This window comes from Lampetra fluviatilis, chromosome 46 (genome assembly GCF_964198595.1).
Source record: "Lampetra fluviatilis chromosome 46, kcLamFluv1.1, whole genome shotgun sequence".
Classification (NCBI taxonomy): Eukaryota; Metazoa; Chordata; class Hyperoartia; order Petromyzontiformes; family Petromyzontidae; genus Lampetra; species Lampetra fluviatilis.
Genome location: NC_136320.1, coordinates 6,059,675 through 6,203,853, shown reverse-complemented (window position 1 = coordinate 6,203,853; position 144,179 = coordinate 6,059,675). Strand labels below are relative to the sequence as shown.

Below are 144,179 nucleotides of genomic sequence, written 5' to 3'. Positions count from 1 at the left end.
TGCAGCAGGTGTGTGTGCAGCAGGCGTGTGAGCAGCAGGTGTGTGTGCAGCAGGTGTGGGCAGCAGGTGTGTGTGCAGCAGGTGTGTGGGCAGCAGGTGTGTGTGCAGCAGGTGTGTGTGCAGCAGGTGTGTGTGCAGCAGGTGTGTGTGCAGCAGGTGTGTGAGCAGCAGGTGTGTGAGCAGCAGGTGTGTGTGCAGCAGGTGTGTGTGCAGCAGGTGTGTGTGCAGCAGGCGTGTGTGCAGCAGGTGTGTGGGCAGCAGGCGTGTGTGCAGCAGGTGTGTGTGCAGCAGGTATGTGAGCAGCAGGTGTGTGTGCAGCAGGTGTGTGAGCAGCAGGTGTGTGTGCAGCAGGTGTGTGAGCAGCAGGTGTGTGTGCAGCAGGTGTGTGAGCAGCAGGTGTGTGTGCAGCAGGTGTGTGAGCAGCAGGTGTGTGTGCAGCAGGTGTGTGAGCAGCAGGTGTGTGTGCAGCAGGTGTGTGAGCAGCAGGTGTGTGTGCAGCAGGTGTGTGAGCAGCAGGTGTGTGTGCAGCAGGTGTGTGTGCAGCAGGTGTGTGTGCAGCAGGTGTGTGAGCAGCAGGTATGTGAGCAGCAGGTGTGTGTGCAGCAGGTGTGTGAGCAGCAGGTGTGTGTGCAGCAGGTGTGTGTGCAGCAGGTGTGTGTGCAGCAGGTATGTGAGCAGCAGGTGTGTGTGCAGCAGGTGTGTGAGCAGCAGGTGTGTGTGCAGCAGGTATGTGAGCAGCAGGTGTGTGTGCAGCAGGTGTGTGAGCAGCAGGTGTGTGAGCAGCAGGTGTGTGTGCAGCAGGTGTGTGTGCAGCAGGTATGTGAGCAGCAGGTGTGTGTGCAGCAGGTGTGTGAGCAGCAGGTGTGTGAGCAGGCCGTTGCAGGGCTGCGCTTTCACCTCCACAGTGAACTTGCATTGACGGTTCTCTTAATATCCCCCCCCCTCCATCCTCCACCACCCCGCCCTGCCCCCCCCACTCCACCACCCCGCCCTGCCCCCCCCCACTCCACCCCCCCTCCATCCTCCACCACCCCGCCCTGCCCCCCCCCCACTCCACCACCCCGCCCTGCCCCCCCCCACTCCACCCCCCCTCCATCCTCCACCACCCCGCCCTGCCCCCCCCACTCCACCACCCCGCCCTGCCCCCCCCACTCCACCCCCCTCCATCCTCCACCACCCCCGCCCTGCCCCCCCCACTCCACCACCCCGCCCTGCCCCCCCCCCACTCCACCCCCCCTCCATCCTCCACCACCCCGCCCTGCCCCCCCCCACTCCACCACCCCGCCCTGCCCCCCCCCCACTCCCCCCCCACTCCACCCCCCACTCCCCCCCCCCCGCCAGGGCTCTAGTGGAAGAGTCCTGCTCCAAGTTGCACAGCAAGTTGTCTCGCATGGCCGCGACCAACACCCACACGGGGTGAGCTCGCGGTGCTCGGCCGGGGGACCGCGTGAGTCTCGAGGTCGGATTTAAATTTCGATTTAAAGCTTTCGTGACTGCAGGGATTCATCTTCTTGGTTCTTTCGGTAAAGTCACGTAGAAGGGAAATAATAAAATGATAAAAATATAACATAATAAAATAATATAATAAAATAAAAATAAAGTAAAATATAATTATGTTTTTATGTTTTATTTTTATTATTGTATTATTTCCCTTCTACGTGACTTTACCGAAAGAACCAAGAAGAGGTCGGATTTGTTCGAGCCGCTCGGTTTTGGTGGGCACAGCTTCAGCGTGACAGCCGCGTCACTGAAAAAGTGACAAAGTGCAAAAGGCGAAGATCCCCCGCGTAGACTGTTGGGGGGGGGGGGCACCCCCTGGTGGTGTTGATCGTGAGCGGGGAGATACGATACACACACAACTACGCACACGCAGTGAGATAGTGGCGGGGCAAATAACTGCCGCGTCACTGTATCACTCCGCATTAATGTATCACTCCGCCAAGTCGCGCAGCTCAAGAAAGTAGTTTCGTCGTCGACCGCTCAGAAACCGCGTTATAACGGGGCTCTCGTTCTGTGTTATAACGGAGCTCGCGTTCTGTGTTATAACAGAGCTCGCGTTCTGTGTTATAACAGAGCTCGCGTTCTGTGTTATAACAGAGCTCGCGTTCTGTGTTATAACAGAGCTCGCGTTCTGTGTTATAACAGAGCTCGCGTTCTGTGTTATAACAGAGCTCGCGTTCTGTGTTATAACAGAGCTCGCGTTCTGTGTTATAACAGAGCTCGCGTTCTGTGTTATAACAGAGCTCGCGTTCTGTGTTATAACAGAGCTCTGCGTTCTGTGTTATAACAGAGCTCGCGTTCTGTGTTATAACAGAGCTCGCGTTCTGTGTTATAACAGAGCTCGCGTTCTGTGTTATAACAGAGCTCGCGTTCTGTGTTATAACAGAGCTCGCGTTCTGTGTTATAACAGAGCTCGCGTTCCGCGTTATAACAGAGCTCGCGTTCCGCGTTATAACAGAGCTCGCGTTCCGCGTTATAACAGAGCTCGCGTTCTGCGTTATAACAGAGCTCGCGTTCTGCGTTATAACAGAGCTCGCGTTCTGCGTTATAACAGAGCTCGCGTTCTGCGTTATAACAGAGCTCGCGTTCTGCGTTATAACAGAGCTCCCGTTCTGCGTTATAACAGAGCTCGCGTTCTGCGTTATAACAGAGCTCGCGTTCTGCGTTATAACAGAGCTCGCGTTCTGCGTTATAACAGAGCTCGCGTTCTGCGTTATAACAGAGCTCGCGTTCTGCGTTATAACAGAGCTCGCGTTCTGCGTTATAACAGAGCTCGCGTTCTGCGTTATAACAGAGCTCGCGTTCTGCGTTATAACAGAGCTCGCGTTCTGCGTTATAACAGAGCTCGCGTTCTGCGTTATAACAGAGCTCGCGTTCTGCGTTATAACAGAGCTCGCGTTCCGCGTTATAACAGAGCTCGCGTTCTGCGTTATAACAGAGCTCGCGTTCCGCGTTATAACGGGGCTTGCGTTCCGTTCGCGTTCCTCGTTGTGCGAAAAGTGTCCCCCCAATGGACGAACCGAGTCACAGCGAAACCCGTTGTGGCATAACCACCACCGCCACCACTCGTTTAGAAGCGAGAACTTGGCGACATCGCACAATTGTGGCGGCGACACGGCCGATGTGAGCCCGCGGCCACCCTGGTAAATACTGCGGGCGCGTTCATCGTAAAATACCACGCGTCGCACTCTTCACAGCTCAGAGTGGGACGGAAACAAAACTTTGATTGCGATGTTGATTGTTGTTATCTCTGCTGTTGTGGTTATAGCTGTTTCCGCAGTCATTGTTGTCGTGTCTGTTGCCGTTGTTGTTCTTGCTGTCCCTATGATTGTTGCCATTATTGATGTAACCATCATCACTGTTGTTGTCCATTGTCATCATTGTCGTTCTTGTTATTGGTGTTACATCGTCGTCACCACCATCAACGTCACCATCATCATCATTACCATCGTCATCATTACCATCGTCATCATCAACGTCATGGTCATCATTGTCGCTGTCATCGTTGTTATCATCATCAATCCATCATTGTTTTTTCCCCATCATCGTTGTCCTGATTGTTATCATCGTCATCGTCATCGTAATGGTCATTATCATCGTCATCATCACCATCGTCATCATCATCATCATAATGATCATCATCATCACCATCATCGTTATCATCATCGTAATGATCACCATCATCATCCTAATCATCATCATCGTCATCATCATCGTAATGATCACCATCATCGTCATCATCACCACCGTCATCATCCTAATGATCACCATCATCATCATCCTAATGATCACCATCATCATCATCCTAATGATCACCATCACCATTATCCTAATGATCACCATCACCATCGTCATTATCCTAATGATCACCATCACCATCATCCTAATGATCACCATCACCATCGTCATCATCCTAATGATCACCATCATCATCATCCTAATGATCACCATCACCATCGTCATCATCCTAATGATCACCATCACCACCACCACCACCACCACCGTCGTCGTCGTGGTGGTGTTGCGCGCCAGGCCGCTGGTGCCGCTCTGGGCCTCCCTGCGAGCGCTGGGCGACAAGCAGGGCGCCTGCCACCAGCAGCTGGCGCGGCGCCTGCACGAGGCGGCGCGCGCGGTGGCGGCGCACGCGGAGAACCACGGGCGCACCCAGAGACAGGTCACCACCAACACCCACACCACCTACAGCATGGAGCACACCCCCACCCTCCTCCCCCCCTCCTCCCCCCTCCCATCCCTCCCCCCTCTCCCATCCCTCCCCCCTCTCCCCCTCCCCCCCTCTCCCCCTCCCAAACTCCCCCCTTTGCCCCCTCCTCCCGCCTCCTCCCCCCTCCTCCCCCTCTCCCTCCCCCTCTCCTCCTCCCCCTTTGCCCCCTCCCCCTTATCCCCCTCTCCCTCCCCCTCTCCCTCCCCTGTCTCCCTACCCCCTCTTCCTCCCCCTCCTCCCCCCTTGTCCCCCTCCCCCCTTTCCCCCCTCCCGCTTTTCCCCCTCCCCCCCTCTCTCCCTCCCCCCTCTCTCCCTCCCCCCTCTCCCTCCCCCTCCCTCCCCCCCCACTGAGCTATAAGTTTATTTCAGAGGCGACGTGGCCACGCGCGATGATGATGACGACGATGACAGCTCACCATCATCATCATCGCAGTGGCCGATGAATTGACTGCCACAGCGCGCGGGAATTCACAGTAGCGGCCAAATGATCTCAACGCGAGTTGATTCTAGATTTAGAGGGCGGCAAAGGCAGAGGGGCCTGGAGAACGATCCACGTGGCCATCGCAACAGGCATCGCCACGGACCCGGATCGAACCCGTGTGCTCCTGCATACCGGGCGAAGGATAAAACATCTCGCCAGCGTATCGCTACGCAGTGTGGATATGTGAGCAATGTGTTACGTGCGTAGCAGCATGGGTCTTGTTTTTTTTAAAGCCGATGATTAAACGCCGATCCGTGATCGATTTTTACGGCCACGTGTCTGTCACGTGACCCAATTTATATTTTATTTTTTATTTTCATCTACGCGACTTTACCGAAAGAACCAAGAACACCAATTTATACCGTTTTTCTTCCGCTCGACGCTCAAGTTGCGGAACAATTGTCACGACGGAAAACCTCGCGGTCTTCTCTTCGCCTTCCCGTCGAGCTGCAACGGGAATAATCGGATCGTCGCTAAACGCTTACGCGCCGCGCGACGTCTGAACTTGGGGTGCTCTGCCGGGTGGTGGAGGGGTTACACGACACACATTTGGCCAGATCATTGCCGAAAAACAAACAAAATCTTTTACGAATCAGAAGAAACGTCGACCGCTGGCGGAAAAACAAAAACCGCCGCCATGGTAACCCCCGCTACGGTAACCACCGCTACGGTAACCCCCGCCATGGTAACCACCGTCAGGATAACTGCCGTCACGGTAACTGCCGCCACGGCAACCCCTGCCACGGTAACCGCCGCCACGGTAACCCCCGACCTGATAACCACCACCACGGTAACCACCGTCACGGTAACCACCGCCCCGGTAACCGCCGTCATGGTAACCCCCGCCCCGGTAACCGCCGTCATGGTAACTCCCGCCCCGGTAACCGCCGCCCCGGTAACCGCCGCCACGGTAACCGCCCTCACAGTAACCACCGTCACAATAACCGCCGCCACGGTAACCCCCGACCTGGTAACCACCACCACGGTAACCACCACCACGGTAACCCCCGCCGCTCCCCGCTGTGTTGTGCCTGTGCAGGCCAAGCAGGAGGCGTCCCGCACGCTGGACGCGCTGCAGGGCCTCGACGGCGCCGTGCTCGCCCTGCAGCGCGGACGCTCGCAACTCCAGACGCGCAGCGCACACCTGGAGCGCCTGCGCAGCGAGGGGGCCGCGTCACACGCCCTGCAGAGGGTACGCCCTGTACACCATGACACCACCAACACCAACACCACCGCCGTGACACCACCACCACCGCACCAATACCACCGCACCAATACCACCGCACCAACACCACCACACCAATACCACCGCACCAACACCACCAACACCACCACCACCGCGCCAATACCACCACCACCAATACCACCGCGCCAATACCACCGCACCAATACCACCACCACCAATACCACCGCGCCAATACCACCGTGACACCACCACCACCAATACCACCGCGCCAATACCACCGTGACACCACCACCACCAATACCACCGCGCCAATACCACCACCACCAATACCACCACCACCAATACCACCGCGCCAATACCACCGTGACACCACCAGCACCAATACCACCACACCAATTCCACGACATTCGCCACGAAGTGACATCACCACGGCGCTTGTGCCAGGCCAGGTGCACCTTGAGGCTACCACGTGAAGTGTCGAAAGCTCGCTGCTGACAGGAGGTCTCGGGACAGACCCTGCAGGTGCCATGGGTCGGCTGACTGAGATGACCGGTAGATGCACCACCAGCTGTACCCCCTACTGTGCCAGGCTAGGTGCAGGAGATCTTGGGACAGACCCTGCAGGTGTCATGGGTTGGCCGATTGAGATGACCGGTAGATGCACCACCAGCTGTATCCCCCTACTGTGCCAGGCTAGGTGCAGGAGATCTTGGGACAGACCCTGCAGGTGTCATGGGTTGGCCGATTGAGATGACCGGTAGATGCACCACCAGCTGTATCCCCTACTGTGCCAGGCTAGGTGCAGGAGATCTTGGGACAGACCCTGCAGGTGCCATGGGTTGGCCGAATGAGATGACCGGTAGATGCACCACCAGCTGTACCCCCTACTGTGCCAGGCTAGGTGCAGGAGATCTTGGGACAGACCCAGCAGGTGCCATGGGTTGGCCGACTGAGATGACCGGTAGATGTACCACCAGCTGTACCCCCTACTGTGCCAGGCTAGGTGCAGGAGATCTTGGGACAGACCCAGCAGGTGCCATGGGTTGGCTGATCTGTGGGTTGGCTGACCGCATCCACACCGCCACCACCACCACCACCACCGCCGCCGTACCCCCACTACTATCTCCACCACCACCGCCACCACCATCCCTACCACCCCCCCGCTCGCAACACACAGCGTGGGGCAGCAGCTGGACAAGTGGAGGACGCTCTTGAAATAATAATCGGCAATGCCGCTTTACAGAATTGTCTCGTTGCAATCGCATCAGCAGCTGGCCTGCGTGTAAGTGCATTGACGTCGGTGCGGTACATCCCATTGCTCCTATCTCCTTGTTCCATCTCACTCATCTCGTGATTGCATATCACGTTGTCTTCTAGATAGATGCCTCTCCCAGCTATCTTCTCTTCTACCGCTCTGCTAAACACATCACATCCTCTCTCTCTCTCTCTCGCTCTCTCTCGTATCTGCCTTCTTAACAGACCAAGCTCCGATTCGAGCTAGCGTTGAATCACTTTTCTTCTATCTCCCTCCCGCATTATCTCCCTCTTCTCAATGCACGCCTCTCTCCTCTCTGCTTCTCTGCTTCTCTGAAGAATACATCTCTTTGCGCTTTCTTTATAGTTCTACGGAGGATGCACAATGTCTCTCTCTCTCTCTCTTCTTCGCGACCGGCAAAGAATGAGAAATCTCTTGATCATTGTAACACACGGACTCGGCTTTCGCCACCAATATCATCCATAATAGAGGGTTTTTTTGGGGGGTTTAGATCGCGTCAATATATAAATGTGTCGTTAAACCCGCCACCACTCGACACAGCCAACTAGTAAGGGTTGTCACGTAAAACAGAACGTGGCCAATTCCTCACTAGTACAGCACTAGTGTATAGTGTAGTGTATAGTAGTGTAGTGTATAGTGTAGTGTATAGTAGTGTAGTGTATAGTGTAGTGTATAGTGTAGTGTAGTGTATAGTGTAGTGTATAGTGTAGTCAGGGGCGGTTTCTTCATTAGGACGATTGGGCGATGCACCACCAATGTCATTCAACCACAGAGTCACGCTAGCCGTCACTGTCAGCCTCTGGATATAGTCCAATCAGCGTCATGCTACGTTCTGTGGAGTACCGCCTCTTTTTGGGCGATTTCCCTCCGGCTGAGAATCGCCCCGAGTGGTCCCATAGACTTGCATTCAAAGATGTTTTTTTTCGAACGGGGGGGCGCTGCAATGCATTCTCTATGGCTTCCGGGAGGGCTCGCCCTAACGTGCTTACGTCATCATACGTGCTTACGTCATCATACGTAAGCACGTTTCATCCAACAATATAATTTATCGCCACCTAGTGGAATCTTTAATAAAAGAAACTTGAGTGGTTTGTTTTAATAGTGAGTATAGAAACAAACAAGATGTATTGTAAGAGTCACTTTATTTTTCATTAATATTAAAGAAGTGAAGTTGCCTTTACATGCTTAAGCTGTTAATTTATCCATTGCATGGGTGGACCTTATCCTTATCAATCATCCAGACATTTGCCCCCCCTGAGAGATTTTGCAGGAGCCGCCACTGAGTGTAGTATATGGTGTAGTGTAGTGTATAGTGTAGTGTATAGTGTAGTGTATAGTGTAGTGTATAGTAGTGTAGTGTATAGTGTAGTGTATAGTGTAGTGTATAGTAGTGTAGTGTATAGTGTGTAGTATAGTGTAGTGTATAGTGTAGTGTATAGTAGTGTATAGTGTAGTGTATAGTGTAGTGTATAGTGTAGTGTATAGTAGTGTAGTGTATAATGTAGTGTATAGTAGTGTAGTGTATAATATAGTGTATAGTGTAGTGTATAGTGTAGTGTATAGTGTAGTGTATAGTAGTGTAGTGTATAGTGTGTAGTATAGTGTAGTGTATAGTGTAGTGTATAGTAGTGTATAGTGTAGTGTATAGTGTAGTGTATAGTGTAGTGTATAGTAGTGTAGTGTATAATGTAGTGTATAGTAGTGTAGTGTATAATATAGTGTATAGTGTAGTGTATAGTGTAGTGTATAGTGTAGTGTATAGTGTAGTGTATAGTAGTGTAGTGTATAGTGTGTAGTATAGTGTAGTGTATAGTGTAGTGTATAGTAGTGTATAGTGTAGTGTATAGTGTAGTGTATAGTGTAGTGTATAGTAGTGTAGTGTATAATGTAGTGTATAGTAGTGTAGTGTATAATATAGTGTATAGTGTAGTGTATAGTGTAGTGTATAGTGTAGTGTATAGTGTAGTGTATAGTGTAGTGTATAGTGGTGTAGTGTATAGTGTAGTGTATAGTGTAGTGTACTAGTACAGCACTAACCGGTGTGTTGGAGAGCCAAGCCACAACATTTACAATCTGAGTACGACGTTTTGCCAGTAATTCATCACTTGCTCGTTGCATCGCGGACAATGAAGGAAAAGAAGATGAATCCCTGCAGTCACGAAAACTTTAAATCGAAATTTAGACCATAGCTGTTGCTGCTATTTATGATGATGGTAATGATGATAGCAGCAACAGCTATGGTCTAAATTTCGATTGAAAGCTTTCGTGACTGCAGGGATTCATCTTCTTGGTTCTTTCGGTAAAGTCGCGTAGAATTGAAATAATAAAATAATACAAATAAAACATAATAAAATAATTCTCACGACGTTTCGGCCACAACGCAAGCAGCCGTCCTCAGGCGAAGAACAGTGGCCGAAACGTCGTGAGAATTATTTTATTATGTTTTATTTTTATTATTTTATTATTTCAATTCTACGTGACTTTACCGAAAGAACCAAGAAGAAGACATGGTCTATCCACTGCTGGACTAAAGCCTCCCCGTGCCGTCGCCGTCCCTGGCGCGGTCCCACGATGCCACCACCAACCACCAACCACCATCGCCAATCATTTCCCCGCGTGTCAACCGATCCCCTCCATCGCGTTCGGACAGCGGTCGCCACCCGGGGGGCAGAGGCCCCTGCCGTCTCTGCGCCACATCCACCCTGCCGCTCGGCCGTCGCTGATCCGACGCTTCAGCGGACAGGACGCACGCCTCGAACGACGGCGGTCGCCGCGTCGCGGGCTGCACGGACGCGCTTCCGCGGGCCGTCTGGAACGCGCTTCCTTCCGATAATAGGGAGCCGCCGGAGCAACGCACTTCTAAATCATCATCATCATCATCATCCAGATTGACGAAACTAATTTCTTTAAGACTGCTTCTGGGGTTTTAGTCTTTTGTCGTTCCCCCGCAAACCCCAATCAGCCGGGTTGGCTACGTGTGGTGCGATCGAAGTGCAACATACGTACGTACGTACATTCGAAAGCGTTACTGCAGTATCCGAACGCGTGCTACGATTGTTCCAAACTTAGCACCATATATCTCTGTCTCTCTTTCTCTCTCTGCGCGTCGCAGGCCGAGAGCAAGTGCAAGAAGTCGGGCGAGGATTACCGGCGCCGTCTCGAGCACTACCGCGCGCTGCGGGCCGCGTTCGAGCAGCGCGTCGCCTCCACGGCACAGGTGGGGCGCGACGGGGACCCCATGAGCGTGCCCCTCCCCCCGCGCCGCGCCACCACGCACAGCACGCACACACAGCACGCACACACAGCACGCACAGCACGCACACAGTACACACACACAGCACGCACAGCACGCACAGCACGCACACAGTACACACACACAGCACGCACACAGTACACACACACAGCACGCACAGCACACACAGCACACACATCACGCACAGCACGCACACACAGCACGCACAGCACGCACAGCACGCACAGCACACACACACAGCACGCACAGCACGCACAGCACACACACACAGCACGCACAGCACGCACAGCACACACACACAGCACGCACAGCACGCACAGCACGCACAGCACGCACACACAGCACGCACAGCACGCACAGCACGCACAGCACGCACAGCACGCACACACAGCACACACAGCACGCACAGCACGCACAGTACACACAGCACGCACACACAGCACGCACAGCACGCACAGCACGCACAGCACGCACACACAGCACACACAGCACGCACAGCACGCACAGTACACACAGCACGCACACACAGCACGCACAGCACGCACAGCACGCACACACAGCACACACAGCACGCACAGCACGCACAGCACACACAGCACGCACAGCACGCACACACAGCACGCACAGCACACACAGCACGCACAGCACGCACAGCACGCACAGCACGCACACACAGCACACACAGCACACACAGCACGCACAGCACGCACACACAGCACGCACAGCACGCACAGCACACACAGCACGCACACACAGCACGCACAGCACGCACACACAGCACACACAGCACGCACAGCACGCACAGCACGCACGCACAGCACGCACAGCACGCACAGCACGCACACACAGCACGCACAGCACGCACAGCACGCACAGTACACACACACAGCACGCACAGCACGCACAGCACGCACAGCACGCACACAGTACACACACACAGCATGCACAGCACACACAGCACGCACAGCACGCACACAGTACACACGCACAGCACGCACAGCACACACAGCACGCACAGCACACACAGCACACACAGCACGCACACAGTACACACGCACAGCACGCACACAGTACACACACACAGCACGCACAGCACACACAGCACACACATCACGCACACAGTACACACACAGCACGCACACAGTACACACACACAGCACGCACACAGCACACACAGCACACACAGCACGCACACAGTACACACACACAGCACGCACAGCACACACAGCACGCACAGCACGCACAGCACACACAGCACACACAGCACGCACACAGTACACACACACAGCACACACACAGCACACACAGCACACACAGCACGCACACAGCACGCACAGCACACACAGCACACACAGCACGCACACAGTACACACACACAGCACGCACACAGTACACACGCACAGCACGCACACAGTACACACACAAACAGCACGCACAGCACACACAGCACACACAGCACGCACACAGTACACACACAGCACGCACACAGTACACACACACAGCACACACAGCACGCACAGCACGCACACAGTACACACACACAGTACACACACACAGCACGCACAGCACACACAGCACACACAGCACGCACACAGTACACACACAGCACGCACACAGTACACACACAGCACGCACATAGTACACACACACAGCACGCACAGCACACACAGCACGCACACAGTACACACACACAGTACACACACACAGTACACACACACAGCACGCACAGCACGCACACAGTACACACACAGCACGCACACAGTACACATGCACAGCACACACAGCACGCACAGCACGCACACACAGCACGCACAGCACGCACAGCACACACAGCACGCACACACAGCACGCACAGCACGCACACACAGCACACACAGCACGCACAGCACGCACAGCACGCACGCACAGCACGCACAGCACGCACAGCACGCACACACAGCACGCACAGCACGCACAGCACGCACAGTACACACACACAGCACGCACAGCACGCACAGCACGCACAGCACGCACACAGTACACACACACAGCATGCACAGCACACACAGCACGCACAGCACGCACACAGTACACACGCACAGCACGCACAGCATACACAGCACGCACAGCACACACAGCACACACAGCACGCACACAGTACACACGCACAGCACGCACACAGTACACACACACAGCACGCACAGCACACACAGCACACACATCACGCACACAGTACACACACAGCACGCACACAGTACACACACACAGCACGCACACAGCACACACAGCACACACAGCACGCACACAGTACACACACACAGCACGCACAGCACACACAGCACGCACAGCACGCACAGCACACACAGCACACACAGCACGCACACAGTACACACACACAGCACACACACAGCACACACAGCACACACAGCACGCACACAGCACGCACAGCACACACAGCACACACAGCACGCACACAGTACACACACACAGCACGCACACAGTACACACGCACAGCACGCACACAGTACACACACAAACAGCACGCACAGCACACACAGCACACACAGCACGCACACAGTACACACACAGCACGCACACAGTACACACACACAGCACACACAGCACGCACAGCACGCACACAGTACACACACACAGTACACACACACAGCACGCACAGCACACACAGCACACACAGCACGCACACAGTACACACACAGCACGCACACAGTACACACACAGCACGCACATAGTACACACACACAGCACGCACAGCACACACAGCACGCACACAGTACACACACACAGTACACACACACAGTACACACACACAGCACGCACAGCACGCACACAGTACACACACAGCACGCACACAGTACACATGCACAGCACACACAGCACGCACACAGCACACACAGCACGCACACACAGCACGCACACAGCACGCACACAGTACACACGCACAGCACACACAGCACGCACACAGCACGCACAGCACGCACACAGTACACACGCACAGCACACACAGCACACACAGCACGCACAGCACGCACACAGTACCCACGCACAGCACGCACACAGCACACACAGCACACACAGCACGCACACAGTACACACAGCACGCACACAGTACACACGCACAGCACGCACACAGCACACACAGCACACATAGCACGCACACAGCACGCACAGCACGCACACACAGCACGTACACAGTACACACAGCACGCACAGCACGCACACAGTACACACGCACAGCACGCACAGCACACACAGCACGCACAGCACGCACACAGTACACACAGCACGCACAGCACGCACACACAGCACGTACACAGTACACACAGCACGCACAGCACGCACACAGTACACACGCACAGCACGCACAGCACACACAGCACGCACAGCACGCACACAGCACACACAGCACGCACAGCACGCACACACAGCACGTACACAGTACACACAGCACGCACAGCACGCACACAGTACACACGCACAGCACGCACACAGTACACACAGCACGCACAGCACGCACACAGTACCCACGCACAGCACGCACACAGCACACACAGCACACATAGCACGCACACAGCACGCACAGCACGCACACACAGCACGCACACAGTACACACAGCACGCACAGCACGCACACAGTACACACGCACAGCACGCACACAGTACACACGCACAGCACGCACACAGTACACACGCACAGCACGCACACAGTACACACGCACAGCACGCCGACGATGACTCGATGCATTTCACGTGACCGCTGGGTGGGGCGTCGTGGACGAGCTGAGCTCGCGGTACGGCAACGATGTGGAGTTAAATTTCGATTCAAAGCTTTCGTGACTGCAGGGATTCATCTTCTTGGTTCTTTCGGTAAAGTCACGTGGAAGGGAAATAATAAAATAAAATAAAACTTAATAAAATAAAATTATTTTTGTATGTTTTATTTTTATTATTTCATTACTTCCCTTCTACGTGACTTTACCGAAAGAACCAAGCAGAATAATGTGGAGTCCACCTGCTCCCTCTGAGTGGGATAGAGTGTTTCCCCCTCGCACGAGCGGGTGGGTGGATCGCACGCCAAGTGTCGTGAAACTCCCCTTCCCGCGGGTGGGCCGAGGAGGAGGAGGAGGAGGCGTGCCCCTGGCACGCTGGGAGGATGTGGCACACAGCAACACTGTGGACTCCACCTGTTCCGTCAGCGTGGGATAGAGTGTTTCCCCCTCGCACGCGAGGGTTTTCTCCGGGCGCTCCGGTTTGCTTCCACATGTAAACACTCAATAATTGGCCGAAAACCATCTTGATATATATACAGAGGACTGCAGAGCTTGGGCGATTGTTGGAGGTCGCTCACCGTGTGGCTTCTGCCTTCCTGCTTGCCTTACAAGTTGGAATTATTATTTATATCTCCGCACTGTGTTCAGCCACCACCACACCGCAGATCACAACAACAACACTCATCCATTCCACCCACTGTTGTAATAGTAATGCAGATGATGAGATTGTGTTCATTATGAAACTGTGTGGTGGCTCATGGCTTCCGAATGTGTCCCATATCTCCATGTCTCTTATGTCCTCGTATCTCTGTATCTGTGTCTCCATGTGTTTGTCTCCGTATCTCTGCGTCTCCATGACTAGAGTCTCCATGATTTCGTGTTTCCATAATTCCGTGTCTCCATAATTCCGTGTCTCATGTCTCCGTGATTTCGCGTCTCCATGATTCTGTGTCTCCATAATTCCGTGTCTCATGTCTCCGTGATTTCGTGTCTCCATGATTCTGTGTCTCCATAATTCCGCGTCTCATGTCTCCGTGATTTCGCGTCTCCATGATTCTGTGTCTCCATAATTCCGCGTCTCATGTCTCCATGATTCTGTCTCCATGATTCCCTGTCCCCGCTGACCAGAAGTTCCACACACTGGAAAAGTCGCACGTCACGCAGATGAGGTCCTTCCTTCAGACCTACGCGCAGACGCTGTGGGACACCCACGTGCAGATGGGACATGTAATTATACGCACAAAGACAAAGATCCCCCATGTAGCCTGAACAGACTGTTGGGCCAAGTGCTGTTTAGCGAACACCTATGAAGGCCGGCACGGCACACGAGGGGGTGGGTGGCCAGCACCACGCCCAGGCCGCCTTTGTCTCCCCAGTGGCGATGTTTACACACCAGACCAGGTACTCATTTGAGGCTGAGTCGACCTAGGGGAGGCCCAGGACCGGTTCAAATAATCGTCACTGGGTGTTGGCCGTGAGCGGGAATCGAACCCGGGTCGCCAGGTTCATAGCGCAGTGTAGCGCTAACCGCTACACCACCGCTCCCCACAGACACGTACACACACACAGACATGTACACACACACACACAGACACGTACACACACACACACAGACACGTACAGACACGTACACACACACACACACGCAGTACCTTCAAAGCCTCGACAGTGCTGTTGGCGAGCACCTACTAAGGCCCGCATGCGACACGCATGATGATGTGGGTGGCACAGCCAACACATTGACCACATGACTACAACTAACGATGCAGTGGCAGCCAAGGGAGGGATTCCATTTGGAATGACGTCTCACCGAGGAGATGGAGCGATGAAATCGGCCCGTTTCCAGGTCAGCCGGGTGTATTGTTACAAGTCAGAGATGGTGACGGCTTCGGGAGGTATTAATTCATCCAGCAGTGGATTGACCATGGTCATAACTGATGACGATGAGAGCCTGGGCATAGACCTGGCTGCATTCTTTCGTCACCACTGATGATGTTGGATTCAAGTTCATTTAATTTGTATAGCCCTGTGAGCCATTCGGCTCTTGAATCGGGTGCAACCGCAACAAACAAAAAACTAAAACACGAACAAGAAAACATCTTAAAGTGACTATGTGTGACTGAGTGCAAACAGAAAATCCAAGAAAAGACAGCAAAATATTGCAGAAAAAATCACCGTACACCAACGCTGTGTGCAAACATCCCAGTGGGATGCAAGTCAAACAACCAACAACAACCACAAGACAACTTAGATTAAGGCCATCGGTCTAACTCTGTACTACAACAAACAAACATGGCTAAACCAATACACTTTTCGAAATCACCAAAATAAAGCCATGAAAGCAATGAAACAGTGAACATAGGAACTGTGATGGAATTTTCACAATAAATGGCATAAACAACATGTACTACCAAAACCCTGCATCCATAGCTGGATGAGGGCCTCCTCACGCAATTAGGGTCATCGGGGCCATTTGACCATACTTCACCACCCCGGTCAGCGCTGATTGGTGAAGGCGGGCAGCATAGAGGGGACTTGGCTGTACCGGCTGCTCTGGCCCAGAAGGTAGCCAACCGCAGGGGCAGGTTATCTGACCTGTGTGTGTGGTTTTAGTGGCAGTCTTAAGGTTGATAACAGCCGGTGGAATTTCGATTTACAGCTTTCGTGACTGCAGGGATTCATCTTCTTGGTTCTTTCGGTAAAGTCACGTAGAAGGGAAATAATAAAATAATAAAACGGAAACATTATAAAATACAATTCTCACGACGTTTCGGCCACAACGCAAGCAGCCGTCCTCAGGTGTCTTTCCGACAGCTCTGTTTCTTCACCTGAGGACGGCTGCTTGCGTTGTGGCCGAAACGTCGTGGGAATTGTATTTTATAATGTTTTATTTTTATTATTTTATTATTTCCCTTCTACGTGACTTTACCGAAAGAACAAAGAAGATGAATTCTAGATTTGAAGCTTTCGTGACTGCAAGAATAAAAAAAACCGGTGGAATGTGTCGAATCTCCGTCTGTGGGCTTAATTTCGCCGTGAAATGCTGACTCGGTTAACATCGGACGCCGTTAATCATGTTGATGGCTGAATGAAATCCACAGACTGTGGACTTGACTGCAATTCCACAGGCCCCGTCGTGGCCTAGCCCCAAGTTTCGACAACCAGAATAACAAGATGAGACTGTATGGGACCTCCTTTGCCAGAACCAAAATATGAAAATAGGTTTTCCCCCTTTTTTCTGGCAACAAAACAGGTGTTGAGATGTTAAAGTACCAAGCTGAAACCTTTAACAAGGAATCATGTCTGCATTAACCCCCAATGCTTGTGGTCAGAATGCAAAAACAAAATCATGCTCTGATAATATATGCATTGTCCTTGAAACTGATTGATCCACACCGTTTGAGACGAGGCTCAAAAGAAAGCTGTCTCTGGTGTGGACCAATTAGTTTCAATGACAATGCATTTATTTTCAGAGGATTCATATAAAAATTAATAAAAGTAAAATAAAATAAAAATCACGACGTTTCGGAGGCAACACAAGCTTCCGTCTTCAGGTGGAACCGTCACATCACGATAGCTGTATTTTTTATTTTACTTTTATTAATTTAAATTTTTTGCCTACGTGACTTTACCGAAAAACCCTAAGAATATGAATCCTTGCAGTCACGAAAGCTTCAAATCTAGAATTACCAAAGGATGTTTTTTGTTTGCATTCTGACCACAAGCATTGTGGTTAATGCGGACATGATTCCTTGTAAAAGGTTTCAGTTTTGTGTTTTAACATCTTAACACAACTGTTTTGTTGCCAGAAAAGAGGAGGAAAACCTATTATCAACAGGAGACTTTTTTTGGGGGGGGGGGGGAATTCGGCAAAAAAATCTCTGTATTGTAAAGAGCCGCAATGGTTTGCCGACCCCCTGTCCTAGCCGAGTGGACATCTGTTAAAAAAAATAAAACCATCATCAACACCGCCGCTGCCGCTGTGTCTGCGTGTAAGGAGAAGCCACTCTGCTGCACTTTCAGATGCACGTGGAGTTCCAGCAGTGGTTGGACATCCACACGGCGGAGGAGCTCATGAGGCTGAGTCCACGCGTGGGACCCAGCACGGAGAGACAAGGTGCGGGCAAGACAGCGTGACACGTCATCGTCGTCATCATCATCATTGTCATCATTATCATCATTGTCATCGTCATCATTGTCATCGTCATTATCATCATTGTTATCGTCATCATTGTCATCATCATCATTGTCATCGTCATTATCATCATTGTCATCGTCATCATTGTCATCGTCATTATCATCATTGTTATCGTCATCATTGTCATTATCATCATTGTCATCGTCATTATCATCATTGTCATCGTCATCATTGTCATCGTCATTATCATCATTGTTATCGTCATCATTGTCATCGTCATTATCATCATTGTTATCGTCATCATTGTCATCGTCATTATCATCATTGTCATCGTCATCATTGTCATCGTCATTATCATCATTGTCATCGTCATCATTGTCATCGTCATCATTGTCATCGTCATCATTGTCATCGTCATTATCATCATTGTTATCGTCATCATTGTCATCGTCATTATCATCATTGTCATCGTCATCATTGTCATTATCATCATTGTCATCGTCATTATCATCATTGTCATCATCGTCATTGTCATCGTCATCATTGTCATCGTCGTCATCGTCATCGTCGTCATCGTCATCGTCGTCATCGTCGTCATCGTCATCGTCGTCATCGTCATCGTCATCATCGTCGTCGTCATCGTCGTCATCATCGTCATCGTCATCATCGTCATCGTCATCATCGTCATCGTCATCATCGTCATCGTCATCATCGTCAGCAGTCATCAACCACTCGCGTCATTATCATCATGGTGCATCTTCATGATCTCAGCATCATCTTCATCGGCACCGCCACCACTACAGTGACACTGGCGTCACCACCACCGCTACCATCATCAGCATTGCCACGACCACCACCACCAGAAGCACCACCACCACCATGACGGTCATTATGAAGATCAGCATCATCATCATCTCATGATCATTATCGCCTCCATCATCTGCACTTTCATCACCAACCGCCATGAATGTCATAATTTTAAAGAGGCCAATACGCATTCTCTTGAACATCACCTGCATCGGTTTAACACTTAGGCTTTCGCGACCAATATTATTCATTATAGAGGGCTTTTGGGGTTAGATCGCGTAAGTATAAATGTGTCGTAACCCTCCACCACCCGCCCCCCCTCTCTATATTTAAGGCCTCGTCACAGAGACGATCCTTCTCTCTTTGTGCCGATACGTGTTACTCTCTCTCTGTGTATCTTTGTGATATCTGTCTGCTTGTGTGTCTGTCTATAGTTTTCTGGTTAGACTTTTGTTACTATTTCTTTTATACCTGATGATGATTGCTTGTGTTGCAATCGAAACGTCGTAGTATGCTATTATTTTATTTATTATTTTATCTTCATACGTGACTTTACCGAAAGAACCAAAGAATAATTCCTGCAGTCACGAAAGCTCCAAAATTAAGATTAAACGGCCAGTAAGGTTTGTCACGCAAACACAACGCGCCGAATAGTGACCACTTCCAGCCCACCGGTGTGTTGGAGACTAAATCCACAACATTTACAATTTGAGTAGCGTGACGTGTCGTTGGTAATGACATCAACCAGCATCATCGCGCGATTTTCCAGAATCGTGACGCCATCCACCTGCTTCAGGTCTTACATAGAGCAGCAGCAGCAGCAGGATGATGATGTCATCAGTGAACCCACCAGGTGCAGAGGTCGGGGGGGGGGTATTGTAATGATGTAATAGATTAGTAATCACCTGCAGCTTCATCGTCAATATGATGATCATTATCGTCATGATGATCGCTGTTACCATCGTTATGATGACTGTTGTTACCGTATTTATAAAGTTCGGCACCACCACCATCACCATCATCAACATCACCACCATCATCACCACTATCCGTACCTTCATCATCATCACCACCATCATCAACATCACCACCATCATCACCACTATCCGTACCTTCATCATCACCACCATCATCAACATCACCACCATCATCACCACTATCCGTACCTTCATCATCATCACCACCATCATAATCATCACCACCATCATCACAATTATCCGTACCTTCATCATCAGCATCATCGCCATCGTGAAACCGGGGACTTGCGATGTTGCAGTCTACCCGTGCCAAGTTCCACTCGTTTTGAAAGATGTGGGGCGATCGTCCGTGTGATCCACTCGCGAATTGTATCACTTGATTGGGCATCTTGGGCATTGCGTTCAACCAATCAGCAACTGTGACTCAGACAGAAGTGACGTGTTCACCAGATCTCGACCTGGCAGGAACCGTGCCCCTGAACGTACCACGGTGATGTCGCGCCTGCTGAGACGAGCTCACAGTTCACGCGCGCCGGGGTGCCGATGGCGCATTTGGTTTGACGTGCGCGTGTCAGACAACCGACTCGTTCCATAAATCTCCCGCAATTGTTTAAAACAACAATTGCCTTCGTAAATCGCACCACACCCCGACCCACGTGTGATGTTTGGGACCCCCCCAATTGCTTCCGCTGCGAGCTCGCCCACCGTATGAAGTTGCCACCGCACGAGACAGCCGCGGGCCAATGCAACGAGCACTGCCATTCCGTTTCGGCGGCTCATAACCAGGGGGCTCCACGACCCACCAGGAAGCCTGTGACATCGGCCATTCCGATTAGCGCAGCTGGCTCAACGGACGGTGCGAGAGAGAAGCTCAACGGACATTAACAAATTTAATAATCGGTGATCGGTAGATGACCTTTGACATACGTTTAGAGAGAAACAAAAACCTGACCCCCCCCCCCACACACACACACAAGGGGCCGTCCATAAATGACGTCACGCAACTGGGGGGGGGGGTCAGACATTTGTGACGATGTGTGATGAGGGGGGGCGAGGGGGGGTTGAGAAATGTGACGTCACATCAAAATGCGCAACTTTAAATAAATATAGGCAACACGTTCTGCTTAATTAAATAGACTTTTTAATAAATGTTTTCTCCTACAACATCAGAGTGCAGCACCACATTAAATACGCACTACAATGACAATAGTTTAAAGCGATTTGAAACATGTTTTATTTTCAAAATAGAAATATGTTTTTGGGGGGGGGGGGCAGAGCTTTGTGACGTCATATTTGAGGGGGGGGGGGTCTGACTTTTGTGACGCCTTGTGACGAGGGGGGGGGGTCGAAAATCGTCCAAAATCGCGTGACGTCATTTATGGACGGCCCCCAAGCCCACTGCTGACCGCAGTGGGTGATGCGCCCCCTACTGGACTCAGCCTCGCTGCTGTTGCTGCCTCTGTCCGGTGAGTGTCTGGTGAGTGGAGTGGTGAGTGTAGTGGTGAGTGTAGTGGTGAGTGGAGTGGTGAGTGGAGTGGTGAGTGTCTAGTGAGTGGAGTGGTGAGTGGAGTGGTGAGTGGTCAATGGAGTGGTGAGTGGAGTGGTGAGTGGAGTGGTGAGTGGAGTGGTGAGTGTCTAGTGAGTGGAGTGGTGAGTGGAGTGGTGAGTGTCTGGTGAGTGGAGTGGTGAGTGGAGTGGTGAGTGTCTAGTGAGTGGAGTGGTGAGTGGAGTGGTGAGTGTCTGGTGAGTGGAGTGGTGAGTGGAGTGGTGAGTGGAGTGGTGAGTGGAGTGGTGAGTGTCTGGTGAGTGGAGTGGTGAGTGGAGTGGTGAGTGTCTAGTGAGTGGAGTGGTGAGTGGAGTGGTGAGTGTCTGGTGAGTGGAGTGGTGAGTGGAGTGGTGAGTGTCTAGTGAGTGGAGTGGTGAGTGGAGTGGTGAGTGGTCAATGGAGTGGTGAGTGGAGTGGTGAGTGGAGTGGTGAGTGGAGTGGTGAGTGGTCAATGGAGTGGTGAGTGGAGTGGTGAGTGGAGTGGTGAGTGCAGTGGTGAGTGTAGTGTTGAGTGGAGTGGTGAGTGGAGTGGTGAGTGTCTAGTGAGTGTAGTGGTGAGTGTAGTGGTGAGTGGAGTGGTGAGTGGTCAATGGAGTGGTGAGTGGAGTGGTGAGTGGAGTGGTGAGTGGAGTGGTGAGTGGTCAATGGAGTGGTGAGTGGAGTGGTGAGTGGAGTGGTGAGTGGAGTGGTGAGTGGTCAATGGAGTGGTGAGTGGAGTTGTGAGTGTCTGGTCAATGGAGTGGTGAGTGGAGTGGTGAGTGGAGTGGTGAGTGTCTGGTGAGTGGAGTGGTGAGTGTAGTGGTAAGTGGAGTGGTGAGTGGAGTGGTGAGTGGTCAATGGAGTGGTGAGTGGAGTTGTGAGTGTCTGGTCAATCGAGTGGTGAGTGGAGTGGTGAGTGGAGTGGTGAGTGGAGTGGTGAGTGGAGTGGTAAGTGGTCAATGGAGTGGTGAGTGGAGTGGTGAGTGGAGTGGTGAGTGGTCAATGGAGTGGTGAGTGGAGTTGTGAGTGTCTGGTCAATGGAGTGGTGAGTGGAGTGGTGAGTGGAGTGGTGAGTGTCTGGTGAGTGGAGTGGTGAGTGTAGTGGTAAGTGGAGTGGTGAGTGGAGTGGTGAGTGGTCAATGGAGTGGTGAGTGGAGTTGTGAGTGTCTGGTCAATCGAGTGGTGAGTGGAGTGGTGAGTGGAGTGGTGAGTGTAGTGGTGAGTGGAGTGGTGAGTGGTCAATGGAGTGGTGAGTGGAGTGGTGAGTGGAGTGGTGAGTGGAGTGGTGAGTGGTCAATGGAGTGGTGAGTGGAGTGGTGAGTGGAGTGGTGAGTGGAGTGGCGAGTGGTCAATGGAGTGGTGAGTGGAGTGGTGAGTGGAGTGGTGAGTGGAGTGGTGAGTGGTCAATGGAGTGGTGAGTGGAGTGGTGAGTGGAGTGGTGAGTGGAGTGGCGAGTGGTCAATGGAGTGGTGAGTGGAGTTGTGAGTGTCTGGTCAATGGAGTGGTGAGTGGAGTGGTGAGTGGAGTGGTGAGTATCTGGTGAGTGGAGTGGTGAGTGTAGTGGTAAGTGGAGTGGTGAGTGGAGTGGTGAGTGGTCAATGGAGTGGTGAGTGGAGTTGTGAGTGTCTGGTCAATCGAGTGGTGAGTGGAGTGGTGAGTGGAGTGGTGAGTGTAGTGGTGAGTGAGTGGTGAGTGGAGTGGTGAGTGAGTGGTGAGTGGAGTGGTGAGTGTCTGGTGAGTGGAGTGGTGAGTGGAGTGGTGAGTGGAGTGGTGAGTGGAGTGGTGAGGGTAGTGGTGAGTGGAGTGGTGAGTGGAGTGGTGAGTGGAGTGGTGAGTGGAGTGGTGAGTGAGTGGTGCGTGGAGTGGTGAGTGGAGTGGTGAGTGAGTGGTGAGTGTAGTGGTGAGTGGAGTGGTGAATGGAGTGGTGAGTGGAGTGGTGAGTGGAGTGGTGAGTGGAGTGGTGAGTGAGTGGTGAGTGGAATGGTGAGTGGAGTGGTGAGTGAGTGGTGAGTGTAGTGGTGAGTGGAGTGGTGAATGGAGTGGTGAGTGGAGTGGTGAGTGGAGTGGTGAGTGAGTGGTGAGTGGAATGGTGAGTGGAGTGGTGAGTGTAGTGGTGAGTGGAGTGGTGAGTGGAGTGGTGAATGGAGTGGTGAGTGGAGTGGTGAGTGTAGTGGTGAGTGGAGTGGTGAGTGGAGTGGTGAATGGAGTGGTGAGTGGAGTGGTGAGTGTAGTGGTGAGTGGAGTGGTGAGTGTAGTGGTGAGTGGAGTGGTGAGTGGAGTGGTGAGTGGAGTGGTGAGTGTAGTGGTGAGTGGAGTGGTGAGTGGAGTGGTGAGTGGAGTGGTGAGTGTCTGGTGAGTGGAGTGGTGAGTGGAGTGGTGAGTGGAGTGGTGAGTGAAGTGGTGAGTGGAGTGGTGAGTGGAGTGGTGAGTGGAGTGGTGAGGGTAGTGGTGAGTGGAGTGGTGAGTGGAGTGGTGAGTGGAGTGGTGAGTGGAGTGGTGAATGGAGTGGTGAGTGGAGTGGTGAGTGTAGTGGTGAGTGGAGTGGTGAGTGTAGTGGTGAGTGGAGTGGTGAGTGGAGTGGTGAGTGGAGTGGTGAGTGTAGTGGTGAGTGGAGTGGTGAGTGTAGTGGTGAGTGTAGTGGTGAGTGGAGTGGTGAGTGGAGTGGTGAGTGTAGTGGTGAGTGTAGTGGTGAGTGGAGTGGTGAGTGGAGTGGTGAGTGGAGTGGTGAGTGGAGTGGTGAGTGGAGTGGTGAGTGTCTTGTGAGTGGAGTGGTGAGTGGAGTGGTGAGTGGAGTGGTGAGTGTAGTGGTGAGTGGAGTGGTGAGTGGAGTGGTGAGTGGAGTGGTGAGGGTAGTGGTGAGTGGAGTGGTGAGTGGAGTGGTGAGTGGAGTGGTGAGTGGAGTGGTGAGTGGAGTGGTGAGTGAGTGGTGAGTGTAGTGGTGAGTTTAGTGGTGAGTGGAGTAGTGAGTGTAGTGGTGAGTGGAGTGGTGAGTGTCTGGTGAGTGGAGTGGTGAGTGTAGTGGTGAGTGTAGTGGTGAGTAGAGTGGTGAGTGGAGTGGTGAATGGAGTGGTGAGTGGAGTGGTGAGTGGAGTGGTGAGTGGAGTGGTGAGTGAGTGGTGAGTGTAGTGGTGAGTGGAGTGGTGAGTATAGTGTTGAGTGGAGTGGTGAGTGGAGTGGTGAATGGAGTGGTGAGTGGAGTGGTGAGTGTAGTGGTGAGTGGAGTGGTGAGTGGAGTGGTGAGTGTAGTGGTGAGTGGAGTGGTGAGTGGAGTGGTGAGTGGAGTGGTGAGGGTAGTGGTGAGTGGAGTGGTGAGTGGAGTGGTGAGTGAGTGGTGAGTGGAGTGGTGAGTGGAGTGGTGAGTGAGTGGTGAGTGTAGTGGTGAGTTTAGTGGTGAGTAGAGTGGTGAGTGTAGTGGTGAGTGGAGTGGTGACAGTCTGGTGAGTGGAGTGGTGAGTGTAGTGGTGAGTGTAGTGGTGAGTAGAGTGGTGAGTGGAGTGGTGAATGGAGTGGTGAGTGGAGTGGTGAGTGGAGTGGTGAGTGGAGTGGTGAGTGAGTGGTGAGTGTAGTGGTGAGTGGAGTGGTGAGTATAGTGGTGAGTGGAGTGGTGAGTGGAGTGGTGAATGGAGTGGTGAGTGGAGTGGTGAGTGTAGTGGTGAGTGGAGTGGTGAGTGGAGTGGTGAATGGAGTGGTGAGTGGAGTGGTGAGTGTAGTGGTGAGTGGAGTGGTGAGTGTAGTGGTGAGTGGAGTGGTGAGTGGAGTGGTGAGTGGAGTGGTGAGTGGAGTGGTAAGTGGAGTGGTGAGTGGAGTGGTGAGTGGAGTGGTGAGTGTCTGGTGAGTGAGTGGTGAGTGAGTGGTGAGTGTGTGGTGAGTGTAGTGTTGAGTGGAGTGGTGAGTGAGTGGTGAGTGTGTGGTGAGTGTAGTGGTGAGTGTAATGGTGAGTGTAGTGGTGAGTGTAGTGGTGAGTGGAGTGGTAAGTGGAGTGGTGAGTGGAGTGGTGAGTGTCTGGTGAGTGAGTGGTGAGTGAGTGGTGAGTGTGTGGTGAGTGTAGTGGTGAGTGGAGTGGTGAGTGAGTGGTGAGTGTGTGGTGAGTGTAGTGGTGAGTGTAATGGTGAGTGTAGTGGTGAGTGTAGTGGTGAGTGGAGTGGTAAGTGGAGTGGTGAATGGAGTGGTGAGTGGAGTGGTGAGTGTCTGGTGAGTGAGTGGTGAGTGAGTGGTGAGTGTGTGGTGAGTGTAGTGGTGAGTGGAGTGGTGAGTGAGTGGTGAGTGTGTGGTGAGTGTAGTGGTGAGTGTAATGGTGAGTGTAGTGGTGAGTGTAGTGGTGAGTGGAGTGGTAAGTGGAGTGGTGAGTGGAGTGGTGAGTGGAGTGGTGAGTGTCTGGTGAGTGGAGTGGTGAGTGTCTGGTGAGTGAGTGGTGAGTGGAGTGGTGAGTGGAGTGGTGAGTGGAGTGGTGAGTGGTCAATGGAGTGGTGAGTGTCTGCTGAGTTTTAGCTCATCACACGGTTATGCCCTCATCCAGCAGTGGATTGGCAATGATGTCCACACACACACACAGGACGGCACATCAATGACCGTCCAAGGCATAGCCACAGCACTCTGCTGCAATCCCCCCCCCCTCACCCACCCCCTCTTCGACACGCACACTTGGTCGTTCCCAAGAATCCCGCAGTACGTTCACCACAGTGGGAGCAGCTTGGAATGTTCCATCTTACACCACGGAGAGGGGTGGCTGGGGGGGTGATGAGTTGGTGGGATTAATGACGCCGCATCCCGCGCAGCAAGTCGCAGCGACCCTGGCAGGCTGCGTTGCTAAGTAACGAGTTGGTGTGTGTAAGTACAGTACAGACATGTGTGTGTGTACGTGTGTGTGTGTGTGTGTGGGGAGCGGTGGTGTAGTGGTTAGCGCGCTGGCGCTACGAACTCGGCGACTCGAATTCGATTCCCGCTCACGGCCACCAACACCCAGAGTGACGATTTTCTGATCCGGTCCTGGGCCACCCCTAGGTCGACTCGGCCTCAAATGAGTACCTGGTGCGGTGTACACACATCGCCACGAGGGAGACAAAGGCGGTCGGGCGTGGTGTTTGCCACCCGTCCCTGCCTTCATAGGTGCTCGCTAACAGCACTTGTCACGGATATAGGGTGAGTGGTTAATGCGTGGGGAGCGGTGGCGCAGTGGTTAGCGCACTGTGCTGTGAGCCCATTCTCGCGGCCAAGAACCGTGGTGATTTCTCAACCGGTCCTGGGCCTCCCCTCAGTCGACTCAGCCTCAAACGGGTACCTGGGGTGGTGTCTAAACACCGTGGCTGGGGAGACAAAGGCGGCCGGGCCTGGTGTTGGTTACCCACCCCTTCGTGCGCCCTGTCGGCCTTCATAGGTGCTCGCTAACAGCACTTGCCCCAACAGTCTGTTCAAGGCTGTACGGGGGATCTTTGTCTTGGTGGTCAATGTACTGTACAGTACTGTATTCTGTATTGGGGAGCGGTCGCGCAGTGGTTACCGACCCGGCCACCCGGAATCTAAACCGGTTGCGGTGTATCACTGCTGGGGGATACAAAGACGGACAGGCGCTGATGGTGATGACTACACACACCATCGCCGCCTCGTGTGTTGGCGCTTGCAGCACTTGCCCCTACAGTCTATACGGCCACACGGGGGCCCTTTGCCTTTGTGTGCGCTATGTGTATCAAGTACAGTCCTTGTATACACAGCCACTGCTTGTGTACGGACATCCACTGAATAATGATTCATCAGAGTAGTACGTTGTGATGGCAGTATGTTTGCCGTCTGGGGTGCGTTGTCTCATTCATTCGATTAGCCTAAGAGATGCATGCGGATATCATTTACCTCAATAAAATATTTGATTATCGCACCAGTGAGCGTATCGATATAAATGTATCATCAGTGGCGAGATGTTAACCCCCTCGCCTGGTATACAGGAGGTCGTGAGTTCGATTCCGACCCTGACGCCTGCTGTATATGTGGAGTTTGCATGTTTCTCTGCCGGTGGTCGCGTGGATTTTTCTCTGGGTCCTGCGCCCCCTCCCCCCCCACACACATTTAGAAAAAATGCGTTTAGATGATTTCACTCCCGTAAATTTCCACGCGATAAGCCACTTCGTTGAGATATTATTTGTGGCCATATTGCTTCTACGTGGTGGCCGGCAGTACTGTTCTTCTATGCCGCTCACTTGATCGCTCACCGCCTTCCCTAACCCGCGCTGGCCAGCGTGGTGAAGTATGGTCAAATCACCACCCCCCCCCCGTCCCCCAGACCACGTGGGGAGGTGATCATCCAGCAGTGGATAGGCGGTGGTTTTCCTGTGGGTTGACAGTTGACGACACTCGATGGGGCCCCGTCTTTACTTTCAGCACCACGGACAGCGACGTGTACAAAGTCTGACTCACTCAGTGGTGCGTCCCAACTTCAGACCGGTCTCTTCCCCTAGGTCGATTCGGCCTAAAATGAGCACGTGGTGCTGCGTATTAGTAACAGTGAACAGCACCTGTGGCAGGAGACGAGAGGCGTTAAGCGTGTGCTGTGCCCAACTTAATAGGGGCTCGCTAACAGCACTGCCAATCAAACACCCTGCATCCGTTTCTTAAAGAAAGACTGCTTAATGATATATATTTTAAAGCATCTGCTGATTCAGCACAAGCTAGACCGACACTGCTGATGAGACAATTAATGTGGAAACCGGTCCGGAGTAGTGTTCTTGCACTGCATCGATGCAGAAGGGGACGGTGCGTTGCCGAAGAAATACTTTGAAAACATGTGTTGAGTCGGATATGTGGCGAAGCATTGCTTATCTATTGCTGTCCATACAGAGGGGTGGCTAAGTGAGTCTCTTGTGCACTGCTTAAGCGTGCGTTAGATTGTGTTGTTTATCTATAGATATAAAATGGCAAGATAACAGCGTGCACTATTTTAATAAGTTCATGATTATTCTGTGGGTCTTTCGGTAAAGTCACGTAGATAGGTTTCAAATAAAATAACAAAACAACAGTTGTAGTAAAACTCTTAGTTTTTTGTTATTTTTTGTTTATTTTCTTTTCTTTGAACCTATCTACGTGACTTTACCGAAAGACCCAAATAATATGACTTCCTGCAGTCACGAAAGCTTTAAGTCAAGATTTACAAATGTAAAAAATACTGTATTGTTGTGCATGTGGAATCGTATGCAGTACCGTACTGTAAGCAGTGCTGGTGGGATTGTGCAGTACAAAGAGTAACATCTCACGATACCATTCGAGAGAGCTACCGGACATCTGTAAAAAAAAGAGCATTATAGCTAATCGGATTTCTCCACTACAAATATTCACATTGTGAAGCGCATCGTCTTGAGCACTGTGTACTCTGCGCAACTGATCAAAACAGCGTGGACTTGTAATGTCTCGGAAAGACTGAAAGAGATTTTTCCAGGACGGCAATATGAGAGAGAGAGCCATCCTGGCAAACCAAGTGGACAACTCGAGCTATCTTATTGGTTCTTTCGGTAAAGTTACGTAAAATGGAAATAATAAAATAATAAAAATAAAACATAATAAAATAATTCTCACGACGTTTCGGCCACAACGCAAGCAGCCGTCCTCAGGTGGAGAACAGGTCTGTCGAGGAGACAGAGTCTGAATGACACACTCCAGGCTTGGAGCGACTATTTAAGCTGGGATGGAGGGGCGAAGAGCGCCTGTTCTCCACCTGAGGACGGCTACTTGCGTTTTGGCCGAAACGTCGTGAGAATTATTTTATTGGTTTATTTTTATTATTTTATTATTTCCATTCTACGTGACTTTACCGAAAGAACCAAGAAGATGAATCTCTGCAGTCACGAAAGCTTTAAATCGAAATTTAACTCGGGCTATTACAGTGCAAGTACTGTATATTGTGTCAAGTCCTGGGCTTGTCTACAGCTGGGTCGACCAAGAATATAGTTTTGTATCCGGCCCACCACATCCAGTATACCCGTGGCTGTGGCTACTAATCACGTACAACCTACTCCAGTCTTCCAACCACCAAAGAATATATTCATAGAGCCATAATATAGTTGTTGTTTTTTCAATATTAAACCCAATGCAGTAATCTTCTTGGTTCTTTCGGTAAAGTCACGTAGAAGGGAAATAATGAAATAATAAAAAGGAAACATAATAAAATACAATATTATTGTTTTATTTTTATTTTTTTATTATAATAAAATACAATATTATTATGTTTTATTATTATTTTTTTATTATAATAAAATACAATATTATTATGTTTTATTTAAAAAACAATTATTTTATTATTTCCCTTCTACGTGACTTTACCGAAAGAACCAAGAAGATGAATCCCTGCAGTCACGAAAGCTTTAAATCGAAAAAAAAATCCAATGCAATAAATTTACGCGATTTAACCCCAAAAAAAATCAACCTCAATTATGGATGATATTTGTCGCGAAAGCCAAAGTGGTCAATTCACAGATTCAACTCCGGTTTCGGTAAGGCGCGTGTTTTTCACGTGTTCCGTCAGCTCGGCCTGTAACGAATCGGTGATTTTGTCGCGATTCAGGGTCTCGATGCGAATACATTAAAAAGTCGTAACTTTCTAAACAATGTCCTTGTACCGTACCGTTGCGAATGTATCGGCCTCTCGTGGCTGAATGGGTCTCGTTCAACGCAAAGCGACGCTTACGAATTTACTGCATCGATTCTCACTCAACGGTTTTAGATTCACATCTCGTTCGCCTTTAGAATCGATGAATGCATGGATCACTATGCCCTCAATGTCCACAATATTTGGTACTGTATGTACTGTACTGAATCAGTCCTTCCACGAGTCGCTGAAATGTTACGATTCAGGTCGCGATTCTGAATCAGTGGCGATGCGATTCATATCGTCTACATTGGCGTTCACAGGATCCACAGCGGAACCGTATGAATCTATAAACATGTACACACGTGTACTCTGGACACACGTGTAATCCTGACCACGTGTCGAGCGTGTGTCTCGTGTACCCACGTGGACCATGTGTCGCATGTAACACGTGTGTGTGTGTGTGTGCGCGCGTGTATATGGGGAACGGTTAGGATATCGGTTAGCGTGTTGCGCTACGAAGCCGGTGACCCGAGTTCGATTCCCGCTCACGGCCACCAACACCAAACGACGATTATCTGAACCGGTCATGTCCCTCCCCTAGGTCGACTCGGCCTCAAATGAGTACCCGGTGCGGTTTATAAACATCGTCACTCGGGAGACAAAGGCGGCCGGGCGTGGTGCTGGTCACCCGCCCCCCTCGTGTGCCGTGCCGGCCTTCATGGGTGCTACTCGCTAAACAGCACTTGCCCCAACAGTCTGTAAAGGTTATACGGGGGATCTTTATCTTTGGTGCGCTCTACGCCACATAGACAACGCGACTTGGGGAGGTTTCTCTAATCGGTTTATACAAAGTTCACAGATTACAAGGGGGCCCCCCCTAAGCTGCTCTTGCCTTAGTGACAAAACCCCCATCCTGCAAGCCACCGCTACCACAACAACATCACCAGCATCTTCTTCAGCAGACACAATATAACGCTCGGATGAAGGCAGTTGTTTTGACCATACTTCACCACGCCGGTCAGTGCTGGTTGGTGAGTCGGGTGGTTTTGACTCGCCACTGATGTGGCCGGGGATTTAAACGATCTCTGGTCGCCCGGTTCGCGGCGCAGCGTGCAGGCACACCGCTGTCACCCCCGGTGTTATTAAACTCCACGTGCCCGTGACGAGATCCGGTATATCCTAAACCGCAGTCTCGTCGGACGGTGCCGATGTTTCGACAGCGTGCAGGGACGATGGCTCAGTTTAGCGCGTCGGCTTTCGCGACCAATATCATCCATAACAAGAGGGGTTAGATCGCGTCAATGTATAATTGTGTCGTTAAACCCGTCACCACCCGACACAGCCAATTAGTGAGGTTTGATAATTGGTTTTTTACCCTTCTATCTGGCAACAAAACTGACACCTTTTTACAAGGAGTCATGTTTGCATAGACCGCAATACCTGCAGTCATAATGCAAACAAAATAACATAACTCTGATAATGTGCACTGTCCTTGAAGTTGATTGGTCCACACCCGAGACAGCTTTCCTTAGAGCCTAGTCTTGTAAAAAGGTGTCAGTTTTGTTGCCAGATAGAAGGGTAAAAAAACAATTATCATATTTTTACTGGCAAATGAGGTTCCCATAGTGTTAGTGGGGTTTGTCACGTAAACGATGGCTCAGTTTACTCGCACTCGATGGCGTGACCTTTGACTGGCGCCGCAAGTCAAAGGTCACGCAGAGAGCCCAGGGAGACATGCTGATCCACTCTGTTGGCGCCGAGACAATTTTTGTTGTTGAAATTCCACATTCGTATGGCAAAGACGACCGGTCTGTTCCGAGCACGATCCAGCAGGAATCATGATTGCGGATTATGAATAATGGTGATGATGATCATCATATTAATTAATAATGATAATGGAGAATACGATGATTCGGTGGTGATGGCAATGGTGACGATTACGACTCCCGAACGATGATAATTATGTTTGGCCGTACGGATTGATTGCCGTGATCGTGGAATTGATGATTCGCTTGATGATGCGAATTACTGACGACGGTGATGCCGTTGAATTATCGTCACCATTCACTGATGCTGCTGCAGATGATAGTGATGATGATGGTGATGATGGTGATGATGATGGTGATGTTGGTGATGATGATGGTGATGATGGTGATGATGATGATGGTGATGATGATGATGGTGATGATGATGATGGTGGTGATGATGATGATGATTGTCGTCCACGACTCCTCCTATCATCCTCTGGCTGACGCAGTCGCGCCGTCATCGTCAGCCACACACACACACACTCACGGCACGTGACGAGCACCGATCACGACAGCCATCAACCTGGGATTCATTTCCCAGGTTATATCTTCCGGAGCAACCCCCCTCCCTCCCGAGGGTTGATAGGGGGGGAGGGGGGAGTTGAGATATTTTCCGGAGCTCAGTCCCGAAGACAGCTCGTGTTGGAGTTAAAGTGTTGTGATCACGGATTGCGGCATCTCCCCCCCCCCCGCCCATCCTTCATCAGCTTCCCTCCTCGCATCACCTCCATCAACCCTCTCCCTGAAATCCAGGACCCACGTGACATCACCACCAGCATCACTTGTGACGCAACTCCCCATCTCCACCCACCCCAACTCCCTTCTCTCCCCGTCCCTCCCTCCCTCTCTCTTGTCTCTCTCTCTCTCCCCTGCCTCTCTCTGCCCTCTCGTTTCGCTCCCTCTCTCCTGTGTCTCTCCCTCTCTCGCCCGGTCTCTCCCTCCCACTCATATTCTCTTTCCCCTCTCTCTCTTTCTGTCTTTCAGGCCCCGTTGAATCACAGGAATGTAACTCAGCCACCATGATGGAAGGTATGTCGCTCTGCAGCACAGCCACAGCCACCGCCACTCACACGGGAGGAGACTCGTTCTGTAATAATCAGCCGCCACCACAACCACCACCCGTTCCGTGCCGTGATGATGTTGCCATTACCCAGCTGCACTCATTCAAATCACCCTGGGAGCATCTCGTCTTCACGCAGAGACGCGCATACGATGTTCGCACGCGTCCTCCCCCCAACACACACACGCGCGCACACAGAGACACATTCATTGACGATGTGTAACAGCATCACGCGTGTGACCTGCCGGCCTTCATGTGTGCTCGCGAATGTCACTTTGGCAGGGCAGGCTTAGCAAGGCGACGCGGGGGGGGGGGGGTGCTTGTGCTTGTACGTGCCGTGCTGGAGATCGTGCTTGCCTGTGGTAGCGATGGCTGTTGAATCTTGCACGGGGTATTGGGGGCCTCTGTTTTGGGTTTTTTTTCTCGGTGATGTGGTCGAGAGATGATTTAGGGGCGCGTTTATTTTTTTATTTTCCGCTCAGCACCGCGCGGTTGCAGATGGTGAACGATGGGAGAATGAGTGGACCATTTAGTGTGTTGGTGCATCTGTGTGTGTGTTGGTGAATCTGTGTGTGTGTGTCTATGTTGGTGCGTGTGTGTGTCTGTGTGCGTGTGTGTGTTGCTGTGTGTCTATGTTGGTGTGTGTGTTGGTGCATCTGTGTGTGTCTATGTTGGTGGATGTGTGTGTTGGTGTGTGTGTCTATGTTTGTGTGTGTGTTGGTGCATCTGTGTGTGTCTATGTTGGTGTGTGTGTGTTGCTGTGTGTGTCTATGTTGGTGTGTGTGTGTTGCTGTGTGTGTCTATGTTGGTGTATGTGTGTTGCTGTGTGTGTCTATGTTGGTGTGTCTATGTTGGTGTGTGTGTCTATGTTGGTGTGTGTGTGTTGCTGTGTGTGTCTATGTTGGTGTGTCTATGTTGGTGTGTCTATGTTGGTGTGTCTATGTTGGTGTGTCTATGTTGGTGTGTCTATGTTGGTGTGTGTGTCTATGTTGGTGTGTGTGTCTATGTTGGTGTGTGTGTGTTGGTGCATCTGTGTGCGTGAGTGAATGTGTTGGTGCATCTGTATGTGTGTTGGTGTGTGTGTGTTGGTGTGTGTGTTGGTGCATCTGTGTGTGTCTATGTTGGTGTGTGTCTATGTTGGTGTGTGTGTTGCTGTGTGTGTGTCTATGTTGGTGTGTCTGTGTTGCTGTGTGTTGCTGTGTTGGTGTATGTGTTGCTCTGTGTGTCTATGTTGGTGTGTGTGTCTGTGTTGCTGTGTGTGTCTGTGTTGGTTTGTGTGTCTGTGTTGGTTTGTGTGTCTATGTGTGTGTGTTGGTGTGTGTGTCTATGTGTGTGTGTTGGTGTGTGTTGCTGTGTGTGTCTATGTTGGGTGTGTGTCTATTTTGGTGTGTGTGTTGGTGTGTGTGTGTGTTACTGTGTGTGTTGGTGTGTGTGTGTTGGTGTGTGTTGCTGTGTGTGTCTATGTTGGGTGTGTGTCTATTTTGGTGTGTGTGTTGGTGTGTGTGTGTTACTGTGTGTGTTGGTGTGTGTGTGTTGGTGTGTGTTGGTGTGTGTGTCTGTGTTGGTGTATGTGTGTTGCTGTGTGTGTGTGTTGCTGTGTGTGTTGCTGTGTGTGTCTATGTTGGTGTGTGTGTGTTGCTGTGTGTGTCTATGTTGGTGTGTCTATGTTGGTGTGTGTGTCTATGTTGGTGTGTGTGTCTATGTTGGTGTGTGTGTCTATGTTGGTGTGTGTGTGTTGGTGCATCTGTGTGCGTGAGTGAATGTGTTGGTGCATCTGTGTGTGTGTTGGTGTGTGTGTGTTGGTGTGTGTGTGTTGGTGTGTGTGTGTTGGTGTGTGTGTGTTGGTGTGTGTGTGTTGGTGTGTGTGTTGGTGTGTGTGTGTTGGTGTGTGTGTGTTGGTGTGTGTGTGTTGGTGTGTGTGTTGGTGCATCTGTGTGTGTCTATGTTGGTGTGTGTGTTGCTGTGTATGTGTCTATGTTGGTGTGTCTGTGTTGCTGTGTGTGCCTGTGTTGGTGTATATGTTGGTGTGTTTGTCTGTGTTGGTGTGTGTGTCTGTGTTGGTGTATGTGTTGCTGTGTGTGTCTGTGTTGGTGTGTGTTACTGTGTCTGTGTGTTGGTGTGTGTGTGTTGGTGTGTGTTGGTGTGTGTGTCTGTGTGTTGGGGTGTGTGTCTGTGTTGGTGTGTGTGTGTTGGTGTGTATGTGTTGGTGTGTGTCTGTGTGTGTCTATGTTGGTTTGTGTGTGTGTTGGTGTGTGTGTCTGTGTTGGTGTGTCTGTGTTGGTGTGTGTCTGTGTGTGTCTATGTTGGTATGTGTGTGTGTTGGTGTGTGTGTCTGTGTTGGTGTATGTGTTGCTGTGTGTGTCTGTGTTGGTGTGTGTTACTGTGTCTGTGTGTTGGTGTGTGTGTGTGTCTGTGTGTGTCTGTGTGTTGGTGTGTGTGTCTGTGTTGGTGTGTGTGTGTTGGTGTGTATGTGTTGGTGTGTGTCTGTGTGTGTCTATGTTGGTTTGTGTGTGTGTTGGTGTGTGTGTCTGTGTTGGTGTATGTGTTGCTGTGTGTGTCTGTGTTGGTGTGTGTTGGTGTGTGTTACTGTGTCTGTGTGTTGGTGTGTGTGTGTGTGTTGGTGTGTTGGTGTGTGTGTTGGGGTGTGTTGGTGTGTGTGTCTATCTTGGTGTGTGTGTGTGTGTTGGTGTATGTGTCTATGTGTGTGTGTTGGTGTGTGTGTCTATGTGTGTGTGTTGGTGTGTGTTGTTGTGTGTGTCTACGTTGGGTGTGTGTCTATTTTGGTGTGTGTGTTGGTGTGTGTGTTACTGTGTGTGTTGGTGTGTGTGTGTTGGTGTGTGTCTGTGTTGGTGTATGTGTGTTGCTGTGTGTTTATGTTGGTGTGTGTCTTGCTGTGTGTGTCTGTGTTGGTGTGTGTGTGTGTGTTGGTGTGTGTGTGTGTTGGTGTGTGTCTGTGTTGGTGTGTGTGTGTGTGTTGGTGTGTGTTGGTGTATTGCTGTGTGTGTGTGTTGGTGTGTGTGTGTGTTGTTGTGTGTTGCGGTGTGTTGGGTATTGCGGTGTGTGTGTGTGTGTGTGTTGGTGTGTGTTGAGGTGTGTGTGTTGAGGTGTGTGTGTTGCTGTGTGTGTTTATGTTGGTGTGTGTGTTGCTGTGTGTGTCTGTGTTGGTGTGTGTGTCTGTGTTGGTGTGTGTGTGTGTTGGTGTGTGTCTGTGTTGGTGTGTGTGTGTTTTGGTGTGTGTTGGTGTATTGCTGTGTGTGTGTGTTGGTGTGTGTGTGTGTGTTGTTGTGTGTTGCGGTGTGTTGGGTATTGCGGTGTGTTGGGTATTGCGGTGTGTGTGTGTGTTGGTGTGTGTGTGTGTGTTGGTGTGTGTTGAGGTGTGTGTGTTGGTGTGTGTTGGTGTGTGTGTGTTGAGGTGTGTGTGTGTGTGTGTTGGTGTGTGTGTGTTGAGGTGTGTGTGTGTTGGTGTGTGTGTTGCTGTGTGTGTGTTGCTGTGTGTGTGTCTGTGTGTGTGTCTGTGTGTGTCTATGTTGGTATGTGTGTGTGTTGGTGTGTGTGTCTGTGTTGGTGTATGTGTTGCTGTGTGTGTCTGTATTGGTGTGTGTTACTGTGTCTGTGTGTTGGTGTGTGTGTGTGTTGGTGTGTGTTGGTGTGTGTGTCTGTGTGTTGGTGTGTGTTGGTGTGTGTGTCTGTGTTGGTGTATGTGTTGCTGTGTGTGTCTGTGTTGGTGTGTGTTACTGTGTCTGTGTGTTGGTGTGTGTGTGTGTGTGTGTTGGTGTGTGTTGAGGTGTGTGTGTTGGTGTGTGTGTGTGTTGCTGTGTGTGTGTGTTGGTGTGTGTGTTGCTGTGTGTGTGTGTGTTGCTGTGTGTGTGTGTGTTGCTGTGTGTGTGTGTGTGTGTGTTGGTGTGTGTGTTGGTGTGTGTGTTGCTGTGTGTGTGTTGGTGTGTGTGTGTGTGTGTTGCTGTGTGTGTGTGTATGTGTGTGTGTTGGTGTGTGTGTGTTGGTGTGTGTGTGTTGGTGTGTGTTGCTGTGTGTGTGTTGCTGTGTGTGTGTTGCTGTGTGTGTGTTGGTGTGTGTGTGTGTTGCTGTGTGTGTGTATGTGTGTGTGTGTTGGTGTGTGTGTGTGTGTTGCTGTGTGTGTTGCTGTGTGTGTGTGTGTGTTGCTGTGTGTGTGTGTGTGTCTATGTTGGTGTGTGTGTGTTGCTGTGTGTGTTGCTGTGTGTGTTGGTGTGTGTGTGTGTTGAGGTGTGTGTGTTTGTGTGTGTGTTGGTGTGTGTGTGTTGGTGTGTGTGTGTGTTGGTGTGTGTGTGTGTTGAGGTGTGTGTGTGTGTGTGTTGAGGTGTGTGTGTGTGTTGAGGTGTGTGTGTGTGTGTGTTGAGGTGTGTGTGTGTGTTGGTGTATGTGTGTTGGTGTGTGTGTGTTGCTGTGTGTGTGTTGGTGTGTGTGTGTGTTGCTGTGTGTGTTGCTGTGTGTGTGTGTTGCTGTGTGTGTGTTGGTGTGTGTGTGTGTTGCTGTGTGTGTGTTGCTGTGTGTGTGTTGGTGTGTGTGTGTGTGTGTTGGTGTGTGTGTTGCTGTGTGTGTGTTGCTGTGTGTGTGTGTGTTGCTGTGTGTGTGTGTGTTGCTGTGTGTGTGTGTGTTGGTGTGTGTGTGTCTATGTGTGTGTTGGTGTGTGTGTGTTGGTGTTTGTGTTGAGGTGTGTGTGTGTGTGTGTTGGTGTGTGTAGCGGGGAGCGGTTGTGTAGCTCTTAGCGCTACGCAGCGCTACAAACCTGGCGACCCGGGCCTCCCCTAGGTCGACTCGGCCTCAAACGACTACCCGGTGCGGTGTGTGTACAATCATAGCCGCTGGGGAGACAAAGGCGGTCGAGCGTGGTGCTGGCTAACAGTCTGTGAATGCTCGTCCTGCGAGCCTGTCGAACACTGACGAGCTGAATGAGAAACTGCTGCTGATGGGAATTTGAACTCCTGCACCCCCACACAGCAGCTCTGCACAGAGACCGTGCTTGTCGCACACACACACCGCTCCACACCTCACCACCATCCACACCTCACCACCATCCACACCTCACCACCATCCACACCTCACCATCATCCACACCTCACCACCATCCACACCTCACCATCATCCACACCTCACCACCATCCACACCTCACCACCATCCACACCTCACCACCATCCACACCTCACCATCATCCACACCTCACTACCATCCACACCTCACCACCATCCACACCTCACCACCATCCACACCTCACCACCATCCACACCTCACCACCATCCACACCTCACCACCATCCACACCTCACCATCATCCACACCTCACTACCATCCACACCTCACCACCATCCACACCTCACCACCATCCACACCTCACTACCATCCACACCTCACCATCATCCACACCTCACTACCATCCACACCTCACCACCATCCACACCTCACCACCATCCACACCTCACCACCATCCACACCTCACCACCATCCACACCTCACCATCATCCACACCTCACCACCATCCACACCTCACTACCATCCACACCTCACCATCATCCACACCTCACCACCATCCACACCTCACCACCATCCACACCTCACCACCATCCACCCCTCACCACCATCCACACCTCACCATCATCCACACCTCACCACCCTCCACACCTCACCACCATCCACACCTCACTACCATCCACACCTCACCACCATCCACACCTCACCACCATCCACACCTCACTACCATCCACACCTCACCACCATCCACACCTCACCACCATCCACACCTCACCACCATCCACACCTCACTACCATCCACACCTCACTACCATCCACGCCTCACCACCATCCACGCCTCACCACCATCCACACCTCACCACCATCCACGCCTCACCATCATCCACACCTCGCCACCATCCACACCTCACCACCATCCACACCTCACCACCATCCACACCTCACTACCATCCACACCTCACCACCATCCACACCTCACCACCATCCACACCTCACCATCATCCACACCTCACCACCATCCACACCTCACCACCATCCACACCTCACCACCATCCACACCTCACCACCATCCACACCTCACTACCATCCACACCTCACCACCATCCACACCTCACCATCATCCACACCTCACTACCATCCACACCTCACCACCATCCACACCTCACCACCATCCACACCTCACTACCATCCACCCCTCACCATCATCCACACCTCACCATCATCCACACCTCACCATCATCCACACCTTACTACCATTCACACCTCACTACCATCCACACCTCACCATCATCCACACCTCACCATCATCCACACCTCACCACCATCCACACCTCACTACCATCCACACCTCACCATCATCCACACCTCACTACCATCCACACCTCACCACCATCCACACCTCACCACCATCCACACCTCACTACCATCCACACCTCACTACCATCCACACCTCACCACCATCCACACCTCACCACCATCCACACCTCACCATCATCCACACCTCACCACCATCCACCCCTCACCATCATCCACACCTCACCACCATCCACACCTCACCACCATCCACACCTCACCACCATCCACCCCTCACCATCATCCACACCTCACCACCATCCACCCCTCACCATCATCCACACCTCACCACCATCCACACCTCACCACCATCCACACCTCACCACCATCCACACCTCACTACCATCCACACCTCACCATCATCCACACCTCACCACCATCCACACCTCACCACCATCCACACCTCACCATCATCCACACCTCACCACTATCCACACCTCACCACCATCCACACGTCACCACCCTCCACACCTCACCACCATCCACACCTCACCACTCCACCCTCACCACGCCACCCTCACCATACACGCTGCCAACCCCTCACAACACATCTCAACCAAATTACTTAAAAATACGTTCAAAAGTTAAATTAAGCTCAAGAAAATGAGTTAGGACACATATATTATATATATTTTATATATTTTAAAATATATTTCTATTTTTTATGTAAGTGTCCTATCTCGTTCACCTCACCGTGCAACGATTAGCTAGATTCCGCGATACGTTTTCTTGAGCTTTTTAAATATATAAAATACACACATATATAGTGTCGACGCAGCGATGTGTTGCGTGCGTCCGCTACGTTTGCAAGTGCCGGAGTCGTCGCGTGCAAGCGGCCACGGTCTGGCAGCCAGATGGAGCTGCAGCGGGGGGAGCCCTCGAAGCGACGAGTACTCGGGGCATTCACAGAAACTGAACAGAACGAATGAATGGGGACAGTGGAGAGGAGAAGCGAATAGGAAAGCGAAGCGAATAGGGTAGGGAATAGGAACGTGAATAGGAAAGTGAATAGGAGAATGAATGTGAAAGTGAATAGGGGAATGAATGTGAAAGTGAATAGGAAAATGAATGTGAAAGTGAATAGGAAAATTAATGTGGAAGTGAATAGGGGAATGAATGTGAAAGTGAATAGGAAAATTAATGTGGAAGTGAATAGGAAAATGAATGTGAAAGTGAATAGGAAAATGAATGTGAAAGTGAATGGGAGAATGAATGTGAAAGTGAATAGGAAATTTAATGTGAAAGTGAATAGGAGAATGAATGTGAAAGTGAATAGGAAATTTAATGTGAAAGTGAATAGGAGAATGAATGTGAAAGTGAATAGGAAAATGAAAGTGAATAGGAGAATGAACGTGAAAGTGAATAGGAAATTTAATGTGAAAGTGAATAGGAAAATGAATGTGAAAGTGAATAGGAGAATGAACGTGAAAGTGAATAGGAAATTTAATGTGAAAGTGAATAGGAAAATTAATGTGAAAGTGAATAGGGGAATGAATGTGAAAGTGAATAGGAAAATTAATGTGAAAGTGAATAGGAGAATGAATGTGAAAGTGAATAGGAAAATGAAAGTGAATAGGAGAATGAACGTGAAAGTGAATAGGAAATTTAATGTGAAAGTGAATAGGAAATTTAATGTGAAAGTGAATAGGAAAATGAATGTGAAAGTGAATAGGAAATTTAATGTGAAAGTGAATAGGAGAATGAATGTGAAAGTGAATAGGAAAATGAAAGTGAATAGGAGAATGAACGTGAAAGTGAATAGGAAATTTAATGTGAAAGTGAATAGGAAAATGAATGTGAAAGTGAATAGGAGAATGAATGTGAAAGTGAATAGGAAATTTAATGTGAAAGTGAATAGGAGAATGAAAGTGAATAGGAGAATGAACGTGAAAGTGAATAGGAAATTTAATGTGAAAGTGAATAGGAAAATGAAAGTGAAAGTGAATAGGAAAATGAATGTGAAAGTGAATAGGAAAATGAAAGTGAATAGGAGAATGAATGTGAAAGTGAATAGGAAATTTAATGTGAAAGTGAATAGGAAAATGAAAGTGAATAGGAGAATGAACGTGAAAGTGAATAGGAAATTTAATGTGAAAGTGAATAGGAAAATGAATGTGAAAGTGAATAGGAAAATGAATGTGAAAGTGAATGGGAGAATGAATGTGAACACAAACAGGAAAGTGAATAGGAAAGTGAAAACGGAACCGGACGCATTTCGCCAGAGGTCCAGGACACTTTACTGAGGGGAGGAGGAGGAGGAGGGGAGGAGGAGGAGGGGGGGGACCTCTAATGTTTTGTGAGTATTGGTCTGGAATGAGACGCTCTGGCACGGGTCGGCGTTAGGGGAGTGTACGGCCCGTGCGTCGGTATCGTTGAGGCGTCGTCTTACACTCGGCCACCTTTTGATACCTCGCTGCAAGCATAACAATCCTACCGTAGTAATAGGGTTTTTACCCTTTTATCTGGCACCAAAACTGACACCTTTTTACAAGGGATCATGTTTGCATTAACCACAACACTTGCGGTCAAAATGCAAACAAAAAAACACAACTCTGATAATGTATGCACTGTCCTTGAAATTGATTGGTCCACCACCCGAGACAGCTTTTCTTAGAGCCCAGTCTCACATGGTGTTGGACCAGATGACGCCAAAAGGCGCGCAACTCAAAGACAACGCACCATCAGAGTATGAGAGCTCGGGGTTAAGCATTTACATTATGAGACCTCCTTTGCCAGTAGCAAGATATAGTAATAGGTTTTTACCGTTTTATCTGTCAGTTTTGGTGCCAGATAAAAGGGTAAAAACCTATTACTATATCATCTGTAATTTTTGGTGCCAAATAAAAGGATAACATCCTATTTCTATATCATCTGTCAGTTTTGGTGCCAGATAAAAGGGTAAAAACCTATTACTATATCATCTGTAATTTTTGGTGCCAAATAAAAGGATAACATCCTATTACTATATCATCTGTCAGTTTTGGTGCCAGATAAACGGGTAACAACCTATTACTATATCATCTGTAATTTTTGGTGCCAAATAAAAGGATAACATCCTATTACTATATCATCTGTAATTTTTGGTGCCAAATAAAAGGATAAAATCCTATTACTATATCATCTGTCAGTTTTGGTGCCAGATAAAAGGGTAAAAACCTATTACTACATCATCTGTCAGTTTTGGTGCCAGATAAACGGGTAACAACCTATTACTAATATCTTGCCACTTGCAAAAGAGGTCTCATAATGTAAATACAATCCTACCGTTCACGTTTAGTCAAGGTGCGTGTGGGGGGTGGGATTGTTGTTGTTGTTGTTGGGTTGAGTGTATATTCCTCACGTTAGAATTGAGAAGGTGTAATCCCAGGAGCGCGCCGTGTTCCCTGGAGTAAAACAAACACGACCGCAGGACAGCCACACTTGGTAGTCACAAGAGTGGGAGGTGAGCGCCACATTTGTTTGTGGTTTGGACCAAGTTGGTAGTAGTTCTGTGTCCGAATTGTTGTCATTCAGCAAGGACTTGGCATACTTCTGTGCTCCCTACTTTCACCAGCTTGGTGAAGTTTGGTCACATAGGCGACCCGCATTGGCAAAAGAAGGTCTTTATCCATGTACACGTGTAGGGTGTGTACACGTGTAGGGTTTGTACACGTGTGTGTGTGTACACGTGTGTGTGTACACGTGTGTGTGTGTGTATACGTGTGTGTGTGTGTATACGTGTGTGTGTGTGTGTGTGGGGAGCGAGTGGAACACCGGGTGGCTAAAGCACAGCAAGTTGGTACAGTAGGGGGCACAGGTGGTACATCAGCCAGTCATCTCGGTCATCTCAGTCAGTCGACCCGTGGCACCTGCTGGGTCTGCCCCATGACCTCCTGCCAGCGGGCGTTCGACACTTCACGTGGCCTCAAGGTGCACTTGGCCTGGCACAAGCGTCGTGGTGACATCGCCGCCACTTAGTGGCGAATGGCGGTTGTTGTTGTTGTTGTTGGAGCGGTAGTGTAGCGGTTAGCGCGCTGTGCTACGAACCCGGCGAACCGAAATCGATTCCCGCTCACCGCCAACACCGGTGACGATTATCTGAACCGGTCCTGAGCCTCTCCTTGGTGGACTCAGCCTCAAATTAGTACCTGGTGCGGTGTGTAAGCATCGCCACAAGGGAGACAGTGACAGCCGGGCGTGGTGCTAGCCGCCCAGCCCCTCGTGTGCCGTACCGGCCTTCATCATAGCTTCTCGCTGACAGCCACAAACAAGTCTGCTGATGCTGCACGAGGGAGGGGGGAGGGGGGATCTATGTCTGTGTTGTTGTCGTGTGTGTCGTCCCAGGACTGAAAAAACGGACTAAGCTCACGTTTGGGATTAAGAGGAAAGACAAGGACTCCGAGTCCACGTGAGTCGATCGCCGTCGACATTGGGATCCCGATGGATGGAGAGCCGCTCGATGCTGGCGCCGTGACGACGACAACGACGCTGCACCGAGCGCGGCCCTCCTTAGCGAGCGGGGCCTTCCATAGCCTTCCGTAGCGAGCGGGACCCTCCGTAGCGAGCGGGGCCTTCCATAGCCCTCCGTAGCGAGCGGGACCCTCCGTAGAGAGCGGGGCCTTCCATAGCCCTCCGTAGCGAGCGGGACCCTCCGTAGAGAGCGGGGCCTTCCATAGCCCTCCGTAGCGAGCGGGACCCTCCGTAGAGAGCGGGGCCTTCCATAGCCCTCCGTAGCGAGCGGGACCCTCCGTAGAGAGCGGGGCCTTCCATAGCCCTCCGTAGCGAGCGGGACCCTCCGTAGCGAGTGGGACCCTCCGTAGCGAGCGGGGCCTGCCATAGCCCTCCGTAGCGAGTGGGACCCTCCGTAGAGAGCGGGGCCTGCCCAGGCAGCGGTAGCGGCGTATGTCGCCGATCCCCAGAGGTTCGGAGGCCAGGGGTTGCCGGATCATGTAAACTGAAACTAAACATATGAAAAATAAGAATACGTTTTACCCTTTCTGGCAATAAAACAGGAGGTGTTAAGATGTTCCAACACCAAATCGATACCTTGTGCATGGAATCAAGTTTTTGCATTAACCACACAGTACTTGCGGTGAACATGCAAACAAACATGCCCTGATAATGTGGCGTTCCCTTTGAAACTGATTGGTCTACACCAGAGACGGCCTTCCTGATGGCCCAGTCTCAGGAGTGTCACACTTACATACTGCCAAAAAAGGCCCCATGATGAAACAATGTTTTATTTGACCAGGTAAGGCCCACTGAGCTATATAGCTTCATTTTTAGAAGCGACCTGGCTCTCATAAATGATAGCCCAACGAAGTGGCTTATCACCACGTGAAAATGTACAACAGCCGAATACTTTAGACGCGTGATGTTGATTTTAAATGTGGAGGGGAAAACCAGAGGACGTGTTAGAAAAATCCACGCGACCACGGGGTGAGAGACACGCAACCTTCAATTACTGCCCGGTACAGCGTGTAAACAACAGCACTGGGGAGACAAAGGTGGTCGGGCGTGGTGCCGGCCACCCACCCACTTGTGTGCTGTTTCGGCCTTGTTGGGTGCTCGCGAACAGCACTTGCCCCCAAAAGTCTGTTGGAGACTATACGGGGGATCTTTGTCTGCATCTCTATATACTGTACATGCACCTCCGCTTAGCGCGCACGGTTGGCTACGCACGGCGCGAAAGAGATTCGGCGTACACGCACGCGCAATGTGGGTGCGGTAACCAAACGTACGCGGTGTCCGTTTCACAGCGGACATCAAAGATTCCGTGGCGTTTTTCTCAAGGTCTAAATTTGCCAAATCTTGCAAATGACTGGCAGATTTGCCACGCTGGGCAACAACCGCACGGCAACGTCACCCGCTGCTGGCAGACCGATGCCCGCTCGTTGGCCTGGTGCCGCGTCCACGCCGTGCCACACAGGGGCGGCTGCCCCTGGGGGTCCCCTGGGGCAGGGCGCTTCGAGATGTTCCCGATTGGAAGTCGCGGTGTGAATGTTTGAGTGGTGGCGATGTTTGCCGTTCACTTGCACGTGCGTGCGTGTGTGTGCGCGTGTGCGTGCGTGTTTTTCTTTCCTGTCCTCCGCCACCGACAGAGGCTCTCAGGATGCCGACCAGGTGCGAGCTCTGCACACACAACGACAACAACAACAGCAGCCACCGTTCGCCACTAAGCGGTGGTGACGTCACCACAGCGCTTGTGCCAGGCTAGGTGCACGTTGAGGCCACGTGAAGTGTCAAATGTTCCTTGGCAGGAGGTCACGGGACAGACCCAAGTGCCATAGGTTGACTGAGATCACTGGCAGATGCACCACCTGTACTCCCCACTGACACAGTTGGCATGCACATACACGGCACACGAGGGGGTGGGTGGCCAGCACCATGCCCGAACGCCTTTGTCACTCTCTCGTGGCGATGTTACATCCTAGGCTGAGTCGCCCTAGGGGAGACCCAGAACTGGTTTAGATATTAGTCACTAATGTTGGCTGTGAGCAGGAACCGAATTCGGGTAGCCAGGCTCGTAGCGCAATGCGCTAACCACTGCACCGCCACTTCTCCGTACAAATACAAAGATGCCCCATGTAGCCTGCACAGACAAGTGCTGTTACTGCATAGGGAGGCCATAGTGGTGCACGAGGGGGTGATTTTGCCAGTCCCACTGCGCCACCACTACCCACGCAGACGTACACGGCCTCGCACGCTTTCTTCCTGCACCTTCCACTTGAATTTCCCATTCTCCTCTTCTCAACGATGATTGCATTTCTCTTCTCTGTGCATTGCTCCCTGCTGCTCCCTGCTGCTCCCGCTGCTGCTGCTGCTGCTGCTCCCGCTGCTGCTGCTGCTGCTGCTGCTGCTGCTGCTCCCGCTGCTGCTGCTGCTGCTGTTGCTGCTGCACCTTCTCCACTTCCTTCTGTTGCTGCTGCATCGGCTCGACACCCAGAAGCGCTCTAACGGCGCTCCTGACGGCTTCTACACCGAGATTGACTGGCAGCGTTACGTGAGTGACAGGGAGATAGCTGCCTGGGCTGAACCATCTCTCATGCAACTATGGGGGGGTGGGCACCTGGGCTAAACCATCTCTCATGGGACTGTGGGGGGGGGGGGGTACACCCAGTTTGAACGACTGTATCGCCCATGGAAGCATCGTGGAGGGGTACACATGGGTTGGACCATCTCTCATGGAACCACGGGGGGGGGGTGATGATTCGTCTGGGTTAAACAATCACTCGTGAAACCATGCTGAACCATCTCCAATGTGACTGCATTGTTGGGGTCGGGTGAGGGAATCATTGGAGCTGAACCAACTTTGACAGAATCACAGAGGGGGCGAGGGGGGAGGGGAGAGATTACGATGTACAGGGCGCTTCAAAAACATGTGAACACTTAAATGGGACTATCGTTTTTAATGGGAAAAGAACGGATGCATACACTGTAACATGATAGCAAATGTACGTTAATAGCTTCAACAAGTCCGAGAGACTCCAATTGTTTGCCATCGTTGTCAATGCATTCCAGAAATCTCCAGATGGTCTCGACATTTATTGCGTAATTTTTGCAAATTCTCAGAAAGTATCACAAACTATTTTTGAAGCGCCCCTGTAATGGCCTCGTCCAGGGCTGACTGGTGTCGTCTCCCCTGTGTCCTCCTCCTCCACAGACGACCCCGGAAGTGGACGATGAAGGCTACAGCATCCGCCCGGAGATTGAGCTGAACGATATCCTTCCCAGAAGCCCCCGTGGTTCAGCCGCTCTCTCACAAGACGCGGCCAGTTGATCGTCTCGTCTCGTTCAGAAATGGACTTGCGGCGAGAGAAAACCTCGTAGCGCGGCGATGAAGTCGATCAATGAGAAGCTCCTTCACAAATCCGTCTCTGCGTGTAGACAAACAAAATGACGCAGCCCCATCGGCCCCACGCGCACGGCCGTTCTGGGAGGGCGCAATTTTAGCAGCATTCATTCGCATACCTGTCAACCCCTTATCAGTGCCCTACCTTATTACAGACCAATTCAGAACTCATTGATCACCCCGTGCCCTTATAAATATCAACGTTCATCCTACAAAGTTCCATCACAAGGGAGAAACTCAAAGAAATATATATTTTTTAAATGTGCCCGTATTGAAACGGCTGTACGCCGTATGGACCTGCAAACTCGCTTTCCCTGTACAAGAATACGGGGTAAAGCGTGTGGGTTGACACGGTGTGGATTCAATGCGGGCAAATCTTGGACCGGTTTCTACAATCCTCGTCAGTGCAGTCGCCTGAAGCAATGCTGCAGGCGAACTGTCAGACGTTACAGGCAGGGAAGAGGACCCTCTCACGGCGATGAATGTTTTCGTGTTTCGTTTTCTGTCCTCCCCCCGCACCTCCGATGGGCTACGGTCGGCTACGTACGGTGCGAAAGAAGTTGAAGGTACGTACATAGTCGGAGGTGCGGGCGAAGGGCAACTCGGCATGAAAAGCGGTTCTACAGAAATGATTCTAGATTTGAAGCTTTCGTGACTGCAAGGATTCATTCTCTTAGGTTCTTTCGGTAAAGTCACGTAGGTAAAAAATAATAAAAATAAAATAATAATTAATGAAAATAGCTCCATTAAATCACGACGTTTCCCCCCCCCCCAACTCATTGGCTCCTCCCTGCCCAGCACCCGATATAAAAAAACACGTGTCTTGAATAGCTCTCTTCACACGCTGCAGTGATTTTACTGGAGCAGGTACACCTGATGACGGAGGCTTGTGTTGCTTCCGAAACGTCGTGATTTAATTTAGTTTTTTTCATTTATTAATATTTTATTTTACTATTATTTTTTAACCTACGTGACTTTACCGAAAGAACCTAAGATGAGTTTGTCGATGTAGATGATTTAAAAGAGCGAGCCACCAATGAGGGTGCACGGTTTATCTCCCTCGCTCTCAATGAGCGGCCGTGTTTGGCCAGGTCGCTTGTGAATGATGAGCTAATTGCTCAGTGGGCTTTACCTGGTAAGATAATTAATAGTTTAGTTTTATTCGTGTGTATATATTTATTTTAAGGTGATGTGTTGTGCTTTCGCTACGTTGTCCCACCTGAGGAAGGACGCTTGGGTTGTGCCCGAAACGTCTTGATTTAATTCAGTTTTTCATTTATTTTATTTTTTACCCACGTGACTTTACCAAAAAAAATCAAAGGGTATGAATCCTTGCAGTCACAAAAACTTCAAGTCTAGAATCGTTTGTTTACATTTTGATAGACTTTGCACTCCTATCGTATAATTATTTGTTGTGACGTTCTGACCCCGTGACCCCAACCCGAAAAGTTTCGTAGCTCATGGCACTCATTCCTCGAGTAACAAACGAGTCATTTGATTCCGATCGAGCCGCGCCCGTTCCCACCTTGACGTCCACGGCACACCCCAAGACGAACTGCTTCTACTCGTCCAGCGACTCGGAGGAGGAAGGCCAGGGGGGGGCAAGGCCGGCGGGGGCGGCGGTGGCGGCGGCGACGGCGTCGGGGGGGGGCGGTGGGGGGCGCCGCCGTAGGAGACGCCTCTACGTGGAGATCAAGCCCCCCGAGGAGGCGGTGGGGGGGCCCCGACCCCCACGGCTGCAGCGCAGGAGCTTGAGGGCGTCCATCTGCAACATCGCCCTGCCGCCGTCGCCTGCCCGTGAGCCAACGCACGCACGCTCTCGCGCGGGATACACACAACACGCACACTCTCACGTGCACACACACACGCACGCTCTCACGGGATACACACACACACACTCTCACGTGCACACACACACGCAGGCTCTCACGGGATACACACACTCTCACGCGGGATACGCGCACACAGACGCACGCTCCCACAGCAAACATCTGTCAGTTTGCACGAAGTGGCGGTGACTGCATCGTGGCACTTGCGCCAGGCTAGGTGCAGCGTTGATGCCACGCGGGGAGTGGTGGTGGTGGTGGTGTTCACCGGGTCAGGGATCTGTATTACCGCGATTTTAAGTGCCACTTTGTTTTTGTCTCTCGTGCTGCCGCAGAGGAGAAGTCCGGTAAGCCCGGGGGTGGGGGGCTAGGGGGGGGCATGGGAGTGGGGGCTAGGGGGGTGGGGGCTAGGGGGGGGGGCATGGGAGTGGGGGGCTAGGGGGGGTGGGTAGGGTGGTGGGGCTAGGGGGGGGTAAGTAGGGGGTGGGGGCTAGGGTGGGGGGTGGGTAGGGGGGTGGGGGCTAGGGGGTGGGTGGGTAGGGGGTGGGTGGGGGGCTGGGGGGGGGTGGGTAGGGGGTGGGGGCTAGGGGGGGTGGGTAGGGGGTGGGGGCTAGGGGGCTAGGGGGGTGGGGCAGTGGGAGTGGGGGCTAGGGGGGTGGGTAGGGGGGTGGGGGCTAGGGGGGGGTAAGTAGGGGGTGGTGGGCTAGGGGGGGTGGGTAGGGGGTGGGGGGGCTAGGGGGGGGTAAGTAGGGGGTGGGGGGGCTAGGGGGGGTGGGGTAGGGGGTGGGGGCTAGGGGGTGAGGTAGGGGGTGGGGGCTAGGGGCGGTGGGGGCAGGGGGGGGGTGGGGGGTAGGGGGTGGGGGGCTAGGGGGGTGGGTAGGGAGGTGGGGGCTTAGGGGGGGGCATGGGGAGTGGGGGCTAGGTGGGGGTGGGTAGGAGGGTGGGGTGCTAGGGGGGGTAGGTGGGAGGGGTGTGGGGGCTGAGGGGGGTGGGTGGGTAGGGGGTGGGGGTGGCTAGGGGGGGTGGGTAGGGGCGGGTGGGGGGCTAGGGGGGGTGAGTGGGTAGGGGGGGTGGGGGGGCTAGGGGGGGGGTGGGTAGGGGGGTGGGGGGCTAGGGGGGGTGGGTTAGGGGGTGGGGGGGCTAGGGCTGTGCTGGATTAACGGTGACGTGACAGGGCTGGACCGACTTGTTGCTAACAATCCTTTTCCACTGGCGCATCCGAGCCGAGCCAGCAGCGTGTGGGTGCCCTCACGCTGCGGGGTGGATTTCCCTCGCCTCCGAAGCGTGGATCGCGGGCGTTGCGCCTCGTCCGTGACCCACAGCAGAGGCCCGAAGTGACTTCATTATTCATGTTTTTATTATGTTTCAATAGTAGCCTTGGTACGGAGCACTATTCAATAGTAGCCTGGTACGGAGCACTAACCGCGACGTAGGAGGGAGCTACAGAAACCCCTCGAACCTGAGTCGCGAGCGCTGTGCAAGTTGTGACTTGGCTTTTAAAACCCGTCAGCACTCGTGTGACCCGTCATGTGAATGCCAAAGGGGTTCATGTGACGGGTCGAACTCCTGCACAAACGTTCGTCAATCGCGCGTTATCCCGTGTGACATGAGACGGAGAATCCATTGGGAGCTCCCCGCGAGCGATGTACAACCCCTTCGTTGTTGGAGAACGGGGCCACAGAAGAAGTGGATATCACAAAACTGCCTCTGCGATCCCTTCCAGCGACGTCTGTTCCACGCCGCAAGCGACGATCATTTTCACACTCGCTCTGCCGCCGAGAGTTACGTGATTGCCGCGTGACGTTCAAGCCGAGAACTTTCATTCTCGGAGCTGAAATCGTCGTCAAATCAGGCGCCGAGCCAGATTTAAGGGGGGGACCGGGTTATTTTGTGGCCGGGTTGAGACCATCAGCTGTCTGTGCTCGAGAAGCCGGTTTAATCACAGGCAGCTCTCTGAACTCTGACCTCTGAGCCACCCGGCCATCAGCAACACCGTTAAACAAGCAAAATACACGATGATTGCACGGCTGCCTCGGTGCATTGTGGGCAAATGCTATGCCGCCGTGAGCTGGGTGAATAATGCCGCTCCGTTTTCTGTTCATTCTATGTTGCTCGTTGTCTAAACACAGAGGCGCAACCCGGTGAGTTTGCTCGCGCGCACGCGCACGCGTGTGTGAACACACGTGCGTGTGTGTGTATACCGTGTGTGTGCTGCTTGCGTGTGTGTCTGGCGTGTATGGTGCCGAGCTTGGTGCTGGCAACCCCCTTACCCCCCCTCGTGTGCCGTGTCGGCCTTCATAGGTTCTGCCGCTAGCTCGCAGCACTTGCCCAACAGAGTCTGTAAAGACGATAGGCGGCATCTTTGTCGTAAGTGCATATTTAGACGCAGTATGTGGGGAGTGGTGGCACAGTGGTTAGCGCGCCACCATCGGAACCCCCACGACCTGGGTTCGATTTACGGCGACGGCTAACGTCGGAGGCGCGTGATATTTGAATGGGTGTTGTCTTTTTTGGTGATTTTAAAGCTTCTTGGCTCACAGGGTAATTCAAAATAAGTTACTGCTAAACTGCTGTGCTTTCCCCTATGTCGACCTGGCCTTAATTGGCAACCTGGTCGGGGTCTATGACAACGGCACTGGGGAGACAAAGGTGGCCGAGCTTGGCGTCTCCGCCACCACACACCAGTGACAATATCTGAAACCAGTCATGGGCCTCCCCTAGGTCGACTCGGCCTCAAATGAGTGGCTGGTTTGGTGTGTAAACATCGCCACTGTGAAGACAAAGGCGTGGTGTTGGCCACCAGCCCCCTCGTCTGCCGTGCCGGCTTTGATAGGTGTCGCTAATCAGCACTTGCCCCGACAGTCTGTATGACCACAGGGGAATCTTTGTCTTTGTTACATACTAAAATATTCATATATTTACCAGCTAAGGCCCGCTAAGCTCTACAGCTCTTTTTCATAAGCGACCTGGCCACAAATGATAGCTCAACGAAGTGGCTTATCGCGTGGAAGTCGGTAACAGCCAATTACTCTAAATGCATGTTTCTAAATGTGGAGGGAAAAATCGGAAGAGCCCGTGAGAAAAATCCACGCGACCACGGGGAGAGAGATAACACACAACCTCCAAATATACAGGAGTCGGGGTTGGGATCGCGAACCCACATCCCACAGATGAGGTAGTTAACATTTTGCCACCGTGGCACCCTTGTTCATGCCATAATTCCATCACGTAACGTTAGCATGTACTTTGCATTCAATTTAAAAAAGTTAAGATTCTTACGCGTGCGATTCTTTTGCATGTATCGCGAGCACAAGAATCGACGCGGATCGACAAATTGAATTGGTGCAATCGCGAAACATCCTGTCGTCGTACAGCAGTCTCAACACGTTGCTCGGTCACGCTGTGTGGCCTTCAATGGAAAACAAATATATAAAAGTCGACGTTTTGGGCAATGGTCCTTTTTCATAGCACGTAAACAGAGAGGCCAGTTCATTAGAGATGGAGACCGAGGTTCTCATACAGGCTGGTCCCTGGGTTTGATCTGCCACGAAGCTCATGACCGCGTCCACTGCACAAACCGTGGCAGTAGATGCACAAATGGAATTTTTTTTTAAATCTCCAGTAATAGTGTGCGACTGGCGATCCAGAACAGGCCATACAACGTATAACGACGCAATGCCCCCATCTACAAATACGAGGGAGATATCACAGCGATACCACTCCGCTACTGCTAACACTGTTGCCTGGGCTTGTCCACCTGAACGTGAAATTGTAGTCGTTGTTCTGCATCTACATCAGCCGCAGTACGAAAGACGAAGAAGATCATAGGCTCGCCCACGATGTAGTTCACTGATATCAATTGTGATTTATGAACACTCATTCATTGTCCGATAAACACCTTGGTATGTAGAGGACAGCAGAGCTTGGGAAATTGTTGGTGCTGGTTCACAGCCTGGCTGGTTTCGATTTAAAGCTTTCGTGACTGCAGGGATTCATCTTCTTGGTTCTTTCGGTAAAGTCACGTAGAAGGGAAGTAATAAAATAATAAAAATAAAACATCATAAAATAATTCTCACGACGTTTCGGCCACAACGATTCAGACGCTGTCTTTCCGACAGACGTGTTCTCCACCTGAGGACGGCTGCTTGCGTTGTGGCCGAAACGTCGTGAAAATCATTTTATTGTTTTATTTTTATTATTTTATTATTTCCCTTCTACGTGACTTTAGCCTGGCTGGTATTTTCCCCGCCCGTCTGGGCGTTCTCCTCACACCTCTGAGTCATCTTCTCTCTCTCCGTTTGACATCGAGCGAATGAGTATATAGTATTGTGTGGTGGCGGTGTGGCTATACAAGTTTAAAACGTTCAGAATCAGAATTTGTATTTAGGCTGGAGGAATCCGATGAGCTATGAAGCTCTTTTTCACACATGTCCAGTAATGGCAGGTCAGCAATGATTATCCTTGTTGTTGTACTTGTGTGTCTATACTTAAGAAGCCTCGGTCTGTGATGATTACCTCGCCTGGTATACAGGAGGTCGTAGGTTCGATCCTGACCCTGACGCCTGCTGCTGTATATTTGGAGTTTGCGTGTCTCTCTCTCTCTCCCCGTGGTCGCGTGGATTTTTCTCCAGGTCTTCCGGTTTTTCCCTCCGCATTTAGAATCAACGCCACACGTTTAGAGTCTTTGGCTGCTGTAAATATCCACTTGATGATGAGCGACTTCGTTGAGCTATCATTTGTGATAGCCAAGTTGCTTCTGAAAAAGAGCAACTATATAGCCCAGTGGGCCTGAGCCGGTAAAATCAAAATAGTGTAATTTAACTAGTTTTAGTTGAATTCCTAAAACGTGTGTTAATTCTCTTTGCAGGTTGCACTCAAGAAAGGGGCAGCGCACAGTAAGTTTTCACGTTCACTAAAATTGGATTTCACACTTGAATTCACCCGTCAAATCCTTCCACGCGCGTTTCTCACACGCGCTGTGCCATGGTGTTGACACGCTACCCTGTGGTGTTGATACGCCACCCTGAGTTCGATTCCCTGCAGTGGTTATCACAACCGTAGCTAGTGGCAATCTGAACCCTTCCTGGCGATCACCGACCCACCCACCCACACCCCCCCTTCACCAACCCACACTGACCAGCGTGGTGAAGTATGGTCCAACAGCCCCCGTGACCAACACAGCGTCGCGAGGCCCTCATCCAGCAGTGGATTGACAAGGCGCTGCTACTCGTTACTTGCACTTGCCCCAGTCTCTTCGAGGCTATACAGGGGAGCTTTGGATTGGCCACATTACAACCGTGTCCATCCAGTGCTCGCCGAGCTGCAATGGCTTCTGGTTGCCGAACGAATCCGTTATACGGTGGCACTCGTTGCACACACAGTGCTCGCCACGAATGAACCACAATACCTTGCTGATGTCGTCGAGAAGCATGAACCGCCACGCACCTTCGGCTCATCCTCGCAGCGGCTTTTGGCTAGCCTTCGAACAAAGACGGTCACCGGGTCGCGCGCTTTCAGATGTGCTTCCCGCGGCCGTCTGGAACGCGCTTGCTTCCGATATTAGGAAGCCACTGGAGCTATGCACTTTTAAATCGTCACCTAGATTGACAAACTCATTTCCTTAGAACCACTTTTTGTGTTTAGTTGACCTTCCCCCCCCCCCCGCACCTCCGACGATCGCAGTCGCCTACGTACGGTGCGAAAGAAGTTCAGCGCACATACGCACGTCACTACGCTACCAGCCGGCCGCTTTGACGAAAGGATTCCTGTCTCGCGCACGCGTGCGCGTTTCATTCGCAGACGAAGACATCGTGAGGCAGAGGCGCTCCACGCCCACCCCACCGCCGCTCGCGTGAGTGACTCTCTCTCTCGCCTGCGCCTCTGCGCGGCCGCTCTCCGGCGCGTTATCGTCCGGTTGTACCGTACGCTTGTTGTCGACCAGACGTGGGAGTTAATTCCCTCGTCTGGTATGCAGGAGGTCGTGGGTTCGATCCCAACCCTGACGCCTGCTGGATATTTGGAGTTTGCGTGTCTCTCTCTCTCCCTGTGGTCGTGTGGATTTTTCTCCGGGTCCTCCGGTATTTAGAGTATTTGGCTGCTATAAATTTCCACGTGACGAGCCACTTCGTTGAGCTATCATTTGTGGCCAGGTCGCTTTTGAAAAAGAGCTACATAGCTCAGTGGGCCTTACCCTGGTAAAATAAAAAAACATCTTTATAGTTTAGGAATCGTCACACTTTAGCCCACCGCCGCACGTCGCCTGCCGCCGATCGCAGGCTAACTGGGAACTAATTGACGCTGCCGGGTGGACAGAGGCGGAGGGGATTTGAGAAATCATGCGCCGCCGTTCCATCGACCGCCGTGCCGCATCGGAAACGTGGAATCACACCGGCGACTTCTGGGTCGCTGGTCCGGCTTGCCGGCTGTTACGCCGCGGTAGCGTCGGCCGAATCGGCGGTTGGAAACGTCCTTGTGCCGTGCGGCTCTCTGACGCGTTGCCGGGCCGCGCCGCGCCGCGATGCCGTTCGGCACAGAGTCCAACATTTCGCTTTACGTCACGATTACGTCGTGTTTGTTTGGGGGGGGGGGGGGTAAAGAAGCCGGAGAAATATTTCAAGAACAAAAAATGGAACGCGCGCGCCGCACGCGCGTGTTTACGGTTGACCCCGTTGCTCGTTCTTATTTCGTGCGAAGTCACGTGATTCGGCGGGGGGGCCAATCGTGTGAGCAGGATGAGTTTGGTAGGTTCGCGTGGAGAAAGGGCACTGGCGCAAGATCAACGTCTGCGTTAAAATGGGGAAGTCGCGACAAAAAACGGCCCACGCAGTTGCGTAAAGCTCTCACATTTGAGAGGAACACCACAAACAAAGATAAAGATCCCCCGTGTAGCCTTAGCAGACTGTTGGGGCAAGTGCTGTTAGCGAGCACCTATGAAGGCCGGCACGGCACACGAGGGGGTGGGTGGCCAACACCACGCCCGGCCGCCTTTGTCTCCCCAGTGTCGATGTTTACACCGCAGCAAGTACTCATTTGAGGCTGAGTCGACCTAGGGGAGGCCCAGGACCGGTTTTCAGATAATCGTCACCGGTGTTGGCCGTGAGCGGGAATCAAACTCGGGTCGCCGGGTTCGTAGCGCAGCGTAGCGCTAACCGCAACGCCATCGCTCCCGACTTTTGAAAGGAACTCCACCAACCTGCACTGACTGACCAGCATGGTGAAGTATGGTCGAACAACCCCCATGGCTGACTCGCACGGTATGGGGAGGCCATCATCCAGCAGTGGATTGGTAACAGGGCTTACTTTATATTCTAGGTTCTTTCGGTAAAGTCACGTAGAAGGGAAATAATAAAATAATAAAAATAAAACAAAAAAATAATTCTCACGACGTTTCGGCCACAACGATTCAGACGCTGTCTTTCCGACAGACCTGTTCTTCACCTGAGGACGGCTGCTTGCGTTGTGGCCGAAACGTCGTGAGAATTATTTTAATATGTTTTATTTTTATTATTTTATCATTTCCCTTCTACGTGACTTTACCGAAAGAACCAAGAATGTGAATCCCTGCGGTCACGAAAGCTTTAAATCAGGGCTTACCTTATTATTCTTATTTTGCTTATTCATAAAGGTTTTTTGGGTTAGAGCGCGTAAATCTAAATGTGTCGTTTTTCCCGCCACCACCCGACACAGCCAATTCGTAAAGTTTGTCACGTAAACAGAACGAGCCAATTACAGTAGTTACTACTTCAGCACGAACCGGTTGTGTTGGAGAGTAAACCCACTAGAACATTTACAATTAGAGTACCCTGACCTTTCGTACTCACGTTTTTCTTTACGGGACGAACCTTACGAATTGGCTGTGTCGGGTGGGTGGCAGTTTTAACGCGACAATTGTATTTACGCGATCGAACCCAAAAAAAAACATTTTCATTGTGGGTAACAGAGGTGTGGACTCGAGTCATGTGACTTGGACTCGAGTCAGACTCGAGTCATGAATTTGATGACTTGCGACTCGACTTGGACTTGCATAACAATGACTTTGTCCCACCTATGAGATGTGGACTCGAGTCATGTGACTTGGACTCGAGTCAGACTCGAGTCATGAATTTGATGACTTGCGACTCGACTTGGACTTGCATAACAATGACTTTGTCCCACCTCTGGTGGGTAATATTGGTCGCGCAAGCCTCTCCTACCGCACGTTAAACTGTTTCTTTTGCTTCTAGATTTGAAGCTTTCGTGAATGCAAGGATTCATACTCTTAGTTCTTTCGGTAAAGTCACGTAGGAAAAAAATGAAATTAAAATTAATAAAACTAAAACAATAAAAATCACCCCCTTAACCACTATATAAGGTACAGATATTTTGCTGTGACAGTTTCACCTGAAGACGGAAGCTTGTGTTGCCTCCGAAACGTCGTGATTTTTATTGTTTTATTTTTATTAATTTTAATTTCATTTTTTTCCTACGTGACTTTACCGAAAGAACTAAGAGTGTTTATTTTGCCTCGTTACCCAGGAGAGAGCCTCGCAGAACTGTCCTCCTGCCAAGTTTTTTTTTCAGAGTAAGGGTGGCCCATGATTGCCATGTGCAATCGCATTTCTCCGTAATTTGCGGTGTGATTTTCCAAACAGGGCGACTCTTGCGAATGACTTGGCAGGATATATATATTTTTTTATTATGAAACAATGGCCTGGTATAAAACGCGAGAGCGACGGGGAGGGTGAGTTACAGGCATCCCAACAAACGATAAAACCGAGGGCAGATTCGAGATGTTAAATACCTCGCCTGGTATGCAGGAGGTAGTTGGTTTGTATATTCGGAATTTGCATGTCCGTCTGTCTCTCTCCCCATAGTGGAGTGGATTTTTCTCCGGGTCCTTCGGTTTTTCCCTCCACATATAGAATCGACGTCACGCGTTGAGGGTGTTTGGCTGCTATAAATGTCCACGTGACGATGATAAGCCACTTCGTTGAGCTGTCGTTTGCGATAGCCACGTCGCATCTCAAAGAGATCTACATTGCTCAATGGGCCTTACCTGGTAAAATGAAAATAGTTTAATAGCAGTTTAAAAAAAATGGTTGAATAGTTTTTGAAACCAAGACCAGCATCCCCCACTTGCAACGGAATAGGAAAGGTGATTGGTCTCACTACCGCACTACTCGCATAGGGCAACGATCTTTGACGTGGTCTTCATTTAGGGAGGGAGGGGGGGGGGTGGGGAACATGAGGAACAAAGGGACGTCACGGGATCTTTTTAACGCAAATCAGGCGGCCGCGCGTTACGGCTAATACACACCACCGCGGTGATAACCAGGGCGGCCGCCCGAGTCGAACCGCGAACCTCCGCAACAGCGGAGCGCCGTCCCCGCACCGTCACAAGCGACGAGGCCGCGCGCTCGGACAGCTCTCGCGTCGGGAGTCCCGCCAGGACGGCCTTTTAGAAGCAACGCGGCCGCTCCCAGAGACGCTCGCCGCAACAAGCACCTAGACTGGGCCTCGCCGTCGGTCACGCTTGTGCCCTCTCTTCCGCCCTTGTTGACGTTTACAAATTCTTTTGTCAAGGCGCTCTTCCCCCCCTCCATCCCAGCTTAAATAGTCGCTCCAAGCCTGGGGTGTGTCATTCAGACTCTGTCTTCTCGACAGACCTGTTCTCCACCTGAGGACGGCTGCTTGCGTTGTCGCCGAAACGTCGTGAGAATTGTATTTTATGATGTTTTATTTTTATTATTTTCATTCTACGTGACTTTACCGAAAGAACCAAGAAGATGAATCCCTGCAGTCATGAAAGCTTTAAATCGACGTTTACATCCTCCGCGTCTTATGCCTGCCCCCTGCCCCCCGCCCCCCCCACGCTGCTGGCCCCTCCCTTCCGTCCCACAATGCTGTTGCCGCAGCGTCGCCGCGATGACGGCCAATCAGCTCTTCCCGTCGGACCCGCTGTTCGGGCCGCCCCTGGAGGCGATCCCGCAAGCCTTCGCGACGGAAGGTTTGTGACGACGAGCGAACAGACCGCACCAAACACGCCGTCCGTCGCCGGCCACGCTCAACCCGCTGCTGGATATGAAGGCCTCCCCAGGCCATCGCCGCCGCTCACGGCTCTGCGATGGAGCGATCCACCGGGCACCTGCGCACACGATGATTTGGTCGCTCCATCTCTCTAGGTCCACGTCCGCTTGGCTTCGTTCCATTCCTATAGTGATGAAGGCCATTATTTATGTGCCTATGGACTGCCAGTCCAGTGGGCTGACCACAGCAGCATCTCTGTTGTACAGGTTTCCCCCGCTCTATGCGGGTTCGGTTTGTGCGATTTCACGCTGGCAATATGCGGCTTGCCTAATTCCTACCCAAAAATTCGCTGCGCTACGCAGTTTAAATCGTGGCGTGGGACAGCTTTGTCTATGTAGTGTACGCGCCACTCGGCAGGCAGCCGTCTCGTGGGTTGGGTGGCTAGTTCCCTCCGTGCTACGCGATGGACACCTCCAGTGTATTATTGTCTTTTGTCTTGTGACCCTCCCCCACCACCACCCCCTCCCTGTGTCCACCTGTTGTCTGATGAAGCTGGCAACAGCCAGTCTGATATTTGGGGGGCCAGACCTCCGCAAGCCCCCCCGGAGGGCACGGCCACCCCACAAACGCCCCCGCAGCCGGGGTCCCCTCCCCGGCCGCCGGCATCGCCGCCGCCGCCGCCGCCGGACGGGGGGCCCCCCGCGGATGACGGCCCCCCCGCGTCTCCCGTGGCGGTGGGGGGCGGCGGCCCCCAGGAGGCCCCCATCATCACGGCGGCGGGGGGAGGGGCGCCCTCCCTCGGCGGGGACGAGGCGCCGACGAGGTCGAGCGAGACGCCGACGGAGACCGACGGAGGTGACGAACGTGGTGACGCTCCGTCTGCGGTGGACTCGCTCTCGGGCGCGTTCTGTTCTTTGGCTGCCGCTCCATCGGCAGTCTTTGCTGTCCGCCGCCGTCGCCCGTCCCGTTGACAAAAGTCTTTGTGCTGTACGGTGTGTGTTGAACTTCTTTCGCGCCGTACGTAGCCCAACCGTGCTTATCGGAGGTGCGAGAGAAGGACGACAAACTAAGCAAAAAAGCAGTTTTGAAGGAATTAGTTTTCATTCTAGACAACTTAAAAGTGCACAGCTCCAGTGGCTTCCTAATATCGGAAGGAAGAGCGTTCCAGACGGCCGCAGAAGCGAATCCGAATGTGTGCGATGCGGTGACCGTCTTTGTTCGATGGGCAGCCAGAAGCCGCTGCGAGAAACCCGCTTTTATTCACCCCTTTCCATTCCAATCACGCACGGAACGGAATCGGTGAAAACCTGACATAAAATAAATTTATCGGTCCGTCTTCAGGTACTGAGGCTCCCGCAAGGCCGTGCGGGAGGGCGTGTGGCACAGTTTGGTGCCAGCTATCGTAGAGTGCAGTTTTCTGCGGTGAGTGCAATGTCTTAAAAAATAACGGCGCTAGGCCTGAATAAAATTAAGGCTGAACCGCTCGCGCGTTCCGAGATTCAGCGGTGAACGGGACACCCCGCAACTTGCAGACGTCTCGGAACGTGAAAGGGTCAACAGTGAATACGATGGCCCTCACGTGCATAAGCACCAATAATCCGCGTGTCCCGCTTTTTTTTATTCTTAAGCTGCGGGGAAGATTTATTTTGCAATTCTAACATCGTCACGCGCCACCCACCCCCCCTTGTGTGCCGTGCCGGCCTCGCCAAACGGCACTTGCCCCGAGAGCGTTTCGAGGCTATCGAGGGAGGTGGGGAATCTTTGTCTTTTTAAATGTTTTGCCCTCCCCTCCCCCCACCAGGCGCCGCGGACGAACCCCCGTCCCCCGACGAGGCCCAGCGGACGGCAACGGCGGAGCCTGGCACGTCACCCAGCGAGCCGGAGGGCAAGGCGGAGACACCCCCGGCATTGGGCGGCGTCGCCACGAACCCCGAGGGCCCGACGGCCGCGGCGGCATCACCGCGGCCGCCCGGGGAGGCCGCCGGCGCGGAGGGAACGGCGGCGGCAGAGCCGGCGCTGGCGGCAGAGGCGGGCGGGCCCACGAGAGACTCGGAGGCCACGCCCGCCGGTGGGCCGCGCGTGCACGCAGCTGCTGGGCCGCGTTTGCCGACGGAGGAATGAGTTGGGAGTGAGGGGTGAAGGAGCAGCCCTGCGATTGGCTGCTCATGCCACTGCTGGCAGAAGCTCCTCCACTAGACGGAGCTCGAGAGAGAGAGGGAGGGAGAGGGGTGCCACGATGGCTAGGGGATGTTGACTACCTCACCTGGTCTGCAGGTGAGGTAGTCAACATGGAGCCTTCACGCGGGTTCCCGGAGCATCCCGGCCAGCCCCCCCGCCCATTACCTTTGGCCCAGATTGGATGTTGTTTTAGCGGTGCCTGTAGCCGTGCTTCTCTTTTCTAACCAGCAGGTGTCATCATGTCATTACATATGTATACGCGGGTCTAAGTATACGCGTGTGTATGTAAACGCGCGTGTTTGTATATGCCTGTCTGTGTACGTGTGTATGTAAACGCGTGTGTATGTTTGTGCGTGTGTATAGAGCCCCAGATCGTGGTGCAGTCTCCCGTGGCTCCGCCCACAATGGCGGACTCCGCTCCGGCCTCGCCCCTCCCCCTGTCAATCAGGCAGAAGATCCCGCCCACGAAGCTCTACTCTGACATTCAGAAGGTAACCGGGCAGAACGTAACCCCGAACTCAACACGTTCGCCAACACCACTGTGGGACAAAATATATATAACAGGCGACAGTGTTAGCGATTGTGTGTACGTATGTGTAGTGGGTTCGAACTAGGTGCACACATACACAGCTTGGAGGCAACACCATTAATTAGAATGGTAAGTAATATAACACTGTACATGAGGTGGTGACCACCTTCCTCAACTCACTAACACTCTGGAACACGACACAGAGGGGACCAGGCAGGCAACGGGCTGCCTGGGTCACGGACGACGACCCGGAGACTTGAGGACTGATGATGTCGTCTTCACTTCGGGATTGAACAGCCTCGCTCTGCGTTCACACCCCGCTTATAACCGCTCCAGCGTGGCCGGCACCACCCAGGCCACGCATCCCTTCCCCAACCTCTGGGAAGGTCCGGGTCCTCTACCACGTGACCCCCCAGGCTCCCCCTTGGGGCCCCCAGCCCTCGTACGGGCCGACAAAGTAGTGGCGTCCTATGTCACTACGTATGTACTGTGCGTGCGTATGAGGAGCGGGTTGCACTACTAACCCGGCGACCCGAGTTCTATTCCCGCTTACGGCCAACGCCGATGACGATTTTCTGAACCGGTCGACTCAGCCTCAAATGAGTACCTGGTGCAATGCGTAAAGATCGCCACCCGGGAGACAAATGCGGTCGAGCGTGGTGCTGGCCACCCGCCCCGCTCGTGTGCCGTGCCGGCCTTCGTAGGTGCTGCTCCACTAACAGCACTTGCCCCAACAGCCTGTTTGGGTCATACGGAGGATCTTTGTCTGTTGTGTGTGCGAGCAGCGCCCGTTCAGCCCCCCCCCTGGGCTCGCACCCCTCGCCAGGGCCGAAAGCACCTCATCCATCTCCTCCAACGCGTCTGCCAGCAACGCCACCACTCCCACCGTCGGTGAGACCACACGCCCACACGCCTACACACCTACACACACCTACACACCCGCACGCCTACACACCCGCCTACACGCCCGCACGCCCGCCCACTCGCTCCTTCACCCTCTCGCATGGATCTGCCAATAGAGGGTGCTAATTGCTAAAGAGACAATACTGCAATTTCGGCTGAGTTCTCATGGGCAAGTTTCAAATTTGGCAAGTTTTGATCGTGACGACGGCACGCACGACGGTGGGCCTCCTCTTCGCGAACGACATCACGGGATCTGTGAGTGCCGCAGACTGCGCGTTGTACGGTATCACGGTGAGTACCGCAGTAATAATCAGGGCGGCCGCTGGACTCGAACCTCTGCAATAACAGCGAGGCCATGTGATCGCTTATTGACCACGTGACGACACGCATGTGAGGACGCACACACGCACATCCTGCTGTCACCCGGCACACTTCCTCCAAGTACAATGCCGATCTGGTAGCGCCTTCTGCACCAGCGCACTTTAATATTTAGTCCATTTCTATTTTTACCACCCCAAGCAATTTGAACTCATTTTGCGCATCTTGAATCGGTCTCGCGCTTCGCTCTCGTGTTGCTCAATTATTCTCGCCCCGCTTTGCCGATTCGGTACGAGCGCTCAACTTCTTTTGCACCGTACTAAATCCGAGGATGGGTGCCACTGTACACGAATACAGCAATACCCCGATGCACGTCTCCCCCTTTTACGGCGTTTCGCAAATACCTCGTCACTTCCTTAACACCGCTCCCAGACTTGGGTCTCCTCAACACGCACAGCGTCATCGACCATTCTTTCTCGCTATCTGTTGCCTCTCAGCCTTCGCCTCCACTACCTTACTTCCCTGTGTATCGCTTTGATTGACGTCGTTTCGATATTCACCGTCGCACCTTTCAGGAACGCATCCCCGACCTAAACCGGGGAGGGTATTACCGCAAGTGAAGCTTCAGTGTTTTTTGGATCAACACTCTCTTTCCAATTTGTTATTTTTAGCGTAAACCATCAACAGCTGTGCATCCCGTCCCACTCTGTCGCTACACACAGTTTGCTTGGGATCCCCTCTGCGTCTGCGCCTCTAGCCCAGCATTCTTCAGTGCAAGGCCCACGGGCCACTGGCGGCCACTGGCGGCCACTGGCGGCCCCTGGTGGCCTTTAGTGCGGCCCCTGACGGCACCCTATCTTCGTCGTGTTGCTGCCAAACCCCGGTGGTTTTAAACGCGTGGCGGCCCTCGCACTGACCATGTCTTATCGGCGAAAGTGCCCCCCCCCTCGGACAACGAGCGAAGAACGATGTCACCGTCCGTGGGAGCGATCTCTGGGCCTTCGATTCCGCGATGCAGCTGCATCGTGGAACTCTCCGACGAAGGGCCGACAAGGGGGAGTCCGGTTTCGGTTTGGGATCTTCAGTGCCTTTTTCGCCGAAAGACGTTGTTGCCCTCTTTAGAAGGCGTTTCCTATTTTTTTCACTCGCCCACTTTCTACTCAACCCCACCCCCATCGCCATTGATGCAAAGCCGCTTGGAGATTTTAAGGAAAGGCTGTTATTCAAGCTGTGATGATCATTATTATTTCTATTATTCTTGTACCACGACTCTTGTGCGTATCGACCGTAATGATGATTTTTTTTTTTACTCCTGTCGAGAAACCGATAACCGGGAGGTCGTGGGTTCGATCCCGACCCTAACGCCTGCTGTATATTTTGAGTTTGCATGTTCTCCCTGTGGTCGCGTGGCTTTTTCTCCAGGTTCTCCGGTCTTTCCCTCCACATTTATAAATGTCCACATGGTCAAAAGCCACCACTTCGTTGAGCTATCATTTATGATAGCCAGGCCGCTTCTGAAAAATAGGCTATGTAGCTCAGTGGGCCTTATCGGGTAAAATAAAATAAATACAGTTTGTAGTTTTATGTATGTTGAACTCTTTTCGCACAGTACGTAGCACAAGCGTGCTAACCGCCTCTGCCTCTGGCCCCCCCATGCGTTTGGAGTATTAGGCTGATATAAATTTCCACGCGATAACCCACTTCGTTGAGCTATCATTTGTGATGGGTTGGTTCTGAAAAAAAAATCCCACAGCGCGGGGGGTGCTGCCTTACCTGGGAAAAAATTAAAAAGTGTTTTTTTAGTTTCTCTCTAAACTCGTAGGGCTTCAGTTTTAACGGGCAGCTGAATGAAACCAGGTGGCGTGACCGAGAAAGTGGCACAGGTGACTTTGAGCGGCACGCGAACGCGCTGAACTCCGAGTAATGTTGTTTTGACCCCGGGCTCGTTTCGTACATCGCGTGCGCAATTTTGTTTTGACTCCACATAATTTTTTAAATCATTTTACCCCCCCTCCCTTTGGTTTTTACACACGCACGTTGTCACAAACACACACACACACACATCCCACTTGCATGTTCACCACACGTTGTGCGCGACATGCATACACGCCTTCACACGCGCAAATACATGGGCGCGGGAACCCACGCAATCGCTTATCCACATGCACACGCTCGCACGTTCACACATGTACACACGCTCACGCACACACGCACGTACACGCACGTACACGCACGCATGTACACACGCTCGCACGTACGCACACTCGTACACACACTCGCACGTACGCATGCTCGTACACACAACCTCCTCATCAGAAGACGACCTCGGTAGAGGTCGCGCCACGCCCTGCCGTCAACAGAGCAGCAGCAGCAGCAGCAGCAGCGTGTCGTCTGGTAGGGCTTTGGGGGGGGGGTGTTTAGTTTGTTGTCCTTCCCATCTGAACCAGACTGAGAGCTTCCGGCGGAGAGTCCCACAGTGCGGGTGTCACGTGAGAGAAGGCCCAGAGAGACCCACAGTGCGGGTGTCACGTGAGAGAAGGCCCAGAGAGTCCCACAGTGCGGGTGTCACGTGAGAGAAGGCCCAGAGAGTCCCACAGTGCGGGTGGCACGTGAGAGAAGGCCCAGAGAGACCCACAGTGCGGGTGTCACGTGAGAGAAGGCCCAGAGAGTCCCACAGTGCGGGTGTCACGTGAGAGAAGGCCCAGAGAGTCCCACAGTGCGGGTGTCACGTGAGAGAAGGCCCAGAGAGTCCCACAGTGCGGGTGGCACGTGAGAGAAGGCCCAGAGAGACCCACAGTGCGGGTGTCACGTGAGAGAAGGCCCAGAGAGTCCCACAGTGCGGGTGTCACGTGAGAGAAGGCCCAGAGAGTCCCACAGTGCGGGTGACACGTGAGAGAAGGCCCAAAGAATCTCACAGTGCGTGTGCTATGGAAGGGAAGGCCCAGAGATCGCTGCCCATGGGCTTGAGTTTCGTTCTGTGGGGATGCATAAGAGGCGATCTGGGTCCCGCCGGCGTTGTGGTTCTCATTGAAACGAGGGGTCGCAGCGGCTCCCAGATGTACCCAGGTGGGGTGGGAGGGGGGGTTTAGTGTTTTTTTGCGTGACGAGGGGAGAGCTCGCGAGGGCGGCGCACGCTCTTTGATTCTGCGCAAGTCGACCCCGTGTCCGAAAATCGGCTAAAAAGAGGAATAAAAGAGAAACGCAGCGGGGAAAGAGAAATCACACCGGGGCAGAGCAACCGCGTTGCCGCGCGAATTTAAATCGTCGTCACGGAGCCAAATTACACGGAGCGTAATTTGGCTCCGTGAAATTACCCGCAAAACGACAACACTCCTGTGCTCGGCCACCGTGCTGGATTAATGAATCGTACTCATCGGGACGTGACGCTGCCAGCCGGAACAGCCTTTCTCTCTCCGCGACCTTCGGCTGCTGACTCTAATCCCTTGACCCCTTGAACTCTGCTGCCCTCTTGCCCCTTCTGCTCCCACGCCCCTCCGCCACACACCCCCGCTGACCTCTGAACCTACATGCTCCCCTAACCCCCCCACCTTCTCCCCCACCCCGTACCCCCACTGACCTCTGAACCTACACGCTCCCCTAACCCCCACCTCCCCCACCCCGTACCCCCACTGACCTCTGAACCTACACGCTCCCCTAACCCCAACCTTCTCACCCGCCACACACCCCCGCTGACCTCTGAACCTACATGCTCCCCTAACCCCCACCTTCTCTCCACCCCTTTCCCTGATCCCCACTGCTCTGCCAGACTTTGATCAGCTCAAGATGGTTTGGTTTGACAGGGGGAAGTTTTATTTCACCTTTGAGGGTAAGTGTCAGGGCGGGGAGGGCACGCACGGGGGGGGGGGGGGGTGTAAAGGGGGCATTAGGCAGGAGCGACCCCGACGCATGGGTGCATGAGTCTCGACGCTTGACCTCTGCATGGCTTTAGGTGACCCACCCCACCTGCGTCAATAGCATGCGCGCGTGGTGTGTGTGTGTAGCCTCGCTTGTTCTGTCTCGTTGGCATGGTCCGTGTCGTTCGGGCCGACCCATTTGTAACTGTGCGTATTAAACGTACGGCCTTGTTTGTAATGTATGGTCCCGTTGGTGTTGTCTTGTTCTCTCTGATATCGTCCGTGTTGTTCGTACTGTCTTGTCTTGTACTATCCGTACAGTCTGCTCATCGCTCTGCCCCGGCTGCGCTGACCATCTCAGCTGTGCGGTCCGTCTCGTCGGTACTGCCGGTATCATCTCTGCTGCCCGCGCGATGCGTACCGCCTTGCTCGTTCATCCCCACCATTCACTAAGGACGGAGGCGATCGCGGGCCATTTTCTGGGTTTTAAAACAATCGATTGCTGCCCGTGCCTGCATCGTGAGCGTCAACGAGTCGATTGTGATCTCTGAATCATCGTGTGGCGTGGCGGTTGTTGGTGGCGGTTGTTGGTGGCGGTTGTTGGTGGCGGTTGTTGATGGCGGTTGTTGGTGGCGGTTGTTGGTGGCTGTTGTTGATGGCGGTTGTTGGTGGCGGTTGTTGGTGGCGGTTGTTGGTGGCGGTTGTTGATGGCGGTTGTTGGTGGCGGTTGTTGGTGGTGGTTGTTGGTGGCGGTTGTTGATGGCGGTTATTGGTGGCTGTTGTTGATGGCGGTTGTTGGTGGCGGTTGTTGGTGGCGGTTGTTGGTGGCGGTTGTTGGTGGCGGTTGTTGGTTGTGGCGGTTGTTGGTGGCGGTTGTTGGTGGCGGGTGTTGGTGGCGGTTGTTGGTGGCGGTTTTTGGTGGCGGTTGTTGGTGGCGGTTGTTGGTGGCTGTTGTTGGTGGCGGTTGTTGGTTGTGGTATTGACGGTGGTGGTTGTTGGTGGCGGTTGTTGTTGATGGCGGTTGTTGGTGGCGGTTGTTGGTGGCTGTTGTTGGTGGCTGTTGCTGGTGGCGGTTGTTGGTTGTGGTGGTGACGGTGGCGGCGGTTGTTGATGGCGGTTGTTGATGGCGGTTGTTGGTGGCTGTTGTTGGTGGCGGTTGTTGATGGCGGTTGTTGGTGGCTGTTGTTGATGGCGGTTGTTGATGGCTGTTGTTGGTGGCTGTTGTTGGTGGCGGTTGTTGGTGGCGGTTGTTGGTGGCGGTTGTTGGTGGCTGTTGTTGGTGGCGGTTGTTGGTGGCTGTTGTTGGTGGCGGTTGTTGGTGGCGGTTGTTGATGGCGGTTGTTGGTGGCTGTTGTTGGTGGCGGTTGTTGGTGGCGGTTGTTGATGGCGGTTGTTGGTGGCTGTTGTTGATGGCGGTTGTTGGTGGCGGTTGTTGGTGGCGGTTGTTGGTGGCGGTTGTTGGTGGCGGTTGTTGGTTGTGGCGGTTGTTGGTGGCGGTTGTTGGTGGCGGGTGTTGGTGGCGGTTGTTGGTGGCGGTTTTTGGTGGCGGTTGTTGGTGGCGGTTGTTGGTGGCTGTTGTTGGTGGCGGTTGTTGGTTGTGGTATTGACGGTGGTGGTTGTTGGTGGCGGTTGTTGTTGATGGCGGTTGTTGGTGGCGGTTGTTGGTGGCTGTTGTTGGTGGCTGTTGCTGGTGGCGGTTGTTGGTTGTGGTGGTGACGGTGGCGGCGGTTGTTGATGGCGGTTGTTGATGGCGGTTGTTGGTGGCTGTTGTTGGTGGCGGTTGTTGATGGCGGTTGTTGGTGGCTGTTGTTGATGGCGGTTGTTGATGGCTGTTGTTGGTGGCTGTTGTTGGTGGCGGTTGTTGGTGGCGGTTGTTGGTGGCGGTTGTTGGTGGCTGTTGTTGGTGGCGGTTGTTGGTGGCTGTTGTTGGTGGCGGTTGTTGGTGGCGGTTGTTGATGGCGGTTGTTGGTGGCTGTTGTTGGTGGCGGTTGTTGATGGCGGTTGTTGATGGCGGTTGTTGGTTGTGGTGGTGACGGTGGCGGCGGTGAGCAGGAGCGTCCCGGGGCCCCAGCCCGCTCACGCTCGGCGCTCACGACACGCTGCCCGTGGCCGCCGCCTTCACCGAGACCGTCAACGCCTACTTCCGCGCCGCCGAGCAGTGCGTAGCGTCAACGTCGTCAACATCGTCGTCAACATCGTCACCATCGTCGTCACCATCGTCGTCGTCAACATCGTCAACGTCGTCACCATCGTTGTCAACATCGTTGCCGTCGTCACCATCGTCGTCACCGTCGTCAACACCGTCAATACCGTCGTCAACATCGTCAACATCGTCACCATCGTCGTCAACATCGTCAACACCGTCGTCACCATCGTCAACACCGTCGTCACCATCGTCGTCAAAATCGTCGCCATCGTCGTCAACATCGTCATCGTCGTCACCATCGTCGCTGCCATCGTCGCCATCATCGCGATCGCCGCCATCGTCATAACTTCTGCAACCATCAGTCCCACCGCCGTCATTGCCATCCTTCCGTCGACGATCGTCAATCCCACCGCCACCATCATCGCTTCTGCCTTCACACCGTCACGACAGCTTTTCCCACCACCGCAGCAGCAGTTGTTGTTATTACCTTCACCATTACCGTCATCATCCTCGCCATCACCACCATCATCGTAACTCTGCTCCCCCCCCCCGCCCCTTCCGCGTGCCACGCCAGGTGCATGGTGAAGATCACGGGTGAGCTCACCATCTCGTTCCCCTCGGGCATCACCAAGGTGTTCTCCGGGAACCCCTCCCCAGCCGTGCTCAGCTTCCGCTTGCGCAACTCGGCACGGCTCGAGCAGCTGCTGCCAAACCCGCAGCTCCTCTACAGGCGAGGCCCCCGTACCCCCCCCCCCTTGTACCCCCCCCCCCTTGTACCCCCCCCCTTGTACCCCCCCCGTACCCCCCCGTACCCCCCCATACCCCCCCCCATAGCCCCTCTACCCACCCCCCTGTACCCCCCCCCGTACCCCCCCCGTACCCCCCCCTGTACCCCCCCCGTACCCCCCCCCTGTACCCCCCTCGTACCCCCCCCCCTGTACCCCCCCCGTACCGCCACCCTCGTACCCCTCCCGTACCCCCCCTACCCACCTCCCTGTAACCCCCCTGTACCCCCCCAACCTACCCCCCCTGTACTCCCCCTGTAACCCCCCCTGTAGCACCTTCACCCCCCCCGTACCCCCCCTGTACCCCCCCCACCAACCCCCGTACCACCCCACCCCCCATACCCACCGCCAACCCCCACCCCCCTCCCTCTAGGTCGCCTCGGCCTAAAATTAGCATCCGCCGAGAGGTCAGGGAATGGAGCTCCACCCGGGGCTTGGGGTTGTGAAGGCCGCGATGGCATCACGTGTGTACGCGTGCGTACGTGTGCGTGTACGCGTGTGTACTCGTGCGTACTCGTGCGTACGCGTGTGTACGTGTGTGTGTACGCGTGTGTACTCGTGCGTGCGTACTCGTGCGTACGCGTGCGTACGTGTGCGTACGTGTGTGTGTACTCGTGCGTACGCGTGCGTACTCGTGCGTACACACGCGTACTCGTGCGTACGCGTGTGTACGTGTGTGTGTACGCGTGCGTACTCGTGCGTACTCGTGCGTGTGTGTACGCGTGTGTACTCGTGCGTGCGTACTCGTGCGTACTCGTGCGTGTGTGTACGCGTGTGTACTCGTGCGTACTCGTGCGTACGCGTGTGTACGTGTGTGTGTACGCGTGTGTACGTGTGTGTGTACGCGTGTGTACTCGTGCGTGCGTACTCGTGCGTACGCGTGCGTACGTGTGCGTACGTGTGTGTGTACTCGTGCGTACGCGTGCGTACTCGTGCGTACACGTGTGTACGTGTGTGTACTCGTGCGTACGCGTGCGTACTCGTGCGTACGCGTGTGTACGTGTGTGTACTCGTGCGTACTCATGCGTACTCGTGCGTACGCGTGTGTACGTGTGTGTGTACGCGTGTGTACTCGTGCGTGCGTACTCGTGCGTACGCGTGTGTACGCGTGTGTACTCGTGCGTGCGTACTCGTGCGTACGCGTGTGTGCGCGTATGCTACCGTGTGTGTGTTGCACTATTAAACTATTTTATCTCACCAGGTAAGTTCCCACTGAGCTATCTGGCTCTTGATCAGAAGCGACCTGGCCACAAACGACAGCTCGCCGAAGTGGCTCGCCGTGTGGAAATGTATTGCGGCCGAATACCCTCAAACGAATTTTCTTAAAAATCTTGATTTGAAGCTTTCGTGGCTGCAGGAATCTATACTCTTTGGTTCTTTCGGTAAAGTCACGTGGGTAGAAAATAAAATAAGTCACGACGTTTCGGGCGCAACACAATTGTCCGTCACCTGATCACCTGATGACGGACTTATTTTATTTTATACCTACGTGACTTTACCGAAAGAACCAAAGAGTATGAATGATCTTAAACGCACGTTTTATAAACGTGGAAGGACCCGAGGAGCGGAGCGGATGCATCCGCCAGTGTTCCGGGCTGGCCTTAGTAGGCACAGGATAAATGTGTCGGGTCTTTGTCCGCCTGCGTGTGTGCGTGCGTGTGTGCGTGCGTGCGTGCGTGTGTGCGTGCGTGCGTGTGTGCGTGCGTGTGTGCGTGTGTGCGTGCGTGCGTGCGTGTGTGCGTGCGTGTGTGCGTGCGTGCTTTCACTTGTGCAGCGACCTCTCGCAGAGCGACTCGGAGACGCGAGACTTCTGGCTGAACATGCCGGCGCTGTGCTCCTACCTCAAGAAGCTGTCGGAGCAGAGCCCCTCCGCCACCTACTACAACGTGGACATCCTCAAGTACCAGGTGAGGGCAGGGGGTGGCGGCGGAGGAGTTGAGTCGTGGGGCGGGCGGATTGGAGGATGGCCATTGTGGATGGGTGGTTTTGTTACCGCTATGCCTACCCCCCCCCCCCACCACGTGTGAGCTCAACACGCGCCGCTCCTCGTGACTGCTGCATCTCCTCCCCCTGCATCTCCTGCCCCTCCCTGTGCCTCTCATCCTCTTCCCCATGCCTCCCCTTCTCTCCATCCTCTTCCCCCTCTTCTTCTCATCCCCTTCTCCCCATCCTCCTCCCCTTCTCCACATCCCTCCTCCTCCTCATCCCCTTCTCCTCCTCCTCCTCCTGCTCCCGCCAGGTGTCCGCAGGAGGAGCGGACGCGGCTCCGCTGCTGCTGGAGCCGAGCTGGCGCTGCGAGGATGCGCGCACGAGCCTGCGAGTGGCGTTCCGCTACAACGGCTCCGCCATGGCCTCGCCCTCCCCCATCACCAACCTGCAGGTCGTGACCCCCGTCGGGGGCGGGGCCACAGACATGCAGGCCACTCCCCCCGCCACCTGGTGAGACTCGGACCGCCCCAAACGCTGCGTGGAGGACCGGCCTGGTTCCCACCCTTTTTCCACCGGCGCACGCGAGCCGTGCCAGCACGGCACCTCCCCCTCCCCCCTCCTCCACCCACCAAATCGCGCAACGGTGGCGAGATGTTAACTACCTCGCCCGGTATGCAGGAGGTCTTGGGTTCAATCCTGACCCCGAGACGCCTGTATATTTTGAGTTTGCGCGTTTCTCTCCCCGTGGTCGCGTGGCTCAGCTATGAGAGGGGGGGGGGGTGTTCCTGAGTAATGTGACAGCCCTCAATAGATCAATGTCCACAAAGCTGGGTTTTTGTTGAGAGGAGACGGATTAAGGGGGTTGTAGCAGGTCAATTGTTAAGTAGAGCCGGGCTATCTGAATATATTTACTTGATGGATTACTCCTCAATCGCCGGTCCATTCACTTGACCAATCGGATCGCACGAAAGTAATTGCGAAAGAACCCCTCGTCTCCTTTGGCACGGGTGCCGCTGGACGGGAGGTCAACGGTGATGCTGACGATGAACAGCCGTGGCGACGAGCGCCCGTCCGTGTGGACACTCGGAGGGCACGGTTTTACGGGTCCCACAGGGATGGAGCACGAGACGTCCACCTCCAGCGCAGAGAAAGAGGTTCCTGTGGAAGTATACGCATGTGTATTCTTGGTTCTTTCGGTAAAGTCACGTAGAAGGGAAATAATAAAATAATATTAATATAAAACAATAAAAATTCTCACGACGTTTCGACTGCAACACAAGCAATCATCATCAGGTGTGAAATCCACAGCAACAAAATTTGAAAAAAGTGGCGGTTTTAGGGAAAAAAAAGTGACGGTTTTAGGAAAAACCGCCACTTTTTTCAAATTTTCTTGCTGTGGATTTCACACGTGATGATGATTGCTTGTGTTGCAGTCGAAACGTCGTGAGCATTTTTATTATGTTTTATTTTTATTATTTTATTATTTCCCTTCTACGGGACTTTACCGAAAGAACCAAGAATATGAATCCCTGCAGTCACGAAAGCTTTAAATCAAAATTTCTACGCATGTGTATTGATCTTCATTCCCACCGTACGTGGCCAATCGTGCTAATCGGAGGTGCGTCGCTGTGAAACTGTCGCATCCGATCCGTTTGCTTGTTTTTTTTTTTACCATCAATTCCTGATCTTTGTCGGCAGGAATGCTGAGCAGAACTGGGTGCTTTGGAAGATTCCAGAAATCTCCGAAAAATCAGAAGGCGGAGGTGAGGGTCGTGTCGCGTTTATCATTAATATATTTTAAAAAATCACCCTCATTTGTTCCAGTTGTGTGTCCAGTATCGCGTCACATGACGCGCGTGCGTGCGTGTGTGGACGCGTATGAACGTGTGCATGAACGTGTGTGCGAGCGGGTAGTGTCGCGGTGAGAGCGCTGGGCTACGAACCCGGCGACCCGAGTTCAATTCCCGCTCACGGCCAACACCGGTGACGATTATCTGAACCGGTCCTGGGCCTCAAACGAGTACACGGTGCGCAGAGGTCGCAACCGGGTACCCGATACCCGTACCCTACCCGATACCCGTACCCGGCCGGATACGGGTACCCGTTTGCGACCCTGGTGCGGCCGGGTACGGGTACGGGTAGGCCGTGAGTCACTGGTGAGTAACCGTTTGTCACTCATTTCCCAACGTCTTGTCTCTTCTCACAATTCAAGTTCCTAGAATCAACCCACCCGCGCCTGCAACATGGCTTCATCCCAGAGGTCGCAATCGGGTACCCGTTTGCGACCCTGGTGCGGCCGGGTACGGGTACGGGTAAGGAATCAAAACCTGTTTGCGACCTCTGCCGGTGCGGCGTGTCGGCCTTCACAGGTGCTGCTCGCTTAGCAGTGCTTGCCCCGACTGTCTGTTCAAGGCTACGTGGGGTGGGGTGGGATGGGGGGGCACCTTGTCCTTGTGCGTGCTCAGGCTCGGGCGTGCTCCAGGCGCACTTCACGGTGGCGGACGGCCCCACGGTGCCCGCGACGCTCGCCGCTCAGTTTGTGAGCGAGGGGTCGTCGCTGTCGGGCGTCGAGTTTGAGCTTGTCGGGGGCGGCTACCGCCTCTCGCTCGTCAAGAAGCGCTTCGCCACCGGTGCGTCCCCAACCCCCACACACCCCCCACCCCCCGCCCTCAATCCCCCACCCTTCCCTGTGGTTCGATCCATTGGCGACATCGGCGATGAGAATATGCGTCGATGAAATGCGTTTTTTTTTGTTTACCGAAGTTAACGATGAGCATAAGTGGACGAAAATCATGGAGAGATACGGTGACTGCGACTGCCATCACCATCACTACCATCACCACCACCATCATTATTATCATCATCACCACCATCGTTATTTTCATCATCATCACCACCATCATTATTATCATCATCACCACCATCATTATTATCATCATCACCACCATCGTTATTTTCATCATCACCACCATCATTATTGTCATTAGCATCACCACCATCGTTATTTTCATCATCATCACCACCATCATTATTGTCATTAGCATCACCACCATCGTTATTTTCATCATCATCACCACCATCATTATTGTCATTAGCATCACCACCATCGTTATGTTCATCATCACCACCATCATTATTGTCATTAGCATCACCACCATCGTTATGTTCATCATCACCACCATCATTATTGTCATTAGCATCACCACCATCGTTATGTTCATCATCACCACCATCATTATTGTCATTAGCATCACCACCATCGTTATTTTCATCATCACCACCATCATTATTGTCATTAGCATCACCACCATCGTTATGTTCATCATCACCACCATCGTTATTATCATTAGCATCACCAATATCTTTGTCTTGTGTCTGTGTGTGACCCAGGCAAGTACATGGCTGACGGCTAAGGACTCGTTCGTTGCCACGGAAACTCAACCTCTCTTCCCATCAACCCGTGCTCCTCTCACCCAACCTGTGAACTCTGACCTTTGGGCACCACCGCCACCACCAAGTTTGTTCCGTGTGCTCGTTACTCCGTAATTTTGGTCTGCCGGCCACGACGCTCGGCGTTACCCTGCGCGCTGGTGCAGAGCGCGCAAGAAGTGTGCTTGCTTGCGCCAACACACACGCACACGCGCGTGCTCGCTTATAACAACGCACGCGCGCGCACACACACGCGTACGCATTTACAATAAAGCGTATACTGCATATTCAGCGTATAATTGCCCGAGCATATGCAAACGTGCCAGGGATCAAAAACACACGCGTACGAGGGAATATACGGACACGGACACCAAGTCTGTGAAATCTCCCCGTGCCGCACGTAGCCTTGCAGGCTGTTGGGAAGAGTGCTGCTATTCGTGAGAACCCGTTAAGGCCGGCACGGCGCACGAGGGAACGGGGGCCGGGGGGGGGGGGGGGGCAGGGGGGTGGTGGTGAAGCCAGCACCACGCGTACCACCTTGGCGTCTCCTCGTTGTCAATGTCGAGCCCAGCACCACCTCAACAGGTGCTCATTTGAAGGGCGAGTCAAGCTCGATAGGCCATGCGTAGATACAAGTGCTGCTGCTGCTGATGATGATAATGCAGTGGTGTAGCGTGGAGGGGCCCCCCTACCGCACTCCTGTTCACAACTTCCCCCCCCCCCCCATCCCAGTCGTCGTAACCCTCTCCAGCGAATGAGCCTCTCCCTGCAGTTGCACGACCGGCACGTTTGATAAGCGGCACCGCTGTGATTGCGTGCGCGTCGTCAGCAGCAGTTTGACACCCCCCCCCCCCCGTTCCAAGTTGTTGAAGTTGTCGGGTTTGTAGCACGGTGCTGCTTAAGCGACTGCCACACCACACTTCCTATTGCTACGGTACAGAGAACAAAAGCCCCAGCGTGTGTAGCCGCACCGACTGTTGGGGCAAGTGCTGTTAACGAGCACGTGAACGAAGGACGGCACGGCACAAGGGGGGGGGGGGTGGGTGTCGGATGTGGGAGGGGTGGTCATGTGATCAGCGCCCGGCTGCCCAGTGTGATGGTGTTTCACGCACCGCGCCAGCTACTCGCATCAAGCTGAGTATCAACCTAGTCCGAGGCCCAGAACCGGTTCAGATATTTGCCACTTACGTTAGTCGAACAGTCAGGCTCGGGTTGTTGGTTTTTTTGTAGCGCTGCGCGCTAACCACTGCATCACTCGAACGCTCCCCCGCTGCGTGCCGTACAGACGCACAGACACGCGCGCACAAATGACAGCGTGTTGCTCGCGCACGCACGGAGCAGTCGTGCGCGCAGCGTCGTATGCTTAAGTTGCCCTCTCGTCTCCTCGACCGGTTGATCGCGTTGTGTTGAAGCTGTGACCGACACGGTATTTATCTGAAGCAGAACAAACGTCCGTCGGCTAGGCGGCAACGGCCAGCGCCGAATGGGGGAAAGGAAAAAAAAAGTACAAAACGAACACCAAAAAAATTATTTGCTTTTTTTATTTAATTTAAATAGCGGACCGAGTTTGAAGTGTTGTGGCGAGCTTTGCTGTGGACGTTGTGATGAAGTGAGTTTTAAAGCGGAGTAACGTCGGCGAGAGAAAGGAGGAGGCCTTTGTCGTCGCGGTGATCGCCAGCGTTCGTACGCGACCAGGTGCTTGGATCCCCCACTCCATGACGTACCACCTCTCAAGTAAATGTCCACGATGTCATCCGCACGCACGACGAGTATTACCCTGCAGGCGGTGTGGCCCACGGAGTCGAATTTCCGACTCGGCTCACAGGCGCCGTCCGCCGTCGCAAAGGCTTTCAAGAGATGACAATCTTCTGAGTGATTGTGTTTAAATTAATTAATGATGATTGTTACATAGTGTTCTAAAAAAATGTTTTTGGGGCTGCTGCCACGCTGTAATGGTGAGCGCACGGGATTTGCAATCCAGAGGTCGACGATTCAGCCTCCTGGAGCAGCAGTTGAACACATTGTCCACCCAGCAGCACACACATGCGTACACCGGTAGTTAGACGATCACCAGCTCACGTGTTGTGGGGTAAAGTGTGGGCACTCCACCTCCTCCGAGAACTAACACACATTCGTAGAGAGAGAGGGAGGTTCTATGAGCTCTCCCGTAGAGACCGTTCTGATAGCAGTGCTGTGAGCAAGCAATTGCAGGGCTGCACCTTTACCATCGATAATTAATTTCGCTTATTGGCAAAGTCTGGTTTATATGGTAGCACTGTTGATGGAGCGTGGCAGCATTCCCAATCGTGAGTTGGTGAGTTCAACTCCTAGCCAGGGTTAGATCATCATTATCATCACCAACAATCTTAGGTTTCTAATATGAACGGCATTAAGTAGGAAGTTGGTGGTTGTAATTATGTTCATCAAAGGACGACTAGGGTCCTGCCATAAGAACGTGGAAACACTGCCACTGGCTCGGGAAACGCTGTTCTCCCCTGGCAAGTCGCTGTACAGCGCAGGGGGCTTAACCATGATAAATAATAACAACTTTACCTATTTTTATTTTACCAGCTAAGGCCCCCACTGAGCTCTGTAGCTCTTTTTCAGAGGCGACCTGGCCAGAAATGATCGCCCAACGAGAAGTGGCTTATCACGTGAAAATTTATAGCAGCCAAATACTCTAAACGCACACGTTTCTAAATGTGGAGGGAAAACCGGAGGATCGGGAGAAAAATCCACGCCACCACGCGGAGAACATACAAACGCCAACTGTACAGACGTTAGGGTCGGGATCGAACCCACGACCTCCTGTATACCAAGCGAGCTAGTTAACATCTGGCCACCACGGCGCCCCATTACACGACTGACTTCTGACCCTTCGGCTAACATGAACACTGCTTGGTACTCGATCGGACTGAAGTCCCTGACTAGAATGGTGAAGTATGGTCAAACAAACCCCCATGACCGACGTGACATCGGGAGGCCCGTTATCCAGCAGTGGTTTAATCGGGCTGTCTATGATTCATTATTAGGGCAATTGTGAAGAGGAACTAAGTTTGAAGATGGCGAGGACTTCAGAGCAGATGTGTCAAGAGGCAAAGGGTGGTTTATTATTACTCATATGGTACAAATTTTAATCAACCCCCAGAGGAGAGCTGACAATGGTATGTGTATTTACGTTGAACTTCTTTCGCATCCTACGTAGCCAGCCATGCCAATCGGAGGTAATCATGGTGATGATGATGACGATAGGTGGAGTTGACCCCTGACCTGGATTTGAATTTCCCATGTCTGATCGCAAGTGGAGGGCTTCAACCACTTGGCCACGTGCCCCCCCCCCCGCCCGTCGCCGTACGTCCAGGCATTGCCGTGCGGCTCCTTGCGAGCAAAGCGCTCATTTCCGCAGGGCTTTTTGTTTTCGTCGCGCGAAGGGCATTTCGGTTCGCGAGTTCGAAAACGTAAAAGCTACGGCGGCCGCTCGTCGTTAAGTCGTCCGCTAGCTCCTGACGACGCAGTCGATTAGCGGGCTCAAGTCGCTCGACCGTCTCAATGTAAAGTGACGGTTGTTTGCTCTCCACCTCTCTATCAACAGCAGCAGCGGCAGCAGCCATGCGACGACGATGAAGGTGAAGGCCCGTGCGTTGGTGCATTTCCCTCTCGGTGCAGAGATTTGAGGTTCGAACCCCCGTGGCCACCCTGGTTAACACTGCGGGTGTATCAACTATGAAATATATGCGCCGTACACTTGGCGGTGGATGTTAAAGATGCTGCGGCGTTTTTGCTAAAAGGGAGTCTCCGCCGTTTCTGCTGGCGTCACAGCCCGAACTTTGCCGTGACTCAAAATTGTCCGCCAGTGACTCGATTGTGAGAAAACGTGGCAAGATCACCTCCGAATGTACTACTACTGCCAACCTGTCGAGTTTATTTGGTCTAACCAGGCGAGAACTTGAGAGACCGGGTTAAGTCCCGTCGTGGTGGCCCTGGTCACACTCTTGCGAGTGCTGAACAAAATAGAGTACCGTAGTGAAGCCATTTAGAAATCCGAGCAAAACATTCTCACGTGGGAAACTGGAAAATATTGCACGATCATAAATCGGTGATTATAAATTTGCCTGCAGCGCGACGTCTGCACGGGCAGATGATTTAGAAACTGATCGCTGTACAATTTATGTTCGAAACATTAAACAGACGTTGAGTGACTATCGCGCCAATATGCAAACGGACGGTCTGTGCGCCAAATGCAATTCGCAAGCGAAGTTATCACAAATAATCGACAGCTGTGCATACAATGCACTTAAGTGGTTATGTTGCATCTAAGCTTGAGGGTTTTGGTCCTTCTTTCGTATGGATAGGGATTGAGTGGCGGCTATAAATCCGTGTCTGGGTTATGAATGCAGCTGCTTCCAGGCAGAATGAGGGTGCCAGGCAGAACGAGGGAATCCCACTCGCGACTTTGGAGATCGCTCAAAGTGGACACAGGTTCACACAGAAACCCATAAAGTCAAAGATGAAGACAAAGATCCCCCGTATAGACTTGACAGACTGTTGGGGGAAGTGCTGTTAGCGAGCCCCTATGAAGGTCGGAACGGTACACGAGGTGGTTGGTGGCCAGCAGCACGTCCGACCGCCTTTGTCTCCCCAGTAGTGATATTTAGACACCGCACCAGGTACTCATTTGAGGCTGAGTAGACCTTGGGGAGATTCAGGACCGGTTCAGGCAATCATCACTGGTGTTAGCCGCGAGCGGGAGTCGGACCCGGGTCGCCGGGCTCGTAGCGCAGCGCGCTAACCGCTACCACCACTCCTCCATAGAGTCTCGCAGAGACCCACAGACTTGCACAGAGACCCATAACGGAGACCCATCGACTCGCACATCCGGCGATGATCATCGGTGCGTCGGGATATGGCCGAGCAGACCGATCTTGACATCCGTATGCTCGATCGCAGACAATGGCAGGTGGTTCAGAGGGGACGGAGTGTGGGGCCCTGTCGATGTAATGCCGCTGCTCTCCCCCCCTCCTCCGCTCGTCGCTGCCATTTATCTGCCACCTTGACGAGGTGAATCATTTGCTCGGGCGACCGGCGCCGATGGGGGACGCTGCAGCGCCTGGGCTTTCCCGAGCAATCGGTTCGTCCTCCAAACAAATCTGCCCGAACCGACTTGCACCGCGGGGGGGGGGGGGGGGGTGTGTGTTTAAGCGTGCGACGCAGTTGTTTTTGTTCTGATTTTTATTTGCTGCATTGCCGTGCTTGATTTGCTTCTTGTCATTTTGGCGAGTCGGGTCAGGCTCGCAGGTGAGACGATGTCCCGGTTGATGAAGTTCCCCGCGTGGTTACACAAATAACCTTGGAAACTTTAACCTCGAGCAAGAAAAAGCGGTGGGGAAATGCCCCGTAAGCCTTTAAACGTCTGAAGCATAGCTCCTTCATGACGTGGTGTGAACACCAAAAGTACTGGTTTGATAAAGAGAGGGCACACTTTCGAGTTTTAGTCGTCATTCTTGCCATAACATGTTTGACAGTAGACTGACACTTGAGCAAAAGGTGAAAGTTTTGGAGTGGTTATTGGAATGCGAATCTCCAATCCCTCTACAATGACATTATTGCAGACAGATCAGTTCACGAATTGGCTTTCTGCTTGGCGCATGAAAACCCTTGAATAATACTACTTGCAAGACGCTAAGTTTATGCTCCCAGTCGATTGCACCTTGAGATAGGAGAGTGCTAAACTTTTTTTTGGGTTCCTAGAAGTCATTTAAAATCAGGAGAGGCCAGGGCTGGTAGTTGCCATGCTCCCAGCCTCTGGAACTCCGTCCCAAGTCGTATCAGGAATGCTGGCAACAGTCGAATCTTCTAAGCGACATTTAGAAACATATTTGATTGCTTAAACACGTAGGCTTTCGCGACTAATATTGTCCGTAAGAGTTTTTTGGGTTAGATCGCGTAAATATGAATGTGTCGTTAAACCCGCCACCACCCAACACAGCCAGTTAGTAATGTTTCTCACGTGAACAAAACATGACAATTCGTTACAAATTGTATATGTTGTGGGTTTACTCTCCAACACACTGGTTAGTGCTGTACTCTTCACGAATTGGCATGTTCTATTTACGTGACAAACCTTACTATAGTTGGCTGTGTCGGGTGGTAGCTGTTTTAATGATGCATTTATATTTAGATTTAAAGCTTTCGTGACTGCAGGGATTCATCTTCTTGGTTCTTTCGGTAAAGTCACGTAGAATGGAAATAATAAAATAATAAAAATAAAACATAATAAGATGCATTTATATTTACGCGATTTAACCCAAAAAACCTCTTATGGATGATATTTGATTACGATAGCTGATCCATAAGCTGGGCTTATTTGGCCAATGGTTTTAATTATTGTCATTGTAAAGCAACCTGGGATGTTCTCCTTGGAGAGCGCTGTTCTATAGAAGCAACAAGTGAGTGTACCGATTGGAGATCTCCACGCGATGAAAACGCTCCACGACTTTTTTTTGGTTTGTTGTCCTTCCCCCGCACCTCCGATTAGCGCGGTTGGCTACGTACCATGCGAAAGAAGTTCACCATTTCTACATACAACCATACATACGTACAAGTGCCAATCTGCTGTCTGGCATGTTGCAACGGAGATTGATATCAAGCTCGGGGCTATCAAATGCAGTGTGAAATGATAAGAATGACGTGTGTACTGCTTAACCCTTTCCATGTCCGATTTCGTTCCGATGACGTATGTGATCGGAACGGGACCGTAAGAAAAAATATAATGAAATAACTTAATCGAGGGTGTGTGACACCAGTTTTGACGCCAGCTATCATAGAAGTGCGGTCGTGTCACTTCAGTTCTCTGCGGTGAGTACAATGTCTTTAAAAACAACGGCGCTATGCCTCTCTAAATAAAATTAACTCTGAGCTTCTTACGCGTTCAGAGATTCGGCGGTGAACGGGACACCCACACACCCTGCGACTTGCAGACATCTCGGATCGGGAAAGGGTCAAGGGAGCTTTCATGGATGAGAAGTTACGGCATTTTTAAACGGTGGCAATATTGACGGAAATGCCCCGTATTTACGTGCGACGTCTTTCCTTCCTCCCGCTGCCCAGTTCCCCTTGGCGTGTGCCCTGCAGCTGTTCATCATAAGCGTTTTGTGTCTTATTCTGTCCAGCATGTCGTACCTTAACTGGTTGAAACAATTAAAAGTGAACAGACGGAATAAATATGAAGATGTATTGTTATTAAGAAAAGGAATAAGTTATTAAATTACTTTAAAAAAAGACATATATATAAGAAATGTGCAGAACAAATAAGTAAATGATGTTTTATAATGTAAACAGATAACAACAATGTGCGAATGACCTTTTGAGGTCACGGGGAGTGCTAGTGTTTTGTTGGTGTGGAAAATTATAGTGTTTGAATCTGTTGCTGCGTGTGCCTCCTTTGATCATCGCCTGGTCTTGTTTATTTTACCCGCGGCAAGCGAGGATGAAGATGCTGAAAGCTTCAGTGTGTGGAATATCGTGGGATGTGCAGATGACACATCGACGCTTGCGCAGGGTCACGATACGAAAAGACTAAATTGCGTTTTGAGATGTTGGTGCTGCAGACGAATCAATCGCGTAAGCTGGTGTCATGAGGTGGCATTTGCAGGATGTCCTAAGTGGGCCACAGCTGGAGACGATTAACAATCCTGCAAGGGAGAATATCGGGCAAGAGCATACACAATGTGAGCAGTTGGACGGGTCTCTTGGTGAGAGATGTTGAAGATCGTGAAAGATGGCAAGCTTCTACCATGGACATCAACCCTCGGTTACGAGGATGACACCGATAGATGAAAATGGGGACACCAGGATTTAATTTTATTTATTACGTGTGTTGTCTTCTTGGTTCTTTCGGTAAAGTCACGTAGAAATAATAAACAGCGTCTGACGCTGTCTTTCCGACAGAAATGTTCTTCACCTGAGGACGGCTGCTTGCGTTGTGGCCGAAACGTCGTGAGAATTATTTTATTATGTTTTATTTTTATTATTTTATTATTTCCCTTCTACGTGACTTTACGTGTGTTGTGTTTTATCTTTTGATATCACCCCTCCCCCAACAAATGTGTTCACATTTCACGATCGGCACATTCATGAAACAAATAATCCATTCGGAAATGTCACGGTGCGGCGCGCGTGCTGGAGATGGGCTGTGGTAGAGATCTCTCCCGCAGCAGCACCTTCTCTTTCCGAAGCATACCGTCAAGCGACGTTTTCTGTCGTTCACACTTCCAGAGGTTACCTTTTGTTCGCGAGGAAGACGTGGATTTAAATAGCGCCCGGAAAAACGAATTTCAAAAGTACCGGTCACATCGTTTTCGATGAGAGTGATGGGCTTTTAGTTTTATTCAAGCCATCCAAGGTATTACTACGGAATGTTTCTTTGCGACATTGTGACTGCTCTTGGTAATACCTTAAATATATTTTCATAATTTTACAATTGCTCATTCATGAAAGCAACACACGTTATTTATTTAATGTCACACAACACAAACTTTTAGACCAGGTATTTGTCTTTTTTTGGGAAAGGAACACTCGGATCATTTAATGTCATCGATCAACGTGTTTTAGACATTCCTAAAATACGTAAATTTTTCCTTGAATTCATGCAGATAAAAAATTACTAATATTAACGTGTTTTAAGTACCACCGTGCAAGCTTATCAGGTAAATTGCCAGGCGTTATATAATCTGTGCCTTCTGTCAACTTATTTCACCCCCCACCCCCCTCCTACTAGTTAACAGATGGCATGGCCAACAAAGTGTCCACTCAGCAAATGGTACAGACTGGTGCAGTTGAACAGAATTTGTCACAGTGCAAAAAATGACACATTGCAAGTTGGATAACCGATGGGTTTTCAGGCTTGGTAACTGGAAATTGGATAAGTTAATTGGTTGCAAAGTTTCTTGTGTAGATTGTTACTTGGAAGCCTAGTTAGGAGGCAGATAAAGTCACGGGGTGGTTGATTATCACTTTAGCAAACTTACTGTCATTCTGATTGCTTATTAAGGTCATTGCTTGATTAAGCAATCATCTATGAGGCTGGTTAATTTATAAACTGCTCATTGCTGGTTGCTTGATCAGTTACCAGTTTATTTGAGAGACAACTATCACACTATTGTTAGGTAGGCCAGGTTGAGTCACAAACCGTACCTCTCCATAACAAAGGCTCACCCTCTTAAAAGTGTGCTGTACTTGGCCCTTCCCCCCCTCTCCAACCATTATATAAACGGAGTGGTAGCTCCTGCGATCTCTCATTTACTTGATACAGCTGTCGTGGCTGTGACGGTTCCACCTGAAGACGGAAGCTTGTGTTGCCCCCGAAACGTCGTGATTTTTATTTTATTTTACTTTTATTAATTTTAATGTTTTTACCTACGTGACTTTACCGAAAAAACCTAAGAATATGAATCCTTGCAGTCACGAAAGCTTCAAATCTAGAGTTACCAGTTTGATTGCATAATTGGGTTCCAGGATCACGGTTTAATTTGGTAACCGGTCTTGAGAATGGTTAATTGAGCAATTGGTCCCGGGGATGGTTAACGGCGTGAGTAATTGATGAGCAGGCCGCTCGCCTCGTTGCTTCGCTCGCTGCTTGCTCTTTAATCAATTGTATAATTCCGTAGGGGGCCCGACGTCATCGCGGGAGTGATGATCCGGCTGCCTGTTGCGCTGCAGGACCTCCAGGCCAACAACATGCAGGGAGTGTTGCGTCACATGCCCTTGAACTGCTGCATTATGGCCGAGAGCTGCAGTGCTCGCTTGTTCAGAGCCGCCTCCTGCTCCCTCAGCTGGGCAAGCTGCACCACCAGGTCATCCTGCACAAAACACAAACGTCCCCCGTGTGGACTTTTAACCTTCTCCCTTTCCGAGACGACTGTGAGTTGCAGGGTGTGGGTCCCGTTCGCTGCTGGATCTCGGAAGACGCATGCGGTTCGCCATTGATTGTATTTGGGGAGGCGTAGCGCCGTTGTTTTTAAAGACATTGTACTCACCGCAGAGAAGTGTAGCGACACGAATGCCGCGCTCTATGATAGCTGGCACCAGGCTGGTGCCACACGCCCTCTCGCATGGCCTTGTGGGAGCCGCCGTACAGATAAAGTTGTTTTATTTCAGTTATTCGTCCGCTTCGGCAGTTGGGGCTGTTGCATCTCATCGGGGGATCGTCGAGGATTGCGGCGACTCGGGGAGGCCTTCGTCCTGACGTTGATTATTTATTAATTCGGTGTCTGCGTTTGACACCGTGATTCATAGAGTTTGGAGGTCATCACCGGTCAGATCATTGGCTTCCTCGGGAAGGCCCCGGTACCGATTGAGGGGGATGCGATGGGAACGCTGAATCCACTGCCTCCCAACTGTGGATTGGTCGTGGTTGGTGATGATGATGTGTGAGGCGTAGAGGTGGTGTGGCTAGCACGACACCTGGCTGCCCTTATCTCCCCCTTTCTATATGCGTGTACGCCGCACCAGGTGCGCTATTTAGAGAAATTCCAGACGCGGTTCAGATATCACTCGCAACCACGGATGTTAGCTGAGGCTGGGAATTGTAATAGCTAGTTGAGTTAATATTGCAGGTCACATGGCCACACAAATACAAAGATCCCCCATATAGCCTTAAACAGACTGTCGGGGCAAGTGCTGTTAGCGAGTACCTATGAAGGCGGCACGGCAAAAGGGGGTAAATGGCCAGCACCACACTCGGCCGCCTTTGTCTCCCTAGTAGCAAAATGTACACACCACACCAGACACTCATTTGAGGCTGTGTCAACCTAGGGGAGTCCCAGGACTGGTTAAGATTATTGTCGCCGGTGTTGGACGTGAGCGGGAATCAAACCTGGGTTGCCAGGTTCGTAGTGAAGCGCCGCTAACCGCTACTCTCCCTCTCCCCACACACAGGGCCGGATTGAGGTTCTTACAGGCCCTATGCACTTCTGTTTCGTAGGCCTTCAGTGATAACTCGCTAGAGTTGTAACTGCTGCTGCTGCTGCCCCATGCTACTACCGCCACTGTCACTGCGCTTGTTTCACGCGGACTTCGAATTGTGAAGGGGAGCGTTCTTTTTAAATCCTTTATATTAAGTTCACTTGCTTGCTTGCGCGCTTACGACCGTGCAAATCTTTCGGTCGTTTTTTAACCCACTTCCCGTGATCCAATCGAGCTGACATTTTGCACACAGACTCGTTGTGCGTGACAATTTATTTTCGTAAAAGTGTAAAAATTTTTCCAAAATTTTACACTTTTTAGGAAAAAATAAATAATATTTAATTACCAATTGCTTAATGGTGGCAGGCAATCATCTGACCCATAGGTGGCAGCCATCTCAAGCCAGAGGACGAGAGGACTCTAGCCGCCACGCATATAAAGGATTTATAGTGAAAAACTTTGTTTTTACGGGTTAATTTTTTTTAAGCTAAAGCTGATTTAAAAAAAAAATCTGTCTCCGACCAACCATAGGACAACAACGCTCGTCTTCCCCTTGCACTACTCTCTATTGAGAATGAGATTGCGCGAAAAACACCACTTGAAGATGTTACTGCTAATTTTGCAATAAAAAAAAATCTCGAAAAATTCATCTCCGGTTTTAATTCCTCTCTCACCTTATGAACTCTGCCTCGTTGTACATACACTGTGCCTATCCATTGCTATATAAATGTATTTATTGAAGAAGATATCTTGGATACATTTTTTTTTTATCATACAAACAAGCAAAAAACATGGTAACATTTTTGTTTTTGTCGGCCCTTTAGTTTTTGTAGGATAATACGGCCCTGTCCACACACACACACAAAGACAAAGATCCCCCAGTATAGCCTCCACAAACTTTTGGGGCAAGTGCTGTTAGCAAGCAACAAACCACACACACACACGTGTATATACATATACACAGACACACATGTATATACAGTACATACACAGACAGACAAAGATCCCCTGTATAGCCTTAACAATGTTGGGGCAAGTGCTGTTAGCGAGCACCTATGAAGGCCGGCACGGCGCACGAGGGGTTGGGTGGCCAACACCACGCTCGGCCGCCTTTGTCTCCCTAGTGGCGATGTTTACTACACACTGCACTAGGTACTCATTTGAGGCTGAGTGGACCTAGGGGAGGCCCAGGACCGGTTCAGATAATCGTCACCGGTGTCGGCCATGAGCAGGAATCGAACTCGGGCCGCCAGATTCATAGCGAAGCGCGCTAACCGCGACACCAACGCTCCCCACACATATATATACACAGACACACACACAGACACATGGGCACCTTGACGATGCACAGCTGCCGCCGCTCGGCGTCGTTCTCTGCCGCGCGTGCTTTGAGCCACGCCTCGTTCTGACTGCGGTGTCGCTCCAGCATCTCCTGCAGTTCCTGCCAGAGGCAAGGTGGGTGGAACGCCGCTCACCGTTACGTTATCGCTTCGCTCCCGTGCGGTGACGGACTGAGTCGAAACATTGGTCTCAGGTATTTGTAAACACACCGCCCCAAATTCGAGCTATGGGACATTTTTTTTGTTAAAATGGGTTGTGGGATGACAAACTGTGTAGCCCTAGTCGCTAGATCTTCGATGTGACGACGTGTGAGCGTGATTTTGCTGTGCGGTCTGATTTGACAATTTGGACCGGGTCCACAGATAAATTGGCCGGTGAGAAATAATCTTTGGTTGCTGCCGAATATGGGGACTTAATGCCAACTGAGAGTGTACGGTAAATATAAACGATGCAGCGTACACAGGTAATAGCATATGTTAATAAAAATAAATAAATATATATATAGCAGTTGGATGAGTGGGCATGTTTACCCTTAGCCCCCACCCTCCCCGACATCGTCAACCAATCGCGGCGTAGCTCGGTGTTCGGTGGGGAGGTGCATGGGTGGGCGGAATTCCGGATATGCACGACAGACAGACAGACAAATAATCCCTGGTGGGCAGTGTGGAACCTGTTGTTCCTACCTGTATTAACACTGTACTCACCGTAATATTAGACAATTCCAAGCAATGGGAATATTTATTTATTTACATACTATCTACAACCTCTGCCTATCTTTAGATTTGAAGCTTTCGTGACTGCAAGGATTCATATGCTTAGGTTTTTTCGGTAAAGTCACGTAGGTAAAACATCAAAATTAATAAAAAATTAAATAAAATAAAAATCACGACGTTTCGGAGGCAACACAAGTCTCCGTCATCAGGTGGGACCGTCACAGCCAGATTAGCTGCATCAAGTGAGGCAATGATTCAAGATGTAATCCCTTAAAAGCAAGTTGAGGGGGAGAAGAGGGGGGGGGGGAGCTCATCAGTCAGTACTCTCGTCATTGTTCAGCCAGCATTGGTATAAACATGGGCATTTTCGTTCTTTTCTATCATGTGTATCAGGCCTCCCCTCCCCCCTCTCTGTCCAATGCGTTGGCGTGTGCAGCAGTAGTCGCTTGCGCTCAACCGCGTCCACGCCGTCGCCCATCCTTTTGGCCCCTCCCCCTCCCGATGCGTTGTACGTGGCACTCCGTGCCGTCTTTGAGCCCCGCCCCCCTCCCTCCCGATACGTTCCATTCATTGGCTACCACATTCTGATGAGCTCCCCCCCCCCCTCTCCTCCCCCCTCAACTTGCTTTTAAGGGATTACATCTTGAATCATTGCCTCACTTGATGCAGCTAATCTGGCTGTGACGGTCCCACCTGATGACGGAGACTTGTGTTGCCTCCGAAACGTCGTGATCTTTATTTTATTTTATTTTTTATTAATTTTGATGTTTTACCTACGTGACTTTACCGAAAAAACCTAAGAATACTCTGCCTATCTTCTTGGTTCTTTCGGTAAAGTCACATAGAATGGAAATAATAAAATAATAAAAATAAAACATAGTAAAATATTATTTTATAATAAAATAATAAAAATAAAACATAATAAGATGTTATTTTATTTTATTATGTTTTATTTTTATTATTTTATTATTTCCATCCTACGTTACTTTACCGAAATAACCAAGAAGATGAATCCCTGCAGTCACGAAAGCTTTAAATCGAAACCTCTGCCTAATCCACTTAACCCTGGATGGCTGCATCAACTCCCACTATTTCCACAGGCACTGTTTCCGCACCGCCGATTAGCACGGTTGGCTACGTATGGTGTGAAAGAAGTTCGACGCACATACGTACGTACGTACGACAGCCCAGCCCCTCACCTCCTGCTGACGCCTGTAGGTGACAGCGTACAGCGCCTTCTCCTCCTGCAGGACGAGCCGAGCCTGGGTCAACTCCGCACGCTCCCTGTAGGAATAAGTTCGCCGCATTTACTGGATCATCAAGTGAGGGAGACCTGCATTTCACCGCTCCCACTCCTCCTCCACCCCCCCAACACCTCATCCACCTCCCCACACTGCCCCCCCCCCCGGGGAGACAACGGCAACTAGGCATTGAATTAGCCACACCACCTCATCGGCCTTAAACAGGTGCTCGCTAACAACACTTGCCTCAGCAGTGGATAGAGGCAAGAGTCAATGATGTGTGTGTGTATATGTATGTGTGTGTGGAAAGTGCTGTTATCTACTCTGTGTGGACCAGAGGTCTCGGGAGGTAGTTCTGTGACATCCATTTCCGTGGGCCGATCTCCATCATGAAAGGTTGGCACTGCTCTGCTAGAGATCCCCAGCTCGCGTCTCGCGACGTGACGCCGATTTTGCAATCGGGATCAAATTGGGGAAAACATTTAAAAAAACGAAACTATTTTTAAATCCTTTATATTAAGTTGACTTGCTTGCTTGCGCACTTACGACCGTGCAAATCTTTCGGTCGTTTTTTAACCCACTTCCCGTGATCCAATCGAGCTGACATTTTGCACACAGACTCGTTGTGCGTGACAATTTATTTTCGTGAAAATTTTTTTCCAACATTTTCAACATTTTAGGAATTTTTTTTTATATTTAATTACCAATTGCTTAATGGTGGCAGGCAATCATCTGACCCATAGGTGGCAGCCATCTCAAGCCAGAGGACGAGAGGACTCTAGCCGCCCGTTTCAAAGACCAATGTGGGCTGGGTTGTGGCCCATTGAACACGTACTGTAATTTATTTGCCACGCATATAAATAATTTATAGTGAAAAACTTTGTTTTTACGGGTTAATTTTTTATTTACCAGGCAAGGCCCATTGAGCTCAATAGCTCTTTCTCAGAAGCTACCTGGCAATCACAAATGATAGCTCAACACAGTGGCTTAACTTGTGGAAATGTATAGCAGTAGCCAAATACTCTGAATGGAAGAAACCTGTTCAAAACATCAATTGCGATTTAACTCAAATAGCTGACATTTCACATTTTTTTCCCAACCGACAAACGCTGTAGAAATTGGGCAGCAGATACTCTGCCCCCCAAACCCCCACCCCATACCCCCCCCTCCCCCCCGTGCTGGTACGCACGCATTGAGTCGTCGGTGCCTCACGTCCAGGGCGTCCAGCGCCTTGCGGATGCCCTGTGCCGCCTCCGCCCGCAGTTCTGGGAAGGGCGGCTCTGGAGGGCACGACCCCTACACGTGCACACACAGACAGAGATGCCAGGAGCCCTCGCTGTGAGTCTATATGCTAGTCTGTGGGTTTATATACGTGACATTATGGGTCAATAAGTAAGTCTGTGGGCCAATATGTGAGTTTATTGGCATATATGTCAGCTTATGGCTCTTTACATAAGGCTGTGGAGTAGATATGTGAATCTATGGGTCTATATCAGGGGTTCTTAACCTTAACTGCAGCCTGCACCCCTTTGGTTCTCAGAAAGGGCATCTCGCACCCCCAGGGAGTGCGTGCACCCCAGGTTAAGAACCACTGGTCTCTTTGGAAGTATATGGTAAGTATGGGAGCCGATGGGTCTATATGTAGGTCTATGGTTCACGGTGGCATAGCGTGGTTGGCATGGAACCTTGCGCAATGAATGATATGGGGTCGCCTGTCCCATTTCCCCCCCTCCCTAACACCGATTCATAGCCCAGCATGTGGGCCCCTCTGGCCCATGCGCCCTGATGCAGTTACACCGCCTGTGCACACTCGACACTTGCGCCACTCGTCACCCTGCTGCTGCTGCTGCTGGCTAGCAGTGTGATGCTGGTGGTGTTGGCGGTGCGGTGCTGGCGGTGCGGTGTTTGTGGTGTGGTGCTGGTGGTGCGGTGTTGGTGGTGTGGTGTGGTGTTGATGGTGCGGTGTTTGTGGTGTGGTGCTGGTGGTGCGGTGTTGGTGGTGTGGTGTGGTGTTGGTGGTGCGGTGTTGGTGGTGCGGTGTTGGTGGTGCGGTGTTGGTGGTGCGGTGTTGGTGGTGTGGTGTGGTGTGGTGTTGGTGGTGTGGTGTTGGTGGTGTGGTGTTGGTGGTGCGGTGTTGGTGGTGTGGTGTTGGTGGTGCGGTGTTGGTGGTGTGGTGTTGGCGGTGTGGTGCGGTGTTGGTGGTGCGGTGTTGGCGGTGCGGTGTTGGCGGTGCGGTGTTGGCGGTGCGGTGCTGGTGGTGCGGTGTTGGTGGTGTGGTGTTGGCGGTTCAGTGTTGGTGGTGTGGTGTTGGTGGTGTGGTGCTGGCGGTGCGGTGTTGGTGGTGCGGTGTTGGTGGTGTGGTGCTGGCGGTGCGGTGTTGGTGGTGTGGTGTTGGTGGTGTGGTGCTGGCGGTGCGGTGTTGGTGGTGTGGTGTTGGTGGTGTGGTGTTGGTGGTGTGGTGCTGGCGGTGCGGTGTTGGTGGTGTGGTGTTGGTGGTGTGGTGTTGGTGGTGTGGTGCTGGCGGTGCGGTGTTGGCGGTGCGGTGCTGGCGGTGCGGTGTTGGTGGTGTGGTGTTGGTGGTGTGGTGCTGGCGGTGCGGTGCTGGTGGTGCGGTGCTGGCGGTGCGGTGTTGGTGGCGTGGTGTTGGTGGTGTGGTGCTGGCGGTGTGGTGTTGGCGGTTCAGTGTTGGCGGTGCGGTGTTGGTGGTGTGGTGCTGGCGGTGCGGTGCTGGCGGTGCGGTGTTGGTGGTGTGGTGTTGGTGGTGCGGTGTTGGTGGTGCGGTGTTGGCGGTGCGGTGCTGGTGGTGCGGTGCTGGCGGTGCGGTGTTGGTGGTGTGGTGTTGGTGGTGTGGTGCTGGCGGTGTGGTGTTGGCGGTTCAGTGTTGGCGGTGCGGTGTTGGTGGTGTGGTGCTGGCGGTGCGGTGCTGGCGGTGCGGTGTTGGTGGTGTGGTGTTGGTGGTGTGGTGTTGGTGGTGCGGTGTTGGTGGTGCGGTGTTGGCGGTGCGGTGTTGGTGGTGCGGTGTTGGTGGCGCGGTGTTGGTGGCATACGGGAGGAGTGGGGGAGGAGTCCGTGCTGGCCTGCTTGGGTGGCTCGCTCAACTCGTACTTTACTCTCGGAATTCGTGTCGCTATGAAACTGTAACATATCATCATCATCATCTTACCTCCATTATCATCTCACTTTTAGCTACACCATCATCATACCTCCATCATCGTCACTATTAGCTCCATCATCATCATAACTCCATCATCACCGCACCTCCGATTAGCACGGTGGGCGAGGTACAGTGCGAAAGAAGTTCAACATACGTACATCATCCTCGCAGTTTCATTATCATGTCTCCATCATCCTCACCATTAGCTCCTTCATCATCATCATTTCTCCATCAGCATCCTCAACTTTTAGCTTCACCATCATTGCTGTGATCATAATCTCAACCCACCTGGTGTTTATTTCCTGAAGCCCCATCTCCGACAGGATTTCCTTCATCACTGCACACACGCCATCACACCACGGGCAGGGGCACGCGTGTTGCTCGTGTGACTTATTTATCGAACCAAGCCACGTCGCAGTCAAACCCCACATTCACATAGACCAACGACTTGGCTGTATGTACTGCAAGTACGTTGAACTACTTTCACATCGTACGTAGCCAACCGCGCTAATCGGAAGTGCGGGGGAAGGACAACAAACTAAACACAAAATACAGTTCTCAAGAAAAAATCAGTTCTGGCCTTCATATTAAGTTCATCGGTGTCAAAGAAATGCGGAATCCATCTCATTTGAGGTGGATTTAGGAATTCGCTTCGGGTGGCATTCACAGGGGAGCAAGGACACAACAGAGGTTGTGCAAAGGGTCAATGCTTGACCTTTCCCTGCCCCCGTGTAAAACGCCAAATTGGAGTAAAGTCATCAAGCGCTATCGGCCGCACTGTATTGGCTGCAGAGGCCCAACCATAATAAAAACGCCCTCGTCACATCCACTTGCATTCAACGATTCACCTCCCCAGAGATTTGAAGAACGTTCACGATTTGAGTCAAGAATCCGTTTTGTATTCGTGTTTGCAATGTATGTTGAACTTCTTTCTCACCGTACGTAGCCAACAGGGATAATCGTAGGTGCATGGTGCGTCGTGTGTGTAGCATAGCAGTTAGCGCGCTGTGCTACGAACCGGGCGACCCGAGTTAAATTCTCGCTCACGGCCAATACAAGTGATGATTATATCTGAACCTGTCCTGGGCCTCATCTAGGTAGACACAGCCTCAGATGAGTACCTAGTGCAGTGTGTGTAAGCATCGCCACTAGGGAGACAAAGGCGGTCGGGCGTGGTGCCGGCCACCAACCTCCTCGTGTGCCGTTCCGGCCTTCATAGGTGCTGCTCGCTAACAGCACTTGCCCCAACAGTATGCTAAGACTATACGGGGGATCTGTGTCTTTGGTGTATGTTGTGATGTGCAGTGCCACCCACGTGGCTGCCGGTCCGAGGGGTTGATGAGCCGCATGGCCTTGACGTCGTTGCACTCCCGTTGCTCGTTAATCCCACCAAACACGTACAGCTGTGGACACGGCCTCGTTAGCGCAAACCAAACGCTCCCCTTGTCATCGGTCGCTGTCGTTGCGCAGCATGGCACGTTGAACAAGAGGCACAGCCATGTTGCCGGGACGTGTTACGATCAGATTCAATTGGCAAGCTGGTGTCGGCGCTGCAATAGAGGCGGTGACTGAGGTTGTCGTGGATGAGCAGTGATGGAAGTGCGGTGGATTAGGGGTATTGGAGGTGACGAGGGTGGTTTGTGGTGTTGCTGCTGGTGGTAGTGCAGTTATCTTTGGTTAAGGTGGTGAGGCTGCAACTGGTAGTGAAGGTGACTGGCGGCGACGATGGTAGCGGTGTTACAGCTGGTGATGGGTGTCGCTACTCGTGGTGAAACTGAAGCAGGCGATGACTAATTCTGGCGGTGGTCGTGGTAGCAGTGGTGTGGTTGTCGTGGTGATACTGCTGCTGCTGCTACTGCTGGTGATGATGATGGTGGTGGTGTTGTGGTCTCTGATGGATGTATACACACGTGGCCATGCAGAATGAACACCGTGTGGCTGTGTCTCTGTTCCGGCGCCAGCCCCATGTACAGCGGCACCTTCCACTTCATCTTGGCTGCGGGCATCGACAGAGACACCACGACAGAGCTACACACAACAAGTGCCTGTGCGCCAACTTAAATGTTGGCAATGCTGTCATATTATTGTAATGGAGGAAGCAGAGATGATTATAAAAGTGGACTGATGAATGATCATAAACAATGATGAACGATGATTATTGATTAATAACGATCATCTTGATAGATTTAGTGATGATAATGCATTATTGATGTGGATGTGATGATAATGAAAGATCAATGATGATGGTGATGATGATGATGTTGGAAATGATTGATTAATGGGGATTTAGTAATGGTGACGATCATCATCATCACATGATGGACAAATGGATGATGAAGGTGATGATGATTCATGATCATGATGAGGGCTTCACCGAGGCTGAGCTTGTGGAGGTCACCCAGCGATGTGCCATCTGTGCCACGCGTTCCTCCAAACACGTAAATATCCTACGCGCGGGCACAAGGACCAACACACAACATCTGTACAACCCCGTAAACTCTAGAGGCCTCTGAGTTGCGGCCACTACGTCTGCAAATTTGCGCGCGTTACAAATTGAACTATTATTATTATAATTGTTGGTAAGCGCCTATTAAGGGGTGCCGTGGTGGCGAAATGTTAAATACGTCACCTGGTGTACAGGAGGTCGTGGGTTTCATCCCAACCCTGACACCTGTATATTCGGAGTTTGCATGTTCTCCCCGTGGTCGCGTGGATTTTTCTCCGGGTCCTCCGTTTTATCCCTCAACATTTGGAAACGTGCGTTTAGAGTAATTGGCTGCTATAAATTTGCACGTGATAAGCCACTTCGTTGAGCTGTCGTTTGCAATAGCCAGGTCGCTTCTGAAAAAGAGCTACATAGCTCAGTGGCCCTTACCTGCTAAAATAAAAATTGTTTAATAGCAGTTTAACAAAACAAATTACTAACAGTTAATAAGAATTAGTTTAATAGTTTTTAAAACCTAGACCAGCATCCCCCACTTGCAACGGGGTGGTGTGGTCAGAACGGCACGCATCCATCTGCCTTATTAATCCAAATAGACTGTTGGGGCAAGTGCTCTTAGTGTGCACCTATTAAGGCCTGAACGGCACATGCGAGAATGGAGTGGTTGGATTCACGCCCGGTCACCTTGGTCTCCGCAGGACTGATATTGTTCACACACCACTACAAAGACAAAGACCCCCCAGTATAGCCTTAACAGACTGTTGGGACAAGTGTTGTTAGCTAGCACCTATGAAGGCCAGAACAGCACAGGAGGGGATGGGTTGGCTAGCCACCTTTGTCTACCTAGTGGCAAAGTTTTTACACATCGCGCTAGGAACTCAATTGAGGCTCCCGTGCTCACTGACACAAGGCAACAAAGACAAAAGTCCCCTGTGTAGCCTTCACAGACTATTGGGAAAGCCCAGCACGGCAGACCTAGGGGGTGGGTGGCCAGCACCACGCCCGGCCTTTTTGTCTCCCCAGTGGCGATGTTTACACATCGCACAAGGTACTCATTTAAGGCGGAGTCGACCTAGGGGAGGCCGAGGACCGGTTCAGATAATCGTCACTGGTGTTGGCCGTGAGCGGGAATCTAACTCAGGTCGCCGGGCTTGTAGCGCAGCGTACACACACCACCGCTCCTGGTGTGCACTCATTCAGTGGCGAGTCAACAGAATACCGACGTGAACACGATGCACCGGATACTCGTTAGGTTGACCTAAGAAACAGGCAGGCGAGTTTAAGACACCATCTGTTGGGCGTGTGCGCATGACCAGCTGTAGAATCTGCTGTAACATCACTCGCCCACACTGGGCTGTTAGTGAGCAGCCCAGAAAGTCTGTGGGTCAGCACTACTCCAGGCCAGCTTTGTCTCCGTAACACTGATGTTTACACGCCGCAATAGGCACTCACTGGTCTGTGTAGAACGCGGTGGCTGCATAATAGCAGCGGAGTGCACTGACGCGGTGACAATTTTTTTTAAATTAAATTGTCTTAGCAGCTCGGTGGTTAGAAAACGAAGCGGACACAGAAGCTCTTGACCTGTGCCGCTGCGTTATTTTTTGTCGGTTTACTCAACGCGTGACGTAGGTTCAAAAGTTCATGGATGAGAGGTGTGGGGTGAGAGGTTTTAGCCTGTCGCGTAGAGACTCGTCAACAGTAGCTGGGTGGCTCGCGGGGGGTGGAGGGAGCGATACGATGTCACTGCTGAGATCCTGGGTTTAAGTGCAGCAAGGTCTCGTATCTATCACTAATGTGTACAGTAGATAACTTTTATCAATTCACTGCTGTATGAGGGCCTCCCCATGCCATGCGGATCATGGCCGTGTTTTGACCATAGTTCATGCTCGACGGTGCTGGTTGGTCAAGGCGCTTATCATAAACACGGAGAGCATATAAATTGCAATACAAGTCGATTTTTCCTCCGCGGTGCTCTTACCCATCGCATAACATAGCCCCAATACCACCGATAACATCCCAGTGTGCACGGCGGTCATCCATCCTAGCACTACCCTATCTTGTGAAATCTGACGAGACCGGTGCATTCCAGGTTATTTGGTCACAGGCGTGTCACAACATGGCTGCACACAAAAAGAATACGCCCAACTTTTCAAATTTGGTGTTTCACTTAAACCAACCGTATTTCTAGATCTGACGGTTGTTAAATATTTTGATTGCGATTGCCACGTAACAAACGCCTCCTATAGCATTACTTGATTTGCTCAAAGAAAGTCCGGATCTCAAGAAATCTGTTTTTCAGGCGGGTTCTTCTGCATTGTTGATGTTTGCCCAATTCTGTTCATGATGAACGTTTCACTAATGCACAGAAGAATACTTTTTAAAAACCCACGCATATGAAGGAGAAAAAATGAAAGTGCTGCACAGATGGATTAACATTTCAATCAGGTGCTTTGCAATAATAATGTTTGCTGCCAGTGGAGTCCATCGTGTGTATGCAGGCAGTGCAACTACAGAGGGGCCACTGACCATAAGAACCCACGGACCATAGGAAGCATTTCATTCCTTGCACCAGGACCCATGCCAACCAGGCTATACCACTGTGGCCTATAGAGACCCATAGCCTCAGAGAGACACAAAGATTTTCATAGTTTCTATGTACAGTCTGTTGAACTTCTTCCTCACCGTACATAGCCAACCGTGTTAATCGGAGGTGGGGAGGAAGAACAACAAACTAAACACAACCATACATCTAAGGATTGTCTTATTAGCAAGGAAGTTGCACAGTGGCAACAGCCCAATCACCCCAGGAACAGAGCCTTGACCTCGGAGTATTTAGAAGGAGGCGATCTGGAGATCTCAGGGAGCTCGTTGCAGTGTCAAAATGTATCCATTTCTGTAAGTATCGTGGGCCTAACCCATTGAGTGCCATGGTGGCGAGATGTTAACTACCTCGCCTGGTTTACGGGAGGATATGAGTTCGATTCCGACCCTGACACCTGTATATTTGTAGTTTGCGTGTTCTCCTCCCGTGGTCATGTATATTTTTCTCCGGGTCTTGTGGTTTTTATCTCCACATTTAAAATCAACATCAATCGATGAGAGTATTTGGCTGCTATAAATGTCCACGTGATAAGCCATTTCACTGGGCTATCATTTGTGGCCAGGTCGCTTCTCAAAAAATAGCTATGGAGCTCAGTGGGCCTTACCTGATCAAATTCCAAAAGCAATAGTGAAATATTGCGGCGCTAACCCGTTGAGAGTGCCTTGTAGGTCAGCTGGAGTATGCGCACGCATGCACGCGCACACACACACACCTTGTAGGTGAGCTGGAAAATGCGCACGCATGCACGCGCGCACACACACACACACCTTGTCGTGGTGCGATGTCAACGAGTGGCAGCCTCGACCGCAGGGGGGCTCGCCTCGCACCTCGCACGCACTCCAGGAGAGCGTGGCTGCAGCAGCAGCAGCAACAACAAGACAAAGATTAGTGCTGGATCATTGATTCTTAACAATGTACCATTTTATAAGGGGACGTGTCTGTTGTCTTGGTGTGTTCTGGGACTGTTTGTGCTGTTCTTTTACTGCCTTCCCCAAGCTTGGGAATTGATGTACTAATGCAATTTTAACTTGTATACTTTATAAAAACCACGGTGGTTGTCAAGGAGGCCCCAAATCGTAGCTTTGGCCACTAGGAGGGGGGGGGGTCCAAAGCAACCCCTGCCTACACGCTGGTGACCTCCTGCTGTCATTCCATTCTGCTGCCCACCCAAGTTGCCATAGTAACTCATGGCTAATGCATTGCCGGTGATCGTTGCCAGCAATAATTGCTCTGAAATTGCCCTATCGGATCAAGGCTTGACTGGCTCTCGGGGGTTATTGTAGGCCAATTATATGACAAAGAAGTCAAGGATAATTATTAAACACAATTCAATTTGTGTATCCTGAGCCAAAAACATATATTTTAATAAATGTATCATCAATGCGTTGTTGCACGCCTCGTAAATAGGTTCGTACCAAACACATATATTTATACCGTAGCTTAAGATTTAAAAAATACACATGAAAAGATCAGCATAATTAAATGATACCGAGCGTGCCTGTTGCGCAGTGCTGACCCACAGCCGTGGTTGTAATTACGGTCCATGACCTTTGCAAGAGGTCTCATCAGTGGCAGACCCAGGGGTGGGGCTCAGGGGGTTATTGACCCCATCACCCACCCCCACCATGGTGGTTGGCTCGCTTTGCTCCCAACTCGCCCGCTTGAGTTCGATTCCCAGCCATGGATAACATCAGTGGCGATTATCTGAACTGGTTTCGGCCACCCCCCCCCCTAGGTCGACTCAGCCTTAAATTAATATACCTAGTGCAGGGGTCGGCAACCAAAATAACAAGAGACATTCTTCGAATTCGGTCAAAAAAAGTACTGCCAATACAGCAGTGCATGTGAATACAAGACGGTGGGTTCTTAATAAATAACGTCACGAAGCCCGACCCCTGACCTCGTGTGACGTGTAAAAATCAGTTCTGGGGAGATAAAGACGGCCAGCCGTGATACACGGCCACGCCACCCTTTCGTACGCTGTGCCGCCCTTGATAGGAAGAACTCACAAACAGCACTTGCCTCACCAGGCTATGTGGTCTGCATGGGAGATTTTTGTCTTTGTGTTGTTTGTAGCGTGCGTACCTGTGTCGAGGACGTACACGTCACTGTAGGACACTTTGTCGCTTCCTCCGATCCCTCCGAATACGTAGAGTAGCGTGCCGACAGCTGTCATGCCATGGTCACACCTGTCCAGCACATGCGACCGCCCGGTGTTTTATTTAGTCAGCATTGTTGATTTTGGTCACAGCCTTTGTCTAAATCAGTGGCCGGCAAGCTTGTGGCTCTGGAGACTCATGCGGCGCTTTAATGAGGACTGCTGCTTCGTGACAGTCATGTATTAAGGGTCAGCGTCTCGTATTCAACAAGTGCATTGCGCGCTCTTATTACAGATTATTTTTTGTTTACAAAAATGGCTATTTTTGTTATTTTGGTTGCCGACCCCTGGTCTAAATGAAGAACAATTTGTGGACGATTCGTCAAGTATAAGTCGGTGGATTTAATTCAGGTATTCTCTTAGTCTACTGGTCAAACACTCTTTTGTTAGTACATGAACTGAGAGGCCAGAGACATAGTGGATACTCTCTCTGGCTGCTGTATTTATGTGCTGTGAATAAGGCGCATTGCCAGAATCTTCGTCTGTTATATATTTTTCCTTTTAAGGCCACGGTGTTATCGACAAATGCGTTGCGGTGTATTGTGATTTTAAGTTCATTGTGCATGTGCAGCACTGCCAATGCAGCTGCATCGCCAAATAATGTTATCTATGTTGATGCGAGGATTGGGCAATTTCCCCCAATATCAATATTATAACCAAGCCGGCTAATCAGTGAACTCGGTAAATCTTAATATATACATGTAGCCAATTATCAAGGTTGAACATCTTCAGTGCACTGCTGTCTCGAATCACGTTCTAACATTATCTTAAGTCTGCACCTTCATTCGGACTCGTTAATTTCGTCTCTTCACAGACGGTCACGCATTGATCTTTGGTGGGAAGTCATAGTCTAGTGGTGATGGTGGTGATGATAATTATAGTAGTGGGTCGTTGTCATCGTTGTACTTGATGATTTTTATCGACTCATAGTGAACGCTGACTTACTTTTAAAAAATGTATCACTAATTTTGTTGACAACATTAACAATGCACGTGACCGGGTATGCACTACACAAACAACCTGCTTCTAGTGTTCCCGAATGTCCCCGTTTGTCGGATTACATGGTGAAAAATCAACCAGTGTCTCCCATCACCAGTCGTGGGTGGGGTTTAGTCAGCGGTGTGAGATGTGAATATGGACTAAAGCATATCCATAGATTGTGAGGTCGGAGGATACCAGGCGCTTTGCATTCCGGGCGATTCAATTATATTTGGTAATCGGCGAAGGAATCTAAGCAGGCTTGAGCCTGGAAAGTGTGTGGATGGGTGCGGGGCCAACACCAGTAACGATAATCTAAAATGGTCGTGGGCCTTCCCTAGGTCGACTCAGTTTCAAATGAGTACCTGGTGCAGTGTGTACAAACATCGCCACTGGGGATACAAAGGTGGTCAGGCATGGTGCTGGCCACCTTCCGCCTCGTGTACCATTCCGGCCTTCATACTGTAGGTACTCGCTAACAGCATTTGCTCCAAGTCTGTTAAGGCTATACGGGGGGTCTTTGTCTACTCAGCATACCACCGGGTGTTATAGGCTGCTGCGTGGCTACATTGCGGGCAACAGCAGGAAGTGCAGCACAATCCAATATTGAACTGTTCCATGCTCCCAAGGCCCGTTCCCGCATAACCAACATGGTAGAGTATGGTCAAATAACCCCCACAACCCACGCGATGTGGGGAGACCTCCATCTAGCAGTGGACTGACAAAGGGCTGTGAGGTTTACGCCTTTGAATGAGTTCCTGGTGCGCTGTGTGCACATCAGCGCTTTGGAGGCAAAGGTGGCCAGACGTAAATCACAACAGCCACAACGGCTCCCTCGTCGTGTGCCTTGCCTGCCCTAATAGGCGCTCGGTAACAACTCCCACATCCACATGTTGCACACTCGAAATGACGGACGTGGGCAGGTGCTCCAAATCGAGGGCAAACACATTTATTGTGGTTAATCTGTAAAATGCAACAGCACGTGTGTCACACACAGCAATTCTTCCAAGTCGCCATTAACCATGTAGCTGGTGTTCATGTGCGATTTATTCAATAACCCTGCCAGCCACCTACAGGCCCAACTCAGTCATCACATGCTGCTGTACACACATGCACATCAGGACTTTCACAGAACCACACTTTACTCCCTTGCTGCACAAGGATATAATTAAAAGAGTGATCCGTTCCTAATGTGCCACACACAGTCTGCGTGGCTGTAGACCGTCGAAGATATCTCTGTGGTAGTGAGTCACAGCGCTTGCGAGTCAGCACACTTGACGATGCTTGGAAAGCCAAGGGAGTTCGCAAGAAGTTTACGAACAAACATCTCCTAAGAGCCCCCGATGGCTACAATCCCTGGCTACGATCTTCCGTCACTCCTTATGGGCCGCAAACTCTAAACCCTCATCCGCACACACAAACAATGGCAGATGCGGATACTTCATGATGGCAAAAAATGGAAAATGCAAAAATAAAAACTCTGTTGAAATGTGTGGCGACTGTGGGCTCCACCCAGAACAGACCATGGAACAGACAGCGACTCAATGCCCGATTCACAAATACAAGTGAACATATTGGTAGCACACCGGTGCAGCGTAACAGGTCTTTATAAAACAGTCTGCTAATGTCGCTGTTGCCCTTGAGTGGGCTGCAGGCTCTCCATCAGAAGTTGCACTAAGATTCAGCAGCTGCTTTCCCATTCGAACTTGTGACATCACGAGTCGTAATCTTTTGATTCCACCGTCCGCCAAGAAATTATTCTGAAAATTAATTGAGGAACCGTTCGACCAAGTCTCGGGCACGAGTACAAATCTGCCTTTGGAACATGGAACCAATCTTCATCAGGCTGGGTGCTGCTATATGGCAACAGGCTGTGAAGCTTCGTGTTCAGCTGCTCATAACGTTCATCTTCTGACTTCTTCGACATCACAAGAACTGATTTTGATGCACACCCCGCAAGATTTTCTGACCCGGGTTGTGAATCACAGTAAAATAAAAAATTGTTGCGAAAAAGTAGTTTTTTTTATGCCACGCACCACCGGTGTGCCGCCAATACGTTCAAATATGGAGAAGGAGAAAGAGACATCAGAGCACGATACATTGTGCTACTCAGGACGCAATGGTCTGGCTCAACCACCCACGATGTAAAATAATAGTTGTTGCTCTGCATCAGGAGTCGGCAACCACAATGACAAGAAGAGCCATTTTTGTTTTTAATTCTAAAAAACAACCCCCCCCCCCCCCAATATTTAAATATCCGCCACTGCGTGTGAACGTCACAAAACAGTCCTAAAAGAGCCGCCATGCGGCTCCGAAGCCGCAGGTTGCCCGACCCCCTGTTCTACATCAGCATCAGCCACACGGAGGAGGAGTCGCAACACGCTCGCTGCCCTCGGTGAACATAGCAACGGACCTGTGAGAGACGAGCTATTGTGGTTGCATGGGTGCTGTGTGTGTGCGCGCGCGCGCATGTACTGAGTTATCACGTTCCCCCTCTAAACGCTTGTGCTGATTAATAATTTACTGGACACGAGGGAGAGGTGGTTGAGCAAAGGCACAATTTTGGCTGCGTTTCTCATTCCGTCCAACTTTGTGCTCTACATATATACTTGCTGAAGTTCACGCCCAAACTCATCCTGGGTCAGTAATCCCAGCCACGATCATAATTCTAATTTCTCAGAGCCGAAAACACGATCTATAATCGTGATCTACGATTGCAAAATTGTCAAGACGTTCATTGAAATGTAAATTAATAAGCAGTGGAGGCTTCTGTTTCATCACCGATACTGTGGCACGCGTCTAGCCATCAACCACTGGGCCTTCCACCCCAGTTTTACACGAAGGTTCAAGTAAAAATCGATTTCAAATCGATCATTCCACTCGTGTGTGTAAGGATCTTATTTACATGTTTTGGAAACGTATTCAAACTACAGGTAGTCCTTTACTTACGATGGAGATGCGTTACGACGACCCCATCGTAAGTCAAAAATATCGTAAGTCGAAGATGGCCTAGCCTACCCAGAAGTCTTAAAGAATGGTGATAATTTAGCAAAACAGAGCAATTTACAGTACCGTACTGTATAAACTATATACTGTATGTATTTATTAATTACAATACTGTATTGCACAGTAAAATGTAAAGTAAAAAACAAGGTAAATTCTTAGCCTACCTATATGAACTGAAATTTAATAGAAAGGCGGGAGATGCGTACATTCTGGCAGCGTCCCAACGTACAGTGTCGTACCTCGTACGCTGCTGCGTTTGCCTTCCGTGCGAAATTTAAAATATTTTACAATTTTGTCGTATCGCTTCGCCATCGTAAGATCGAAATATCGTAAGTCGGACCATCGTAACTCGGGGACTATCTGTATATGCCAATCTACCTTCAGGTTAAATGGATTGAATGAGGCAGACCATACACGTGAGACAGCGAAACGAGACAGGAAAGCATCTATTCTTCAATGGAATCATGCCGCCAAATCGTGGCAATTCACTGAATCTGTGAAGGCTGGTGGCAGGGGAGAGGCGTTGATCATTGTACGTACTTAGTTTACATCTAACGTAGCCACCTGTGCTCATTGGAGGTGCGGAGGGAAAGACAACAAACTAAACACCAAAAGGAGTTCTAAAATAAACGTGTGTATTTTTTTATTTAAAGCTTTCGTGACTGCAGGGATTCATATTCTTGGTTCTTTCGGTAAAGTCACGTAGAAGGGAAATAATAAAATAATATTTATATGAAACAATAAAAATTCTCACGACGTTTCGACTGCAACATAAGCAATCATCATCAGCTGTGGATTTCACATCGAAAGAACCAAGAATATAAATGTGTGTATGTTGAACTTCTTTCGCACCGTACGTAGCGAACAGTGCTAATCGGAGGTGCGGGACAAGGAAAACAAACTAAACACAAAAAGCAATCCCTAAGAAATACGTTTTCAATCTATATTCAATAGTGCATAGCTCCAGTGGCTTCCTAATATCGGAATGAAGGGCGTTTCGGATAGCTGCAGGAGCGCATCTGAAAACGCGCGATGCAATGACCAATGCAGCGTCCGATGCCTAGCAATGCCTAGCCTTGCAAGCATGGCATCTGTCATCGTCTCAATGGTGACACCCTGCGTGAGAAAGAACACGGGGTGGTTGGGCGGAGGTGTTGCGAGAGAGGCAAGGGGGTGGCACGGTGCCTCGAGCCTTCACTGTTGTGGCGTTACCTTGGGGATGGAGCGACGCCGAAAGTGTGCACGGGTGTCCAGGTGAGAGACACTGCCATATGTCGTGAGTTGTCGTCGGGTGAGCGGACAGGGGTAGGGGGGGAGGCAGGGCAGTGGCGGTTAAGGTATTAGCCGTGCTGAATAAATAACGATACTTACACTTATCGCCCCGCGTTTGTTAGCAGTCTTGACTTTGTTTCCTGATATTTTTGTCTTTTTCCACACTTTTATCCCGACTAGGTTGTCGGCATCATGTCATGAGACGAAGTATCCATTCAGGAATGTTGCAGAGCAGTGCAACTCCTTTCTGGGAGAGAGCGGCCCAAGGAAGCGGATACCGCAGCACTACCGCTGAGATCCCTTCAAGCAACCTCTCGTTTCCACCGCAGGCAACAGGACTTTCCCACTCGCTCTGTCACTGACAATAATGATCATTGCATGACAGCCGAACCGATATTTTTAATTCTGAAGAATAAAATTTCATGCAATGAGTTTTTGTTTTTTTTGTAAAGTAATTGGTGACCGGGCTGAGACCATGACCTCGCTACGCTTAAGAATGCGGTGTTAATCTTATAGGCGGCTGCCCGGATTTGAACCCAGGAGCTCAGCGGTACCAGCTGATGCTCTGAGCCAACTAGCCACTTCAAGGATCATCTTTACTCGACACGCACAAGCCTAATCGCAACACCCCACCCCCCTTTGCAGGCCAGTGCTGCGTTCACCAATGTGCAAACATAGGGGGGGGGTCCCCCCCCCCTTGCGTGCACTCACACGTACCCGTGTTGAACTGGAACACGTCGTTGCACGCCTGGCCTCCCCGCACACCTCCCATAACGTAGATGTCGTCTCCCAGCGCCGCCACGGCCGGGCAGAGGGCACGGGGGGCCAAGCCGCCCCCGCACACCTTCTCCCAACTCAGGGAATCTGCTCGCAAGAGACACACGGGGCAAGAGGCGGAGGTGGAGGCGTTAGCGCGGCCTCGCTGTGCTAACGGCGTGCAAGCCACACTCTGGAACACGGGGGGTGTCGTCCTATGCACAGCAATGCACAGGTACTTTGTCATTTTAATTTTCAGCTTGTCAAGCTGTGAACTTGAACGGCAACAGAGGGGAAGACCTAAAGCCAGATGGTTGGTGATAATGATGAGACTGTGAGAGCGGGTCATTGGAGGTCAGGAGTTGACTCCGCTTCCTTTCATCTGCGTGATCTCATTGCTGTTGCGGTAGTGAAGTGTGGTGGCATTAATGTCATTGGCTGTGATGATCCGGACATTGTTGATGTGACTTTAGCAATATCTCCCCAGAGATCTTTGTTTTCACGGAGGTGTGTGCACGCGTTCGTGCATGCGCGTGCACGTGCATGGACGTGTGTGCATGTGTGAACGTGCTCACCCAAGTGGAAGCGGAAAACCCCGATGAGCGCTTCACTCGCAACCAGCGAAGCCTGGCCTCCAAAGAGATAGAGAGCACCCCGAACCGCACTGCAGATAGGCACGCACACAGAGAGCGCACGTTCAGCCTTAGAGGCTGCTGGAGCAGCCTTACTTGCTGGGCAGGACTACACCTGGCGACGTTTGTTTCCCCAGCGTCGGTGCTTACACACAGCAGCAGGTACTCATTTAAGGCTGAGTTAACATAGGGAATGTCCAGCACCAATTCAGATATCGCTCTGCAATAATTACAGCCATGGTTGGGAGTTGGATTGGTTTAGATCGCAGGGGTATGGTACTGCAGTTCGCTAACCACTGTGCCACCTCTCACCAGGCACACAGATGCAGACACGTGCACACAGGCATGGCTCACGATATTGTCATATACTAATGAGATGCATTGATACTGGTAGGAACCTCCTGGTTACACCAGCCCACAGGGGATTATTGTGTCCGTCGTGTAGGGAGGGGCTGGGTAGGGAGGGAGGGGCTGGGAGGGTGGGGAGGGGCTAGGTGGGGAGGGTGGGGAGGGGCTGGGGGGCGGGAGGGGTGGGGCTGGGTGGGGAGGGGAAGGGCTGGTCACCCCGTGGTGCCCTTATAAAACTCAACGTTTAACCTACTCACGCCGGCTTGTGCCCGCCCTCACAGTCGGGCATATTTGCGGAATACACCACGCCGCCGTTGACCCTGGCCATTGACCGAGCAACCCAACGTTCCTACCAGCTCCCTCCGCAGGACAATGTGTTTAAACGGCGAGCTGAGTAAGAAGAGTATTGATCCCAATTACTCAGGGCCTTGCTGTTCTGAGTCACGGCTGATAAGGTTGGTTGGGGTGCGAGGTGGATTGGGATGGACTCGAAAGCAGTAAGGTTGTAGGGTGCAGTACAACGTCTCATACCTGACCGTCACGTATCCAGCCTGACCAGTTAGCCACCCAAACCCAGTGCTGTACGTGTGCATAGTGTCACTGCCATTTGCGATCGATGTTCAAAATCCGACTTTTCATGTACAGCAATGTATGTTACATAATGGGACCTTTTTGGGTAGTGTCAAAGTTTGAAAAAAATAAGAATAGGTTTTACCTTTTCTGGCAATAAAATAGGTGTTAAGACGTTCAAACACCAAATAGAAATGTTTGCAAGAAATCATGTCTGCATTAACCACACGTACTTGTGATGAACATGCAAACAATGCAAACAGAACATTTGTTCTGATAATATATGCATTGTCTTTAAAACTGATTGGTCTACACCAGAGACAGCATTCTTCCTCGTCTCACCAGTGTCAGACCAGCGAACGCATTTTAGCGTTATCTGGTCCTCTGGTCTTTAGGGACTAGGCCCTAAAGAATGCTGTCTCTGTTGTAGAACAATCAGTTTCAAAGACAACGCATATATTATAATCAGAGCATGTTGTCTTTGCATGTTCTCACCACAAGTACGTGTGGTTAATGCAGACATGAATCGTTGCGAAAAGTTTCTATTTGGTGTTTGAACATCTTAACACCTCGATTTAAAGCTTTCGTGACTGCAGGGATTCATCTTCTTGGTTCTTTCGGTAAAGTCACGTAGAAGGGAAGTAATAAAATAATAAAAATAAAACATAATAAAACAATTCTCACGACGTTTCGGCCACAACGCAAGTAGCCGTCCTCAGGCTACTTGCGTTGTGGCCGAAACGTCGTGAGAATTGTTTTATTATGTTTTATTTTTATTATTTTATTACTTCCCTTCTACGTGACTTTACCGAAAGAACCAAGAAGATCTTAACACCTGTTTTATTGCCGTGAAGGGTAAAAGCTATTCTTATTTCCTCAAGACATGTATTTAGTGAATTCTTAATCTTGCATACATTCGCTTGCGTCTAAAGAACATGTTAACAATCAAAGCGAAGACAGGTGAGTAAAAGAGCTTGTCGGGAAGATACTTCCCCAGCCGGAATAAGTTTATCTTCCCAGACGTTTCGACAGTTTGCACTTTATTTTTGGTGCTATAACCTATTTGTGCAGAGTGTAAACTGTAATTTGCTATAGATATTCACGTATCCTGACCGATTCACATATCTATCAATACAAGGCCGTAGCCATGGAGTCAACATTGGGGGGGACAAAATCTTCCTGGGGGGTTGGGGGTCCCCCACCAGAAAAAAAATCGAAATTTGAAAACGAATTTCCTGCCTAAAATATTAAAAAATTCACTAACACATTAGATGGACTTTTTTTTTTTTACAATAATGTCTCATAGTGTATTTATTGTTTCATTGTATGTAATGGCAGAGATTAGGGATTAATAAAGTACAACCATAACCACAATCATATAAACATACATCTATTCATAGAAATATATTGGGGGGGACATTTTGAGCATATTTGAATATATATTATAATTACAGCCTTCCATCAATGCAACATTGTGCACGGTATTGCAGGAGTACAAGGGGCAGATGTTGTCATGTAGAGACATTCGTAAATGTATTCTTTGCAGTATATTGTTGCGTGCATTATAGTTCTGTACTATTCTCGATGGTGTGGAAATGTGTTCAGGAGTTGAATACCCAGTCGCCACAACGAGAGGGCTTCAGGAAGTCTGTTTTCGAGTTTTTTCTATTGCTCCTCCGTTGAAGGAGCGCAAACTACAATGATTTACTGCACGGTCCATAGTTTTGGTGGCATGGTCACAGTCGCACTGCTGTGGTTTTTCCTTAATTTTCCATTCATGAAGGAGATGTTGCGCATCGACCTGTTGATGTTCTCATGTGGTTGATGGTTACACCAGTGTCTTCGTGAAGAAATCTGAAATCCAGGAGGTGCGAGGTCCGAGTTGTACAGGTGGATATGTGACACGGTCCAATTTTTTGAGCTTCAGGAGTTTAATTCCCAGTTTCTGAATATTTTTAAAGGGATCTCCCCAAAAAACATGTCCCATGTTGGACCGGTATATGCTTTTCGGTTTCCGAACAAATGCATAATAAGGTCGCACTCATTATACACAAAGTGCTTGCTACAAATGAACCACGGATACCTTGCTGATCTCATCAAGAAGCATAAATCATCACGTGAACTCTGGTCATCCTCGTAGCAGCTTTTGGATAACCATCGAACAAAGACAGTCACCGCATCGCACGCTTTCAGATGCACTTCCGCGACCGTCTGGAAAGCTCTTCCTTCCGATATCAGGAAGCCACTAGAGCTATGCACTTTTAAATCTCGATAGAAAACTAATTTCTGTAAAACTGATTTTTGTGTTTAGTTTGTTGTCCTTTCCCCATACCTCTGATTCGCACCGTTGGCTACGTACGATGCAAAAGAAGTTCAACATACATATTATATCTAGCCACACTACTTCCACGACACAATGTACCTCTCACATTGTGGAAGGGTGCGAGAGACAAGGGGAGGCCACTCACCAAAGAGAGTGACCAAATCGGGCACAAGGCAGGTGTCCACTGTGAGGGACCTCCTCCCACGATAGTTCTGTAGGGGTCACTGTGGACATATGAACGGGTTCGCTGGTCACATGGCATGGGAATCGGCCTTCATCCAGCAGTGGATTTACAAAAGAACTGTACCTGTGCAATGCATTCGTGGTTGGAACAATGCTGAGAAAGAGTCACTGAAATTTCGATTTAAAGCTTTCGTGACTGCAGGGAATCATCTTCTTGGTTCTTTCGGTAAAATCACGTAGAATGGAAATAATAAAATAATAAAAATAAACCATTATCAATTAATTCTCACGACGTTTCGGCCACAACGCAAGCAGCCGTCCTCAGGTGGAGAACAGGTCTGTCGAGAAGACAGAGTCTGAATGAGGACGGCTGCTTGCGTTGTGGCCGAAACGTAGTCTGAATGAGAGTCTGAATGTGTCATTCAGACTGTGTCATTCAGACTCTGTCTTCTCGACAGACCTGTTCTCCACCTGAGGACGGCTGCTTGCGTTGTGGCCGAAACGTCGTGAGAATTATTTTATTATGGTTTATTTTTATTATTTTATTATTTCCATTCTACGTGACTTTACCGAAAGAACCAAGAAGATGAGTCACTGAAATTGTCAACAAACTTCGTGTGGCGGGCATGGTGGTGCGTGGCACGAGTGTTGTGATTAGACACTGGACTCTTGAGCTAGGCTAACCGGTTGATTAAGAAATCTATTACTCTTCCGATGATAGGTTCAATTACTCAACCACTGGGAAGGAAGTGATGGGCAGGGTATGGTGACATCATCGGCATCAACGGCAGGGGTTTCCTGTCTTCGGGAGGCAGTACAGTAAGTCTGGAAGGCCACCACTTTTTAAGGGGCCCTAGTAGTAACTCACGAAACAAGTTGTTGATTGCATCGGAGTCGATTAGCGGGACTTGTTCATCAACCAAGCTCGAGTTTGAGCCCGAGGTGCGCGGCGTGTGTGCGCACGTGCTCACCCACGAGCATGTGTAGGTCGTTGTAGAGGATCGCCTCCCCATCCTGCCACAACACACACGCCAATGCGTTCAGAGATTAAAAAAAATCAATGACCAGATTAATGTTGCGTAGCACGTGACGCAATGGTTATTATATGCCAGGGCTTCCCCAGGCATTAGTTTTTTTGGTCCCATTTTTGCTGACTGTAATTTGTGCCCCACAATAAAAATGCAATCACAGGAGTTTACTTGTGAGCAAAGCACTGAGAATGCATCCAATCTCATCAGATCTCAGAAACGTTTCATTGTTGAGCCTGGACAGTGCTTGGGTGGGTGACCGAAGACCTTTGCGCAAATAGGTTGCCAGAGTTATCTCAGGGCTGTGGGTAGGAAAGGCACGTGGCAGCCTAGTGTATTATTATATTTCGATTTAAAGCTGCAGGGATTCATCTTCTTGGTTCTTTCGGTAAAGTCACGTAGAAGGGAAATAATAAAATAATAAAATATTAATAATAATAATAAAATGTCGTGAGAATTTTTTATTATTATTTTATAATTTTCTTTCTACGTGACTTTACCGAAAGAACCAAGAATATGTATTATTATAGTGTACTTCCGTGTCTGCTCCCCACCTCCACCAACCAATACATACCAACGTGATGAAGTACGGGCCAATAACCCTCATGAGATGGTGTGACTGTAATATGGAGTGCACGAGGCGTACACGTCTCGGCAATTTGATTGATTGTCACAAGTTTGGGTTGCAATATGATTCAGGGATCGATTCTTTTTTGTTCATTATTTTCTTATTTATTTTCTCATCTGTCCATTCACCCAAATGTAACAATGGTAAATAATTTGCATACATCAATTTGTAAGTGCACAATCGGATGTATGCATCGTGAGCGAAAGAACGGTTATTTAATGGGATGAATGCATTGTTGCATACTTAGTACAGTATCCACAACGACAGTTTCATTATAAAAAATCACCACCATCCTACATTTATGAATTGACACATTTCTACCGACTTCAATTCAAATGACCAATTATCTAGTCATTCTGAGATATTAACGAGTACTGTATGTCACAATGAAGCAAAGTGGCTGCAATTAAACCAGGCAAGCTTCAAATGAGTCTCATTGTGTTTCGTTTACCTTTTCGTGCTTTGTGTCATATATATCCTTATTATGCCTGTCACAAAATCACACAATCTTGTAGGATCTTGAAAGGCAAGCAGGGTTGAGCCTGGATAGTGTTTGGATGGGCAATCACCACGTTATGTTATGGGCAGCAGAGATAAGTGCAGCAGAATCAAATATTTTACTGGTCTTATATGGTCCTACCATCTGTTCTCCCCATCTTCGCCAACCCGAAGTATGTTTAAACAAAAAAAACATGACCCATATCACCTGGGGAGGCCATCATCCAGCAGTGGATTACCTAAAGGGCTGTCCATGTATGTGTACATATTATTATTTCGATATATTTTTCATTCTTCTTCTCATGGGTATCTTAGTTTGACTCTGTGAGTTTTAGGCATGTCCACTGAAATGTGAATCGTGAGTTTTGCTGAAAGATGCTGGAGAGAATCCAACTTGGGATATTTCGGCCTCTTCCGTGTTGGCATTTTAACGCTAAAAACTGAAAGGTGCAGAGTAGCGGTGGTGGCAAAGCCAAAAGAACGGTCTTTGATGTTGAAACGAACACTGTGCCACGGAGTAGCCACGTGTATCAAAGCGGGATTGGATTTACTGTTGTCAAAGTGGAAAAAAGCTGGCAAGGCAGTCGAATAAGAAGAGAGCCCGCATTTTTTTTGTTATAGAATTTTGACTGTACGAAGAAATGCAAACGCACATACAGAAGAGAGACACGCCGAGCCCTTCAGCTCATTACTACACCCAGTTTTAAAATAACATTGTTCGTGGAGTAAATATATATTAAAAAAATATATTATATTAAAAACTATTTATCGAAAAGAATTACGTCTGAAAACGAGAGAGACAGAGCGCGCAAGGTCTCCGCTTTGTCGAGCAGCAAACAAGGTGACACACGCCCAAGAGCACGGGGTCACCAACAGTCAGTCCCATCACGTGCTCCGCTTGTGGGAGACCTTGTACTCTGTAGCCGAGCCTGGCTTCGAGAGGTTTTATAGTCTCTGTCGGGGAGCGGTAGCGTAGCGGTTTGCGCACGGCGCTATGAACCCGGTGGCCCGAGTTCGATTCCCGCTCACGGGCGGACACCAGTGACGATTATTTGAACCGGTTCCTGGGCCTCTGCTAGCTCGACTCGGCCTCAAATGAGTGTGCGGTGTGTAAACGTCGCCACTTGGGAGACAAAGGCGGCCAAGCGTGGTATTGGCCACCCACCTCCTCGTGTGCCGTGCCAGCCTTCTTAGGTGCTTGCTAACAGCAATTTCCCCAACAGTTTGTTAAGGGGGATCTTTGTCTTGTTTGAGTGCGACAGTTGCTAAATACATTTCAGTGGGGGAATCCCTGTGGGCCCCAAGGCCACCTTGCGCTACACACACTTCCGTAGGAATGCATTACAATGAGTGGCAGCTCGTGAAGGGTGTGAGGCTGGACAGACAGAGTTGGGAGACACGGTTACGCAGGCACCTCCATGCTGCAGCCTCCAAACGTGAAGGCGATGTCACCCACGACAGCGGTGGCGTGGCCGTGTCGGGCACTCGGTGGTGACCCTTTGACTTCCTGCTCAATCCACTGGCCGCTCACCAGTGCCATCGTTGGGCTCGGGCTCTGTGCAAGCGAAAAAATTAACCCGTAAAAACTAAGTTTTTCACTATAAATCCTTTATATGCGTGGCGGCTAGAGTCCTCTCGTCCTCTGGCTTGAGATAGCTGCCACCTATGGGTCAGATGATTGCCTGCCACCATTAAGCAATTGGTAATTAAATATAATTTATTTTTTCCTAAAAAGTGTAAAATTTTGGAAAAATTTTTTCACGAAAATCAATTGTCACGCACAACGAGTCTGTATGCAAAATGTCAGCTCGATTGGATCACAGGAAGTGGGTTAAAAAACGACCAAAAGATTTGCACGGTCGTAAGCGCGCAAGCAAGCAAGTGAACTTAATATAAAGGATTTAAAAAGACAAAAAATGATGATGAATAAATGGATGTCTTAGCCATTTAAGATGATATGCACCAATTAACGACTTGCTACTTCAGGCACAATTGGTACGTCTGCACACGACACATATATATAAAACACACAAGGGAAATCACTCGTTATGCAACGCAGCATGATGTAATGTGCTGGCCATACATATGATTAAATATTAACATTCAAGTTACCGTCATATTTAATCAACCCGCTCGTAATCCCCGATGTAGAAGACATTCTATGATATAAGCAGCACTTCCATATAAATTAGGATTGTTAAGACCATAACCGTTAACCCGTTATTAAAGGGACCGACCATCATTTCCACAGGTGATTTTAGACATTAACGCAACGATTGCAATGCGCAGATGGTACGCATCTCCGATTAGCACGGTTGGCTACGTACGATGCGAAAGAAGTTCAACACATATACATGCAAACATTGGAATAAAACTCCAGAACATAAGGCTGCCGTCTTGTAGAAAGAAAGAAAGAATATATAAGTGCCTTGAAAGCAAAACTATTCATCAAAGGCGACATTACGCTTTGGTCCTTCTGCATGGCACATCGTTTCCAAGCCAGTGGTGGAAATTACACATTAGGGCCCATCCATTTAGTCCATACGCTGGGGGGGTTAACCCAAATGCGTACGCTTGCGTATGGGGGGGTCTACTGACAATGTACGCATAGGAAACGGGGGGGGGGGTGAAGCCTCGATAATAATTTGTCTCCATTGGCCTTCAAATTAATTAGATAGTCCGACGATGGACTATCTTTTTGCTTAAACACGTTAATATTATGAATCCTTGATCGTTTCTGCGTGGATTAAATATTGGCCGTTCTGTAGGATTCGGGGGAGAGGGGTTAAGTTTTGACGGATTTTGTGCGTACCTACTAAATGGATAACCCCTTAATTTATCTGGTACGAGTCTATACGGGGCATCTTACAATAGGATACGCTACTTTAAAACAATGATACAATGGTGCCTCTCTAAGAGTTACAATAAGCCTCCTTGTCAGGAATTAACTCTTCTCTCCTGCACATTGCTGTGTTTATTTTGCTCACAATGACACTGGTATTTAACGCCAAACAACAACATTCGCTGCTTAAGTGGCGCTGACGTCACCGCGGCGCTTCGTGCCAGGCTAGGTGCACATCGAGGCTGTCACGTGAAGTGCCGAAGGACCCCACTGGCAGGAGGTCATTGGCCAGATGTCGTGGAACGGTGTGAGAGTCCCCACACTTTACCCCAACCACGTGGCGATAAAGTAACTGGTGCCCCCCCCATTTAATCCGATGGGACAGCGTCCTAATAAACGATGCTCAACCGCCACTTCGGCAACATCCATCACGCTCATCAACAGCACCAAAGACTATTTTACACAAGGTCTTTAACCGATAATGTGTCACTGAATTAAGCTTATATTGTAAAGAAAACCCGTTTGACAATTAGTGTAAGGGGCCGTCCATAAATGACGTCACGCGATTTTGTACGATTTTTGACCCCCCCCCCCCCCATCGTCACACGGCGTCATAAAAAGTCAGACCCCCCCCTCAAATATGACGTCACAAAGCTCTGCTCCCCCCCCCCCCAAATAAAACATGTTTCAAATCGCTTTAAACTATTGTCATTGTAGTGCGTATTTAATGTGGCGCTGCACTCTGATGTTGTAGGAGAAAACATTTATTAAAAAGTCTATTTTATTAAGTAGAACGTGTTGTCTATATTTATTTAAAGTTGCACATTTTGATGTGACGTCACATTTCTCATTATACCGTACCTGTCAACCCCTTATGACAGATCCATTCAAACCTTATTGGTTACCCCGTGCCCTTATAAATATCAACGTTCATCCTACAAAGTTCTTATTGTAACGACTGCACACCGCATGCCCCTAAAAACTAAATTTCCTGTACAAGAATACGGGGCAAACCGTGTGGTTTGACAAGATCTGTAAGATATCTTTATAAAAGAAAAAAAATGCCTTTTATAGGTTAGATGTTGTTATACCAGCAGCCCTCAAAACTATCACAATCTGCTTATATGTCTGTCTAGTTTTCTGGTTAGATTTTTGTTGCTATTTCATTTATACCTGATGATGATTGCTTGTGTTGCAATCGAAACGTCGTATGCTATTATTTAATTCATTATTTTATCTTTATACGTGACTTTACCGAAAGAACCAAGAGTTTATCACAATACAGTTTAAAAACACAGTACAAAGCAAGCATTCAAATACACGGTCGAAATTACGAGTTGTAACTCTCATACAAATTCTACAATTAGATTACCTCAAGAGTTCAACAGATAATATATAAATTACCAGATAATAATATTAATTTATGCGTGACAGGCAAATACAGATAGAAAATTTCGCTAAACAGTTCAAACATTACCTTTAATGAGCTCTTTCGTTTTACCGCTCGCCCTGCTTGTGCTACTTTCAAAAATAAAACCTTTATAGTTGCCCACAAATGTTATATTAAACAAATACAATTATAATAAACGCCAATTTTTCTCACGACCCAATCTTTTTACGCAGTCGACGGTGGATGCGAGGGGCGGGGCCGCGTGCTGTGGGGGGTGGGGGCAGGGGGGGGTCGGCGTCCCAGCGTTGCTAGGCAACATTCGAATTACGTCACCCGCAGGCAACCCCCGTGACGTCACGCGCAACACGCCAACTCGCGCGATATGACGTCACCGCAGAAGTATAATCGTCAACGGTTTGGTGGATCAGATTAGTGACGTCATCCCGCAACACGGGGTATTTTTTTATGCAAACAACGTCACACAACAAAAACAGCGGCGATGACGTAATTTTCTCCAACGCGGAGGTGAGGCGTCAACACGCGCGGGTGACGTCACGCCGCCGGCCCAAACGGAGAAGTTCGCTTACAATAGCGGAGGCGGGCAGGAGGTAGCGGGTATTGATTTTATCCGCCGCTGAAGATGATGATAATATGACGCAGGGCAAGAAAAAGAAGAGGGTAAATCGCAGCGTGATGCTCGCCAAAAAACTCATCATCAAGGAGGGCGGCGCGGTGAGTTTTCGATGGAGTGTTCGGGTCTGCCGAGTAGGCCGCAAGAGAGACAACGGTCTAGGCTAGATTCTCCGCCCGGTGACAGTGGGACTTGAGCGGCGAGGGAACCCCAGGCCGCATCGGTCGCGGAACGAGGGGCGATAGAAATTGGTGTAAATGTGTGATTTTTTTTATTGTGGTTGTGATAGAGGGTGACCACCGTGGGAGATGGAGCGGTGAAATCCGCTCGTGTGCAGTTACTCGGTGATATGATGCGTCGCAGCACCGTGACAGATGACGACTTATGGGAAACATTCATCCAGCAGTGGATTGAGCATGTCTGACGATGGTGATAATAGTGGATATGTTTAATGCGCTCATGCGCGATTTGTGGTGGCGGGTAGGTTGTCGTACTGTTTTGATTCAAGGGTAATCATGTGCAGATGTGTACTGTGATTCCATATGTTTTCGTCTATAGGAGCGATGCGTACTGGACTTAGTTATTGATTCTCATGTATTGTTAATAGCGAACAACAAACCAGTAATAGCCGAACGAACCCATATTGCGTGAAATATTTCTCATTCGCCTTGATTTATTTCGTATCAGCCTTTGATCAAATCACACGGAATTTCGCTCGATCTCGTCGGATCTCAGACGTTCAGCAGGGTTGTGCCTGGATAGTGTTGCAATGGGTACCACCATGCACAAGGTGTCAATTGGGCCTTGGGGCAGAAGAGGGAAAACCCCATTGTACTTTACTTCTATGTTCCCATAGATATGCTTAACGCTTTCACCAACTCGCACGGGCTCGGCGTGAATTTTGGTGAAATAATCCTCAAGGCTGATCCGGCGTGGCGGGGCCGTAGCACATGTTTTAGGTATCCCCCCCCCCCCCCCGTCAATTTCCTGCGCTTGGAACGTCGACTGCCATTAAAACAGAAACTATATCACTATCGAAACTGAAGAGGGACCATTGCCTGAAACGTTAGCCTGCTAAATATTGTTACGTTAAAGATGTAGTTGGTAAGATCTTATATTTATGACAATACAGCCATGCTCTTGGTTATTTCGGTAAAGTCACGTGACTTTTACCGAAATAACCAAGAATATGAATCCCTGGAGTCACGAAAGCTTTAAATAAAATAATACAGCCATACTTCATCAAACTATCCACTGCTGGATGAAGGCCTCTTACAGACCATTCCCACCCCACGCAGTTCCGTGATGACAGAGTCCACTCCCTGCTGCAAATTAGAAGATCCCATTGCTCCATCTCCCATTGCTCCATCTCCCCGTTGCTGTTGCTTCTTCTCCTTTGTACGACGTTCCATCACCAGTCCTGTATTGTCCTTTGGCCATCAATCCATCTGTTAATGTGCCCTACTCATCAATCCCAGTTACATTTCTTAGCGGTTAATGTTTTTCGGATAATGATTTGTTATCCGAGCCATGTGTTGCCCTCTGTCTCTCTGTGTAATTCTAAGTATGAATGTATCCATACTTTTCCGTTTTTGTGTATTTATTAGTTTTAGTTATGCCAGTGTACGTGCTACTGATTGATATGTCATGGACGGTAATATACACGTTTTGTAACCAAAATATATGATTTGGTGATGTTGCATTGACAATGGTGCACAAGCACGTACATAGCACGATGTATTTGCTATGAAGAAGGGCCATTACCTGGAGCATCGCCTATTATATATTTTTATTTACGTGCAGTCTTATTTACAAATGTGCTGAGGTTATTTTGTTGATTGAAACCTTTGGGTTTTCAAGCACAGTCGTATGTTGTTTTTAGTTATGATTTTTTTTTTACAAACGCACCCCATACTGATATCACCCGCCTCTTATGTCATCATTTGGACCCAGAGCTACTGTTGGTGAGAGCCGTAGTTACACATTTCTGTGATTTCCAGTTGCGGCCCTCCAGTATAAATTATTCTTTCTGTACGTGACTTTTGTACAGCTCTAAATATTCTTTGGTTCTTTTCGGTTAAGTCACGTCTAAAAATAAAATAATAAATTAAAATAACATATTACGACGTTTCGATTGCAACACAATCGAAACGTCGTAATATGTTATTTTAATTTATTATTTTATTTTTAGACGTGACTTAACCGAAAAGAACCAAAGAATAATTCCTGCAGTCACGAAAGCTCCTAAATTAAGATAGTTCTAAATATTTTGAGCCTAACTTTGCAGCCTTCATTGTTTAATTCTTTAATTTACAATTTACTTCCATTATTTGATTAAATTATTTTGTCATCAGCAAACCTTAAATGGTTAATCCATTCTATTTTTTTATTTATGCCTTTTATTGCCCCAATACACTTTTTAGAAAACATCTTTTAAGGTTGCTGTAACGTATCACTTTCTCCATGCAACCTAAGTGTATCTCCCATATTGTAAATGGTTTTCAGAAGTTAACGGATGTTTTATTGAAGCCTTGTTTATGACAGCTGGGATGACTGTCTGTCCATTGAATCAAATGCATTTTCATAATACACAAAACCATGAATAAGGGTATTTGAAGTTCATTAATCCTTTGTAAATTGAGTGTGATCAATGGTTGAAAACCCTTTTTCAAATCCAGTTATCGTTAATTCGTATGAAATATTGACAACATGGATTTTTTATTCACAGCCAAGTGTGGTGGCTCACACCTGTGATTTAGTGTTGTAGAGGCAAGGGTTAGTGGATCACACACAGATGAGTGAAAACTGTTGGGCTGTAAGGTGGCCAGAACTAAGTGTGGGTCGGTGAACCCGTTTCTGTGGACCCTATAAGTGTTCTCCCATCTCAAGCATAATGGGTTTCCATGATGTGTACTCTATTTTCCTCCCACATTCAAAGCATTCCGAAAGAAGGAATGACCCAAACATCCCAATGCAGGACCCTCCTTAGAAAAAGAGTCTTGAAACTCAGTGAGAATATTCAGAATATACGTTTATATCGCTGTGAAGCGACAGGGAAATTCGAAATGGAGCAGAAGTGAAATCCTACCCTCGCAGGCATAGCACGTGGTGGTGAAATTGGAGTAAAATTGTAATGAATTTGATGAAGTTGCTGATACAATACTGTACATTTAGCATAAAACATTCTAGTGATACTGTGTTATGAAGACCAGACGATGTTCATACCATGATGAGTTGATGTGATAGGTTAATGCTGGAATTAACATTGTTATGATAATATTACGATGAGTAATCCTTTTAGCTGGTTTTTTCACATAGAGCCTGTCAATTTATTTTTTATTATAGGCAACAAGACCCCCTCATTTTAGCCTGCTGGCGCCAGTCCCGTTAGCGAACATATATTGAGGTCTGCACACAAGCACGTGTCATGTTTCGAGACATAGTATGTTTGTCGTGCTATCAGGAAGCTGCCATCATAAGTCAACTGACACTGTGGCCTTGATAATCACAGAGAGAAAGTCAACACATCAGCATGTCAATTATGGCAGTGAGCAGCGTCACTAATTTGCCTTGTGGATTTACTGTTAAACAATCTAGATGCCTTAATATTAACCTACTTTTGCGTAACTATGACTTGGTGTTGTTAGGGAATATTTACACGCATGCGTGTGTGTGTGTGAGCAGTGGGGAGTGGTGGTGTAGCGGTTAGCGCGCTGTGCTACGAACCCGGCTACCAAAGATCGATTCCCGCTCATGGCCAACATCAGTGACGATTATCTGAACCAGTCCTGGCCCTCCCCTAGGTCGACTCGGCCTTAAATGAGTACCTGGTGCGATGTGTAAACATCGCCACTGGGGAGACAAAAATGCCGGGCGTGGTGCTGGCCACCCACCCCCTAGGTCTACCGTGCTGGACTGTCCCAATAGTCTGTGAAGGCTATACAGGGCATTTTTGTCTTTGTTTCCTTGTGTAAGTGAGCACGTGTATTTGTTTATATAGTGTTGTGTTAACAACAATAGAGATGCAAAGGTGGCATGGTGTAGTCTTGGTCACACCACCCTCTCATAAACCATCCCAGCTTTAATAGGTGTTTTTTAACAGTACTTACCTTAACAGTTTGTAAGACTCTGCAAGGGATATGTATCTTTCCGTTTATAGTGAGAAATGGTGCAATTGTAAGTGCACTGTACTCATTATGGGCCAAGTAGCTGGCGTGGTGACTGAGTGCACTACTGACCACACCACTCGTTCTTTATTCCAGCCTTAATAGATGCTTGCCAACTGTACTAGCTCCAGCACTTCTATAAGGCTAATGGGGAAATGTATGCCTTTGTGTATACGCCTGGCACAGACTCGGAAATGACTTCATTACCAATGAATAGTGAATTGCTTTTGCGGAGTGCAGAAGTGGTGCTGCACTGTTGTCTGCCATCCCAATTCAGTGTTCGCTGAAAATAAGCACCATGACATGTGCATATGCAACATGGAAGCTGGTGGTGAATAGGGAACAGAAACTGAAAAATATGCAGAGAAGGATGGAGAGTGGCATGCTTTGGTAGAGGAACACAAGTATCGAAAATGTAAGCAAGTCAGAGGCTCAGTATAGAGAAGTAAGTGGGCTTGCGCAGGACACTTCGCTGGAAGCATTTGATGGCTGCTGGTGGAGACTGAATAGGGAGTGGCAGCCAAATAAGGCAACACGCCGAGAGAAGGTTGTCCGTAGAGGTAGAGCGATGAAATCAACTCGCATGCAGAGGAAGCACGTGGTTTGTTGGATCACGAGACTACGATGGATGGCAAAGGCTTGGGGAGGCATTCGTCCAGCAGTGAATGGATCATGGCTAGTGAATGTGAGCTATTCAGGATATTACTGTTACTGCATTGCCCTTACCCTGCACCTTCGATTAGCGCAGTGGGCTACGTATGTTGTGAAAGACGTTCAACATACATACAGACATGCATGAATGTTAACAGGAAATTATAATCAGTAATTGAGTTTACATCCCTGCTGTTGACTAAACATGGAATCACAGTAAACACCTCAACACACACAAGTACCCTTAACCAAAAAAACATCTCACCTACCACCACCACAAATCGTGCGTCGTGGGACCATGAGGGATGACGACGATTTGTGAACGCTTCGATCTATCCGTGGGTTCATTGTAGCTGATGATGGTAGTGATGAAATGTACGGTATTTTACAAAACAACTGCAAATCTTACGCTGCCAGCGGTGAGCTTTTGCTTGACCGGTGGCGGCGGCGGTGGCTGGCCGGTGCCGCTTGTGCCAAGCACAGTGACCACGACGGCATCGTGGTGATGAGTAGCATCGTTGTCCTTCATTTTTTCCGCAGCCTCGTGGAATTGGCCAGCCGAGCGTCTACCACGCAGCCTTCGTCATCTTCCTCGAGTTCTTCGCATGGGGGCTTCTCACTGCACCCACGCTGACCGTACGTGCGCGCAAACACACACATGTGGAATGGCAGATCCGCCTATAGCCTTAACAGACTGTTGGGGCATGTGTTATTTGCGAGCAAACTATGAAGGCCGGCACAGCACACGAGGGGGTGGGTGACCAGCACCACGACAGACCGCCTTTGTCTCCCCAGTGGCGATGTTTACACATCACAACAGGTATATGTACTCATATGAGGCTGAGTCGACCTAGGGGAGGCCCAGGACTGGTTCAGATAATCGTCACTGGTGTTGACCATGAGCGGCAATCAAATTTGGGATTGACACGCACACAAACGTACGCACACATTGATTTTCAGGCCTGTGGTTTTTTCAATTGTTTTGGTTTCTTGGCTTTCCTTCATTATAATGGAAATAACGGGGGTTTTGTTAATAAAACGAGACCGCGCCCTTGAAGAATTCCGGCGTTTATTTTGAGGACACACTGTACACATCGACACAAATGTGTCATTCGCTCGCTTTCGCTTCGTCAAATTCAACGGAGCGGAGAAACACATCTGGCCGCGATAGTTCCCAGAAACGTCGCTGCTCCTCCACGACTTATTCGGGCAATGGCAAAACACACCCTTCTCCCCCCGCTTTCGCCCTCTTGCACTTAATGGCGACATGCTCAATGAGAAAGCGGTTTCCGTGGCTTTCTTTGTGGCTGCCTGTGTGAAACACTTCCTCTTTTTGTTCGCAATCACATTCCAGCAATCGTCATACTCATGCCTTCCATATGGCCCTGTTACACTGCAGGCTTTAGGCTTTATTATCACTTCGTTCTTATATATGTGAAACTTACGACTTTGTCCGCATCTATTAACTATTTTAGTTTTTTACCAGGTGAGGCCCACTGAGGTCAATAGCTCTTTTTCAGGAGCGACCTGGCCACAAATGATAGCTCAACGAAGTGGCTTGTTGCGTGGAAATGTACAGCAGCCAAAACTCTAAACGTATGATGTTGCTTCTATATGTGGAGGAGAAACTGGAGGACCCGGAGAAAATTCCACGCGACCAGGGGGAGAGAGGATATGCAAACTCCAAATATACAGCAGGCGTTAGGGTCGGGATCGAACCCACCACCATGCGAGAAAGTTAACATCTAGCCACCACGGCTGCGACACATTTTCACAATTATGGAATCACACGGCAGGATAACAATTTTATAGTCACTTGTGCTGTGAGCAAGTGGTTTGATGGGTGAGAAGAATAGTTATTCTGGGTGGAGATTAAAACCTTGGGACATTGATGATGATAATGGACCAGGTTCATTGTACTCGATGTGGACCATGTAGAGCAGTGTTCGTTACTCATTTTCAGAGGTGGGCCATTTTCACCAATAAGACATCGGTGTGAGGGCCGCCACACCGCCTGCAAGGTGGTGTTGTCACGTGTTGTGTTGTGTGGGGGGCCGCACTAAAGGCCACCAGTGGCCGCCAGTGGCCCACGGGCCTTGCAATGAAGAACACTGATATAGAGACCCAATACAGCTCCATTAAGGCCACTCATTAAGGTTTCGTGTGAGGGCACACACCTTTCAATTGTCTCTTGTATCAGTAAAATCACCGCATGTCTACAGTTGATGCTGGTGCGCAGCGTGGTTGGCATGGGCCCTGATTCAAGGAATTAACGGCGTCCCTTGTGTTCAACTTTCCGGCTCTATTTTTTCCTGGCGTCTGTGTCCCTCCGGCAATTGAACCTCTTGAGCCCCAGTGCTCCAGTGCAGCTGCACTTGCTACACATGCGATAGCTACTCCGCTGTATCGACGCCTACTCGGGGTGTCGGTTGGAGGGAGGGGGTGGGTGGTTTTGCGTGCCAAGACCGTGCTGACCTCGCTGTGTGTCGTGTGCAGGTGCTGCACGAGACCTTTCCCCAGCACACGTTCCTCATGAACGGCCTCATACAGGGTGTCAAGGTACGAGCCGCTCATCGTCACCGCTGAATATTTACACCGCGCCTCTCGCGCCATGCAGCTTTGAGGCCCTCTGCCGCATCGTAGCCAAAATGAGCACCCCACCGTGGCAGCTGGCCCTGTGCTGTACAAGGTGATCACAGCATAGGCCTTCGAGTGAGCATTCGTCTTCCAGAAGGTGGCGATATTGCCAATTATATCTAGTAATTTTTCAAGTAATTTATTCAATTTGGACCGCGATGCCTGCACGCATTTGCGTACTGTTGTTTTTTAAGAACGTCAATGTGTCTGTATCGTTAACCATGAAACGGATGACGCATATTTTATCGTTAATACGCACCACAGTATTAACCAGGGTGGCCGCTGGGCTCAAATCGCGGGGCTGTGCAACAAGCCACGTCACCGCATCCGCTGTCCCGTCCAATCCAGCGAGGATCTCCTTGGGGCCGGTCCGATTGAGAACCCAGGGTGCTAGACACAGCCCCGTGTGGGTAATCGGTCACGTTTTTGTCCCACAAATAATTCTGCTAATCGCGATCAAATCTCAAGAATGCAGAGGCCAGGTGTGGTAGAATGCTTGAAGTTGCGGATTAAAATATGGCTGAGGGTCCTGTAATATTTTCAGCGTCGTCTGGTGGTGCTTTGATGCTATAGAGGAATTGAAAATATTTGTATATGTTTCATACAAATTTAGATTTAAAGCTTTCGTGACTGCAGGGATTCATATTCTTGGTTCTTTCGGTAAAGTCACGAGAAGGGAAATAATAAAATAATATATAAAAAAACAATAAAAATTCTCACGACGTTTCCACTGCAACACAAGCAATCATCATCAGGTGTGAAATCCACAGCTCTAACCAAGAATATGTTTCATACAGCTCTAACGACAGTGATGCAATGAGATATACAGTGATCGTGTGATGTGTGTGTGTGCAAGGCGTCTGTTGTCACATGTGAATAGCGGTCGTGCAGCGGTTAGCGCGCTGCACTAAGAACCCGGCGACCCGAGTTCGATTCCTGGTCACGGCCAACACCGGTGACGATGATCTAAACCCGTCCTGGGCCTCCCCTTGGTGCGCTCAACCCAAAATGAGTACCTGTTGCGATGTGTAAACATAGCCGGTAGGGAGACAAAGGTAGTTGGGCGTGGTACTGGCCACCCACCCCCTCATGTGTTGTCCCAACCTTCATAGGTACTCGTGAACAACAGTGTTTAGGCGATCCGGGGGATCTTTGTACTGGTTTTACAAATGAGCTGAAGTGTGGTGTGATGTGCGTGCGTGGAGGTGCACATGTTTGTTGATGGGAGTTGTGTAACGATTGATCTGTGTTGTGATCTGTGTTGTGACATGAGGTGCCGAGTGTTTGTGTGATGCGTGTGGGTGCTGTCATGATGACATGGAATGGCTGTTATTTGCGCGCGTTTGTTGACGTGAGTTGTGCAATTATGTCGTGTCACTCGTGTACAAGTGTGCGCGCGTGTGCGTCCCCGTGGTTTTTGCACGCGAGCAGGGCTTGCTGTCATTTCTCAGCGCGCCTCTCATTGGCGCGTTGTCCGACGTCTGGGGTCGCAAGTCTTTCCTGCTGCTCACTGTCTTCTTCACCTGCGCACCCATCCCGCTCATGAGGATCAGTCCCTGGTGAGGAGGGCTCATGCTTGCCAACACTTCCACTTGCTAAACGATTGTCTGAGCGTATACAAATAGTCATATTAATATAAATTCGGCCAAACATATAACCAAATATTCGTTGGTTCTTTCGGTAAAGTCACGTAGGTATAAAATAAATACCTACGTGACTTTACCGAAAGAAGCAAAGAGTATGGATTCCTGCAGTCACGAAAGCTTCAAATCACGATCTAACCAAATATATTGGTATACATGTCCCGATCGCCCAGAATGCACCCCATCTCATCATAGCTCAGAAGCTAAGCAGGCCTTTAGCCTGGATAGTGTTCGGATGGATGACTACAACGTGTATACAAGGTGTCGTAGGCGGTTGCGGGGCTAAATCGTAGGCAGCAGAGAAGTAGTGCAGCACAATCCATTGTGTTGGGCATTTTATGTGCCCGATCCCATCATGTCTCAGTTGATGACCTATAGACTCGCACACAGACCTTGAGACTCGCACAGAAACTCAGAAGCTCACACAATCTCTTACAGAGACATGTAACTGACTGCCTGTCTCACTCTAATGTAAATTATGCTCACCGTTTCTGCACAGCATCTTCAGATATGGGTGCATGTAGACGCTATGTACACTGTATAGATTGTATTGTGTGTGTGTGGGTCGTTGTGTGTGTGTGTGTGCGTGTGTGGTGTGTGTGTGCGCGTGTGTGTGTGTATCTGTGTGTGTGTGCGTGTGTCGTTGTGTGTGTGTGTGGTGTGTGTGTGTGTGCACGTGTGTGTGTGTATCTGTGTGTGTGTGTGTCGTTGTGTGTGTGTGTGTTCGTACAGGTGGTACTTTGCCATCATCTCCGTGTCGGGGATCTTCTCGGTCACCTTCTCCGTGGTATTCGCCTACGTGGCCGACGTGACGCCCGAGCACGAGCGCAGCTCCGCATATGGCCTGGTGAGCCGTGCCAATCGCCCCCCCCCCCCCAATATGTGGTGAACTTCTTTCACACCGTACGTAGCCAAGCGTGCTAATCGGGGGTACGTGGGGGAAGGACTACAAACTACACACAAAAAGAGCACTTGAGTTTTTAATCTACATATACAATATTTGAGACCATCCTAGTGCCTCTCAATTTTCACTTGGCAAGACGACCCTCCGCTGTAGCAGTGCGTGTGCGTTTGTGCCCGTGCGTTCGTGTGCGCGCGCGTGTTTGAGCAGGTGTCGGCAACGTTCGCGGCCAGCCTGGTGACCAGCCCGGCGATCGGCGCGTACCTGAGCACGGCCTACGGCGACGGGCTGGTGGTGGCGCTGGCCACCGGCGTGGCCCTGCTGGACATCGCCTTCATTCTCGTCGCGGTGCCCGAGTCGCTGCCCGAGAAGATGCGGCCGGCCTCGTGGGGGGCGCCCATCTCTTGGGAGCAGGCCGACCCCTTTGCTGTGAGTGGACGAATGAATGCGGCCAGGAGATACGGGCAACGTTGGGTAGGGCAGAAGGAGGGGGGGGGGGGTGGCGTTGGATGTTGAACGCTCACACAAATACGTGCACATGCTATGTGCTATGAAGAACAGCAACCGCCTGAAACAGTGCCAATTCTGTATATTTTTGTTCTTTTAAGGCAGTGTCGTTGACCAGTGTGAGTTTTTTGTTCATGTTAAACAGCGCATTTTTTTAAATCTTTTTTTTTTTACACATTGAATACCAGCTAATAGTCAAAAAATGTATCTAACAAGAACATAGTAAAACATCTAGAGATGTGGCTGTATATCACAGATGCAAAAGAAGGGAGATTTGTATTGAAATTAAATTGTCCGAAGAGTTTTGTGTGTGTCCCCCGCCACAGTGGGGAGCAAGAGCGCAGCTGTTTGCGCGCTGCACTATGAGCCTAGCGACCCGAGTTCGATTCCCTCTCATGTCCAACATCAGTGACGATTATCTGAGCCAGTCCTAGGACATGCCCTAGGTCATCTCAGCCTCAAATGCGTACCTGGTACGGTGTCTAAACATCACCACCAGGGTGGCAAAGGCATCCTGGCATGGTGCTTGCCTCCCACCCCATTGTGTGCCATGCCGGCCTTCATACGTTCCCTAAAATTATCTTGAGGCTTTCGATTTAAAGCTTTCGGATTCATCTTCTTGGTTCTTTCGGTAAAGTCACGTAGAATGGAAATAATAAAATAAAATAAAAACTTAATAAAATCATTCTCACGACGTTTCGGCCACAACGCACGCAGCCGTCCATTCTACGTGACTTTACCGAAACAACCAAGACGATATCTTGAGGCTACATGACGGGGGATCTTTGTGTTGTCCCTGCCATGGCCTTGTGTGTGTGTGTGTGGCTGTGCACAGTCTCTGCGTAAGGTTGGCCAGGACTCGACAGTGCTGCTGATCTGCATCACGGTGTTCTTGTCCTACCTGCCCGAGGCCGGGCAGTACTCCAGCTTCTTCCTCTACCTGCGCCAGGTGAGAGTGCTAACCACATTTTTATTTCTTTACCAGGTAAGGCTCACTGAGCTATATAGCCTCTTTTTCAGAAGCGACCTGGCCACGCAATGAAGCGGCTTACCGTGGCGTGGAAATTATAGCAGCAGCCGAATCCTCTACCCACACGTCGATTCTAAATGTGGAGGGAAAATACCGGACGAACCGAAGAAAGATGCACTCCACCATGGGGAGAACATGCAAAATCCAAAATATACAGGTATAAGGGTCGGGATTGAACTCGCGACCTCCTGCATGCCAGGCGAGGCAGTTAACATCTCGCCACCAAGATGGGGCGAGGGGGCAGGCAAGAGGCCAGACTCGCGTGAGTATACGTATGTACGTACGTGTTTGTGTGTGTGGTTTTTTTCCCTGCATCTGCCAGTCATCTCTGCTAACCCATAACAAATGCTTTTGTCCCGTGACCTCCTGCCAGCGAGCCTTCGAGACTTCACGTCGCTTCAAAATGCACCGAGCCTGGCACAAGAGTAGTGACATCCAGTCGCGCAGTGACGAATGATGGCTGTTGTTGTTTGGTGCCTCACCCATTCATCTCGCTCAGTTAATCCATAACACCTGGGTCTCTCCCGTAACCTGCCAGCTGCGTGCCTTCCACACTTCACGTGGCCTTACCAACGTTCACCTAGCCTGGCACATGTGCTATGGTGACGTCACTGTCACTTAGTGGAGAATGGCGGCTGTTGTTGTGTATTTGCGTGAATGTAATTGTGTATTTATCTGGATGTGCATTTGTTTGTTAGTTTGGCATAAGAGCTGGGTTCATGACCCGACCACTTAGTGGTGAATGACGTCTGTTGTATCTGGGTGTGTATTTGTGTATATTTTGTGCATGTGTGTGTTTGTAAGAGGCTGTGTATATGGAGTGGTACAGTGATTAGCAATTTATGTCACGAACTCGTTGACCTCAGACTGTGGGTGTGTAACCATCAGCACGGGGGAGACAAAGACGACCATAACACTTGTGTGTCTTGCGGGCCTGAATGAGTACTCGCTAATAGCACTTGTCCCAGCAGTCGGTTAAAGGCTATATGTGAGATCTTTGTCTTTTGTGTGGTACAATCGTTGTGGTTCCATCACTGCCACTTAGTGGTGAATAGCAGTCACTGGTGGAGCCAGGGGGTGGGGTGGCACATGCCCCCCCAATGATCTGATCGAAATCCCTAATTTCGAATCATTGGGGTTTATTAGTAATGAATCGGCATTTTGCGACCCCCACTGCCACTGTGTAGCATATTATTATGTACCAGGGACTCTATGAGATGATAGGACAATAGTTGGCAATAAGTAACGGCAAAGCAGGTATAAGTGACTCACAGAATTGTGCGCAGTTGCGTATACAGTCCACGACTTCCCTGAAGGCATTCGCCTTCAGCGAGCGCGATGCCGATCACACACGGTTCGAATTCGACCCTCGATCGATGGCTGCGCCATCGCCGCACACGCGTCGAATAAAAAGCTCCTTACTTACTAACAACTCCTCTATAATTTTTAATTGCTGGAGGGGTTGCCCCCCCCTACCTGAAAATCCAGGCTCCGCCATTGATAGCAGTTGTCTTGTATGTTAGGGTCTACATCGGGTGTGTATTTGTGTGCGTGCGTCAATGTGGATGCACTATGCAGGCCTAAAAGGTGCTTGCTTACAACAGCACTTGACCCAGCGGTCTACATGCCTATATGGAGGGGGACCTTTGTCTTTTTTGTGTGCGGTTAGATCATGGGATTTTCAGCTGGCAGTGTTGCTGCGTTCATTGCTGAGCTCGGAGTTTTATCAATTCTGGCACAGGTAAGACATGCATTCAGTCCTCCAACCATGCTTCACATTGCCAACAGCAAATACTTTTCACAGCGATTCACTCGCATCAGCTGCTGTAACGTGACAAATTAACACTCAGAAAATGAGCAAATAATGAAACTGAATTTAGAAAATTGTACTGCAATGAACGAATCGTGAAATTATGTTTGCAGTCGCGAATATAAATTATTCATCACAACATTTTAATTTTACAACACAACATAAAAGTTATTTATGCTAAATATGTAGCTGGGATGGAACGGTGGCACGGTAGTTAGCGCACTGACCTATGAACCCAGAAACTCAAATGTATTTCTTGGCTACGGCTTGCATCAGCGACGAGTAATATCTTAACGAGCCCTCTGTACCGGAATATACAGGGTGGCCCAAAAGTAAAGACACACCGGTTATGATATTGTAGCAAATCACATACGGTTATTTAATTTATTTTAACAAATGTTCAAACTGACTTCCATTAACATCAATTCATGATGCATGAATTTTCCTTTGAAATAAATGTAGGAATATTTTTTTTAAGATTGCAGGTATAATCTTTGAACATTCATCAATTATGTATTGTCTAAATTCATTCGGGGTTTTTGGTCGAGTTTTGTCAAAGTCATCTGAAAATAAAGAAGTACACTAAATATCAATAATGGCAATGGATTACATTTTTACATAAATAATAAACAACTAAAATGCATTAATGCCAGTGTTAAACAAAATAACCCTGTGTCCTGACTGTTAGGCCATCCTGTACAATTGTGATCTATTATGTTACAAATACATGCATGGGTTGTTTGTCCTTTGCTGCCCCACGAGCCACAGGGAATTAGTGATGGCACTGCATTCAAGCTGTATTAGAAGGTATGGGTTTCCACTATAGTGGCACAGTTGACCGCAATGTTAATATCATATTCCTCTTTCAAGCAGACAGAGGAACACACAGCATAGTTGTGTATCTAAAGGATAATTGCAGTGTATCTTCAATACAGAATACAGAAGATGATTTTGACTTAAAACTTTTGCGACTGCAAGAATTCATCTTCTATGGTTCTTTCGGTAAAGTCATGTAGATAGTTCCTGATGACGACCGCTTGTGTTGCGATCGAAACGTCGTGATATTTTTACTCACTTTATTTTTTATTATTTTATTGTTGTTATTTTTTTTCCTATCTACGTGACTTTACCGAAAGAACCATAGAATACATAGCATGATTGTGAGAGACTGCGATGGCTCGTAGAATAATCGTATCTGATGATGAGTATGATGATGACGAACAACGTAAACACGTCCGTTAATCTACAAGCACATTGTGAGCTTTATTTTTTTTAAGTTTCGTATTTTTTCAGAATTTTTATCCCGATTGTGCTATTAGTGTTACTCTCAGAACTCTCACAGAACAGTGCTACCCTGCATGTTAGGGAATGGTCCACAGAAGCGGATAAAGCAGAGCTACCTCTGAGACCCCTTCAAGTGATGTCTGGTACACATAGCGGGGGGGGGGCAGCACTTTCCCACTCGCCACATGACACATAAAAGTCATGTTTGTCACATGACAACAACACATTTTGCATTCTTAGAGCTGTAAATTGGCTAAAGTAACTGCTGAACCAAATTGAATGCGACGATGACTAGGCTGAGACCATCAATGTAATACATTTGAGAACCCGGTTTAATCACAGGCAGCTGTCTGGATTTTAACCAAGGTTCTCAGCAGTATGACCTCAAAACCCTGACCTCTGGGGGACCCGACTACCGGGTGTGTTTGTGTGTGCATGCAGCAGAACGTTTTTCCTTTATTACCTGACCTCTAACCCGTTATTGCGTGACCTCTGACCTGTCACGGTGCCGCAGACGCTTGTGTTGAGCGTGCTAATGCGGTCGATCGGGAACAGAAACACCATCCTCCTGGGACTCGGCTTCCAGATGCTGCAGCTCACGTGGTACGGGTTTGGCTCCCAGCCCTGGTGAGTTGCCGTCTTATTTCTCTTTCACTTCACAAACCGAACTGCTCCATGACTGTGCCGAGCCAGCCCAGCGCACCTCAGAAGGCACGCTGTTGTTTTTCCACTGCAGAAACAGAACCGTGCCACTTACGTCGCGCGTGGTGAACGAGTCGAGACAGATGTAGATGACCCGTGTGCCGACTGATTAATAATTTTTTTAGCTTCTGGTCCTGATTTGGAGATACTGAGGCCAGCGCAGCAAGGTTTGGTTTCGGCCCGGCACATCAAGTGGCAAGTGGAGATCCGCTAGTACCATGAGGGGCCCCACTCTGGCTCGGCTCTGATGTGGCAATCGAAAAATGGGGGGGTTATCTGTGGTTGGGTGAATGTCTGAGGTGAGAGAGTGGGTGGCAGCGTGAACATCTGGTTGAGATAATAACAATTCTTTAGGACATGCACATGTTTGGGATACTGAGTGGCTTGTCAACATAACGCCCTGAAGGCGAAACTCTACCGATGATTCCTAACAAGGATGAAATCGGTGATTGTGCAGTTGTGCCTGTATTCTGCTGTCGTGTCAAATAATATGGCCACCATTTGAAATCTTGGTGGTCTAATGCATGGCTTAGCACTACACCACGCGGTATACTGGTGTCACTTTACACGCATCATTACAAGTCATGAAGGGAGGACCGATTATGTTGTCACGATATAACATTCTGCGTGTAGGATTTTGATTATTACTCTGGCATGCATATATCTGTCCGATGAGCGTCTCATCATTTACAGAAAGTGTTAGAACTGGTTTAATTTGTAGCTGGGTTTGTTACAATGTGTTTAATGTGTGGTTTGGTTAGGTATTAGGTGGTTGGGTGAGAGGCTGTGGCAGGTCATTGGTAGTTGGGTGGCAGGACTAAGTATTGATTGGCTGCGTTACTTATTGTGTGAGTGAAGGAGTTGAGTAGTAGGCTGCCAACTGAGTTGCCTACAAATATCTTTTCACCTTAGTTTCACAACTCAAATGTGAGTTTCAATTAAATGATACCTTATCAAAGCCTTCAGTTCCATTCAACCTGTTTGTGGACGTAGGTGTGCATGTGTGTGTGTGTATTCTAGATTTGAAGCTTTCGTGACTGCAAGGATTCATATTCTTAGGTTTTTTTAGTAAAGTCACGTAGCTAAAACATTAAAATTAATAAAAGTAAAATAAAATTTTAATAAAAATCACGACGTTTCGGAGGCCCATGAAGACGGAGGCTTGTGTTGCCTCCGAAACGTCGTGATTTTTATTTTATTTTACTTTTATTAATTTGAATGTTTTACCTACGTGACTTTACCGGAAAAAACCTAAGAATGTGTGTGTGTACTTTGTATTTGCTTGTGGAGAGCGGTATTGTAGCGGTTAGCGCGCTGCGCTACGAACCTGGTGACCCGGGTTCGATACCCGCTCACGCCCAACACCAGTGACGATTATCTGAACCGGTCCTGGACCTCCCCTAGGTCGACTCAGCCCCAAATGAGTACCTGGTGCGATGTGTAAACATCGCCACTAGGGAGACAAAGGCGGCCGGGCGTGGTGTTGGCCACCCACCCCCTCGCGTGTCGTGCCGACCTTCATAGGTGCTCGCTAACAGCACTTGCCCCTACATTCTGTTACAGGCTATATGGGGGATCTTTTTTTGTGTACTTGCATGCAGATGAGTACATATGTGTATTAATGTTGTTTTATGAGCGACGCACACAATAACAGGCACAGCGCCGGGCAGTTAAAATGCAGCCAATTGTCACAGTGGGCAGCACAGGTGGTGCATCTGCCAGTCCTCTCAGCCAGGCTACCCATGGCACCTGGGTCTGTCCCATGACCTCCTGCCAGCAGCGAGCCTTTGACACTTTACGTGGCCTTAAAGTGTACATAACCTGGCGCAAGTGCCGTGGTGACGTTACCGACACTTAGGGGCGAATGGCGGTTGTTGTTGTGGCTGTGGGGTGTACTTGTGCATGCGTACAAGCGTATTACCGGCTGATGCTACAGGGAATGCATTATTTAACATTGATTTATGTGTTGTGCAATATGCTAGCTTTTCATGTGACACGGTTGTGTTTGCCATGATTATTCTTTTGTTTCGTTGCTGTTATTTTCTTTGTTGGTTATGCTTTTACCAGGTCACTCCTATAAATGAGCCTCCTCGTTCTCACCTCGTTAAACAAATTAACTTGACTTGAACTTGCATGTACGTGTTTGCATTTGTTTCTAAATACATATACACACGTGTGAGTGTGTGTGCGCACAAGCGGCGAAATGTAGCGGGGAGCGGTAACGTAGTGGTTAGTGCGCTGCACTACGAACCCGGCGACCCGAGTTCAATTTGCGCTCACGGCCAACACCAGTGACCAATCCTGGGCCCTCCTCTCGGTCAACTCAGCCTCAAACGAGTACCTGGTGCGGTGTGTAAACATCGCTGCTCGGGAGACAAAGGCGGCCGGCCGGTTGTGGGCTGCTGGCGAACCCATCCCCGCTCGCTATCGGCACTTGCCCCATCGGTCTGTTAACGCTATGTGGGGGGTCTTTGTCTTTGCAGGATGATGTGGGCGTCAGGCGCCGTGGCCGCCATGTCCAGCATCACATTCCCCGCCGTGTCGGCGCTCGTGTCGCGGAACGCCGACGCTGATCAGCAGGGTAACAATCGCCCCGGCACTCGCTCCGGCAGTCGCCCCAGCGCTGTCAAAGCGGTGTTTGTCGTATGGCAATCGGAACATGTTTAGTACTCGGTTCATCATCATCATTGTCATCACGATTCATGGGCAGATAGCCCATTGGTGTCCACCACACATTTCGTCATTTGTTTTCACTTTCCTTTGTCTTGTGCCAATATTCAGTTTTCAGTTTCATTTATTTGGTATAGCCCTGTGAGCCATTCGGCTCTTGAATCGGGTGCTTGCACACAGCGTTGGTGTACGGTGCTTTTTATGCAATATTTTGCTGTCTTTTCTTGGATTTTCTGTTTGCACTTAGTCACATTTTCACTTTAAGATGTTTTTTTGTTCATGTTTTTTGTTTGTTACGGTTGCACCCGATTCAAGAGCCGAATGGCTCACAGGGCTATACCAAATAAATGAACTTGAACCGCAACAAACAAAAAACAAAAACATGAACAAGAAAATATCTTAAAGTGACTATGTGACTAAGTGCAAATAGAAAATCCAAGAAAAGACAGCAAAATATTGCAGAAAAAGCACTGTACACCAACGCTGTGTGCACAAATCCCAGTGATGTGCAAGTCAAACAACAACAACAACCACAAGACAACTTAGATTAAGGCCATCAGTCTAACTCTGTACTACAACAAACAAAGATGGCCAAACCAAAACAACGTTTTCGAAATCACCAAAATAAAGCCATAAAATCAATGTAACAGTGATCATAGGAACTGTGACCGAATTTTCACAATAAACGACATAAACAACATGTACCAGCAAACCCTGCAGCCATAGCTGGCTGCATGAGTCACTCCACAACAGCAGGAGCATCAGTCGGAGTATCAACAATTTTTCAATGCACCTTTAAGATCAGCACACTAAATCAGAACACATGCTAAAGTAGTGCGCACATCTTGATTGCACCAGTCTCTTTTGTCATCTTCTTGGTTCTTTCGGTAAAGTCACGTAGAAGGGAAATAATAAAATAATAAAAATTTTACATAATGATATAATTTTTTTTATTTTATTATTTCCCTTCTACGTGACTTTACCAAAAGAACCAAGAAGATGAATCCCTGCAGTCACGAAAGCTTTAAATCGAAATCTTTTGTCATCATCAAGCCATTTTCTGTTTGGTCTTGCTCTTGTTATGGTCCCATCCATTTTTACCGAACAGCACACTTTCAATTTTCTTGTTGTTATCCATTCCTACACATGTGTTCAAATAGTGCCAGTTTCCTTCTCATCACTGCCTGCATCATCAGGTTCTCTTCTTCTGTGTGCAACCTTTTTACGCGTTTTTATTTAACTCAATCTGTCTGTTGTTGTCATTGTCGTCGTTGTCGTATCCTCAAATCTTGTAACTCAATTTTAACCCACTTTCCAATGTGGTATCGACTGCAAACTTGGTATACTTGTGTCATACTGATGACAATACTATATTCTATCATAAAAAATTTAAAAATATTTTTAAACATTCATTTTTATATGTTATGTTTCGGCTTGGGTCTAATTGTCCACGCTCAACTGACGTTGGCTGTAAATCACCACGGTCCCTTACGTGATGGCAAGCCTCGGGGCCACTTCTTGGAGTTGTGGAGTTCTGCCATTACTCGTACGGTACATTTCATTAAAGCGTGTTTAATTTTTTTTTTTTAAATATTACTTATTCTTCCATCTACGTTGGTCACTCTTTGGGCCCAGCTTAGATGTGGTATCCTTCTGTAGCAATACATTTCGAGTTCCAATATCTCATCTCTGTCAGTTTATTTGAATGTCCTATACAAATTCAGTGATGAGACTCATTTTAATGTAATAGATGCTTTTTTTCTGCAGTCATTGGTTATCGGGCAGAGACCAACTCCTTAACTCTTGAGAACCCGATGTCGGCATGGGCGGCTGAGACCCTGAATCGAGCCCAGGGTCTCAGCGGTGCCAGCTCAAGTTCATTTCAAGTTCAAGTTAATTTATTAGGTATAGCCCTGTGAGCCATTCGGCTCTTGAATCGGGTGCAACCGCAACAAACAAAAAACAAAAACATGAACAAAAAAACATCTTAAAGTGACTATGTGACTAAGTGCAAACAGAAAATCCAAGAAAAGACAGCAAAATATTGCAGACAAAAATCACCGTACACCAACGCTGTGTGCTTTGAAAGAGTATTTGCCATCTGAGCCACCTGACCAACCCTGATGAACCAATGACGTTGGTCGAGTTATCTGGCCGGTGTGCCACGCTTCTCTCTCTGTCTCTCTGCTGGACTCCCTGGCTCCCTCACTCACCTTGTGCCATACCATCTCCTGTCCCATCCCACCTCTTCCTGTCTTATCCCATCATTTCCCATTCCACCCCATGCTATCTCCTTATCCCATCTCCTTATCCCATCCCATCTCCTGCTGTCCCATTACTGACATGTTATTGCATTCCATCTCTCTCATCCTGTCCAATACTTCCCATCTCATCCTGTTTCTTCTCATCTCACCTCTTCCCGTTTCATCTTATCCCTGCTGTTTCATCCTATCCCTCCTGTCCCATTGCGTTCGATCCTTCACATCACATTCCATCCCCGCTTCTCCATCTCTTCCTTTCCTTCCTTTTCCATCCCCTCTACTTTCTTCCCGCTGTCTCAACCCTGTCTCCCCCCTCTCCCTTCTACCTCCCCCTGCCTCCCTTCTGTCTCCCTCCTGTCTCCTCCCATCTCTCTCCTGTCTCCCCGCCATCTCTCGTGTCTCCCCCTGTCACACCCTGTCACACCCATGTCTTCCCTCTCTTCTCTCCCTCGCGTCTCCCTCGTCCTCCCCCCTTGTCTCACCCGTCTTTCCTCTCTCCCTTGTCTCCCCACTGTCTCCCTCCTGTCTCCGCTGTGTCACCCCTGTCTTCCTCCTGTATCACCAGTGCGTCTCCCCCGTCTCACGCGCGTGTCTCACCTGCGTGTCTCCCCCGTGCGCCGGCCCTCTTGCGGCGGCTCCCCAGGCGTGGTGCAGGGCATGGTGACGGGGATCCGGGGGCTGTGCAACGGCCTGGGCCCCGCACTCTACGGCTTCATCTTCTACCTCTTCCACGTGGAGCTGGACGAGCTACCGGCCATGGGCGATAGCGCCGCCCCCCAGGGCGAGCCTCGCACGCCGCACCGGCCCTCCACGCAGGTGACGGGGGTAGTTTGGGGTTATAACTTGTTTTTTTCTACCAGGTAAGGCGCACTGAGCTATGTATAGGAAATGATCGCTCAACGAAGTCGCTTATTATTTAGCAATTTATTGCAGCCAAATACTACGAATGCACGTTGATTCAAAATGTGGAGGGAAAAACCAGAGGACCTGGAGAAAAATCCACGCGACCACGAGAAGAGAGAGAGGCATGCAAACTCAAAATATACAGCAGGTGTCGGGGTTGGGATCGAACCCACGACCTCCTGTACACCGGGCCAGGTAGTTAACATCTCGCCATGGCGGCACCCCAAACATATTTCTGTTAAACTTCTTTCGCACCGTACATAGTCACCCGTGCTAATCATAGGCATCGGGGAAGAACAAACTAAACACAAAAAGCAGTTATAGGCAAATTAGTTTCCATTCTAAATTATTTAAAAGTGCACAACTCCAGTGGCTTCCTAAGATCGGAAGGAAGAGCATTCCAGACGGCCGCAGAAGTACATCTGAAAGCACCCCGATGCGGTGACCATCCTTGTTCGATGGCCAGCCAAGAGCCGCTGCGAGGATGACCGGAGTTCACGTGATGGTTTATGCTCCTATACGAGATCGGCAAGGGTGAGAATGCCATGTATGATTCCAACCCTGGATTACAATACTATTACAACAATATTACTTTACCCACTGCAGCTCCTACTCCTTCCCCCCCCCCCACTGCCCACTGTGATCAGAATCGGACGGTGAGGGTTAAACTACCGGGGGTGGTGAGGGTTGAGTAAGATCTAGTATTCTGACCCTGTAGTCCAGTGCTGGCCAACTGCCATCTTGAACGTCTCCCGTGCTGTGTCGATAACTGTCAATATATACACACTTTGAAATTTGCAGAACTCACGGGTACTTCTTTTGGCTCTTGGTTCTTGATACAATTTGGCCACACCTGCTCTAGTCGATATGATACCTTTAACCTTGAATGGTACCCCTGACCTGTGACCCCCACTCCCGCTGCAGACTCTTCTGCCGAAACGGAGAGCGCCGTTGCTCCACCGCGCTTGAGAAACCCCGGTTTCACCACGGGGCGGCTGCCCGCGTTTGAACTCAGGATCTGGGCGGCGCCGGCTGGTGGCTCCGAGCTCTCGGCGAGCGAGCCGCCGGTCACCTCGTCGACGTTGACTCTTGACACCCCCACCCCGCTCCCCCTCGCAGCAGACCATCATCCCGGGGCCACCGTTCCTGTTCGGCGCCTTCCTGGTGCTGCTGGCGCTGCTCGTGGCGCTGTTCATCCCCGAGCACACGGGCCTGGCGCCCGCGTACAGGAGGCACGCGGGGGGCCACGCGGGGGGCCACGCGGGGGGCCACGCGGGGGGCCACGCGCACTCGCCGCCCGTGACGGAGGGCGAGGAGCCGCTGCTGCAGGACAGCCCCGTGTGAGCCGAGAGGGGGGAGATGCGCGCGTGCGCACGCGCGTCCACACGTACGTACAAAGACAAAGATTCCCCCCCCCCCCCTCCCGTGTGGCTTGAACAGACTGTTGGGGCGAGTGCTGTTAGCGAGTAGCATCTATGAAAGACGGAATGCGGCACGCGAGGGGGTGTGTGGCCAACGCCACGCCCCGGCCGCCTTTGTCTCCCCGGTGGCGATGTTAACACACTGCACTAGGTACTCATTTGAGGCCGAGTCTACCTAGGGGAGACCCAGGGCCGGTTCAGATAATCGTCACTGGCATTGGCCGTGAGCGGGAATCGAACTCGGGTCGCCGGGTTCGTAGTGCAGCGTAGCGCTAACCACTACACTACTCGTACGTATGCACGCACGCACACGTACGTGTGCAGCCCGTTTGTAAATCCACTGCTGGGTGAGGGCTTCTCCCTTCTTTCCTGCAAAGTCTCTTGAGATGCGAGTACATGTGACGCTGTATGGATTGAAGCAAGGTTGTAATTATAATATATATTGGGGGGGGGGGGGGGGTGACACCCCCCCCCCCCCCCCAATATTCAAAAATGCTCAAAACGTCCCCCCCAATATATTGCTATAAAAAAATCATAATAAAAACAACAATTTGCTAAACCTTGGCCACAATATCTGGACTTGTCTTCATATAAATATGATTGTGGTTATGGTTGTACTTTATGAATCCCTAATTTCTGCCATTACATACAATGAAACAAGATAAGGTAAAAAAGTACAAACAGGACAATGTAATACAATACACTCTTAGACATTATTATAAAAAATAAATAAAAAGTCCATCCCGTGCGTTAGGGAATTTTTTAATATTTTAGGCAGCAAATTCGTTTTCAAATTTAGATATTTTCTGGGTTGGGACCCCCAGACACCCTGGAAGATTTGGTCCCCCCCCAATGTTGACTCCATGGCTACGGCCTTGGATTCAAGGTTGTTGTTTCGAGAGGCGTTTGCTTTATGGTCACCGTAAAACATGAGCAGTTGGTCATCGTGTGACCTCTTATCTGTTGCAGCTGTGACAACAGTGCTGTTTGTTGCAGGCTGCTTGACACAGTCAGAATCTGAATATTTATACTGGAGGAATCCGATGAGCTATAAATCTATTTTTCACAGATGCCCAGTAGGGGCACGGGGTCACAATGTTACAACAACAAACTATACACTTTGGACCTTTGGGCCTGTGCTCAGAAACTGCGTTTAAAATAATCAAACACACGTTCTCTCGTGTGCTCAAGGGTAGAACGCCACCCACCGAACCGTCATCCAAATTGCGTTGTCTTTTCCGTCCCTCGGCGCGGAATGGTTTCGAGCGGACAGAGGGCAGCACAAAATCCTGGTTAACACGGGGACTTAGAAGCCACCTCTAATTTAAATATCCATGTTTGTATTCGTGTCACGGAGGCGACGACAGAAAATCTAGCAGAAATCTCCAGAAAATATGCATATTCAAGCCTCGGGGAAGCTCTCGAAGGCTCTTTAAATGTACACAAGCAAAATCATCTGTCAATAAATTAATATGGTGAGGTACTTGAAACAACAACCGTATTAAATAAGCACAAATAAAAATTCCCGCATTATCATGGGTAGGGAACGTCTCATCCATAATGCCATTGAACACTTCAGTGGATTATCAAACCCGCGGGGGGGAAGGGCCGAACAATAATTTAATCGACCTGAATTTGTGCCTTCTTTCAGGAGAGGCGACACTGTGCCGACACGTCCCGCCGTGCCCCAGCCGGCAGGCGTCTTAAAAACAACAACAAAGACAACGGGCGAACAAAACAACAACAAAAATCTACTCGTGTTTTTTTTTTGTGTGTTTGGGGAAGAAGGAAAAAAACAAAACAACAAAAAAGAGAAGAAAAAAAAACTTGACGCGAGGAGGAGGCTGCCGTGCGTCGTTGTCGTCGTCGTGAGCGTCGCCGACTTGAACTGCGGAGAAATCGCCGTCTTGTTCGTGGCGCGGGGGAAATTCATCGATGGGAGGCGGGGCGGGGAGACGTGCCAGGAGATGGAACGACGGGTCGGCGATCCCGCCCACCCGCCCGCCGAGGGTCCCGTGTTTCATTGGGGGCGCCAAGCAATGAAAGCCGACAACGCGTTTTGGGATGGTAAAAAAAAAGGCAGCTGTGTTGTTTTATAAGCTGTACATTTGTACGAAGTGTAAATGTTTGCTTGTGTGTGTGCGTGTGTGCGTTATCGCTGTCCGGTCTCCTGAGCCGCCCCACCTCCCGGTTGCGAAGAAGTCTGTGGGACGTTTGTTGTTTTAGTTCTCACTATCACGTGAGTTTTATCGTCAGACTTAAACCGGCTCAGGGGACGTTACAGAATTAGCCCCCCTGCTCCCACTGCTGCTGGGTAACAAAGGTAGTTTCACTGTACACCTGACTTTCGGTTTAAAATCTCCTGGTGTGTTATTATTATTGTTGTTGTTGGCGTCTTGTCATGGCAGGCGGTCCGCACCCCCGATTAGAACGGTTGACTACGTACGGCGCGAAAGAAGTTCAACATACGTCCACAGATAAAGTTTGGTGCTCAGAGCTGGCATAAGCTGAACCGAGCCAAAACCAAATTCAACGTTGGGAGTTTCTTTTAAGCGCAGCGATTGCCGCACAGAATCAAGGGAATTAATTCACTCGCAGCTCGCTCACCGAGTGGCCCGGTTTCACTGTGACTGGAAACCCGGATTCGAACCTAGGCTCTCATTTGTCGTTGGCTTAGTGCTCTGACGTGGCCATTGAGACCCTCTTGAGCCACGTGGCTAGCCACCTCTGCTTCACCTGCGTACCTACCTCAAAGCCCCCGGACATGCATTTTTTTTGTTCTCTATAAACTCCACCACCTGCGGCAAAGGATTATCACCCACGAGCAAAATAAGTAAAAGACCGGTATGTTTGTTTGCTTAATAAGGTTGCTGTTGTCACACTGCGACCTTTATTTTATTACCCCTCGAGCAAAATGGGTGGTAGCGTCTCTCTAGGGGGTCTTGGGGTGGGGGGACATGTGCCCCCCCTAATTTACAGCAATGCCCCCCCCCTGTGTCCACTTTGAGAGGTCGATCCTCTGGGTGGCTGAGCAGTCGCTCAAGCATTCATTACGGCCGATGCCTACGATGACACTGCACGACCCCATCGCTTCTTTCCTGCTGCCACATCTCAGTCGACACTCCGTGGTCCACCCTTACGTAGCTTTACCTTGGGGGTACGGGCTGCTCCAATATTAGTCGCTTGCTCTCCCCCCCCCCCCCCCCCCGCTTTCTCCGATTGTGTCCCAATGTTTGGTTAAGCGTCTCGCAACACAGGTGCACGATCACAGATGGGCTTCAGATTTTAAACGTCGTGGAGTTTTAAGGTCAGTTTCGGATCGTCATGTGGATTTTCGGATCGTTCGCCGTTGCGCACGAGTATCACAACATCTCCGTGCCGACAGTCGTGATGGCGTCCAATGCCACGCGACGTCGCATTCAGCGGGAGTTGTACGGGATGCAACATCGTTACCCGTGGCGGCACGATTCCAATCAGTCCGAAACTAAACAAAAGATTTGCGCCGTCTCGAAAGTCGGATCGATGGTTCCAACATTCGTTTGTGTGGATCTCGCAAGTGCTGGGATTCGGCATGCAGCTGGCGAGAGAACAGAAGGCACAGAGCAGTGGCAAAGATCCAGCTTCTGTTTGTCCATTTTAGGGTTGGACACCTCGTTTGGCCATGAGCTGATAAAGCCACGATATTGCTGATGAGACTCGGTAAAGTAGAAACCTTGTTGAAGTTGCCTTGCGTTCTAAAGGAATGCTTCCTTAGAACGCTGATCAGATTGGGGTGATGGGATAAATATGAAATTTAAACAACAACAAAAAACAACTCTTTACGTTGCTCTGTAGGTTTTTGCGCTTGTGCTGTATTCACCCCGTGATGTGTTTTCGGGGTTGTGCTGCTCGGCCTGATGTCCAACTTTTCGCTGGGAGCTTCCCAGGAATGTAATTGAAGAAGTAGCTGTCTCAGCACTCGGGAGTGAAACGTTGGACGTCACACCGAACGACGCACAATACAAATCCGAAAACACGTCCGAGATCCACGCTCCTTGCATTCATATCACGATAATCACTTGAGGATCACCAATAGAAAGATTTTAATTTTTTTTTGTCTAAACGGTGCAGGCAAGCAAGGGGGTGTGAGCTTCCGCAAACTTTTCAGCGGAGTATTTGGATTCCGAACAGGCCTGGCTGCCGTCTTGTGAGCACTCCGTGCCTCTACAAAGCTCGGAATTGTAAACAAATAAGATTATTTATTTATACTGGAGGAATCCGATGAGCTATAAAGCTCTTTTTCGCACCTGTCGGGGCGGGTAAGAACGTTACAACGACAAACAATACAAAAACATGATAGTAGTGCAAAGTACAATCAAGGTAAACAAATCACCCAAACACATACAAGTAAACCATCCCCATCCTACCAGGCAAAGCCCACTGAGGTATTTCAGAAGCGACCTGGCCACAAATGATAGCTCAACAAAATGGCTTCTGATTTGGACATTTATAGCAGCAAAATAATCTAAGTCGTCTAAATATGTGATGTTAATTCTAAATGTGGAAGGAAAAACCGGAGAACCCAGAATCCACGCGACTATGTGCAGAGAGAGAGAGAAGACGCAAACTCCATATATACAGCAGGCTTCAGGGTCGGGATCAAACCTACATCCAGCTGCATACCCGGCGAGGTAGTTAACATCTCTGCCACCGCGGCGCCCCAAGTGGTGTACATTCACGACTTAGCTGGACCACG

The 144,179-nt window shown here is 50.1% G+C and overlaps 3 protein-coding genes across 4 annotated transcripts; 2 read left to right on the top strand and 1 right to left on the bottom strand.

Moving 5' to 3' along the window:
* The first annotated feature begins 32,856 nt into the window (after nucleotides 1-32,856).
* LOC144947724 (SH3-containing GRB2-like protein 3-interacting protein 1) lies at nucleotides 32,857-80,339 on the top strand. Its single transcript, XM_078877043.1, has 22 exons — nucleotides 32,857-33,038; nucleotides 43,750-43,813; nucleotides 45,507-45,528; nucleotides 46,352-46,408; nucleotides 47,069-47,127; nucleotides 48,801-49,053; nucleotides 51,213-51,224; nucleotides 53,951-53,978; nucleotides 54,883-54,934; nucleotides 58,977-59,068; nucleotides 59,641-59,943; nucleotides 60,890-61,156; nucleotides 61,630-61,757; nucleotides 62,581-62,686; nucleotides 66,783-66,842; nucleotides 68,923-69,028; nucleotides 69,591-69,746; nucleotides 71,576-71,708; nucleotides 72,041-72,240; nucleotides 73,429-73,493; nucleotides 74,196-74,360; nucleotides 75,121-80,339. Exons 1-22 carry the CDS (start codon nucleotides 33,029-33,031, stop codon nucleotides 75,141-75,143), a joined length of 2,361 nt encoding a protein of 786 aa, XP_078733169.1. The 5' UTR covers nucleotides 32,857-33,028; the 3' UTR covers nucleotides 75,144-80,339.
* Nucleotides 80,340-83,930: 3,591 nt separating this feature from the next.
* On the bottom strand, nucleotides 83,931-116,464 carry LOC144947601 (kelch domain-containing protein 3-like). Its single transcript, XM_078876811.1, has 18 exons — nucleotides 116,315-116,464; nucleotides 113,410-113,550; nucleotides 110,813-110,855; nucleotides 109,804-109,882; nucleotides 106,361-106,449; nucleotides 105,747-105,893; nucleotides 104,970-105,021; nucleotides 99,701-99,804; nucleotides 98,383-98,468; nucleotides 94,945-95,017; nucleotides 94,481-94,566; nucleotides 93,886-93,973; nucleotides 92,859-92,907; nucleotides 92,464-92,551; nucleotides 90,606-90,712; nucleotides 89,375-89,459; nucleotides 87,458-87,562; nucleotides 83,931-85,016 (listed from the first exon to the last, which is right to left on the bottom strand). Exons 2-18 carry the CDS (start codon nucleotides 113,533-113,535, stop codon nucleotides 84,912-84,914), a joined length of 1,512 nt encoding a protein of 503 aa, XP_078732937.1. The 5' UTR covers nucleotides 113,536-113,550; nucleotides 116,315-116,464; the 3' UTR covers nucleotides 83,931-84,911.
* A 314-nt stretch (nucleotides 116,465-116,778) lies between these two features.
* On the top strand, nucleotides 116,779-142,938 carry LOC144947718 (hippocampus abundant transcript 1 protein-like). Of its 2 annotated transcripts, none has more exons than XM_078877031.1 (13): nucleotides 116,779-116,959; nucleotides 122,216-122,311; nucleotides 124,172-124,234; nucleotides 125,744-125,871; nucleotides 126,688-126,802; nucleotides 127,067-127,285; nucleotides 128,199-128,312; nucleotides 130,063-130,134; nucleotides 132,002-132,114; nucleotides 134,673-134,770; nucleotides 137,764-137,936; nucleotides 139,146-139,410; nucleotides 141,096-142,938. In XM_078877031.1, the coding sequence occupies exons 1-12, from the start codon at nucleotides 116,879-116,881 to the stop codon at nucleotides 139,365-139,367; spliced, it is 1,494 nt and encodes a 497-aa protein (XP_078733157.1). In that variant the 5' UTR covers nucleotides 116,779-116,878; the 3' UTR covers nucleotides 139,368-139,410; nucleotides 141,096-142,938. The 2 variants fall into 2 exon arrangements, with proteins under 2 accessions (XP_078733157.1, XP_078733156.1); XM_078877030.1 differs by having other exon boundaries at nucleotides 139,143-139,410.
* The last annotated feature ends 1,241 nt before the right edge of the window (nucleotides 142,939-144,179 follow it).

Bases quoted from the DNA above. Each gene is read 5' to 3' on its own strand.
- LOC144947718 (XM_078877030.1), top strand. From the start codon at position 116,879: ATGACGCAGGGCAAGAAAAAGAAGAGGGTAAATCGCAGCGTGATGCTC. The intron at 130,135-132,001 runs GTAAGACATGCA...ACGGTGCCGCAG, and splicing joins TTTTATCAATTCTGGCACAG to ACGCTTGTGTTGAGCGTGCT. The intron at 132,115-134,672 runs GTGAGTTGCCGT...TTGTCTTTGCAG, and splicing joins GGGTTTGGCTCCCAGCCCTG to GATGATGTGGGCGTCAGGCG.
- LOC144947601 (XM_078876811.1), bottom strand. From the start codon at position 113,535: ATGGCACTGGTGAGCGGCCAGTGGATTGAGCAGGAAGTCAAAGGGTCA. The intron at 105,022-105,746 runs GTACGTGTGAGT...GACATATGGCAG, and splicing joins CGTGTTCCAGTTCAACACGG to TGTCTCTCACCTGGACACCC. The intron at 85,017-87,457 runs GTGCCCATGTGT...TGTTTTGTGCAG, and splicing joins GGCAGCTGTGCATCGTCAAG to GATGACCTGGTGGTGCAGCT.
- LOC144947724 (XM_078877043.1), top strand. The intron at 43,814-45,506 runs GTGAGTCGATCG...CGCCACCGACAG, and splicing joins GACAAGGACTCCGAGTCCAC to AGGCTCTCAGGATGCCGACC. The intron at 61,157-61,629 runs GTGGGCCGCGCG...GCGTGTGTATAG, and splicing joins CTCGGAGGCCACGCCCGCCG to AGCCCCAGATCGTGGTGCAG.